Source organism: Mya arenaria, chromosome 9, assembly GCF_026914265.1.
Source record: "Mya arenaria isolate MELC-2E11 chromosome 9, ASM2691426v1".
In the NCBI taxonomy this organism is placed as follows: Eukaryota; Metazoa; Mollusca; class Bivalvia; order Myida; family Myidae; genus Mya; species Mya arenaria.
The window spans coordinates 28,574,089-28,690,462 of NC_069130.1; the positions used below are offsets into that span (position 1 = coordinate 28,574,089).

General features: G+C 34.1%; 5 protein-coding genes, 1 long non-coding RNA gene and 1 other non-coding gene across 8 annotated transcripts in view; 5 read left to right on the top strand and 2 right to left on the bottom strand.

Annotated features, from left to right (window-relative positions):
• Positions 1-5,567: 5,567 nt before the first annotated feature.
• LOC128202782 (adaptin ear-binding coat-associated protein 2-like) lies at positions 5,568-18,891 on the bottom strand. Its single transcript, XM_052903916.1, is given in 8 exon segments — positions 5,568-7,650; positions 11,955-12,385; positions 12,387-12,452; positions 13,128-13,236; positions 15,760-15,841; positions 16,595-16,699; positions 17,209-17,309; positions 18,735-18,891. Coding segments are annotated over 8 exon segments (1,023 nt in total). The 5' UTR covers positions 18,821-18,891; the 3' UTR covers positions 5,568-7,607.
• Trnas-uga (transfer RNA serine (anticodon UGA)) lies at positions 18,369-18,441 on the top strand. The gene has a single exon. It is a non-coding gene; the product is annotated as a tRNA-Ser (tRNA).
• A 2,444-nt stretch (positions 18,892-21,335) lies between the features above and the next one.
• On the top strand, positions 21,336-34,771 carry LOC128203728 (uncharacterized). Of its 2 annotated transcripts, none has more exons than XR_008256031.1 (5): positions 21,336-21,406; positions 28,049-28,159; positions 28,760-28,918; positions 30,678-30,761; positions 32,845-34,771. It is a non-coding gene; the product is annotated as an uncharacterized LOC128203728 (long non-coding RNA). The 2 variants fall into 2 exon arrangements; XR_008256030.1 differs by having other exon boundaries at positions 21,400-21,525.
• Positions 34,772-37,684: 2,913 nt separating this feature from the next.
• Positions 37,685-51,170, bottom strand: LOC128202996 (uncharacterized). Its single transcript, XM_052904216.1, has 14 exons — positions 50,723-51,170; positions 49,284-49,416; positions 47,474-47,699; positions 46,515-46,730; positions 46,322-46,396; positions 45,867-45,946; positions 45,468-45,555; positions 45,114-45,194; positions 44,706-44,840; positions 44,323-44,404; positions 43,996-44,069; positions 43,578-43,685; positions 43,204-43,307; positions 37,685-41,560 (listed from the first exon to the last, which is right to left on the bottom strand). The coding sequence occupies exons 1-14, from the start codon at positions 50,829-50,831 to the stop codon at positions 39,115-39,117; spliced, it is 3,957 nt and encodes a 1,318-aa protein (XP_052760176.1). The 5' UTR covers positions 50,832-51,170; the 3' UTR covers positions 37,685-39,114.
• An 886-nt stretch (positions 51,171-52,056) lies between these two features.
• Positions 52,057-60,306, top strand: LOC128245915 (coagulation factor IX-like). The gene is made up of 7 exons (XM_052964136.1): positions 52,057-52,099; positions 52,495-52,627; positions 52,983-53,087; positions 54,429-54,522; positions 55,130-55,223; positions 55,398-55,469; positions 60,155-60,306. Exons 1-7 carry the CDS (start codon positions 52,057-52,059, stop codon positions 60,304-60,306), a joined length of 693 nt encoding a protein of 230 aa, XP_052820096.1.
• A 16,783-nt stretch (positions 60,307-77,089) lies between these two features.
• Positions 77,090-92,666, top strand: LOC128203219 (endoprotease aex-5-like). The gene is made up of 13 exons (XM_052904529.1): positions 77,090-77,397; positions 80,241-80,345; positions 81,650-81,757; positions 84,627-84,776; positions 85,028-85,119; positions 86,006-86,103; positions 86,249-86,436; positions 86,927-87,118; positions 87,357-87,460; positions 89,068-89,174; positions 90,202-90,319; positions 91,304-91,626; positions 92,310-92,666. The coding sequence occupies exons 1-13, from the start codon at positions 77,227-77,229 to the stop codon at positions 92,606-92,608; spliced, it is 2,055 nt and encodes a 684-aa protein (XP_052760489.1). The 5' UTR covers positions 77,090-77,226; the 3' UTR covers positions 92,609-92,666.
• A 7,046-nt stretch (positions 92,667-99,712) lies between these two features.
• LOC128245328 (uncharacterized) overlaps positions 99,713-116,374 on the top strand; it is a 17,197-nt gene continuing 535 nt past the window's right edge. Inside the window, exons 1-12 of the mRNA XM_052963452.1 lie at positions 99,713-99,830; positions 101,693-102,072; positions 103,394-103,476; positions 110,125-110,248; positions 110,963-111,087; positions 111,926-112,012; positions 112,388-112,474; positions 112,720-112,808; positions 113,238-113,460; positions 113,865-113,987; positions 114,478-114,637; positions 115,294-116,374. The exon at positions 115,294-116,374 is cut by the window's right edge and continues 535 nt beyond it. Coding sequence (XP_052819412.1) covers positions 99,729-99,830; positions 101,693-102,072; positions 103,394-103,476; positions 110,125-110,248; positions 110,963-111,087; positions 111,926-112,012; positions 112,388-112,474; positions 112,720-112,808; positions 113,238-113,460; positions 113,865-113,987; positions 114,478-114,637; positions 115,294-115,477 — 1,767 coding nt within the window. The 5' untranslated portion in view covers positions 99,713-99,728 and the 3' untranslated portion in view covers positions 115,478-116,374. The remainder of the gene's footprint in view (positions 99,831-101,692; positions 102,073-103,393; positions 103,477-110,124; positions 110,249-110,962; positions 111,088-111,925; positions 112,013-112,387; positions 112,475-112,719; positions 112,809-113,237; positions 113,461-113,864; positions 113,988-114,477; positions 114,638-115,293) is intronic.

Below are 116,374 nucleotides of genomic sequence, written 5' to 3' on the forward strand. Positions count from 1 at the left end.
TATATCATTTTGTTTTTAAAATTATTTTTCAGATATAGTGAATAGCTCGGTCGGGTACGAAATGACTATATAGATCTAAAGGGTACGAACAATCCAAAAACAGATCGATGATCGTTTGCACAGCGCCTTCTATCAACAGGATAGATCGCAAGGACTGGTGCAGGCTCTTCACCATTCTGTGGAGTACCTTTTTACTAATGGATTCGAAGCTCTCAATGGTCCCATTGGCCCCATCCTCATTGGGTACAAACTGGCATATCGTTGCTAGTTGGAGATAATCCCCCTTTGTGGTGGCGCTCTATTTCCAACCTCTGCACTTGATTTATATCCTTTCTTATATAACGCAATAATTTAATAACAAACGATAAAGTATAAAGTTCTCAGCACCTTAAGACATCACGATCATGCGACAACAATGATAAATAGAAACGCCACAATTAGATGAAACCAGGTATTTAATATGGGCAATTAGAAATTATAGCCAAATATTTTTGTATGAAAAAGAAGCAGTCTAAAGTAATTGGGTGAAAACCAATCTTCTACATTTAATGAAAGTGACTTTGACCTTGGCCCTAACTCCTTTAAAAGCTATCCCAAACTAGCTATTTACATAAAGCTACTTACACACTTTTCACTACTATCCATCAATTCTAACTTAAGCTATTGGGCAGAAACTAGTTTTCTATTTACAATTACAGTGACCTTGACCTTGAAATGCCCGCCCCCTCCCTTTGAAAGCAATCCCAAGTTAACGCTTCACATAAGCTACATACACACCTACTTCCATCACTATCATTTTTTTCTATCTTTAGTAACAGTGGCCTTGACCCCTACCCTCAATAGCAATCCTAAGCTAGCGCTCTATATATAAGCTACATACACATCAAATTCCATCACTGTCTATCAAATTCTTACTGAATTGAGCAGAAACCATTTTTGTATTTTTAGTATCAATGAACTTGACATTGAGCCCCCGCCCCCCTCCCATATTATCATGATTATCCATCAATGTATTCGGCGGAAACCAACTTTTAGTAACGTTGACCTCGACCTTGACCCCACCCCCTCAAAAGCAATCCAGAGCTTACGCATCACATAAGCTACATACACACCAACAGTCATCACGATACGCCAACTCTTACTTAAGTCTTACCATTTTCTAGTTTTAGTAACAGTGATATCGACCTTTACCCCATCCCCCCTCAAAAACAATTTTAAGCTAGCTCTACATAAGATACGTTCACACCAATTTTAATTACTTTCAATCAATGCTAGATTAAGTTATTGGGCGGAAACAAATGTTTCCACCATTTTCTATACTGTGAAACAGTGACCTGGACCTTGACCCCACCCACCTCCCTCAAAAGCAATCCCAAGCTAGCTTTTCTTATAGCTATTAACAAACCAATAATCATCACTAGCCATCAATTCTTACTTGTATTATTGGACGGAAACCATTTTCTAATTTTAATAACAGTGACCTTGACCTTTACACCTCCCTCTCAAAGCAACCCCAAGCTAGCTCTTTACATAAGGTACCTACACACCAACTTTCATTACTATCCACCATTGCTTGCTTAAGTTATTGGATGGTAACCAATGTTTGAGACACGACCACCCGCCCGCGCGTGCGCTCAATGACATCCCCATTCTAATTACCCCGTTTTCGTTCAAAACCTTGTTAAAAACAACTCATCTTAAGGTGCAAATTGAGCACTAATAATATGGAAAACAACATGGAATTAACGAATTTGCTGATGAAGGTTAATTTAAAATTTACAAATATTATTTGAAAGGTAAATGTATACTGGCTTGTAATACAATCGACTTACCTTTTATAGAATATTTTGATATTATTTTTATAAATAGAAAAACAAAACACATATGAACACGATCGACTTTATTTTCATTGAAAATTTATCTTCTCATGATATATCAACTGTACAAAAGCGAAGAACGTAGTGTTCGACAACGTGATCAATTCATCAAACATTCGGAACTCCTCGGCCATTTTATCGAAAACAACCTCGGATGTATTTGGACGGTTTACATACTCAAAAAGTGGTACGTTTAAGTCCGCTGCAAGTAGATCGCGTAGTAATTTTATTTAGCATGTAAACTTTATGACTTAACTCTTGAGAATCTTAATGATGTTTGCAATAATTTACTTCATTGGCAATCAATTTAAACTTAGATCAATAAATGCAACTCTAAAACACTACATTTAATAAATGATATAATTAAAAAAAATACGAACTACTTCAACTGATGTACCGGCATACATCCGAGGTTGTTTTCGATAAAATGGCCGAGGAGTTCCGAATGTTCATCAAAACGATCATGCAATCACCGGCACTTCCGTTCATATGATCCTCCGCGGAAAACAACCAAATTTTGCGGCAGTCATGCAGCACATTTTGTGAATTTCATAATTTTTCAAAAAATATAGCTGACCAAGGAAATATTCAAAGTGTTTAACAGCAATTGATTTGAGATTGTGGAGGCATCATTTCTCTAATAACTCTCTAATAAACGACTGCATGCTTGTGATTGCCCGAATGCAGCTGAAGCTTCATGCGAGTCGAAAAAAATGTAACGAGGTCGATAAAATATCAAATTGTAGAAATGTGATGAAAATAATTGTTTCGACCATATTCGGGAGAAATGGTAGAGCAGCCAATTTCTAGTTATTCCTTGGATGCCATTGACCTTTTGAGCTACTTTCTTATTTTTTTTTTATTTTTACATTTATGAGTTTTAGACAATATACGTATTCAATGTTTCATTTTTTGCGAACTTGTTTCAGTCGTTCAATGGGTAGTAACCTCGAGATGGCCTTTTGACCTACTTTCTTACTTCCGAATCTACATCATAGTGTTTTGAAAATGTGTAAAGTGTTAAAGACCAATAGAATATCGTCCTTTAATGACCTTAATCGTGACATATTTAACGATTTCTTTTTATTTTCGAAGCTACAGCATTGACATTTAGATATACTTGTGCGACGAATTTCAATAGCATCCTTGGATAACCTTGTGTAACATAATGATCTTATTAAAGTTATTTTTATGATATATTTAGCTTTTCATTAAATGGATATTTGTCTTCATACTGCATATTTAGTAATAAGTGTAGGTTGTTAATGAATGCGTAAGTGGTTGACAGCCGACTTGGTACAAATGCACAGTAATGCATAAATTGTCATGTTAATTACAAAAACGTGTATGCTTTTGGTTGTTGAGCTGTTACATTAGCCTCATATTCTTGGTATTTAAGTTGGATCACTTTCTCTGTGAAGGGAGAGGGCCGGGGGATTCCCGGGTATAGTCCGGGTTCGGTCCGGAAGACAGAGAACGTTATATTGTACTTAAAATTATATTATTATATTAAGAAAAAAACATTTTAAATAAAGAATGAATATTGAAACAATTGTTGGTTAATGAATTAGAGTTATAGAAAGTTCTGGAGAGTTCTGTGGCTGTTACGCCACACTTGCCTAAGATATTTCAACCCGTTAACTTGTCTTTGATGTTTCAAAAATAACCAGCAAAGAAATTCAGGCCATATATCCAGTTTTGCAATAGAATCATTTTGAATTATTACCCTACATTTCATACTCTTAAAACTATAGCAAACTTGGGAAAATATGTAGTTTTGCTAATAAATTTGAATAGTGTCCTTGAACCTCATTGACCCATGACCTTTTTGACGCATTTCCGGATTGTCTACAGTTTTGAAAACATATTTCAATATTGTCCTTGGAAATATTATTTTTACAGACTTTCATAATTTCGGATCAACATAAACTTGCAATATTCGTGACAAACATTATGTAGTATATTCTCCTTTTTAAAGGTTTAAGAGTTTTAAGACCTATATAGAGAATCAAGAGAAACTATGCTTGGTATATAAAACTAACTTTAAGCAAGTCATTTGGCTATATAGAATATGTACCTCAGTCCTGTTACACTTGAGATATTTCGAGAAAATGGAGCGTATGCCATAATAAGGCTGATACTGAAACTTGGCCAATAAAAAGTAAACATACTTTTCTCTTAGATAAAAAAATGCTCCTAAGGTACTTGGTGTTTCAGATTTTAGTCGATTTTATATTGTAAATCGGAATATCTTAGCTCCATAGTGACATTATTTTGCTACATATTTGTGTGAATTGAACCTCGCAAGTATTAACAAGAGGACCATGATGGCCCTTATTTGCTTACCTGAGTAAAAGTTTTGACCTTTTGTTACCACTGTTAAATGTTTGAACCCAGGGGCATAATTTGAACATTCTTGGTAGAGGAACAGTCTGCACACCAAATATATAAGCTTAATTGATATGTGTTCTCAAAACTGTGCACCTTGTCCGATTTTTATTGTTGTAGCTTCAAAAATAAGAAAGTAGGTATAAAGGTCACCTGTCAAGGTAAATATTGATATTTGTTTGCAAAAGGTCAGCGGAGGACAACATTGAAATTGGTTTTCAAAACTGTATACATGTTCAAAAAATCATTAATGCAGCTCCAAAAATAAGAATGTAGGTCAAACGGTCATAGTCAAGGTCATCTGAGGACAACATTGATATTTGTTTTCAAAACTGTACACATAGTCTTAATTTCATTGTTGTAGCTTCAAAAATAAGAAAACAAGTAAAAGGTCACAGTCTAGGTCATCCAATCACAACATTGACTGTAATTTTCAAAAAGTTGGTCCAAATTTCTTTGCTATAGCTTTAAAATAAGAAAGTAGGTCGGAAGGGGTGGGGCCAGCCTTGACCCCAGAAGGATAATAAGAACAAACTTAAGAGGACCATCATAATTATGATGCTACATAACAAATATCAAAGGTCTGGGCTTTGTGGCTTTAGACAAGAAGATTATGAAATGTTTTCTTATTTAAGTCTGTAGGAAACTTGTGAGACCTGGGGCAGGGCCAGCCATGACCCCAGGGGCATTATTTGGTAGAAGACCACTATGATTTTTTTATGAGTTTACATACAAATTATATAAGGTCTGGGCCTAGCAGTTTCAGACAAGAAGATTTTGAAAGCTTTTTGACCCAAGGCACATTATTTCGATGTTCAGAAGCAATTGTGTAGAGGCAGACACATGAATGGGGGTAATCGTCCCATCCCTTAACTCTTGTTTGGCCAGTAGAGTTAAAATCAACTAACCCTCTTAATTGACAGGACTTGATACAGTTGCTTGCACACTGTCTGGACTTCATGCAGTTGCCTGCACACTGACAGGGCTTCGTAAGTTGCCTGCACACAGAGAGGATTTGACACAGATGCCTGCATACTGAAAGCACTTTGTGCAGTTGCCTGCACACTGACAGGACTTGATACAGTTGCCTGCACTCAGTCAAAAGATGTGGTTGCTACATAAGTTATGGAGTTTTGCGCTGTTGTTTCATGTTTCTTGTTTCCGATTTTGGATTTTGTATGCTAAAATGCCATCACAGAGATTAAGTTTTATTGATGTGCAGCGTACACAAGAACATATTCAATGTTTTACCTACATAAGTCTATTGAAAACAAATGATAAAAATATATTACAAATACCATGGCTTATAATTTCATTTATTTAGAGCAAATTTCCTCCATAACGAATTTACATCAACAATGCCTTAACATAGAATATTACAGCACATCTATCTACGGAATGAAATATTGAACAAATGTACATATCAATAAAGTGAAGATTATTGTGTGTTTGTACTGATAAATGAATCACGAAAGAACATACACAATATTTTCTATTTTAGAATGTACATTTAAATCATACAAAAAATCAAAAATAAATTGTAAGCATTTTTACACATTTGGAGGTTTGAAATTAACCGTAGAAAATATTTAATATAAATAAATACATTCATCAAAGGACAAATGAATCAGCATTTATCCTAGAATACACAATGCCATTTTCAGAGACAATATCATTTAAATAACACTGCAAGCCTGTTCAGCCTTAAAGGGACTAGACACCAGATGGCCCCAAATTTGCAAATACAGTATTTCCTCAAAACAAGCCTAGAATAATTAATACGAGCTTGTATGAGGCCAATAATACATCCATGATTAAAAGAATATCCTGTTACTGTCTCAGTTGAGATTAACCGTTCAAAAAAAGCTGACAACGGTTTCCCAGTTTAAAATGTGTATATATAGCATGTGAAAGACCTGTGTTTAGTACAGATACATATAGTATTTGTTTTTACACTGCAAGTATCAATTGTTTACTAATGCTTGACAACATTTTTCATCAATTATTCGCTTTTTCTATCGCAATTTAACAAACTTTTAATCATTTGACCAGTGTCTTCTCTGATTGGTTAACATGGGACGTTTCGATAATTGGATGATAGACGACCCAATTATGTGATAAGGAGATTACCGATTATTAATGGCTAAATTAATTAAAACTGTAACAACATCGGCATCAAAGATCGACATTTAGAGGCACAACTTCGATGTCTCAGACAAGGAATAATGTGTCATAATGAACAGCAATTAGCACTCTGATTATAAGCGTGAATTACCTTTAATCCGACCCGCGGTGATGACGGTCGTGTGCCTTAGCACGCACTGATCTGTGACAGATTAGGAAACGGCGACATTGACCAATGAAATACTTTTAAGGCGTAACTTTGTGATAAACAACGATCTGAATGGCCAGAAGGGCGCAAGGGGGCGAGAAAAATATGACAGGGCGTGTAAAAAGGGGCAACGGGGTGATACATCAGTAATTTAGTAGCATTGCGTTGAGCACAACGATATATCAATTTTAAGTATTTTTTTGACAATTTTTTTTTTCTTGCAATGGTACCATCTGGTGTCAAGTCCCTTTAACAAAATGGTAGTCCAACATCAAATGTAAATAAATTCAAGTTCATGTATTTTAAACCAATATAGCATTCAGCAGTGCCAGACAATTCACATATTTATTCCATTTATTGTATAATATTACAGAATAACATTTCAAGTCATTTTAAATCATACAACTACACCACATGAGGAATGAATCATTGCACCACTATTTCAACTCCTTATAATGACAGGGACATGAAACAGTAGTTCGATTGTTCAGAACTCTAGTAAAGTTAGGAAAATGAAAAACAACATCTTTGGAAAAATGCCATGGTAAGCTCTTATATTTAAAGAAATCAAGAATACTGAAACCAGGCATTCTAAAAACTGACAAATTGCCAGTCTCGACTGATTTAACCATTGCCGGACCAATATCAGTAACAGAACATGGCATAAAATTGGTCCAAAATTTGTTCATTTTTTTTCAATTTCAGCCCCAAATGGTTAAGAATTGAAGATAACAAGTGTTTCTCAATGAAACTTGTGGAGCAATAAAGATTTGAAAGTTTATGACAATGGCATTATCAATGTTATTGACTTTTACCAAGTTCAGAACAATCCTCCTAATATTTACATTTATGACTCATGAATATATTGTTTCAGTCTCCGTTGTCCATCATAAACATATACACAGTGGGCTTTAATGGTGTTTTCCTTTTAAGCTCCAAAATTTTGCAACAACATGCACTCCGGGGATTCTTTTAGAAGCAAATGATGAGTTCTATTAGGTATTCCATGGTCATGCGAAATTCACCCAGCCTGTATCAGAACTGCTGCTACTGCTGAAATAAGTTTTTAAAAGAAACATAACGTAATTGCAACAAACTTTATTATTTATATTTTATTTTGACAATATGCAGTCTTATCAAGATGAATCGGCTGATTTAAACAGAGACTTGGCCAGTAGACAAGATACAAGTTTGAACACTATGCCACTTTATATGAACACTATATATATAATATATATATATCTGTTTGATAATTTTAAAAGCTGTCTGTTTTACATAAATAAATCTAGTTTATAGCAGAAGTTCACATTATCATTTCTTCTAGACTCAACATTTAATAAAGTAGTGTATCTTTTTAATATATATCTTTTTTATCCATTCTTATAATGGTGACATTCATATCGGATTTTAGCTAAAGAGTTTTAAGAGGTTTTAGCACCCTGTCCTTTTGAATAGCAACCCGCTGCCTTTATGGAGACCAGTGTGTGCACCCATTTGGAACACCTCAGCCATTTTCCATTGAAAACAACCTCGGATGTATGCCACTTCATCAGTATAAGTTGTTCGTAGTTTTAAATAATAACATTAATAATTGTAGTGTTTAAAGATTTTTTTTGTATATCTAAGTTCAAATTGATTGCCAGTGAAGTATATTTTTGCATAAATAATTTAGATTCCCATGAGAAAAGTCATCAAGTTTAACTGTAAATTGAAATTACTACGAGATCTACTTGCCGCGTAGTTAAATGTGAGCATTTCTGACACTGTAAACAGTCCATATACATCCGAGGTTGTTTTCGAAGGAAAATGGCCGAGGGGTTTCAAATGTGTGAGCACCCTTCTGTTTACTTAAACATGATTTCGATATTCCAATATTTTTTACTTTTTTAAAGCTTATCATATGATTATTCATAGATGTACAAACATATAATATATCTGGCAGCCGCAACCTAAAAACATGTTTCTTACATTATTTGTCAAATTTGTAATACAGTCCTTGTAACCTTTTCACCTTTTAAACCCTGTCCCTATTTGCAGTACCCTGCCCCTTTTTAAAACATGGCTAAAAGCCTAATACATGTGTATCTTATATAAGTAATTAACCTTTTGTACATATTATAAGCAGAGGAAAAGACATTAGGTCCTGCATGTGAAAATAACTGATGACCACTTATTGGAAATATATAATGTGAATGATCCGAGGTACCCATATTGTTATCTATATCTCAGTCAATATGCCATTTGCATGATTAAAATTGGCTGAAATACAGCGTAGGCTTAATTTTGCAATCCCAGCTGAATATGGGATCAATTATTTAACTTCTACGCCAACTTTCAAGGATTTTAATAAAGGCCTTTGATTAGTTGCATGAAAGGTTGCCAGAAAGGTGACCTTCTATTTTGTTGTCCTCAGATCCTCTTGCATATTGTTGGAAAGATTACCAGAAGGTGACCATCTATTGGTCATTCCTAAGAACCTTATGCAGAGCATATATTTGAGAAAAGGTTTACAGAAGGTGACCTTCTATGGGTCATCCTCAGATCCTCATGCAGAACATACAGTTGTATATAAAGGAAAGATTTACAGAAGGTGACCTTCCATGGGTCATCCTCAGATCCTCATGCAGAACATACAATTGTATATAAAGGAAAGATTTACAGAAGGTGACCTTCTATGGGTCATCCTCAGATCCTCATGCAGAACATATATTAGAGAAAAGGTTGCAAGAAGGTGACCTTCTATGGGTAATTCTCAGATATGCACGCAGAGCAAATACTGATGATATAATTTTATTCAGATTAACCCAGGTATACTCTAAACAGTTGGTACAACACAGACAGATGACAGCAGCCAAAAGCACAGACATTGAACAGCAACATGTCTGTTCAATATATTTAGTTTTTCTTATCAGATTTTAAAGAATGTTAATAAGAACAAATCAGTTGATGACAGAATAAAGCCAGTTTCTGAGAGACTTTAACAAAAACTTCAAAATATAACATGGCCTTGTCTCAGAAGCTTATATTTTTATAATTATAATTCATTTGCTCAAGTTTGTATTCTTGGCTGCTGCTATGGATACCTTTTCATCATTTAATTCCTTTACAAGTAGAAGCATGAAAGAAAGAAACAGACATCACAGTTTCGTTATATACGAAGGTTGTTTGTGAAGTTTGAGGCATCTTTACATGTATATGAAGAAAGACATACTTTGTAACATGGTAAAAATGAAGTTCAATGCAATCCTTATTGATGAATGAAAAATGTTTTAATTCATTTGTATGCTTTCATGTTGAAGCATTTATACCTTGTTCGCAAATGTTGCGATAAAATTTCACTTGTGTTAATAACACATGTTTGTTGTCATGGAAACAATATTTTAGATGTAACAGTTGATGAAAATAACATTTTCTTTCAATTTCACTGAGCTTCATTTCTACCAATTCACAAACATTTTCAAATTTATACATTTGGTGTTTTTATGTAAATATTAGATGACCTTTCAAAATAACCCTTATATTCAAGGCTTTTACCCTTGAGCAAAGTTTTCACACATGAACAAAAAGAAATCATGGATTTTGACACTTGAAAATTAATGTATTCGTGTCAAAACTCCACACTGTGAAGGCCAATTTCAGATTTTTTCAGAATTATTAATAAAATAAGAAGCATAAAATAGGGAATTTAGGTTCATGATTATATGGGTATAAATAATTATTTTTCAATTTAAATGACTTTTTGTGCATTAATCTGTTACATATACAAGACAACACTTAAATCTGCACTTGGTAGTGTAAAATGCAGTGGAATGATTAATACCGGTTGAGAGGTATGGGGACGTCTTATCAACACCCATATGACAAAATATCGTGAAAATTCATTTGAATTCTGAGAGAGTATCAGTAAGAAAATTAAGATCAAATCTTTTTAATTAACCCTTTCCTTCATAGAGAAGTGGCCACATCAGCCACCCCTGGTTAATTGCCTCATTATACTAATTAAGAGTAAAAAGGCGTATATTATAAGGGAAAAGATTAATATTTAAAATGACCTAACAGTTCCAGTCAAAATATGTATTTCACATTTAATCACATATGAAAGAAAAAAATAATTCGAAAAATATTTTACCAATTTTTTTTATTTTTTTACAAAACGTATGAAATGTTGGTAAGACAGCCCTATGTAAACATGGGATAAATACCTACACAGAGATGTTAGTTTCCTATAAACAGAGAAATAAGTTGCTATGAGTTAAATACAAAGAGATTAGTTTTAGCGATAGCCTTTCAACACCGTTTCATAAGTTTCAAACTTCTCAAGCACTGGTACACTTCTAGTCAAAAATATGACAAACAAATGTTGAAAACAAAAAAGTGACAGTGAATGCAGGATTTCTGTGTTTAGTCAAAGCAAACTTTGAAATCAAACTTGTTGCTCACATCAAATTTAGGTACATGACATAGTTGACCCAAGATAATAAAATAATGAATTGTGTGTACCCGTATGCTGTGGAAGTTTGAAATCCTAAAGCAGTGTTTTAGTTAGGCTGAATAGAAAAATGTAGCCAATTGTATAAAACTGGTTAAATTTTTGGTTTGGTTAAATTAAGCCAAAATGTTTGATTGATCAATATTTCTTCAAAAATTACTGCTGACCAATCAAATAGCTTTAATGTGCAAATGAGCCAATAATAACCTTTGGATAACTTATCCAGTTTTATCCAGTTGGATGAGCACTGTACTTCAGCAGCATTCTAATTTCCACTTCTGATTTGATGCCATATAAAAAAATTATTATAAAGAATTCTACTCATCTAATTATGCAACTGTTTTTTGTGTTTTATTTTGAAAAATATACATGTATCTGATGAAATTTAAAAACTTGTTACTTTCCTTTAGTTGTTGTTCAAACACAAAGTCATTTATACAATGTTGAATGCATCTTTCTTTCCATTGCCAACTGACATTCCAAATATGTAGATGGACAAAAATCCCCCCATGACAGAATTTTGCATATATCACCCCTCAAGAGTTTACATATGTGCACAAATCACCAACCCCCACCAAATTTTGTATAAGTTGAATTAATCCTTCCCTTCCCATATGATTTTTTTTTCAAATGATATTTGCCATACATTATCATTATATAATGTATAAAAACATTTCTGCTCAAAAACAACAAAGAAGATTGTTCAAAAGCATGGGGGAGGGGGGATTATGTCCATCTTTGCAATAGGCAGGTGGAATTTTGTCCAGGGGATTTTGTTAAATGATGCTGAAGTACATGCGCTAAAGAAATCTGTAGTAGAAAAACCAGACTAACATAACCATACACCACATGCTACACACATGAATACCTGGCACTGGTAAAATCTCCCCAGGGATCAGCGGAGCCACCAGCTGGTTTCACGCTATCAGCTGTCCCCGACAACAGGTCAAATTTGGGGTCAAATAGCGAACTCTGACCTTGATTTGAGGCTTTAGTTACACTCTGGCTAGAACTAGATGAAAAACTATCACTTCCTAGATCTAATAATAAGTCCACATTTGACGCAGGTGCATGAGATTTTGTTTGCACTGGAACAGAACTATTTGCGGAACTTGCGTTAGAAGAAATTGTCATTTTGGAGGGAAAGTCTCCAAACAAATCGATGGCCTGTTGTGATTCTGGCTTGGACTGTGGTTGGGGTATACTAGAGGGTGGGGTCGTACCTATGGGTCCCCCTGGGGGAGGGATTTTAATCCCACCAGATGCCCCAGGAGGTGGGGGGAGAAATCCAAGCCCCCCCACCACCACCAGCTGCCCTTGGTCGAGATTTCTTTGAGGAGCCGTTTTCTTCAGTATTCTTTTTTGTCTGAAAAGGAGATATACGGTGAAAGTAGTGTGAGCAGGTTGATTTTATCAAATTTAAGTGATTTAAACAAAGTATTCTTACAAAGATAAAATGTAATTCCTTAGTAGGATGAACTGAATATGTCACCTGCCTGGAGCATCCATTTTTTGGAATGTGACACAGCAGACAATAGGATCTTAGCTAGAGGGTTATGGGAGGGTGCTACACCCTGTCCTTTTTTAAAAACACCCTTCTGCCTTCATGGTGACCAGAATGTGCACCCTCCTGCCTTCAAAGAATTAAATGCTTAAGATAATCAAATATTTCTTTTGTTCTGATTCAAACTTATATTTTTTTTGTCCCTCAGCACCCAGTCCTTTTTAAAACCTGACTAAAACCCTAAGACAACAACGCCATACAGCATATGCCCGGTATAATATGCAGGTGACACAAAAAACATATACTCCATCAAGATAGACGTTTTAAATATCGAACTATACAGACTGACAGACAGCTTTTTTGCCTGAAGATAGTGGGATTAGGTAATGCTGTAAAAATAAGCATTACATTAATGAAATGAATTTGATGTTGCACATAACCAAATGAACTAATGAATTGTTCACAACTTTCTGAGCTATAAATGAGCCTTTATCAGCTAAGAAATCTCTAAACCACCAGACATGGAAGAGTGCCTACTGAGATGTTAATCCTTATGGTCTGTCCCTCCTTGAAGCCTAGGTCCAGCTTTGGCCCCTTCTCAAGGTTCTTCTCGGCTGATTCAGCATCCTTTTCCTGCTTTATGTGCCTGCAAAAGTGAAGGGGGAGTTTGAGAATAATTGTGAAAGTTTGAAAGTTGGGTGTTGGGGGGAAGAGGTGACAGGGTTTTTGGGGATCGGGGAGAACAGAGTTGAGGGAAATACTTGGGAAAGAAATGGGGGACACAATTGAATATATACAGAAAAAAAAATAATCGGGAATGTTGGGGAAAAAATAAAAATGGATAATGGGTTAATTGGGGTGAAAAAAGGGTGGGGTGAAAAAAGGGTAGAGTTGGGGATGGAGGCGGGGGGGGGGGGGGGGGGGGGGGGGGGGGGGGGGGGGGGGTTAATTGGTGGATGGTTGGTTTGGAAGGTCAGTCCAAATTGCATCATTTAATATAAATTTAATTAGATGGTGTGTGGAGTGTGTCTGCTTAAATCACAGGATCAGAGGCACCAACTTTACACTCTAGACTTTACTTAAGGAGTTATGCCGAAGATTTTTATAGGACTGGAATATTAATTAGGTAGCTAGCTTCTGAATGCTTGAACAGAAACTTTTAACTTGATCTTTAAAGGGACTCCCTCATTTTTCATACATGTAGGTTCAGACAATAAAAACATATGAGTGTAATGAAAACAAATGCTTTTATATCATAAATGACATCCCCATTTATTGCTGTAAATTGGGACATAAGTATTTGTGATATAAAGAACAAATCACATTCATGGGCATTCAATACAAAATTTATTGAACTCATTTACTAAAATTGCAAACAAAACTTTTCTTCTATTTTAGAAAAACTAAACTAATAAATTCCATATGAAATGACCATGAATGTGTGGTCCTCTACAAAACAATGGTTAATAATCATCGGTATTTATTTTACGAGATTCTTATACATGTAGTCCATTAACATGGTAGAAAATGGAAAAATATGTTGAAAAATATTGAATTTTCAGCTTAAATTGAGAATATTTTGTTTAAATAGGTAAATGAGACGACCGCATTTAAACCTTTTTTAAATAAGTATTTACTATGATTCTATGATATTTATGTAATTATTACAGTATGCATTGCGCTGTATCCTACTGCAATACATTCCATGATCATGTTTGACATACTTTTTTTTTTTTGTAAACATTACCAATTAAACCATTACTAAGTACTCCTCCATCGAATTACTGGTAAGTAATTATACCACACTTGACACTGACCAGTGGGTCAGACTGGTTTTATGAACTCTGCAATATTAATACCACTCTTATGAATATAATCCCCTACATTTATTGAAATCACTGGCTTTGTCCAATTATTTTCTTCAGCTAATGACTTATTTCCTGCTATGGTCTAAACCATGGTTATTAATGTATGATCAATTAGTAGACTTACTAGAGGAAGCTTTATAATCATGATTTATATATGTTAAGTTTTTCTCAATGGCTATTATTTAAAAAAAAAGACCATACAAATCTAACTTCTAATCACCAGGCCCCAATTTCTCGAAACTTCTTAAGCTTAAAGCTGCACTCTCACAGACTTTTTATCTTTTTTATTTTTTGTCTTGGAAAGAGCAAATTTTTGCGTAAATATCTGCAAACCAATGATATAGGATTGCTAACAAAAAATCAGATTGTAGAAGTTAAAAACGTTCAATCTGTGAGAGTGCAGCTTTAACAGGTTTATGTCTCTTATTGCAAGTAGCCAAAATACATACTGAAAATGGATTTTGATAAATGAAAAATAGTTTATTCTGATCATCATACAGATTATTCCTACATAATTTCTAAAAATTCTTGAAGAAGTAAATATAACACATTTAATAGAACAACAGAATAGTGAGATTAGCTTAATCCTGTTATAAGGGACTTAAGAAGTTTCGAGAAATCGGGGCCAGTTAAACAATACATGACATGACGATGTGGTGCATGGTTTTACATGTATTTTACTATACTAAAAGGCATTGGCTTGTAAAAACTCAAATGGCTTTTTTAAATTATTCATACCTTCCAATACATGTAGTTAGAAAGCTTTAAATATTGGTGGATTCCATCATACAAAGTACTGTATATAACAAAGATCCATATTTCTTTGAAAGAGACCTTACATGTAACCATACATGTAAAGGAAAATGCGTGAGAATAGTCTAGTTTTGTACACACCATTTATGTAATAGATGTAGTTACTGCACACATTACCTGCGATATCCAAATTATATACGAGCGTGAAGAGTGACTGGTATAAATTCAATCATGAAGGAAATGAGTCGAGTACGAAACTGTTTTAAACATATTGTCATGAACAGCGCTTAATTAAATAGCCGGCGTGTTAGTGAATAACGTAATCTTTCCACATGCTATTTTTAAAAAATGCATTATAAGATCTTAAGCTTCTGAAATTTCTTCTGATGTGAGAATGAATAAGTGAATAAAAATGAAAACGTTTTCCAAAATGGTACAAAATCAAAGTTAACTACAGTACAAAATCAATGTAAGGAAAGTTAACTAAATTTATATGTTCAGAATTGCTCCTAACATTTATGATATTTTGTAAGGAATTTATGCCTTACTTGAAATGGTCCTGTAACGCCACATTGAGATCAAACGAGTCCCCTCGATCCTCGAAGCCTATCCCGATGAATGCAGAACGACCTTTAATATTAATGGTGTGTATTGAGTTTGTATATAACCTATCCTGATGAATGAAGAATGACCTTTCATATAAAAGCAGTGTTTTGAACTTCTTATATATAAAATCAATCCTGATGAATGAAGAACCATCTTTAATATAGAAGGGATGAATTGAGTTTTAATATATACAACCAATTATGATGAATGTCGAACACCCTTTTATGTACTTAAGCTTATATACAACCAATCCTGATAAATGCCGAACAATCTTTAATATACAAGGGATGTAATAAGTGGTCAAATTGAATGCCAAGCACTAGTTTAACATTGTCAAGCATGTTCAAAACTAAATTGAAAAATACTTTAAATAAAATAATTGTCATGTATTTTAAAAAATTGGCTTGTTAATTGTAATTCTTATTTCAATCACAAACAACAAACCAGCGAGCTTAGCCATAAAGGATGAAAGTGCCATTAAAAGATAGTTCTAGTAAGAGAACATTTTGTTTTATACCTTATCATGCGTTATTTAACACTCAGTGTTTGACACTGCTTTTGTTTAGGAGTCCGCCAGACTACATGTATCTTCTAAATAATCTAAGGAGACAAGGTCATAAAATGAATGCTTACTAGTGCAAGGTACCGGTAGCATTCATGATCTCATTTTTCTGTTGCATGAACTAGGACCCAAAACCATGAAATAAAGAAGTTTGATACTAAATTTAAGAATCTTAGACTCATGGACTCACTTTTGCATAGAAACTTAATTCCTACCATTGTCATCCATAATCCTTAGGACAAAGTAGCGACTTGAGTCCATCACTGACTCAACAGCGATGCTGGGATACTGCTCAATAGGACATCGTGCAAACAGCTCACCTGGAAACAAGCAGCAAATATATATATCACATGTTTAACAAGAGTTCTTTTTCAGTTAAACAAGGGGCATACCTTAACATTTACAAAAGCCAGAGTTATGGGCCTTGCTATATACATGTGCATATTTTGTTTTTTCTCTGGGAAGATGTGTACATCTTAAATTGAGTTATGGCTTATGTTAAAGCTTTTCAAGGATTAATGAATGTTTGGTTATATTGTATCAGCTTAATGTGTTCGAGAGCTTTCACAGGGATGTGACTGACCTGGCATCTGAAGGGACAATTACATTTTGAGACCGGGTTTTGGTGCTGCTTAAGGCAGTAACAAGAACTTGGAAAGGTTTTCCTGCTTCCAAAATTTGAAGGCACCAGGTGTACCAATACTAACAACAATTACAGTAACAACCAAGAAAAAGTGATATTTTTTATTATTGTTTTATCATTTTGTTTGGGTTTTTTGAGCCATTTTTTCCATGAAGATCCTTTACATCTATTCAGAGTGAGATTTACCGGATGTTTTATCCTCTAGTTTAATAGAAAGGTCCCTTCCTTTCGCAACAACACGCATCCTTCCAGTCCAGTCAGGTTGGTCCAGCTTCCAGTCAGAGGCCCTGCAAATATGCACAAATAATATAAAACATTTAAAAAAAAAGTGTGAAGTAAGTTTATCCTTATTATTCATTTTTAACAAATACTGAAATCATACTATACCAATGGTGAACACAGGGTTCCCACCAGGCCTTTATGACTTGTTGAGCCCAACGTCCCTTCCGCTGGAAAGGCTTATTACAGATGTATGGTTTATTTGTCCTGACAGGCTTTAATCCGACAAGCCTATGTGCAGTTGCCAAAGTACATGAAAGGGTAAAGGTCATGGTATCTTCACCATAACTTTGATGATTTTATCCAACCCGTTAATGGTAACAACCTAGATCTCATAATTCACATGCTCCGGGCATTTCAAGTTTAACGTTCCTGCATTAAGACACCATGTTTTACACATTTTGCTGTGACCTCAACAGTGTTAATATAAACAATACCCTTACATAACAATAAATGAGTTGATTCAATTGTCAGAATAAATGAGAAAATACCAAATTCTTGCTTTAAATACAGGAAATAGCACCATTTTCATAACTTAGAGAAAAGAATGGCTGGAGGTAGGGGATGCCCTCCTGGCCCCTCCCCTATCAAATGAATTGTGAAATTCCTAGCGGAAACCCTGTGAACACATTGAGTAATAAAGTGAAAAATGAATATGATACTTTAAAGTCAGATCCTGATCTATAAATACATTTCAAGATATTGATAACCATAGTGAGAAGTCAGGAGAAGGTGCTAACCACTTGTCACGGTAGCGATACCTATACATGTGGTGAGGAGGTGTGTAAGCGGTCCGGTAGCTCAGTCGGTAGAGCACTCGCCCTGATAGCGAGGGGTCCCGGGTTCCAGCCCCGGTCTGGCTGCACACTTTTCTCACCGTGACATTTGGCGCCCAACGTGGGGCCGTGGCAGCAATGTTTGGCAGCATAATGCGCTCTCAGTGTTAATTATGTGCATTCCTTAGCACTGGTGTTCCTCAAATTCGAGGACGAATTTCCAGTTTGCCGGGAAGTATGTCACGGTAGCGATACCTATACATGTGGTGAGGACTGAGGAGGTGTGTAAGCGGTCCGGTAGCTCAGTCGGTAGAGCACTCGCCCTGATAGCGAGGGGTCCCGGGTTCGAGCCCCGGTCTGGCTGCACACTTTTCTCACCCTGTGACCCTCAGTGTGCCCCCCACCGCCAAACCTCCTGTTGACGCCGCATTCAGGTGAAAGCAAAAATCGACATGTGGCTGGCACCAAGGATATGACTTTTTGATAGAAATTTACTGAAAGTTCCTTTTTCTGCCACTGTCACTAGCGTTAACGTCTAAAATTGATCACGTATTTTAAATGAAAATCAATAAAACGCCCCTTTGTTCATAATTGACATAAGCGAACAAAATTACTGCACGTGTCTCAGCAACTTGAAAAATAATTAAGGAGAATTACCTATATCCTCTATTAGAAGGTCTTGGTGGTATTCGGAAGACATGAACTGTCGGTTTTACACACAAAACACTCTCATACTCAGCCATTTTGACGTTTCGATACTGACCGGAAGTGAGATTAAGTCCTAGTCATTATGACGCTTGCATAAAAAAATCACACCAAAACGTTCTTTTGTAATACGGCCACATGCTCTTCTGTGCAATGTAACTTGTACGCAGTGATTTCCCTTTAAAGGTTACTGCCACGAATTTTGATGAAATATTAATATTCCCGCTTTTTCTCGTTTATAAAAAAAAAAATCTATTTTAAGACTTTTATTCAACCTCCATTTATTATAGACTGGTACCCTACGTTACTTTTTGATAAAAATCTAAAGAGAATGAGGGTACCAGTCTAATTTATTATGTCTTTAAGAATTATGATAATAAATTCGAATTGATGATTAAGAACAAATCTAATCATTCTGGGTTCATGAGTACCTAAATCGGAACACTTTATAACGGTTGTTCCATTTTGAGATACTGTTCCGATTGAGGTACTCAGCCAGTATATTTTTATGGGAGCAAGACAAATCGGCCCCTTACCAAATCGGCCTACTACCAAATCGGCCCCTAAGACATTTCGGCCCTGCCATTTCGTCCCCTTAATTGAAATGACTCGAGACGTTTCGGCCCCTTCGTGATTTTCAACTGAGACATTTCGGCCCCTTAATTTTATTTTATTTTTTATCTTGAGTATAAAGAAAAACATTGTAGGTCTTCTTATAAATGTAAATGAGATCTGTAAATAAGTTGTAAATAAAATCTTGAAATTTACAAATAGACAAAAAACATTGATATGACTGATATAAAAAATATAATTAAAATCTAAATAACTATTAACCCTGATTTTTGATATAAATTGTTAGAAAATCTAAGAAAGTTTATTTGTTATAACTGTTATAAGTAGTAGTAATTATTAATTGATCATTAAAGACGTCAAAGAAAATTTGTCTTTGAACCATGCGTTCTTTTTTGCAAGGCAAACTGTTTGTGTTGTGGGTGTGAAAAAGACATTCAAATACGTGTGAACGAATAATTGTCTTTAATTTGTTAATGTTATTTACAGTTGATTTAAGAAGATTTGAGTAATATAAAGAACGTAAGTATATATATTAAATCGTTTCTAAAATTGGGTACCATTTGTTTTAAACGTGTTGCGTTTTTAAAAATGCCTTTACGTTTCAACCATTAATTTGTTATCTATGTGGTATACTATTGCTCCAGAATAATTATTAATTATTATTTTTTCACAATTAGTGTTTTATCTATACATAATTAGGAAATAATGTTTGTTTTATAGATATGAATTGCAAACAAGTGACAACTTGATAGTTCTACAGATATTCTACAATAAATATGCATTTTAAAAAGAGTAAAACAATATATCCATAATAAAAAAGTGAAATAATATTCTGTTTGAGGTGCGAAGAGATAATTTGTGTTAATCTTTAAGTGTGAGAATAAGCGGTTGGGAAAGTCGGAACAAACCTTGTAGACGTATTTATAAGCTTGTAAAGACAAAGTGTCACAATTCCAACACCTGATACCTTTGTGGAATGTGACAATTCGCCATAAGACCGTCTGTCTAAAAACACCGTTTAAGCCAGTATGGTATTGCATACGTATTCAATATAAGATTAATAATAGTTATTTTCATCCTTGCCTGATTTGAATATAAATAACTGAATTTCATAAAATGTATAACGTATGTCGAGAGTGTTACAGAGACATCAACGCCAGGATCATGGATGAGTGGGACTCATACGATTCCCATAGGGTCGCCTGCGAGGAGTTCCTGAAAAATGTTGGTGCCATCTACGGCGGGCGATAGGTGTTTGGTCAAGACTGATGTTAGACAATGGACATGTCATTATACATAACATTAGCAACATAATTATGTATAATTTTTAAAAATTATTTAAAAAAAAATGAAGTTTAAACATTTCTTCTTCAAATCTATTTCGTTTTATAAAATTATCTCGTGAATAAATCTTTACATGTTTTCAAGTGTACAGATATTTTCTTAAACTTTTTATCTATACCTTTGTATGCATGTATATAGCTTTGTCTATTAAAAAAATAAATAAATGAAATTACAAGTTTCTTACTTATATTTAGAAATAAAATAAAAATATGTTTTCAAGTGTACAGATATTTTCTTTAAATCTATTTTTATCTATACCTTTGTATGCATGTATATAGCTTTGTCTATAAAAAACAATGAAATTAAAGTTTCTAACTTATATTTAGAAATAAAATAAAAAAAATGTTTTCAAGTGTACAGATATTTTCTTTAAATCTATTTTTATCTATACCTTTGTATGCATGTATATAGCTTTGTCTATAAAAATAACAAATGAAATTACATGTTTTACTTATATTTAGAAATATTTAGAAATAAAAACAAAAAATAATAAGGGCCGAAACGTCTCGGTGATCAGGGGCCGAAACGTCTACGGAATGGGGACGATTTGGTAAGGGGCCGAAAAGGTAACCGTTTGAGCTAGGGGCCGATTTGGTAAGGGGCCGATTTGTCTGGTAGCCATTTTTATAACATATACAGTAAGGACATTTACGCAGGAAACAACATCAATAACATAGTTTTACACATATGGGAGATGGTTCGCATTGGTAATGCTATTTTTAGGCTATTTTCTATCATCACGTGGTACGGCGGGCAACCTTCACCTTACATCTCCAGCTATATGAGTGAAATGGCCGCTGCTGCTGTTGAATGTAGCTGAAATCTGGTACTGTTTACTCTATTTAGGAAGCGAATGGAAAAAATCTTCTCTCCTCTGTTTTCACGTTTTAGTTGTTATAAAATAACAAATAAAATGAATCAACATGACATCTGTTAAACGCGATTATTTTTCGAACATGTTCCTTAATATTACACATTTTCGCGACAACGTTTATGATTTTTTGTCAATATTTCATCCACAGTTAAAACAACGATGGGCGTTAATGTAAACTTTATAATATTTGAACTTCATAATGTTGGATTGTACTTGTTAAGGGACCTCTTATTCGCCCGTTCCAATTATTGCTCACCCTGCCATTTAATGTAGATATTCATTTGTTTCGAATCAAATCATCAAATTTTATTTTCAGTCGGTATGACGTAACAGAGAAAACATTAGCTATGAATAGCTATTGACCGACTACATATATATTTATATATATATATATATATATATATATATATATATATATATATATATATATATATATACACAAGCATATAGTCATTCTTAAATGCCGTCCAGGCTTCTTTTTTTAATGATGGTTAGCCTGGAACGTCATTCATAACAAAATTCGTAAACATGTAAAAACTGTCTATGAAATGAAATGGTCTTCATTTCTATTCTATTGCTTAAGACTGCCAATAAATATCTTAATTCTTGTCCAGGCTAACCATCATTAAAAAAAAGCCTGGACGGCATTTTAGAATGACTATACAAGCATATATCTATATAAAATATTTAAGTATTAAAGAGATTGTTTGATGCAAACACACATTAAAAACACTTCCAAAAAGGTAATATATAACGTGTTGCTGTAGGTCTTTAGCTAATATTCTGAGAGTCAAACAAGGTGTTCAAATGAAGTATAAAATTGGCAAGAAGCAGCTTGCCAGTGAAACCAGCCAATAGATACCCGACTGAATGATCAGCACCAACATAATATGGGGCTTATGCACCAGTCAATTGTAACTACGCCCCCCCCCCCCTTCCAAGGTCCAGGGGTCTGCAGGGGAAATTGGCCGTGTTCTTACCTTCCAGGTGGCCAGGTGAATGTGGTGTCTTTGCACCAAAAATAGCAGGAAATGGGCCTTATGTGGGGTGCGGGGGCATTTGGCGGGGATTTTTCCAGCAGATTGATTCTGCAGGGTGGGGATTTTACCGGGGGGGGGGGGGGGGGAGGGCGTGGTTACAATTGTCTAGTGCATTATCAGTTGCTCATTGATATCCACCATGACTTCTTACAATTCACTCTATTATCAACAGTAGTGCACTGCTTGGAGAGCAGAATCTGGTGGGAAGCAGTAGCCTGCATTGCCATTTTGGCTCTTTAGTTATATTTTTCCTACAGATTGTTATTGTTATTTCGTAAAATGTGTAATTTTGCATGAAATCTTAAACAAAATATTAAAAGAACCATTCCGAATTTGTGATGGGTGTTTCAACGCTTCAAATACACAAAAAACGTCATTTTGGTGTTTACGTAGAAAATGCCGGATACCTAATTGAATGCCCATTTTAGCGCCCCAATTTGGAGCCAGCTTTATTCATAAATATTAAAAATAAACAATCGTATCACATAGTGATGAAACAATTATCGAGTACAATGGATGAATCGTCGCTGACAATGCTACGTCGGCGACAATCGATAGTACTTGTCCAAAATCGATGTCGCTAATGTTACTTCCAGTAACTAGTCTACATATTATTTTTTTGTTGGCAAATGTCGAGTAAAGGTCTTTTTTTCTTTCCAGTAAATTCTCATTGAGTTCATTATAACAAGGCATGTCACTCTCTTTCACAAATGCCGTGAATGTAAACACTTTAATTCACTTAAAACCGTATAAACTCTCCCAAATTTCTAATTGTTTACATATTTCATAAAACCTTCTTCAATAACCTGTCTCTATGGTGTATTGGGTCCGGTCTTACCTGCAAATACCGGGGGCCCCGGCTTGATGCCTTCTGTTTTCGAAACCTTTTTTGGTATTGTTTGTAATTAACTAATTTACTTTTTTGTGAAAGTTTCATGAAATTAAGATATTCCAATAGAAATGTTGAATATTTTATGTTTGTTATACATGTGTATGTATTGATTTTAAATAAGAGTGTCACTGCTGTTTAACCAGTCAAAATACAGACATGTTCTGAAAACAAATACTAAAAACAACAACATCTGAATTGAAATTGACCTTTATAGTAGCAAACATTTCAACCCTCCAAATGTACTAATTGTTTAATGTAACCATACATATTTGATGTAATCAAAACAGGAAATATCATTACAAGCACATGGTATCAGGTTTACTCCCACCTCAGATAGGTATATCTAAAATTTTGGACATGCTGGAAATTCTTTTCTAGCACATCGGATAGACATTTCCGGTGAATTCAGCCGTGCTGGAAAACTCCATCTGGCATCCCCCCATGCCAGATGAGTCACGCGCTGTGACGTAATACTTTTAATTTCTTTTATTTTACATTTAATGTAACCATAATTATGAGATTTCAATAGATGAGTTCCATAACTATTAACTTTACAAAAACACACCTTCAAAACAAAACAAAATAACCCTTAAAAGACGTGATACTGAAGGAACTTCTTGACGTATGCAGTGAATAAATATTAATGCGCGTCATGAGGTCAGCTGACATCATCGCACATGCTGTTTGGTGAAATTTACTGCGCTTTTCTATGCATTTTTCAGAAAAAAAGTGTAATTCAAGGTATGCTAGAAAAAATATCTATCATGTGTGTCCGTTCCGGATCGAAAAATCCGACCCTCGGACACGCTGCGTAGCCGGTAACTCGGCAAGCCTCGTTACCTGGCAACGCAGGTGCCCTCAGGTTGGATTTTTCGATCCAGAACGAAAACACATGACAGATATTATAAATGTTGCCTATGGACAAAGATAAAACGGGCAAAGATAAAACAAAGACCCGTATCAAACTGAAATTGTAATCACACAATTACCTGCCTTGTTGTAGACCGTCATCTGTACCGTCATGGAAACCTTGTCCTGTGGCAATATTTAAAATCCTAATTAATTAATTTCTCGCTTCAAATAGCACCATTAAAAAGTGTTCATGCTCCATTCAAGAAATGATGCTGCACTTTCCTCAGAACTATTTAAAAAAACAATTTGACTATTTACATAATTTGAATCACTGCATGCATGTCCATGACAACCACGATTTATCACATATCTATATGCACATTATTTACACTTTGACTGAAGAGTTCCAGCGTAAAAAATACATTTTAACATTATTTTGTTAAACTGTGGTGGGAGAAGAAGCATCTTCCATAGCCGCTCGTGTAAGATAGGTTTGTCCCAGCCCTCGCGCATGGTGTTCTGCGAAAAAGAGGTTTACTGTTACACCCTACGCTTGGTTGGGGATGAACCTATCTTACACTTTCGGCCATGGAAGATACTTATAATCAGTAAAATATTCAGGCTATCTTGTTATAATTTTATATCACCCTTATGTTTAAAGTGTTAAATCCGAAGCATACATGTATATACAATTGGTTTTTAGTTTGATTATACATGTATACTTTAAGGGAATAAACAACTCGGTTTACAAGAAATGTTAGAAATTAAGATAAAAGATCTAATACAGTATAACTAAAGGTCAAAAATACATGCATGTTTAGATAAGAAAATATCAGATTTTTTCCATGTATTTGAATCTTGACATAAATGAAAGTATAAAACATAAATTGATTATAACGATGATCATTAGTAACAGTTTTGTTGCTTGCATAAAATTTAATTTAATTTGGATATTAATACATTTCAAAGAAACAATATATATAAAAATTATATTAAACAAGTAATGCTTCATAGAGGAAAGAAGAAAAAACAGTGGAATGCATTGAATTTTGACATTTTTTTCTAAAGAATTGTTTTTTAAGGCCCCCTTTTGAAAAAAGTGGGGTATATTGTTTTGCACATGTCGGTCGGTCGGTCGGTCGGTCGGTCTGTCTGTCTGTCGGTCGGTCGGAATACCAAATGGTTTCCGATCAATAACTTGAGAACGCTTTGACCGAGGGACCTCATACTTGGTATGTGTATTGGTCATCACCAGCAGATGAACCCTATTGATTTTGAGGTCAGTGGGTCAAAGGTCAAGGTCAGTGTGACCTTTACATGAAAAACGGTTTCCGATCAATAACTTGAGAACGCTTTGACCCAGGAACCTCATACTTGGTAGGTGTATTGGTCATGACCAGCAGATGAACCCTATTGATTTTGAGGTCAGTGGGTCAAAGGTCAAGGTCAGTGTGACCTTAACATGAAAAACGGTTTCCGATCAATAACTTGAGAACGCTTTGACCCAGGGACCTCATACTAGGTAGGCTTATTGGTCATGACCAGCAGATGAACCCTATTGATTTTGAGGTCAGTGGGTCAAAGGTCAAGGTCAGTGTGACTGTAAGCTGAAAAAAGGTTTTCTGATTGTCCATATTTTATTTAAGTGTCCAAATCCTACTAACAATTTGGCTCCCAAGGGGGCATAAATGTTTCACTAACATCTCTTGTTTTGTTAAATTTCAAAAGGAATATTAACAAACTCTTTGTATACCTCAATTTTAAGTTTAAAATAGAGACTGAGACTGACTATCTATTGTAACAAAATTTTGATGTTATTGAGTAAGAAAATCATTTAACATTTACACATGAAATTAGTTTGTCCTAAAAATAATGTTCCATTCAATAAATAATAATGACGTAATTTCATGCTATTCTTGCTGTATTGTTATATTGTTATCTCATTCCTTGCTGTATTTATGAAATTGCAAAGTATAACTACTGTACTACAGTACCATATTCCTATCGACTGTTTCTGCATGCTTGTCAGAGGGCCCGTACTAAGGGGTAACTTGACATATTGCTATTGACGTGGTGTAATTTGGTAAACACATAAATAAGCAATTTCAGAAATAACGAAATTCAACCAGGTTGGGCCACATACAGTCAAATACAGTCATGTATCTTTTTCACAAGGCTACACTCAAACATTTCATATTCTCAGCGAGTGTGATATTTAAAAGACAGGGTCAGACTGGTTGTTAGAATCTGTAATTCATTCTGCTCTTTATATTTTAAAGAAATACAGTTTCTAGTACAAGTATAATAATTTACAGACTGATTGACTTTTAAAGCTTATAGATACTTTAAACAAGTTTATGACGTCATCCATTGTTCTTTTTGTACTCTATATGGGTTTTGAGACTGCATTCCATACTTTTTTTTTCTACTAACTGTCCAATATTTGAAAAATTGACTACCGGTATGCAATATTTGCGTAATGGACAGACAGTAGAAATAGTAGTATGGTCCGATTAACATACCGTAGAATCAAGACAATTGCATTTACACATTGTTTTCTTGTGAATGCTATCAAAATCGTTTAAAACTATTTACTTGCAGTACCGTCCAAAAATGAGTCTAGAGGTATACAGAAGTAAGGTTTCAGAATTTATAGATATAAAAAGCAAATTTATCATGCAGGAGTAAACCGAAGGTGATAGTTGCTCCAGGAAATTAAGTGAGTTTATTGTTGTTAACATTACATAGATGTTGATTTTTAAATGGCCAGATTTAGGTGATAGACCAGTTATTTGCTTTATTGGATATGTTACTGAACAGAATAACATATTACCGCTGTAAACACGGGTGTACCATTTATCCATAACCTCAACAAATTAATTTTGAAATCTGACAGACAAGCAAATCCATGATTTAGTTCATCTGTTCTTGCTGTTGTAAGGTTGTAGGAATATTAATCAGGAAATACCTTTGTATGTAAAAGTGCTTTCATTTATTAATGCCTCAATCAGTCATCTAAAGGTTTGTTTTATGTATGTAATTTTCATTATTTTACCAGTAAAATACTTTGTGAAAATATATGTTGTTTCCCAATGAAAAGCATAATATATTATTACAATTTACTGATAGAGCACCCAACCCAAATGTTTCGAAACCTCTATTTCCCTTACAGCAGGAGTAACATAATCGCACAATTTTAGTTTTGCTATAATTTGTGTTATGTTTGATGTGATAATGTCAAGAGTTTTTTTGACATAGAAAGGAAATTATAAACTTCATTTTATTTAGTAAAATTGAGATTAACTAAGACATTTCATAGTCACTTGATGAGAATGAAATTTCTGCTTTGGTTTCATATATGACCTGTAAAATATTTATTTTAGTAACATTTAACCTAAAAGTATTTATTTCATTCTTCAGATTTATCAAAGGAGCCATTCATATAAATCCTTCATGTAGTAAAAGTAACTAAAAATTAATGCAGTTTAACAATGTCAGACAATCTGAAAAAGATTTTTTACAGGTCATATGACACCAAAAGGAGTCGATGCCCATCAAGTGACTGTGATAAATTAGGCTTGATGAAATAAGCTGCCTAAGCCTGTTACTCTTAAAAATATTTGAGAAAATAGGGCCATCTGAGGCTGCAGATTATGTGCATAAAAACCCATATCCTATTGTATAATTTCAGTTACACACCACCTATGTAGAGGAGAATACAGTTAAGCTGTAGCTGATTGATCACAAGCTTTCCACTCTGCCAGCCATCTAGACAATGAGTACTAAGTGTCAAGTGAAATCGGTATGTGATGTCAATGACTATACAATTCTGATCATCGAAATTAGAGAATTTAAAAAAGCTTCCAGAATGGGGAAAAAACAGTTATTTAGCACGCAGGTTTCTCAAAAAAATAAGTGCTCATTGTGTCTTATTGATATCTGTACATGTACATCCAATAACACTAGTGCAACTAAACTACTGTTTTGTGAAATACAAAGCAAACGTTTGGTACAAGTAGTATCAATGTTAGACCTACAACATTACTTCTCCCTTTATCACTGACACAATTATTAACTTTTATTAGAGTCACTTATTATTATCAAACTTTATTATATCCCTTGCAGAGGCTCATAGAGATTCATAAGTGAAGTCAAGGTTTCACTGCTTCATTTGGATGCTTTGCTTTTTTTTAATTTTATCCTTCTCTAAATTATTAATCAATTGTCCGTGTTTACAATGCACAATTTCAAAAACATTTTTGTAATGTTGTTAACTTGTTACATAAGCATACAAATTGGAGCATTTTTCATAAACAATGTAATTAGCTGCCATTTTTTTAAAGTTTCATGCATATAAAGCTACTGCTAAAAATGTTTTGTTTTTGTCTTCTCATCTCCCTAGATCATCATCACACTTGATGAACATTTCCCATGTTTCCACGAGGCCAAGTGCATTGAAGTCTTAAGTGGTAACAAAACCCCAATAGAATGAACAGCATAAGAGTGATGTCAGTGTCTGAGCTGAAGCAACTGTAGACACACATTCTAGTGATAAAGAAAGGTTTGTCAAAGGATATGCATGCATCTTACACTCTGAAACTAGCAGATCCTGATCATATTGCCTTCAATGAAATATCTGATGGAAAAGAAACATTTGACAGGTCATGTGAAGGTATTTTATTGTAAGGGTATTATCATTTTCTAACGTCATATATGCCATAATTCTGGAAGGGTTCCTGGCAACTTTTGCTCTGAAAACAGGGGGAATTTTATTGTTTATCAATAATTAGTGTTATGGGAGCATTTAAAGGTGTGCTCTTATTTTAAAAAAACACTAATGAGATATATGCTGTTCAGAAATGTATCGTACAATATAGATATTTTGGGGTAATTCACAACCAACATGTATCATATAACATATCTATTTTTAGCTCGACTATTCGAAGAATAAGGAGAGCTATACTACTCACCTTGGCGTCGGCGTTGGTGTCACACCTTGGTTAAGGTTTTGCGTGCTAGCACACAAAGGTTATATCTTAGCAACTACTTGAGGTATTGCATTGAGTCTTCATACAATGGTACTCAACCATAGAGCCTACTTAATTTACCAAGTTAGATAGCTCTAGTTTGCATTTAATGCAAATAATTGCCCTTTATTATTCGACATAGAAATTCTGGTTAAGGTTTTGCATGTAACCACATTTCAGTCAATATCTCAGCAAATATATAATGTATTGCATTGAAACTTTACTCACATGCTCACAACCATTTAACCTTCTTAGTTAATCAAGTAAGATAACTCTTTCTTTAAAATGATATAATTTTTTACCCTTTATTATGCGACTTAGAAATTCTGGTTAAGGTCTTGAATGCTAGCACACAAAGGATAATATCTCAGCAACTACTTGAGGTATTCCATTGAGACTTTATACCATGGTATTCAACCACCTTACCTACTTAAATAACCAAGTTAGATAACTGTGTTTTGCAAATAATGGCCCTTTATTATTAGACATTTATGTTAATATCTCAGCACATCATGTATTGCATTTAAATCTAATCTAACAGTGATCCATGCATGTTTCGCCAAAACTTTTAATCCTTACACTGAAAAGCGGCGGAATAGTCGAGTGCGCTATCTCTGTGACATATATGTATTATATTCGATCTAACCACCAATTACATGTCTGTTTGTTAAACTTCAAAGTAATGTTTTAGGACTTAAGGTATAGGACTGTAACCTTAAAAATTAGCTGCTATTTTTCTAAAGATGTTTATGTCTTGCAACATATTTTCAGGGGTTTTATAGTAATATTTTATTTCTCAGTAATAGCTTTGCAATAATCCTGTTCGAAATTATTTTTCATTTTATTTTTAGAGCAGCATGGGGGATTTTTATGCTTATAGTATGATTGATTTCAACTCCAAAATTTAACATATTGTCGTAGCCCTGTTGTTTTTTACCTCAGCCTTGGAAATTTAACATATTGTCGTAGCCCTGTTGTTTTTTACCTCAGCCTTGGGTAAAAAATTATTAAATATAATGCTGCTTACAATTGAACTTGAATTCAACAAAGCCATAATCATTCAAAGCTTTTAAACTTTAAAATTCTTTGTTCATTTGTTGTTTAAGTAGTATTGATATTAAACCCTTGCTGAAGTATGTCTTCACTTTTGCCTGCAAATATTGTTGAAGTATTTGGACATATACAACAATGACCAAAGCAGTTTCATATGATTCTGGTTTTAATTCAGTTGGGTTTTACCCTTTTGGCCTAGCATAAGCAGTACTGTTGTTTTATTCTTATTTCATGTTTCAGGTGATATCCGTTAAAGATCCATTGATGTTGATGAAGTACTTTTGATGGGTATTGGTCTGTTGTTACATTTGGATAAGTGGACAGGTATTCTTTTCAATTCTTGAAACTTGCTTAGTTAGTCTAGCAGTGTGGTTTCATTGAGATAATGTAATTTGGAAAGTAGTCTTGAGGAATAATTATCCATTTTGTGACACTTCTCAGTCAGAGTTCATGCAGATTGTGATGTAGTTCACACTTTTGGTTCTTCTAAACTTTGCTTGCAGTATTGTGATGGTTCTCTCCTGAACATCCACTCTTTGTGCTACCTGGAATAGAAAATGAAATTGGATTATTTAATCTAAAGATATTTCAGCAAATCTTTACCTCTTATTGTTTATAACATGTACAGTGAGCTAAAATTTACCTTGAAATGGGAAATTCATGTCAGCACTATACGGTCTGCGATTTTTTTATAATGGACCCATTTAATGGTTTGGAATGGTGACTTAAAATTGGCTTTAAAATTTTATTTGTATAAGTAATTTGCAACGTAACCTACCTTGGTTTTAGCTTTTCTGCTTCAGAGTACAATTAATAGCTAAAGGATTTCACAAAATTAGTTAGTAGATATTGATGTTGTTCTAAGATAACCACATCAAAAAGATTACAATGATTGAATTGAAAACAAAGAAATGGCAGCGATATTAAAACTGAGTACTGAATAAGTGTTGGAACAATGTTCGTGTATAAAGCCACATTAAATAAGGACAAACAGACTGGAAACAAGAGGCTGATAACAATGTCATATGAAATCAATTCTGAAACATTTTTGTCAATTTTTTGCCATTAGTAAATTAGCTAAAAGTAAGCAATCAGTGGGTGTTAAAATTCATGAGCAGTATATCAGTGAAGAAAGTATTGATTACATAATTGTCTGTTGTACACAAATAATTAATATGAGTCCTGATCAAACTACTTTGCAGGCTATACTATTGTTGAAGGAAAACTATATCTTCATCATAAAGTTTTAAACGTTAGATGATTTAGTGCCAATCTAATCACAGTGCAATACTTATCAGTGTGTATACCACATGATAAATTACGTCATATATGCTACGTCCGAAGGCAACATTTTGTTTAAAATGAAGACTTAAAGCAAAGATAACTTTTCTTTTACTACACCAATTTAAATGAAACCAAGGGCAGTCTATGCCGCTTAAATAGCCCTGCCTTCCTTTTATTACTGAAGTTTGATAAGGTGTTTAGTTTCATCTAACACTTCGACAAACAGGTTTCCAAAATAATGTTTTGACAGTGCTCCGTCAGACGGCCGTATTGTGAAAAAGTTTGTCGGAAGTATATTAACTAAACTCTCAATTGAACTCTGGTAAAAGACAGAAGGAGGTGCTCCTTAAACGGCGTAGACTGCGCTATGTTTCATTTAAATGGTGAATAAATATGAAAGTTATCTTTGTCTTTGTTTAAAGTCTTCATCTGAAGCAAAATATTGCCTTCCGGTGTAACATTTATGACACAGTCTATTATCATGTGGTATACACACACTGATTATGTAGATGATAGTGTCACATATAATATTGAACCAGTGAGCCTGATTTAAATTGTTTTATTATTGGTATAAGGTTTTTGGTGGTTTGTACAGATTCACCAATGATGTTTACCTGCTTAATGATGTGACATTGGCTTTCAAGGTTTATGAAGAACTACAATGAATTGTCACTCTTTATTCTTTTAAGTGTAAGATTACAGCAAATTTCGCATTGTGAACACCAAAAGCAACATATTTACTTGGTTCACTTGTGATATATAGGATTTGGCAGTTTATCTGTGAAATATATTGCCATCTCTCACTGAAACAAACAATTACCCTGTATTTATATCATTAACGGTTATGCCATCATGCATTAACACCATTTTAGTTTTTTAAACATAACTGTTGTTGAAAGTATGCAAACTAAACGTTTAACTTGTTAAATTTTATTGATTTTAAGCTTAAATTTAAAAAAAAAAAATTAAATGCTCACTTTTATTAATTTAAAGAAACTTCTTTCATGAACTCTGCATTGCATAAGCAGTCATGTAATATCCTCTTTGATATAACCTTACATAATGTTATTCACAATTTAACTGGACAATTTGTTTGAATAATTGCATTGTAATCCACCTTCAGTATGCCATGATGAGACAGTCATCCACCTGCAGTCTGCCATGAGATGGTCGTCCACCTGCAGTCTGCCATGAGATGACCATCCACCTGCAGTCTGCCACGAGATGGTTATTCACCTGCAGTATGCCATGAGATGGCTATCCACCGGCAGTCTTCCATGAGATGGCCATCCACCTGCAGTCTGCCATGATATGGTCATGCACATGCAGTCTGCCATGAGATGGACATCCACCTGCAGTCTGCCATGAGATGGGCATCCACCTGTATTCTTATCAGATGGTCAGCCACCTGTACTCTGCCATAAGATGCTCATCCACCTGCAGCCTTGTATGAGATGGTCATCAACCTGCAGACTGCCATGAGATGGTCATGCTAGCTCTTTGAAAATTAGCTATTGACTCATATCAGTTTACAAGTTACATAAAACCTGTTGGCATGTTTAGACATTCACTGGTCTTTAAAACTCATTCATACATTTGTATGGCAATAAGACGGCTGTATGGTACAGACTGACCTGGTCCATGGCCTTAGATGCATCAGAGACTTTTTTTGGAGACCTTGATGATTCCTTAGGCTTGTATTAATTCGATTTTGCTATACATTCTTTATGTTTTTAAATCATTGATTGAAATTTTAAGAAGTTTGATACAAGAAGCCTGTAAGATGGTACAGTTTATTTTGAAGTGATATGGTCATTGATTTTTCATTGGGAAGATACAAAAGTATGGGAGTAAACTGTCACTGGTTAAGATGCTTTCATGTATAATTTTCATATGTAACAGCTTTCTTAAGTACAACTGTTTGGAATAAGAAATCTGTGCTGGTCAACAAGTTAGTATTGTCTTGAATTAAATGTATATTTAAATAGGGTTTTTTTCTAGTCAAATTTTGCTATGGATCAAATAAGGCTACTACTTATATCCCCTCATATGCTGTTCAACTGTGAAGAAATCATAAACTTGTAATATGGATACAGATACAAATACAATTCTTATTTTTGCATTCAAAACAAATTATTACAAAACATTTTTTTGACGAAATTAACCAATTATGTTGATCAAGTTCATTAAGATAGCAATGGACATAATTCCCGTAAGAAATTAAACAATAATTACTAAGTATAAAACTCCAATATCATCTTTATTTTTGTCTTGTTTTTATCTGACTATTTCCAGAATTTTTTATTTGTTGTATCATGAACTTTTCATATTTACATTGGCATCATTTTAAAAGTTGTTTAATGGGTACAACATTTTACATATGAACCCATGAAATGTTGTATTGATAATGTATTAGACAGTATATAAGTTATACAATAATAAAATATGATATTAAGCAATATTTGAGTAGTTAAATTTATACCATAGTGCCACCATGTTTTCATACAGATTTTTATACTAGATTGTAAAAAAATCACATTCTTCAAATAATGTCATTGATAATTATATTCTTTTTATATACAACTAGCTTTATTACTTGATGTGACATCCTAAATGAATAGTATTTGATATGTGCATGTAATATAGCGACATTGTATGTATTTAGTCATTAGAATAATCATAGTTATGATATAAATAAAATATCAAATATATATGTGGTCATTCAATTTGATGTTTTCGAAAAAAGTCATACTAATGGATTTAATTTGTATGGTAAGGTACTTAACATTCTGTTTCTTGAATGTTTATCATTGAATGATTGTCGTTTGCAGACATTATGTTATGGAGGAAGATGAATCAGATAAATTGTAATGCTTTAGTTGAGTTCATGAAACGATGGAACAAAATTTATTTGTAAAACAGTTATGTTTATTATTTTGAGTTTGAATGTTCTCTTCCGAATCATACATTTGTATCTTATTTCATAATTATGTTATCACTAAAATATAATGGCCATGGGCTGTGTGTTTTGTGAATAAATTTTGAATCGATTTCATTAGTTGCCATACACCATATTTGCTTAGAATACAGCCAACATTTGCAGCCAATGAAATTGCAGATAGCATTAATTAGTAATTTCACCCTTTACAGGTGTTTAAAGGCCCGCCTTCTGCCACTCATCCAATACACAATGCGTTGACAATTTGTTAACCAGAGGTAGTATTCTTAGATGATATGAAGTAGTATTTTACTTCGCCCATTCTTAATAATTAAAATGTTACTTTATGTCACAGTTGCCCTTCTCAACTATTGCTCGTATGGACAAAAGAAACGAATAAAAAACAATTAAAACTGACAAGTCAGCAGGGACATTCCGTTTTATCAAGAACATTTGTTTACTCTATGGCGGATTTTACTATCGTGTTTTTTTTTCCGGAATTTTTGAATTCCAAAATGTATGTGAATTTGTTATTCAAATTCCCAAAATACCTATTTTAGACATATTTCACCGTATTTTTTTAATAAACTGGATACAATTTAATATGCGAAATATTAGCTTCTAACTTGATGGACATATTTGTTTTTGCAGATAAAATCATTTATTAATATGTATTTTAATGAAGAGACAATAAGGTTGGAAAAAAATAAGACTCCGAACTTTATGCTAAAACTGTTGACTGCTACACATTTTATGAGGATATTCTGTATTCATATTTAATGATAAACAATCCTCGATCAACACAAACAAAATAAAAATAAAAGTTCTTCCATGAATTATTGTAAATGAAATACGTAAATGATGGATAAGATTTTCAGCAGTTTAGCCAAACATAGATTTCATTTCATGACCTAAAGTCCGGATCGTGATATATAGGAGTTAAAAATGCGGTACCCTGAAATTACAAGAGCAGTATACAAAACTACATTTTTTCATACTTTCCAAAGCTGACACAATTACTCATATTTAAAGACAAATGGATTAATATTATTATTATTATGAAGAAAAATATAATTGAAACATAAAAAGGCTATTTTATGTGAAATCTACCGAGCTCTTGCTCTTTCAAGTTAGCATTGCAGAACTGACTGCGATATATCGAGCGATTCTTTTCGAGCAGGTTCGAACCCAGAAACAGAGGAGAGCCATTGCTCGACATGTCTAAATGTCCTCTGCAAGCATGTTATACTTCTGCATAATTCTTAATTAATTAATTACTAGAAAAAAATATTACCATGCAAGTCTGGCTTTTTCTGTCAATCATGACCTGGATTCGAACGCGTTGATGGACTAACTCAGCATGATCCGGGAATAAATCAAGATTGTTCAATACATCATTCTAAAGGTCTTGTAAAAACCCAACCACTTGCAACATATTTGGATTTTTTATCTGTTAAGGTGGCCGATCAAGGTAAAATTGATAGAATGGGACTTTCGAGATCTGCTGATCCGAGCAAATCCCATCATACAAAAACACGACAGTCACTTTCTATGGAAGCGACTGACACGTAGTCCACCTTAAATCACGAGTGTCTGTCCGTCCGCAACTTTTGAGACCAATATCGCCTTATTTGGATGATAAATAATTTAATAGTGAATAAATTTCAAATTAAGCCGAACTCAAGGCTTATGACAAGTGCATGCGCTTGGATGGTGGTGCAAAAGAAAAAAAACCCGAGCTCAAAACTTTTCAAAATTGGTCAGGGTCACGGATCGGGGCAAGATCAGAAAGAAAATGACCTTTAAACATGTTCATAGCGTATTCGCACTCCATTGACTGCTTATTTTCTAATGTCGCAGAGTCCGTTAAATTAAGTTGTCCCATGCATACTTTATATAAGGAACTAAACAACATTGCGGTTTAACGACGATTTAAGGTGAAGGTCACCGAGACCAACCGCCCTACCAAATTTCAAAAATATGTAATGTAATTTGATTTCCCCGTTCTGGAGCTGGGTAGAATACAACCGCAAACGTTAGCGACTTTGCACATGCCGCACAACCTGTCCCGACTTCGGCCGATAGTCAAAACTCTAAATAATTTAATCAAATGGCTTCTTTTAGTATTTTCTTGTAGCAATAACATTTCAGTACAAATCATGTCTGTTTTATTGCCGTACCAGTGTTCGTTCATCTGAGCGTATGAAAATACATTCGCGAAACGGCACTTTTCATATGTTCCGTCTTCCTCGCCATATTTTTTAAATTGACACTGTTATTCAAAATCAATAAAAAATATTTATTACTTATAACAAGATTGTAAATGTGTATTTAAAAGCAGAAAGCGCATAAAATATTAAATGATTGGTGAATACTTAAAGATTTACTGTGGTCTACTTTAGTCTTATAAGGTAGAAATACCGTGTCTTTAGGCTTATTGCTTTCAAATTAAACTCGGTATCCTTCATAAACACATTGTTTTCGACATTTCTTCATCATTTTTGGAATATTAAAACAATATTATGAATTATGGTTAATCTTATTTGAGAGTAAGAGTGCATCTTTAAAGATGTCTTATTGCGGTTCGTTTTATTAAACAGTTTTAGTAGATTAGAATGTATATCTTCCTTTTATATTTACGTTGCCCATTAATATATACCATAATTTATTCAGCTGAACCCCGTTGACTCGAACTCCTCGTTGGCTCGAACTGGATGTAAAGGACCGATTTATTAATACTAAATGTAAGCATTCCCGCTTATCTCGATGTATTTTCGCCGTTTCCTGGGAGTTAAAGCCAACGAGGTTGGACTGGATGCGTTCTTTCATACAAACACACTTCCAGAGCTCATCATTTAATATTGTTTGTCTACAATTTTTGGTGAACCGGCGCATAGACCTTCGCCAAGACTATGTGATTATTTTTCATATTGTGAAAAGTTGACGACGACAACACACGCTATGCACAATATATATGTTTCTGGTATATTTTCTTATTAAAGGATGTAAATAGGAAAATACGTAGTTCAAAGTTGGTATTTATTTTTCAAATAGTAAAAATATACTCACAAAAAGAAATATAGTGACATCGAGAATACTGTCAATATATCCAACATTTATAATTCACAAACAACTTTCATAGTAATTGACATTTTCCAAAAAATTGCAAATCATACAAGTACAATGATATTTTGTTATATTTTGATAATGAACTTGTTTTCATTTTTGGCCTCCTCCATCCCCTTACAGCCAACCCTTTCCTCCTTTATAAAGTAATTAATACAGTGCCACACACAAGTCCCTTTACACTCACATGTGGTTTGACAGGACATATATCTTTTTTAACATTGTATCTGAATAAAACACTACTGATTATAATTATGTTATGACTATGTCTACATGTTAAAGCAAGTAAAACACTCTTCTACTTAATCAAAACAAATAGATCATTGACATTTAGAACATTTTTTGTACCTCACCTTTAAAGCTGCTCTCTCACAGAATGACATTTTTGACTGTTTTTCTATGTCTATGAATCAGCTAACTCACAATATAACATATCAGAATTGATTGAAAAACGCATTATAAAACGCTTTTAGCAATAAAACATACATTTTCAAATGTAAATTTGAAAAACTGCAAAATCTTATACCACTGGTTTCAAGAGACTTACTCAAAAATTTGCGAATTCAAAGACAAAAAATAACATAAAAACGGTCAATCTGTGAGTTTGCAGCTTTAGAACACTGTAAAAGGACTTGTGTTGGAACTGTATGAAAACAATAACTTTTTAGTTATTAAGATCAAAATTAATAAAAAGTGTATCCTATAAACGTGCAGAGCTGAAATGATTTAAATTTAACGAAGTTCTGAACAATCAGCACATTGTCTATGTACTGTTAAAGAAAAAATGGTCTTTCAAAATTTTAGTCAAACAATAACAATATTATTACACTCTATTTCATACAAAGTTTGTTGGCCAAAGATACAATCTATAATCTTAACATTTGCTAGTACATGTACATTCAATATGTAATATGCAGTAGATGAGCTAATAATGTTAACAATGATAATCTAAGATACAATTGGTATTATGTCGAAAAGGTTCTTTGATAGACAAATAGATGTATTCGGAAATGAAATATAGAGCAATCTCAGCTTTCAATGATCTGTCTATTAAGTTGTAGTGACAACACTTTGAATTTAGAGACAAGATGTAAAGTCAATGCTAATATTTTTTTAAACACTTTTTAACATTTGTTTCTTGTTCTTTGATAATTATTATCACTAATATTCTTTATAAGATGATGTCCAGAGAGAAAGATGAACTAAAGCAGTAAGTCGACACTGGTTTGGTTGATCCTCCCTGCTGTCATGGTAATAATGTGCTGCTCTCTGAAGAGGATTGAGGAAAACACAAAGCAGATGTTCAAAAATATATATCAAATATTCACATTACTTAAGACCCGCTAAGGCAACTTGCAACTTTTTCAGGTAAACCTGTCGCTTCCTCTTATTCCACTCATGTAAAAAATACTGTAAATAGAAGCAAAAATGAGATTGATTCATCTGGCGGGCTGACTTTTTTATACACTGAATAAAGCTATTGAATTGCTCACAAATTTCAGAATTAATGCTTTCAAAGCCCTGAAGCCTTGATGAACGGAAAGCAACAGAACACTTGTGGGCATAGCCATGAAAAATGTCATGAAAAAATCTTACATTTCTGAAGTAACCACTCTCCCGATTTAAACAATACTCCTGAAGATTACATGCAAAGTCATAAAATACATCAGAAGGAGGTTTTACCAGGTGTGAATACAGTGAAGCTGCTGGGTCTTTTCTTCCTTCTGCCCTTGTCATATGGAAGCCATAGCAGTGACCATGGTCTGCACAAAACCATAAAAACAAAGTACTTGTTCCTGGAGCTGAGACATTTACCTTGGTGAAAAACTTGTTGCATCGCTCAAAGTCATGAGCAGCATCATCATGGTCAGCATTCTTTTTGTTGACATTTTCTTCATCAATTGTAAATTTCCTTATGTCCCTTACCTTCAAACCAGACTGATTGAAGTAGTATGCACGGCCATATTTCTCTGGATTATATGTACCTGGTTGTGGAATGGCTTCTTCTGAATCATTGCAACTAACATCTACTGACCTATTGCTAAGATATTGAAGGAAAAGTTTAATATCATCTGGAATAAGATTACCATTGCTTAACATAGACTCACCAATCAAATCATGGAGTTCAGGTGCATACTTTCTCATTTCAGTCATGCCAGAATTAAACCTAATGTTTAGTGCAGATTCACTATAATTACAATCATTAATTACCTGATCAAAGTCCTGACAATATCTTGCTGGCAAAAGACTTGTGACTGAAGCTGTTGTTGCCAACATCTTAAGAACAAAGGCATAAGCTGTCTTTTCTAAATCAGACATATTTGAATTGAAACGTTCAAAGGATGGTTTTACCGCATCTGGCAGGACTAGCAACACTGCAGCAACTTTTTCAGAATCATCATCATTGCCAATTATTTCTCCTAATTGTTTCCTAGAAAGGTAATCTAAATTTGTTCGAATAGAAATCAAATCAGCTTTATTAATATCTCTTACATTTTGTAGGAAACATCTGTCCATGCGTCTATGTAATGTGCGTTGAACTGGAATTGAAGAATCTGGAATACTAATTTCTTCAAATGTGGCATGTCTGAATCCAACACCAACCCTAGTGCCATCACAACACAGTCTTTTTGGCTCAAAACCACATACCTCACAAGGCTGACGAAAGTCAATCTTCATACTGCTTGCCCAACTAAACCACCACCTAATAAAAACACTAGCGTCCATAAACTTTGCATTTGGGTGACGCAATTTGTAGAAGGCATCCTTTACCTGGCAAAATCCCGAAAATGTGCATCCGGTATTACTCATAACCATTGAAACATACTCCCATCCAATTTCATCACCAGCTGCTGTTTCTGAAGAAAGCACATGAAGGCATTCATCCTTACCCTCTTGCCATGTTAACTTACATGGATTTACCAAACTACAACATAACCTACTATAAACCATACATTTGACCGGAGCTGTACCTGTATAAACAGTCAAAGGTATTGGACGCTCCTTCAAAGTCTTACCCTGATTGTTCTCATCTAGCCACCCAGCACCGCAATCACAATTACCTTCAGGAACAGATGGAGATAGCTCTACCCCATACACACATCCGTTTGCATCTCTCTCACAATCAGTTGACCAGGTGTCACGATTGCAGGTATTAAGCATCAACTTACTGCTTCCTTGCTCACAGGGAAGATGATTGCTCTTTGCAGGAAAATTCCAAAGCCCGGTTTCTTCTTCAAAATAGTGTAAACTACTACTACTACCACCACCACCACTATCACTTGGCCCAGTACTACTTTCAACTTCAAACGTTTCTAACCTTTCAACTTCATCACCATCATCAGTAAAATTTGCCACTGGAGTTATTGTAACCATGTCACAGTCTGAACTATCTCCATCACCAGCATCAACTCCATCCTCAAGAAGATCAAGCCAGTGCTCTGATTGTGATTTTAGAACAGACAGATGTTTACAAACCTTTGATGTGAGCAAGTTGCCGACATATTTCTTATGACCCTTTCCTGCCTTGCACTGGCCACTGTCACAAGTCACTATGTAGGTTCCCTTACTTTTATTAAAAGTTAACCTTACCATAACTGGCAAGCTGTCTTCACCAGCTAACACATAATACTTACGCAAATTCTTACCTTTGTACATTTCAACTAGCGAATTACCTACATACTGTAATCCTTGTTGAACAAAAATGTTTGGCCCGTCATTTCCCATTGCCTTGCCTGCATCTGGGAGATACGGAACAACCATCTCTTTCACAAACCTACAATGTATGCATGTAACACAATTACCCTGGATATCTAAAACTACACGGTCATTTTCCAATGAATTACAATCAGGGACATTCAATAGAGTTTTGTATATGCTGCAGGAACAGTAATAGTAGGAGCCTGATTCTTGCTGATATTTAACTGTGTAAACAAAATCATTCACCTTAAAAGAACCATCAGTTTCACTATAGTTGTTTAAACAACAAATGAGAGTGTCATCCTCATTTTGTGCTATGACAAATTTTCCTTGTTCAGACTTAATATTAAGACAATAATTTTCACCCAGACACCCATCTCTGAGATTGAATTATGCTCAGATGTAGCTTCAAGTGTGTGTTCAAGAGCATTTGCTGTCACTGTCACTAATCTAAATCCTTTTCTGGTTCTTTTTGGAGCTGGTTCATGTTCAGATATAGTAGTAGTTTCTCCTGAATTCATTACAACAGACTCTGGGAAAAAAACTTCCTTATAAAATGAGAACAATGCATCAGTATTTCCTTCAAGATAAAGTGAAAGAGTTTTATTTCTCACAGAGGTTGCATGACAAGTTGTTTTTAACAAATTTGAATCAAACCTACATTTAACTGTAAAATACTTTAAATCATTTAGTGCCCTTATGTCACCTGCCATGCAATTTAGAAATACTGATTGCTTTTCAAGAGTACTCAACACCTGTGTTGGCAGTTGCATCATGCATCGTGAATCTGGAAAAGAAACTGGAAGAGACCTATTGAGACGAAAGTCTACTATTAATTTTTCTATATTTCTTACAGAAAGAGAATTGCTAAGAAATGTCTTATCTTCATTTACTAATGAAACATTATTTTTGAATGGAATAAGACAAACAGTATGTCCAAAAAGACACATTTCTTCGGTAGACGGTAAGTTTGATAAGTCTGCAATACAAGGTAATATACTTTTGACATTCCTTTGAAATATTGTACCAGGGCGGTCTCTGATGTTATCACGTTTATTATTGATCAAATGCCTTTTCTTAATATCCTCAGACGTCAATACACTATGAAGGATTGTACTTTGCTCAGTCAGTCCATACTGCTGTTGGAGTTCAAAAAGAAACCTTTGTTCCAAAAAGCCATCAAAAACCCCAGATTCAATGTAGCGAACATAATGAACAACAACATCATCAATACTGCATTTGAAAACAGTACAAGCAAATGTTCCCTGAGTGCATTTGTCATATGATGCTAAATTGGCTGCTACTGTTTCAGGCTTTAAAATACTCTGCCTCTTTGACGTAAGCATTTCATTTTGAACCATTATCTCTAACATTTTCTTTATAAAGATAATTGCAGGGGAGCATCTATCAAGATTATCAATTAAAGTTTTGAACCATTCACACTTATATCGACTTGGTTCTGAATCAAGCTTTCTTTTCAAACTTGACCTTAATAAAGTACCACTATAAAAGTCTGATATTAATTCTGGTCTTTCTGTTTCAATAAAGTCGTATCTCAGTTGTTTATCATTTTCCAAAACAGAATCAGAGTGGGCAGAGGAGGTAGAAGGTCCTTGATCATTACCCCCTTTATTCTTGCACATGGACCTGTCTTCAACATAAAGTAACTTATTTATAAGTGTATTTCTATTAAGCATTTTATAATCAAGTTGTCCTGACCTTACTTTTTCCATGTTTTGTAAATGGTCAGCTACAGTATATGGTCCAGAGGCTGGAAGGTCACAGGACTCACCATTGAAGAAAGGGATATTCAACTCCACTCTCTGAAATTGATAAAATTCTATACCCATGCAAGATTTCTTTCATTCTTCTAAATTATTGTTCAAATATTGCATTTTCCACACAATGCATGATTAAGAGTCATTGACAAAGGTTTTTCTTCTTCAGAAAATAAAGAATGTTATAGAAAAAAACAATCAATTGACACATGTTATTTATATGTATCATGAAAAAATTAAAAGGGGTAAGAAAATAATTCTTATATACATATAATGCATAATTTGGTAATCCATATCTCAGTTCAAGTGTTTTACCAAATTAATGGGGCATGAGAGTAAATCTGTTGTGTCATGGAGCTGACCCTCTGGTAGTGTTGACAACCAATCCTCAATGCTGATGAAGGTTTCTGCTACTCTAGTAGTCTAATAAATAGGAATGCAAGTAAATAGAATGTAACTTGATAAAACATGTAAAATTGTAACAATAACAAAATGATCTTCAATAAACATAGTAAATCATCATATTTCACACATATTTTTAGTGAATATATTATTCTAAAAACCTTAAACCACTTCTTAACATATTAAATAAATTAATCGTTTTTATGATTACATTTTTAAGACAAATGTTCTCAAGACTTTGTTTGAATTGAATGTTGACTAAGTTTATGATTATAATGATAATTATTACTGTTGCCCTTTAATAAGTATAATGAAAGTGAATACTATTTACCGGTCCAGGGTTCTGCTCAACATCATTGGCCAACAATAACCTCCTTCTTGTAGTATCCACGTTCTGTTGAAAGTCTGCAAAGATTTTCATGCTTTTAACATTAACAGTTTAAACATTTTAAAAATAAGCTTGTAATACCATAAATCAGAAATGAATACATTGCCTACAAATGCTTAATACTGTAAACTAAAAAATAATAAAATATAGAGTTATCTTCTGAATACTTCCAATGTCATACAAAGCAAACTTAGTCACAACAATCATGTCGAACATTTAAATGCACTGATTTCTTTGTAAATACGTACCCTTCTGTTATTTTTTTCTTACCTTTCTTGGGGGGATTGAGATTTACTTGACGGTCTTCCTTATCCTCAAAGATTGCCTCTGGTGCCTGTTTCCTTGGAGAATCCTGAGTCAACAAAGAGTATAATTTAAACAAGTAATAAATAATATTCTTCAAGAGTAAGAACTGTCTACAGATATTTGATCTTAATATGTTTTACATATCTTTTACAATTCTATAGAATTATATTATTTTTTACTACATCACCAAATTCTGCTACCTCAAAACTCCTTTATTATTTCTTTTATATCATTTATTTTAAACATGTCTCTATAAAAAAATACCAGTCACTCTCTCAATAATCAACGAGATCAGACTATTTGTGACTTTTGATCAAAAAGATGTTTCATTTCCTAATCTCATTTACCTTTGATTTAACATCCATCTGAATATACTTTGAAATGGTCCTTCCATGAACATGACGTTTGTGTATATGATCTAGGAGAAAATCGTCCCTAGAACATCTAACCTTGCAGTCAGGACAGTTCAACCAATGTTGATGCTAAAAATGTTGAAGTTAAAGTAAAAAAGTAACCATTGGGCATAACTATTCAAAACAGTTATAAAAGTTGAAACAACTATGCGTTACCATGATTACCCTATTGTGTAGTAACACACCTTAAATGAGATATTATGAGAATATTGACAATCACATGTAAGCAATTTCACCGTGAAATGATTTATGACAAATAAATTATTTGTCATAAATCATTTGAAATAATAAAGTTAAATTTATTTTTAATACAGTTAAATAATTGATTTGAATTTTTAATACCTTGTTCGCACATCTTTTTGGCTTAGGCAATGGTGGGTTTTTTCTCCCGACTTTCTTTCCTGCTGTCACAGCTTTCAGTTTCTGAAATGTAAATTTAATTGAAATACTACTTAAACCATCTTTTTATATACATGTGAAAATATCTCTATAGACATTTTCTTCATTCATGCTTGACCAAAGCCTTCAATTAAAGTATTGTAATATCTTAACTAACAAAATATGAATGATACAATGAAGTAATTATAACATCTACAGTGTACTCCTTTCATCATACATAACAATTGTCTTGAATTAAACAACACTCATGCATTTTTGTTTGCAATGTTAATGTACCAAGGTCGTCATATTATATACCAATGGTAAGCCATGTATGTTCCTAGCTGGAAGGCAAACTGCAACATCCCACAGAAGCAGATGAACATGGTCACTGGTGTCAATAATACTGCAATATAAAAATGCATAATAATATAATCTGTTATTTACTGTTTGTTTTTTCATGAATGAAAATAAATTTTAACCCAGAATTAACAACAGACAAGACAATCTTCTATTTGTAGCATAGGTTATCATTTTCTAATTTAATCTAAAGAAGAATATATAAAAAGAACCCATTTAACTTTACACATTTTTTGTACATTACGTTAATCAGAAATAAGCAAAAGAAACCAGTGGTTTAGTATGTATTATATGTCTGTGTGTACAAGTGTGACAATATCATGTAGCCATGAAATAAAGAATAAAAATTATGACAACCTTGTCTTCCCACGCTTCCTTTCCTGCACCTTCATCTTCTTTCGGCCTTTTCTCTCTGGGGTTTCCCGTCTGTTTTGAACCTGGAAAAGAATTATTAAAAATACCATATAATATTGAAATTACAATTACACTTGTTCATACAGTACACATTTCTTACGCAGTTTTGTTAAAAGCTTTAAACTGTGGCATATACCAATTCATGGTTCTGCAACATTGAAAACCAAAACTGTCTAGCTTCAATGAGATGGAAGTCAATGATTGTACTCATAAGATTCTTATTATCAATAACTTAGTATAGTTTCAAATACCCCTGAGCATATATTAAATCATCTGATCAGCGATGAATGTTTTTTTTTTTTAAAGCTGCTTATGCATTTAAATGTGTCTGATGTTCATCGAAAAATAATATATTAAATACCGATACATTGTGAAAATCATAGCGCAAGAAATTGAACCTTTTCCTTCTTTTCCGGAAGTTTAATGCGAATAGGCACGTTCTTCAGATCTTCTTCATGAATCTGTGCCATCATCTGAATCATAATCATATTGTATTGTACCTGAGCCACAACATGAAACCAACTTAAATCTACATCACAGAGGTAATATGTCAAATGCGTACAACAAATATAAAATATCAGTTTTATTAACCTGCTGCACTACAGTGGCATACGACCGCTGTTCCATAGTTTTTACTGGTGGTACGGTTGCATCCTCCTCCTCAGCTGCTGACGGCTCTATCTCTTGTAGTTCTGGCCACTCTTCTTCATCTACTTCATCATACAACCAATGGGAGTCAGCATGAAGATCTTGCAGGCACCGTCTTGCTCCATATCTGTTAAGATGCAGTCCATCCTTGGCCAGAACCTAGATTATTAACAATGTATAAACATGTAAAAAAGGAGATGCATCGGCAGAAAAGAGCTTTTATCCCAGTTGTAAATGTTTACTCAACATGCCTTTAAGGCGGTATACTTCATATGATTAACATATTAGTAGGCCACGATTAATATTGAAACCTGTCTCATGCTACTTTATAAAAGAATTATTTAATTAATGAAATACATAGATATATATATATAATAAATTAAAGCAAAATAATATCTGAATGGATTAGAATACATGTACTAGCTATAATTTCAAATGCATTTACACATCACACATTTCTAAACTGGGTGATTGTCTGGTAAGTGCAGTGGTTAGCACACTCACTCCTTAGCAAGGCTACCTGGGTTGAATTCCTGGCCTGGGCACAAGTGAGTTTGGGATTTTTGGTTACCATGCCAGACAAGTGGCTTTTCTCTTGTAACCCCACAATACAAAAACTCACTTTTGCGCAAAATTGTGCCAATGAGAGTAACTTTACAATTAACTTTTTTCACAGTGGTTGTAAAATTAATAAAGTTTAAACCAAACTAGGTCAGAGTTAACCTGTTCTGGATTTAAGAAACTCGGAAAAAGGATAACTGACTGGCATCTGATTTGACATTCCACGGCAAGATCTACATAAACACATAATAAAAGGTCCAATCAGATAGCTATAAATTTTAAATTATTTAAAGTAATAAATTATTTTTTTGTTATTGGCGTTGGGGATTGGAGTATCTTACCTCTGTTGAGCAGTCATACTGAAAAAACCTCACATAGGGTATATGTAATGCAACATCTTGCAGTGCTTGGTTGGCGCGCATCACCCAATGTTGGCATGCTCTCAACATCTTCAAGGACAAGAAACCGCGTCCGCTAAAGTCTGGCGCCCTCGGCAAGATTGAGCACAGAACAATCTCTGCTCCAGGAGCTGTCTCTCTGAGAACATCTACAACCTCTGAAGCATTCCTGAATCCAAAAATGGTCTGTTTCATTGGAAAAAAATCAGTATTTTATTACGATTCTTGATGAAGTGTCAAAACTTAGGTTTAATACAAATGCTTTTATCTGTTCTATTCTTAGCTTCAAAATAAAAAAAGAAAGTACTGGCTGTGTTGAGTTTGAAAAATATGTATAATTGCTCTTTCTGTTCATTATCACTTGAAAGTAGTGATGTTGATGACAATGATGTAAACAAAATTCAATGTCAGCACACAATAAATAGAGAGTTGAAGACAAAATGATCTTTTTCAAAGAAAGATGGTCAGAAGTCTTCTGGGGAATGTGTTACTTATCATGCATTTGTTAAAATAGATTTTTTTTCCTGGATCAGACATCACGAAAGTTCAGAAAAAGTCTCGGTCATTCGAACCCACAGCCTCTGATATTTTGTCGGTCCGATAGAAAATTTGCTGGTCCTACAATTTTTGTTTGATAACTTGCTTTATCAAAGCCTTTGTTGCTAATTTTACAATTACAAGAAATAAAAATGTATTAAGATATTAACCAGTAAATCTTTATCACAAATAACTAATATTTCAGGTTGCCATATTTTGACAGACACTCGCACTTAATCGTAATGAAAATTCCGACTGGGCGATTTTTTGGCAATTTGTATTCTTTGGACCATACCAGTACGGTTTTCGTTATCAAATAGCATGTTCCAAAGGATTATGGATAAGATTATTGTTTGAAACATTTGGAACTATCATTTAAAGCATTCCAATGTTTATGACAAAAGTTTATCATTTTAGCGTTTCAAAACATCGCGCGATATATACACAGTAGTAAACATTATTTTGTAATGTATTGCAAAGGGAGGCAAATGCTGCATGGTGTTTGATTTAATGCGGTATGCATTCCGACTTTTACACTATCGGAAAACGACATCGGATTCGAAAACAAATGGTTATTTGATAATTTCATTAAAAAAAATGATTTTCTGTTAAACAAAATAAATTATTCTTACTTTAAATCCGTGTTTGATAATTGATAAAGATTAAATCTTCATTATTTTTTTTATTTACACCTCGCCGTGAATACTGTCGGTCAGACGGACTGACCCCATCACAAATTTAGTCGGACCGAGTCAAAATTTACCAGTCAGGAACGTCGGACAGACAGTTTTCCCGATGTCTGCTGGATTACCTGCAAGGCTAGTGCCTCAGTGAATCGTTCCTATTTGAAAGGCAGAAGGAGCCAATTGACTCAACTACCGTACCATGCATGCATTCAACCATGTCAACTCCATCAAGTAGTGAATAATTGCATGACTATTATCGATCATGTCATTGATAACATTTCCGGGGCTATAATCATGTTTGATGAGTATGGCCCTAGTGCGCAGGTATTACCAATTGGACAACGCAAACTGTTACTATATATAGTAACATATGTTTAAAGATAATATATGGTGTTGCAGAAACGCGTTTACATGTGTCAAATTAGAAAGTACTAAATTTAAAAATAGGAGTTTCAAAACTTATTACAGCAATTCACATATTCAATAATGAATATTTTATAAAATCCTTTTAAATCATCTAAACTATGCACCTGTAGAAATCCTCGATTGTACAAAATACATCATTGGAACCAAGGTGAAGGTATATACTCCTGAAATGCTGATGTTCCACCTCTTCCCGAACTCGGCAGCGGAAGTTCTTCCTGTCTTTTACGTAACGAGCACCTTCAAACAAGTGAAAAATACATAGATATTAATTTTAGCATAGATAGCAATTTGTTCTTGACATCATTCATAAAGTACTGTGAGCATTTCTAGTGATATTAAAAAGCATTGGCAGCTTTTTTATGCATAGCACTTACATTGGGCAATTTGCTTTTAGAATTTAATTGCCCGAAACCATTGTAACTTGCCGTTATATAATTAAGTTAAAAAAAAAATTGCTTCATGCCTCAAGTGTGGCAACTTGTGAACGTCACTGATCTCACGCTTACATATTTAATCTATTCTTAAAGATATGGTTCCTTTAACAAATGCAGTTCTATTTGATTGCACCACCATTTCATACAGGTGTCACAGTCTATTGGCTTGCTATGATGGCTGGAATTGTCTCTTCCTTTATTTAGCCTTTAAGCCCCTCAGTGCCAAGTGAATTCTGTGGTTTTGTTTTTTCGCGCTGAAAACTGGGGAATGGGCCTTCCATTTGGCAGAAATTTTACCAGCAGTTTGTTCCCACATGGTGGCAAATTTACTTGGAATTGACTGGACAGGTCAAAGTTCCTGCTATTCGATGGACTGGGGGGGGGGGGGGGCATGGTTACAATTGACTGGTGCATTATATCTCTCCTTGGCACAACATTACCTTTAAGTGTGGTCTTGTGTTGTTAGGGAAACCATGAGTACCCGGGGGAAACCCACTTGAACGACCTGGTACAGTCAGGCAACAAGTTCACCAATGTTAACGACTTAGATAGTACTATTGTGTGTAACACTCTGTGGCCTAGATGTCCGCCTATGGAGCGGGAGGTTGTGGGTTTGATTCCTGGCCGCGTCATACCAGACGTTAAAAGTTGGTATAAGTAGTTCCCTTGCCTGGCACTCGGCAATTAAAGACATTATAAGTGGTGTACTCAGTACTGGTTAAACCCAGGAAAGTTGTAGCCAGTGTATCGGTGCTTTACACCGAGCACGTAAAAGAACCAAAGGGTCCTTTCCAAAAAGCTAGGGTATCGCACACAGATTTCCTTGTATCCCGCCACTGTCTCTTCCGCGTGCTGTCCCTTCAGCAAAAACAAAGGACCCAATTGGAAATAAGTGCTTGCACTTTCACGGGTTATCCTTGACCACAAGGATACAAACATACATACATCTGGAACGGCTGCAGTTTTGTACTCAAAAACCTTTTTACAGTTACTATGATTGACATAATCAGTATAAGATCTGAAAGATATAGTACTCATGAATCAAAACACATTTATGTCGTAAAAATTTAGGTTTTTATCCAATTCAAAAATTGTATAATGAAACTTACCTGAGACGGCCAGGAATGAAATATTCACGTTGCCACTGCCAGACCGAGTGTTGCTCGAATCTCGGAGTCTGTAGACATTGGAGTCACCAGCCACCAAAACACCTTCCATGATAAGCTTAAAATAAACTAAACAGCAATTTTGCAAAGTGTACGGATATAATTTGATTTTAAAATCAACATAAAGCACGCGGAGAAATTCAAAAATCTAGATTCGATCGCGAAAATACAAGACTTTTAGTACTGAAGTTGACAGGCTTCAAAAAAGGAGCGCGTCACAAAACTTTTAATGCGTAACGAAGAATTAAATATTTATAAAGATCAATCGGCAATCGAAACGTTATGACAAGAACAAGCAGAGCGCTTTGAAAACAGTATTTTTGCAATGTTGAGAAAAATTTGGGGTTTTCCTCTGGAACATTCGAGAGAATGCACCGCATCCGTTTCTGATTACCTTGACCTTATCTAAATCATATGACCGATCATGTGATTTCTTTATTATAGTGCTATTTTTAGCATTACCAACGCGAACCAAACGGCCTCTGTACAACAATGACTTTTCAAGTTGTTTAACGCTGGCATACTTTTTAACAAAATGTGTATACATTTCTTCACATTTTCATCATGATCTCATTAAAAGCCATATTTTAATGAGGTCATGATGATTATTATTATAATTATTATTATAATTATTAATATTTTTATTATTATAATTATTTTATTATTAGTAGTAGTAGTAGTAGGAGTAGGAGTAGGAGTAAGAGTAGAATGTTACCCTGGTTAGAGCTACTCTGGTTTTTTAACCTGCACCGGTGTATAGCACTGTCACATGGGATAGTAAATAAAGCGACGGGTGGTAAAACATTTCCACCAAAATGGATGGATCCATTTTTGATACTCCGTACAGTTTTCAGTAAAAAAATGTGTTATGAAATTGGACCTTAACAGTATGAGTCCATTTACACTATTTTCTTTGGACGAGACTGATCGGAAGGTTAATTTAGATATAAACGAGTATCTTTTATTATATTCATGTACAAAACACGAACATTTTACTCTACTTAAAACGAAGCTAAGAATGCGGACAGAGGCTGTTGAAGTGTCATGAACTAGTTTATAATTATTTTTGCTGTAAGCTTTTACATCTCATTAAAATATATAATTATCATGTTGATTTTATCATCCGTTCGGAGAAAATGGTTAAGAAGAGTTATAAGAGCAAATTCTATGAACGAAATTTTCTTATATAATAGGCGTGATGTAGTCGCATAAATCAACTGTACTTTTCTGTTTTATTAACAGATGAAAATAGTAATGAAATAGTCCCAAATGACAAAATGTGGTGGAATTATGTGATTTATATGTTTATATTTTTTGTAGGTAAGTTTCACTTGTGAAATGGAAATCCAAGTGTTTTTTACAACCGATGTTAACAAAATTTCAACTTGACGTAATTTTGTAAAACGATGCAGCGCTATAATTTCGGCGTATAGAAACAGAAAAATAGCATATTCTTTTAAAGGCTTAGAATATTTTCACATATTTTATGTCAAGAAAGTTGTTTAGAAATAAACGCCACTTGTTTGTTTACATCGGTTGTGTCCCGTGGAGACCTATGTGAGAACCCCGTTGAAGTCACGTGATTCCTCATCCTGATATCAGAGTAACCGACGGCTGCCATCAGCTATTGACAAATACTCTTTCAGGATAGAACTTTGGACCCGGAGCTCAATGTGGTGCTAAGCACAAATGATAAAGTTACCCGTTTTTTTCAGTTTTTGGATGCGAAGCGCAGACACGATCCGAAGTACAAGCGTCACTTCCGGTTGTTTTGGATCCACGTGACAACAGAGATGACGTGTCATCCAACATCGTCGGTGGACAAGACGCAGAGAAGGATGAGTACATGTAAGGAGTGTCATTCACTTCCGTTACACTTCAAACATGGCGCAGAGTTAGGCTTTTCGGCTTTCTTTGACCAAATCAACTTACCGCTTTTATAGAATTTGCTGATGCATGCTATTGTATAACTGTAATTCTGGACAAGTTATCCAAAGGCTATCCTAAGTTTAGATTGCACATAATTTAAAACATTTGATTGGTTAATATAATTTTTGGATCAATATTGACCAATCAGTAAACATTTACTTAAACTTTAACCAAAGCAAAGAATTAACCAGTTTTACACACTTGGTTGTAGGTCTGTTTCTTGTTAAGTCATTGTTGAATCAGCAAGCAATCCTGTATTATTTTATATAATCAGATACCAAGTCTACTTCACTAAGAACGCCCGCTTTTTCTGCAGTGGACTTATACTGGACAAAGAAACCGTTCTGACCGCTGTCCATTGCTTTGAAGATGGCATCAAGTAAATGCAAATAATAATAATGGATAATATTATGTGTTACAAATAGCTTCATTCATATTGCTTCTTTTACAGTATTATTACGCATACTCATGTTTAGGGATAGAAGCGCAAAATAAAAAAAGACTATAAGTTAATACGACGGGGCTCAGTCGGTAACAGAAATAAGTTCAACCATTATGTACGGTAATCATTTATTTGGAAGTCTGTATGCAATTTGAAGACCTCCAAATAACAAATAACACATTTTTATATACATATATGGTATTAGTGGTCAACATTATATTTTGTCCACTGAGAAGGCAGTAGATACATGACAATACAATTATTTCAGTAAATCAGCAGTCAGCGGTTATGGGAATTAATCAGGTGAAGCGGTAGATATAAACAGTGGCTGACCCAGTTAGTGGGTCGTTTACACATTATACAATTTAAAGAGTGTTAGTATGTTCTTACAAAAACTAATTGGTTTTGCGACTTACATTTATTTTGAAGTATATGCTAAAGAATTAGGCCAAAAGTGTTGCATCCTTTCAAAAACGGGTAGAGTATGTAGAGTTTTTATTTATTGTTCTGTAGGGCTTCTTTTACTAAAGTTGTTGTCATCATTTGCGAATTGCGTTATAGTTATCTTCTGTATAAAGTTATTAGCTTTTCAGGGTTTTAAACTAAATAAAATAAAACAGACCGGTAGGGTCGGCGCCTATTTCGTTAGTAGAGTCGGGTAAACCGAACCTGCATGAGTATATTTTACGCTTTACTTCAAGTAAGGCGCAACATAATTAAGATCGCGTTGTAATTGCAAATATGCAAAACCTAGACAAGGCGACCAGACGAATTCTGATACTTGTTTCATTTTGACAAAATGTATGTTGGTTGTTATTTAAAAGTATGCATGTACGCACTTTATAGCTTTGTTTAAAGCTGCACTCTCACAGATATACCGTTTTTACACCTTCTTTATTTTTTGTCTTGGAAAGAGCAAATTTTTGCGTAAATATCTGCAAACCAATGATAAAAGATTGCTGACAAAGGATAAGATTGCAGATTTTTATATTTCCGTTCGAAAATAAATGTTTTAATGGTTTTAAGAAAATGCATAAAAACATCAATTTTTGAACTTAAATATAATAATTTGTGATGTATTTTTTGTCAGCTGTCTTATATAACTGGTTTCCATATTTGTTTGCAAAAATTGGCTCGTTCCAAGACAAAAAATAAAAAAGTTGCCAAACGTTCAATCTGTGAGAGTGCAGCTTTAATGGCGACAAGGTCTAGTATAAATTTGAAAGTGCGGTATATGTTTCATAGATAAATCCCATCGTTGTATTTTCGACCAATCAGTAACGGCGTTATACACCACGTGGTGGCGGGCGACTATGAGTACAACACGTATGAAGGAACTGAACAGATTCGGACCCTCAGAGCTATCGCTAAAGCAAGTCATGGTTTCGCTTTAGTCGCGCTTGTTGTTATTGAAACATTTTGCAATTAATGATTTATGTGCAGCTTTGCAGCTGGACAAAGAGGTATGCGAACCGTTTTATTTATCATATCTTAGTATAATTGGATGGCATGAAGTAAAATCTCAGTTATTAATAACGGGCGGAGTGACCTTTACTTCAGGTCATCTAGCTGAATTGGAATACACCCTCGCATCCGTGAAAGTTGAAATGCTTAAAGATGCACTTTTACTCCCAAATACGATTTAACACAATTAATACAAATGTCTTAATATACCAAAAAGTATTAAAAATGTCGAAAAAAATGGTACTTATGAAAGATACCGCGTTTAATTTGAGAGAGAAAGGTGCAGGAAACAAGGTATTTCTACCTGATGAGACGATAGCAGATCACAGTAAATCTATTAGCACTCACCAATCATTTAATATTTTTGCGTTTTCAGCGATTAAATGCATGATCTTGTCATCAGTAATCAATATTTTTCAAAAATGCATTATTTAGTAAGTAGTTAAATGTTTATCACATGTGTATGTATTGATTTTGAATATGAGTGTCACTTTAATGAACTTTCCTATCTGCAGCACCCAGATTACGAATCCAGTGATTTTATGTCACCGGATCTTGCAGTGATCAAACTGACGAAACCTTTCACCTTCAATGAGCACGTTACGACCGGTTGAGGGTCCATGTAAGCTTGCGATAGTAGTAGTTTCATGGAGTAAAATAAGGATAAAATAAGTGTTTACAGATGCATTACCAGGAAAACTAATTTTTGGTCCAAAAACTCGAACTCCGCACAAATGACATGATTTGCTGAATCAGCACATTTTGTGTTGTTGCTGTTTTCAGCCAAGAAGAGAGAGCGACGTGCAAGAAAGGGTGGAAACTGCTGGGTGACAGGTCGAGGGGCTATTAGTCAAGGTGAGTGATAGTAGGTGTAAATAATACATGCTAATTTACGTTTTACCGTCGAAACCTGTTGGTTCGAACTCGCTTGTCTCGAATCCCTCGTTGGCTCGAATAATATATAAAAGACCGATTTTGTATTCTGAAGGTAAACGTTCCCGCTTGACTCGAATTTTTCGAGGCTCGAGGTATTTTCGCCGGTTCCTGGGAGTTCGAGCGAACGGGGTTTGATTGTATAGTAAGTTTATAATGTGAATTATTCATTGGGTGTTTGTATCGTTTCCAATGGACCTTTCACCAAGAATCTATATGCATATGTTTAAGGCCTGATCTTCAAGGGTGTCAATAGTCTAGGGGTATAGTTGTCCGCCGCGCACACCAAAGGATTCATTCTCCACCAGGCAAACATTCTCTCGGCCTCTCAAAACCAGAACACAGTGTTGGTATATATATGCGCTGGAAATATACTCGAAAGAGATTTACAGTGTGTGTATACCACGTGATAAATTACGTCATATGTGCTACATCGGAAGGCTATATTTTGCTTAAAATGAAGACTTAAATCAACGATAACTTTTCTTTTTCAACACCATTTTAAATGAAACAAAGAGCAGTCTATGCCGCTTAAAAAGCCCAGCATTTGTTTTATTACCGACATTTGATAAGGTGATTAGTTTCATCAAACTCTTCGACAAACCTGTTTCCAAAACCATGTTTTGACAGTGCTCCGTCAGACGGCCGTATTGTGAAAAGGTTTGTCGAAGTGTTTAAAGAAATTAAACTCGCAAACAAACTCTGGTGAAAGACAAAAGGCAGGGCTCCGCGCTTTGTTTCATTTAAAATGGTGAAGAAATAGGAAAGTTATCTTTGTTTAAAGTCTTTATTCAAAGCAAAATATTGCCTTCCGACGTAGCATTTATGACGCAGTAAATCACGTGGTATACACACACTGACTGTATACGGCACTGTTTCAGAACTCTTCATATTTCTATCATTTTCTGCCGGTATAGAACTTACAGCCCTATTTTCATTCATGGCCATATTTTTCGCACCTTTCATTGTGATGACCAAAGGCGTTACTGTATATCATTGTTATTATAATAATACACTTATTTATAGAATATTTAATAATTATATAAATAGACTGAATATGCAATAAACGGAAGGCATAAAAATAATACTAAATAGCTAAAATAAGGCAATTAATTCATTTTTGAAGAATTGTCATTCAAGTATAGAGCTCTTAAAATATACTATTATTAAATTTAGTGTTTTTTTCTTACCACTGCATGAATTTATACAAATAACATTTCCACGGAAATGTTATATAGATCTACCATTTAAACCTTCAAGTTGTGTATTATGACAAAATCCCAGGGTTTCAAATCTTGGATGAATTTGTACGGGAACTAGCGGTGCTGGTTCTCGACCCGGCTCTCAGAGCCACCGCTCGTACATGTGGTCGTGCATGGTACGAGATCTGTCTCCTCTCTTCTGTCTTTCCTTCTGGCTCTTTGAGCCACCATCGTACATGCGTATGTGGTCGCGCATGTTTCGAGATCTATCAACCCTTGATTACTTTCTTATCCTTTTTTCCTTAAATAGTCCCTTACCCACACTTTCTCTTTAGACACTCTCCCCTCTTAAATCTCAAAAACTTTTTTATGTGCTTTCAACCTCTCCATTTCCGCTTTTAATCGTCTTCCTTACTCTTCTTCCCCTGTCACTTCAAACATTCGCCTGTATCTCTCCCAAACCTCCAACTATTTCTTTACCACATTCTCCCCCTCTCATTCTCCTCTCTCTCTCTCTCTCTCAATTCCCTCCCAATTCATATCTCCCTCCCCTATCTTACCCCCTCCTCTTTATCTCCCCTCCTCTTTATTTCCCCTCTTTATCCCCCATCTTTCTTCCATCCTCTTTCTCTCCCCTCTTTACCCCCCCCCCATCTTTCTCTCCTCTCTTTCTCCCTTCCTCTTTCTTCCCCACTTTTTCACCTCTCTCCTCTTTCTCTCCCCTCTTTACCACCATATTTCTCTTCTCTCTTTCTCCCTTCCTATTTCTTCCCCTTTTTTCACCTCTCTCCCTCCCTTTTCTCTCCCCTCTTTACCCCCATCTTTCTCTCCCCTCTTTCTCCCTTCCTCTTTATTCTCTTTTCAACTCTCTCCCCTCCTCTTTCTCCCCTCTCTTTCTTCTCCTCTCTTTTCTCTCCTCTTTATCCTCTTATCTTCTTCCCCTCCCCTTGATCCCCAATCTTTCCCCCCTCTTCTTTCTCCCTTCATCTTTCTCACCTCTCTTTCTTCCCCTCTCTCCCCTCTCTTTCTTCCCCTCTGTATCCCCTATCTTCTTCCCCTTCCCTTACTCTCAAATTTTTCTCCCCTCCCATTTCTCTCCCTTTTCGTTCTCCCTCCATCCCCCCTCTCCTTCTAATCCCTTTTCCCAATATTAATAATGAAAGATATAATACAACTAATCTGCAATCATATAGAAACGCGGAAAATAATTTTATTTCATACACGCATGACTAATGAACTCCAGACGGATGGAAGTATATGGTGTAAAAAGGCACTTCGAATATTGACATGCCTGATGAAGAGTTTAGACAGTCAACAATTTCACGTCTTAAATGTAGTTCGTCACAACTTAGTAAACATTATCTCAATTAAAGATTAACCGTGTCTCCCTTACTATATGATCGCCAACATGTAATGACAATTCTTCTTTTAGCAGGGAGGTTTGATATTCTTATCAAAATGACCCTTTTTATACGTGTTATATAGTACACTTACATGGATAAGAAAACAAAAATCGACGCATTGCAACTGTCATTTTTGTGTGCCACAGATATACAAAATTTCAGATGAATCTGGGTTCTCAAAACGTACAGAATGAACCAATAAGCAAATTAAATAAATGTGCTGGTCCGTCTCTAAAACTGACAATCTGCACTCGGAAAACGATGATAATACCCTTCGTAGACAAAAGTCGACGCAATTGCAACTGTTATTTTCGTGTGCCACATATATACAAAATTTCAGATGAATCTGGGTTCTCAAAACGTACAGAATGAACCAATAAGCAAATTAAATAAATGTGCTGGTCCGTCTCTAAAACTGACAATCTGCACTCGGAAAACGATGATAATACCCTTCGTTGACCAAAACAAGGTATCGGATGAGACTTACACTAAAAGAACGGTATAAAATCGTAGTTTCAAAGAATAAAGTGCATTGAGTAAGTCGGTAAGCGTAGTAAGAAACGTGCATTGTTTTCACGAGATATTTCAATACAGACATGATTTTCATCGAAAAAAAGTGTCATCGTAAACAAGCAATTGCTCTTTATTCTGTGCACACGGTTGTTTGAATTATAATCGTTTTAACATTGAAAACAATGTTTATATTCATCGAATCGAGCATGTTTTATACAATGAACCAGGGTACCTGGACTCACCTGACATTACTGCCTTTGACACAGCGTTACGTTTTACAAAATTCCGTCTAGTTGAAATTTTGGCCAAAGATTGCATCGTTATTAAAAACACAAGCAAATCTAAAATGTTTCGATAAAAAAACCTTAACGGAAGGTCGTTATATCCAAAGCTTTCGAAATGATAAAATCAGAATCAGCACAGCGATCCCTTTCGGCTGAGAAACGATCGAACGTGAACAAATAAATAAGAAAACATAGTTGCTTGGCTTTTGGGTGCTGTACCACAACGGCGAGCAGAATTTGACGTTCTTATATGTTTTTAAATTTGACTTAGCGTATAAAAATGACAGTGTACACATAAAAAGATAACGTCAAATAAACAAACGGGTCAAACCAATATACGTTACCGAGTTATACTGCATAACGTCAATATTATAAGATACCTTAAGCCTTGTTATAATGAATTGTATGGTTTAAAAAATCCAGGCCCGAGTGTTTACCCAACCCGCCTCCAAGAACTGAATACCGTACCCCGTAGTTTCAAGCAATGCAAGGAGAAGGCAATCGACATATGGAACGACAAGTTCATCTGCACAATTGAAGATGCAAAATCAACATGTCGCGTAAGTACGCGTTTGACAAAGTTCAATATTAAATAGTGAGTACGAACGCCTTCAAACATAGACAACCCGTGAATCAGTTTTCTTAGGAATTTAGGTAAGGGGCCTTATTCACGTTGCCATAGCCTGTAATGCTAAAAACAGATATTTGGCAGTCAAGCTGACAGAACAGTGATTGACCATTATAACTATACATAGCCTTAAAATTTAGTCACTTAAAAAGTATTTAGAAAAATATCTATTTGGTGTAATGAAATTATTTAAAATATACATCCCAGACATATAGAAAGAAGTTCTTGTAGCCATACGCATGCAAACCGATTGGGTATCCCTCGGGCTAAATATTTTGAGTTAGATGTCACTAAAAAAAAAATTCTTCAAATTTATCAAATGGGTCACTTCTTCTAACGACCTTGCATAAACAAGTATGAATTACTGCTGTTTAACAATGTCAGAAGATCTCGGAATGCCTAAATATCTGATAGTAAAACAACTTAAATCTAAACACAGCGATTCGGTTCACTGACCAACACTACATTCATTTGAAGGGAATGCATGTCAGGAATAATGTCCCTTTTAACCGTACATTGTGTTGACCAGTATTGACTTATCTCATTTGTCATTTCGCTGTATTTTTGTACGACTCAGGTGGACCAATCGTGTGTTTCCTGAAAGACCAGCCGGTGTTGATGGGTATTGTCTCATGGAGCGGGGGTGACTGTGCCGCTTACGGCTTTAGCGCATATTCTAGACCGCGATCGCACCGGAACTGGATCAGAAACCAAGTTGCAAACCTCTAGATATATTGTGACACTCAAGACAGGTGCAGCGTGCTCTTTATAGTACACCTAGTAAAGCAATATATTTATTTGTTATTCTGTATTTTCTTTGTTGCTGAGCAAGTGTTGTTGTACCAACTACATGTATGTTATTTTGGTTTCCCTCATCCTTTGTGGTGTTTTGCTGTTTGGCTACGACTTGAATGAGTCTGCATTCAGGGTTTTCCCTGGATCAAGTCTCTATTAAACCAAGTTTCCATGTGACCTTGACCATAAAGGTAACTAGAAAAACAACCGTATGCATGCAAGTGATATATGTTTTACTTGTAATCATTGTAAATAGGTGATTGTTTATTGAATTAAGAAAAGGAATTTAAATATCACTAGTTTCTATACAAACACAAGTTCGTGACATCGACCCTAGCGGCATTGGTGTTTCACCTGTACATAAACATGTTTTATCTAGTTTTATCAAATTTTCATATCGAAAAAATTAGGTAAATGAATATGAGTTTCGGATCCCCGCAGCGGACACAAAATAGCTTGAAACATTGACGGCATATTTTAAAATGTGTTTTTCTGTTTTTATGCACACATTAATATCATGTAGCGATTATAAACTCATCGGTATAGTACGGCGAAGTTAGCGACCTAAATTATTTTTTTTCTATTTCAAAACATTCATATGCTTTTCTATGCGTTTTTCGAATATGATAATAAATTAACTTTTTAAGCATAAATAAACATCCTGCAGCGATTACCAAAAGTCTGCAAATGAATACATCCCATACGCTGCAAAATAATATACAAAATTAATGTAATTAAATAGCAGGTCTATCGATATTAAATAACTATTTACAAATACAACTGCCCATTGATTTATCTCGACCAAATTATTTTCTGTTGTTATGCGAAATCCCAGCACATGTAATCAGTTGACATTCCAAGTCATAATTACCAAATAATTATGAGTAGTTCATAACCAAATAATATATTTCTGTGTTAGGGTTAGGGTAAACTGCTTGAAATTAAAAGATAACATGTATCAAGTGCTATATATTCCTTGAACTACTCTTAATTTTTACTAGCAATGCGACGGTTAGTTATTTCGTAAACTGATGCTGGCAGAATCTTGTTCTAGAAGAGATACTGGTATACGAAGCTATCGAAAATAATTTTTAACTGTCTGTAATAGTGATTGCGATTAAAAATGAGGATATTTTTTGTTAAATATAAATGAATTTCTTTTTCAACACAAAAACAATATATGACATTTCTTAACTACTAATGTAAATGAGTAATCGAGTATCATTTATAATTTCATTATTATTATTTTTATTAAAATTTCAATTAAATAATAATGATAAAAGGAGGAAAAAATCCGAAATAGTTTTTGGAATAATTTTATTGCTTAAAATGATAAACTTCGTTGCACATGTCATACCCAATGTAAAAATCATACAATTAATAAAAAACATCATCTTCAAGGGCAAGAATTATCCTAACATATATGTAGGAAGTAAGTTGATCGGTTGAAAGACCAAGTCGTGAGAACTGTTTAACCATATTTTCCCTATATAAATCTATGGGCAAATTCGCTTCAGAGGATTTCTCCAAAGTTGGCAATGACAAAATTACAATACAAGAATGTCGATGTTTTTGAACGTTTATAACACAACCATGTTAATTAATTGCAATTAGTCGCAATAAACGACAATTAAATTATGTCCAATAAGTTCTTTAATTTATTTCTGAAAGAAGTAATAAAAAGCTTGCACCATTCTTATTAACCTCCCACTGGTTACTTTGTACCCGACAAACCGATCAAATTATAGTTAATTCGTACTGATCGATCGGTAGGGTACAAATTAACCCAACGGTAGGTTTTACAGTGACATACTGAAGAGTGAGAAATGACAGAAAATTAGAGAGTGCAACATGACTAGGGTACGAAATGACTAGATCCATTCAAGAGAGAATATAAAGACTCAAAACTTTGCAAAAGATTTGTTTTCTTTGACTATACGCGGGAAACGCTAATTTCACAACTTAAAAATGCATCATGAATCGACAGAGATACGATATGTAACAAATAAATTCTAGCCGAAATTCGTTGGCGGAATGAATTCGGAGCTCCTCGGCCATTTTTTCCAAAAACAACCTCGGGTGTATTTGGACGGTTTACATACTCAAAAAGAGGTACGTTTAAGTCCGCTGCAAGTAGATCGCATAGTAATTTTTATTTAGCAGTTGAACTTTATGTCTTAACTCTTGGGAATCTTAATTATGTTTGCAATAATACACTTCACTGGTAATCAATTTAAACTTAGATCAATAAATACATCTCTAAAACACTAAATTTAATTAACGAAATAATTAAAAAAAAATACGAACTACTTCAACTGATGTATCGGCATACATCCGAGGTTGTTTTTGAAAAAAAATGGCCGAGGAGTTCCGAATGAGCGGAATGAACCAAGCAGAATAACGTAGAGCGGGGCGCCTAAAACATTTTAGTACGAATCATATTGCACTTGTCAGTTCGGCTATAGAAGACTATCAAATGAATTATACCCATATAAATTGAAATAGCATCACATTTATTTTAGAAAACATAAATAACAGGAATATCAAATAAAGTCAAAATCAGCAACTTACAATTTTCTGAAAAAGACAGTTTTCGCCCAAATAAGCGTCCAACAACAGTATTAAAAAAAGAATACCCTGATTGAAATTTTTACCGTTCTGCTCTTCCATAGTGGCCGCGTCCATTTCATTCTGCGATATTTTTTGTATCCTGCACATAAAAAATGTTCGGGTACGCCAGATATTTAAGACGTTTGATCGCGATGAAAATACAACTCTCCAGATTGTCTTAGATGTTGATGATTGGAAATTTTGTGAAGAACATTGTGAGCTGACACATTTCGACTGCGATGGCCAATAAGGAAATCAAATATTTTCCGCTACATAAAACAAACTGTCGCCTTACCCGCATCTTTGCATGTACCGAAGACAAAAAACTATTGTGGAATGCAAGTAGATTTATTTAGTATTATCTTTTCCTCTTATTGTATCCTTTCGAGTTCTAAACTTTTTGGTCACAATAAGGACCTCGTGACCATTGGTATAAAGTACCAAATTGGAATGCGATCTTCGTTCATTTTTTTTCTCAGAACGGTAACCTGTAGTAAGAAAAGGGAAGTATACGGGCGGAGAGGGGGACATGGTGAGGGTAAGGACAGAGAAGGAGGATAGGCGATCAGAAAAGAGGTGAAGGAAAATTATTCAAGGAAAGAGTGGAAAATATAGCGTGGTGTGATTACTAATTGAAACAATGACTCAGCGAATGTGATTATGCAACTAAGCCCAAGGCAAATTCTCATTCGTACTTACTCATGCTGTTGCATTGCTTAAAATACGGTTTTGAAGACCTTCTTATTATGCATATGATTATATAAAAATACCTATCCAGACCGATATAACCTCCTGCGCATCTGGTGTGCTACTTAAGTTTTTAAACCTTTTTCATTTATGGTCATTTTTACGCATCTTTCATTGGAATGGCAAAAATGGCTAGCGTGAGGTATTGCTATGGTAATAATATATCTAATAGAATATTTATTTATAATAGAAGTAGACAGACGCAAGAACCAGAAGCAAAATATATTAATAAATCCTTTATATCCGTTAAACACGGCAATTTAATCACTTGGGCTTATCTTACATGTACTAGGTTTTTATGCTACTTCAAGCATTTATACAATCTATCCTTTCTACGGGAAGTGATATATTCATTTGTCATTTAACGCCCCTGAATTGAGTATAATGACAATCAATCACGAAGGATTTCAAATTTTGGATGCATTTGTACGGGAACTTGCGATGCTGGCTTTCGAGAACGGCCCTCCGAGCCACCGCTCGCATGTGTGGTCGTGCATGGTACGAGACTTGTTTTATTTCTGTCTGTCATTTTCTCTAAGTCAGAGCATCCTCGTACATCCGTATGTGATTGCGCATGTTACGAAAACTCTCAAATCGCCTTTCAACCAGATCATTATCCCAACTGTTTGTCTTACTCTACTCCTTTTCCGTATCTCTTTTCAATTGTTTCTCCCTCTCCTCCACTGTTCCCCTCTAGCTCAGCTATCTCACATTTATTCATCACCCACCTTTCTCTCATTCCTTTTCGCCTCAAATCTCCTTAACCCTTTTTTCCTTACACGTAGTCCCTATTCACCCCAATATACCCGTTCTCTCCTCACTCTCTGATTTAATTCACTTCTTTCGTCTCCCAACCTCTCTTTTCTCTCATGCTTCTTTTCCTACTATTCCTCCTCTCTTTTTCCTTCATATTTTTTCTGACCGCCTCTCCCTGCCCTCACTCCTTCTGTCCTCGTAACCCCCCTCCCCCCTCTCCCTGTACTCTCTCTCATCACCCGCGCTCCCACATTTGTTATGTTTCAATTTGTAGTAAGTATATACAATGGTTAATGCCTTAAAATAAACATAGTATTAACATAACAATTATTTCACTGCAATGTATTGAAACAGTTTCTTACAAAAACAGCAATGCATTAACATTGGTACTCAAAATGAAGATCTACATAGGTTTACCTTATAAACTCTTCTAGTTTTTATTAGTAGTAGGATTAATGTGTACAAGGGACTACTTTCTTTCTTTTTCGGGGTGATGGGTATGAAAAATTGGGCACCACTGAACTATAGAATGAGAACCAGAAAAGCCTGTCATTCATTGCTCATATAAAGCGCATGTAGGCCGGAAAGCCAATTATACATGTTTTAGGGAGGGTTTGAACTCCGTTAACCAATGAAAATCTATAAGGAAACACCCGAGGTACATGTGCTTATTTAGATCAGCACTTCAAAATATGGATATTTTTGTTAATTCGTTGAAAATAGTTCTACATTTGATTGGAAAGAATGTGTCATTTCTGTGCAATACACGGTGAATCAAACTTGCTTTTGTCATTAAAATTAATATTGCCTATGACAAAATCGCAAAATATCGCTGAAATAAAGTATTTATAGAATGAGATTGAAAGGTATTTATCCGCAAACCACGCTACAATGAACTTGCTTAGATTTCAAGTTATCACTGGAAGCCATTTGTTAGTGTTAAGTTGAACTTATATATGAATTAATTTTAATAAATTAATTCATATTTGAACATGTGCAATTTGATTTAATATTCTTTGAGGAAATACACAATATATTTCAAAAGATTGATTATTTGATGTTTGATATCATCAGTTAAAACGTTTCAATATAGATTTATTACGTTCATTTGGAAAAATGAGGTAAAAAATGATAATAAAAACGTTTTATTGATATGTTGAAAATGTGTTTGTGATCCCGATGGTCACCATTTTGAATATTCTGAATAACCACATTATGACTCATAACACACAAAATATTACAGTACTTAGTATACATAGTCACAGTGCTGTACTGTACTGTTTCATTTAAGGATAAAGTGAATGTAAATTGAAATAAAATAACTGATCAGTTTCAGCAGACCCAGCTGCATACTTTAATGGACACCAGATGATACAATTGAAAGAAAAAAGAAAATTGTGAAAAAAACTTGTAAAATTGATATCGTTGTGTGCAACGCATTGAATCTTACTTACTGATATATCATATTGATTATGACGCATGCATTTTTCAAAGTATTTAAATTCGATATTCATCGGAGCGAATTTGTCTAACAGGTAATTCCCATTAGTTTAAAAAGTTTTATAATTCTATGTTTACATTTGCCTTTTCCTTTGTATAGATGAAACTTGACGTTTATATTGTATTACACGCAAGGAGTTATGACGTCATTGCTTGTTTCAATATTGCGCTCCGTTTGGATTAACGCGATCACAATCAACAATTGATAAACGACGTTACAAAAATCAACTAATCTGTTATACAAACGTATGTGCTTTAGCGCTTCATGGATTTTTCGCGTGCCCTACTGCGTTCATACAGCATTAACGGAAGAAAAAATGCAAGCAATATTTAAATGTACCCATCACGTGACTTTAACAGGCTAAATGTACACACTGTATGGCTACCCGAAAAAAAACGAACAATACAAGCGAAACACTTCTGTGAAACAGCGTAGGCACAGAGTCGATAGATTGGTTAGAAAAGAGTCTAACTCTACTGAAAATGACTGCGAGTTGCTTAAACGCTTATTGACACTGGGGGTACCATTAGGCGCAATTGTAAAACGGGGAAAACTCAGCTGAGATAGCGACTTAATTGATGCGTTTTTTTCTTTTATATGATGTAAAATCGTGTATTATCTTCCTCATACTAGTATGAATTGACAATTTTAGGATTGTTTTGATGAAACACTTTATGTGCCTATTTTGGGACCATCTGGTGTCTAGTCCCTTAAATACACTATCATACAGTGTTCTAACTAAGGACATGTTGCCGGCTAAAATTGACAGGTCAAATGACACTAGGGCCGATTCGAAATAGGAAAAATCAGGGTAAGGAAACAATCGACTTCAAGGGGGCTCTCACATGGGTCACCACGGTTAAAAACCAATGCAAGGAAGAAAGTGAACTTTATTCCTAAATAACTTTTTAGAGAGAAAATATATGAAAATATTCCTAAGCCTATAAAAGACTGCTATTTTCTGCTTTTACACGAGTGAAATATTTTAACTTGACATATTTTTTGTAGAACGATGCAACGCTTTGCACGATGCACGTAATTCTTTTCTTTGTATGCATTTCTTAGTAATTGGTATTATGTAAGAAGTCAGATATGCTTCTAAAAGTTACTTTTTGTTCATTTCCTTCATTAAACGAATTGATTGTAAAATGTTTTTTTAGTTTTTTTTAATGACTATCGATAATTCAAGAAATACTGTTGTTAACTAGCAGAGTCTTTTATAGGCTAGGAAATATTTTAATACCTTTTTCTCAAAAAAAAAGGAATTAACGTCACTTGTTTGTTTACATTGGTTATGATCCATGGTGACCCATGTGAGAACCCCGTTGAAGTCACGTGATTCCTCACCCTGAAACTAGATGAATATTTAATAAGAATAAGTACGCTTAGTAGCAGGCTGGCTACTTCACTATTTGAGATAAATTAACTGAAACTTAATGAGAACTCTGTTTATATTTTAAAAATGAATATCACACTTAGTGATAGGCTATGTTATTGCATTATGTTGACAGAAGAGTTAAGGCACAACATTCTTCATCATTACTAAATCATACATTCTCGGAGATATTTTGCAAAAAGTTTATATTATTAACTTCGTTTAGTTATTCAGCGCATGTTTATGGTGCATTGGTCATGTGTTATTTATGATACGTTTATCAAATACTATAGATACAGCTACTAATACTATTATACAAAATTACTTTTATTCATTTAAAATTAATGAAATGTACTAGTATATAAAACTCTATAGATACAGTTGCTATTACTTTAATACAAATATACTTGTTTATAATTAACACGTTCTCTTTTTGTAAACGTAAGCCATTTTAAGCCCGAGTATTCGAATAATAAACAGGCTTTACTTCTCGCACCGGCGTCGATGTCGGCTTTGGCGTTGGTGAGGGTGTCCGATTAAAGTTTTAGGGCAGGTTGGCATTTTCACTTATAAATCCAATACCCTACATTTCATACACTTAATACTTCACACATTTGTACAAGACAATCACACACTGCGGATACATAACTCCATATTATCCTCAATACAAAGTATGGCCCAAAATTGACTTAGAAACTTAGGAACTTAAATTAAAGGTTTAGGGCACATTGGGTCAGGTTATAGTTTTAGGGGAAGTTAGGATTTTTACCAATAACTTCTATACCCTTCATTCAATTGAATTAATACTCCACATAATTATTGACGATCATCTTACAATAAGTTTACATAACACCATTTCATCCAAATTATGACTCCTGATTGACTAAGGAACTTAGGTTCAAATTTTAGGGCACACTATGTCAGGTATATAGGAATAGTTTGTGGAGACCTTCATGGAAATCATGGGATTGCGTAAGGGGCCCGTAACCTCATTGTCAAGGTCATTAATATAAAAACAGGTTTGTTCTGAATAGCTTGAGTTAGGATTAACTGCAACCGAATTGGGTATATAAGAAGAGTTTATAGAGACCTTTCATGGGATTTTGTTTTAGGCTCCGAGAGGTATGGTCAATTTCAAGATCACTTTAACAAAATGTGACATATTGTGTTCAAACTTGGTCAATTGGAAGAGTTTATAGAGACCTTTTATGGGATTTTGGCATTTTGGGCCCCTAGGGTCAAGGTCCCTGGTACTAAAAATAAAAATAAAAACTTGGTACAAAATTACTTTAGTTAAGGCTTAAATATTGCGACCAAATTGGTTCATAGGAAGTGTTATAGAGATTGCGTTTGAGGCCCATATGGCCAAGGTCACTGTTACTAAAAAGATAACCATTTGGTACTGACAACTTAAGTTAGGGTTGACATTTTTATGAACTAACTTTATATGTAGGAAGAGTTTATGGAGAACTTCCATGTGATCTTTTGGTCAAGGTCACTGTTACTAAAATAGAAACAAAGTTAAAACTGAATCACACAACGTAGACTAAACTTCTTTCATACATCATTGAGAACCTGGTTTCGTCGCATTTAGGCATTTCTTGTTTATTTTTGTACTGCTTTTGACAGGCAATTACATCATTATTGTATTTTTTTCAATGACACAAAGTGAATAGACGAGCGCGCTGTCCTACGACAGCTCTTGTATTCTATGAATTTGATCACGGGTCATGTTGGCCTATTTCAAATATAGATATTGTGTGATCTATTTTCTTGAATAAACTTTCTTCTTTGTCTTCTGCTATCTCGATCATAATCCACTTACGGAAATATGTAGTTACAAGTGTTTAAGAATGTACTTGTATATAATTGGTTATCTTTTTAATAGTCAAATGCATTTAAATATTTCCATTTTAATTAAATTATGTAATTAAACCTATATGAAATATGGTAAATATCACAGACAACAACCCTGGAGCCCTTATATTGAGTGTTTTTGCATGGACTGTGAAAAAGCAAATTCTGTCTGGCAAGGTCTTGATCATATTTCTTGTATTTTTTAAATAACTTTGAATTTTGTTAGACTTCTTAACTTAAACAGTGGCTGCCTTCAATTAGATTATCCGGGGCCATCCATAAATAAGCCTTAAAGTTAAATAATCGAGCAAAGAGTAATTGTCTTCAAACCAGTAAACTAAGTGTTCTCGTAAATCCTAAAAATCGTATGGAGCATTAACATTAAAACTTTCAGTATTACAGGCGTTCGCAATGGTAAAAAGTCCACATACCATTCGTCTGCTGTTTTCATTTAGGTATTTTAAAGATGCACTCTTACCCTAAAATAAGATTTACCACACTTAATACATTTGTTTTAATATACAAAAATGAATGAATCATGTCGAATACAATAGTTCTTATGAAGGATACCGAGTTTAATTTGGAAGAAAGGTGCAGGAAAGACGGTATTTCTACTTTATAAAACGATAGCAGATCAGCGTAAATCTCTAAGCACTCGCCAATCATTTAATATTTTTGCGTTTCGAGCTATTAAATACACGGTAACAATCTTGTTATCAGTAATTAATATTTTTCATAAATGCATTATTTAGTTAGTAGTTAAAAGGTTTATCACTCAAAATTTGTGTTTGTTATATATATGTATTTAATGATTTTGAATAAGAGTGTCACTTTAATATGCACACTTATGAATATGAAGGATTGTTTTACTTTGAGGACGAATATATTTGTGAAAACTGTATTTGTAGATTTAGTTTTAAATGTTTAACATTCCAAAAAGTACACGTATTCAGGCTGGAGACGACTGAAAACTTGTCACCAATTGATGGAAATCGTTGAACTGTATAAATATATAGAAGCAGTTTGTCTCGAAAGTATTTTGTGCGCTTATTGTTTTAATATAAATATCCCAGCCTACACCTTGTGGTCGGGAAAACATGGACCTAAGCAAACATAGTCAACGAAGTACAATTGTTTTTGGTATCATTTGATAAGTAGGGGATATTATGATAGGACGCTTTTCTGGTGACCTGTGTCACGTCGAGTACAGTGTGTGAATATTTATACGAGTTTACTCACCGAACGAGATTTTTTTATTTTTTTTTATTTTTTTTCGGTTTCAATTTGATTTAAATTTATCGCTATCTGTCGAATGTCCAAATATAGAATGTCTTACGCGTATGAATATGTTATGTACTTTTGTATATTGAAGTCAAGAGAGGCTACTCCAGCGGAACAAGTCAGCAGTTACAGAATTCACTTTATTGAGCAAAAAAAAGAAGTAAATGTTTATATCTCAGCACAATAAATGCATTGCTAATATTCACAGCACAAAATAACAAACATGAGCGGTACTTTTTTTACGACTTTAAACAAATCATCATTTCTTGAAGGCGTAATGCGGTCATTTTAACAGAAGTGAATGTTCGCAAGATGATTATATAAAAATAATGCTAAACCGATGGAAGTTCTGAGTCGATCGCAATTACTTCGATGACGCGAATCGCCTTCTTTTGTGTTGTCGAACTGCTCATGCTTATGAATATGTTAACGTTTATAACCTTCGAATTGGCAAACTAGTTGTCTAGATAGATCGAAAGTGTTCTCCGATTCGTGCCTATCCTCATGTTTCTTTGAATACCATGTTCCTTAATATTTACATGTTACTGGTGGCGTGATTAAAATTAGGTAATGTTATGTATATAAAATTTGACAGGTTTTACCAGTTATTTTTGTCACGATATTTTGAGCGACTCGAAAGTAGTTCCTCCACTAAACTCTGTACTAGCAGGATACGGAATCAGAAAACGACAGTATGGTGTTGCGGCTTTTTCAATACGGTGTGCTGTATTTTCAATATTGGATATGGAAAAGAAAACTGATAGGCATATAATAAATCGGTCTATCCGGTGTCCTTCATGCGTCGTCCGTCGTCAAGAATTAATTTAAGTAACATCTCCTCCTAAACCATAAGGCCATAGGCTCAGATATTTGATGTTAAACATTGTATATTGGTGCACTATGTTAAAATTAAGCCTCTGGTGACAAAATTTACCACGCCCTCGGGGTCAAATGTTTTACATAAAGATATATAGGGAAATCTTTGAAAAGCTTCCTGCCCGCAACTGCTGAGCCCTGACCCTTGATATTTGGTATTTAGCATAATATTGTGGTCCTCTACCAAAATTGTTCAAATTATGCCCCTGGGGTTAAAGTTGGCCCCACACCTTTTATTTTTCTTGAAAACAGGACAATGTGTACAGTTTCAAACACATATAAGGCTAATATTTGGCGTCTAATGGTACTCTACGAACATTCTCAATTTATGCCCCTGGTTTCAAAATTGGCCCCGCCTTAGGCAACCCGTGTTGCATAAAACATAACGGATTATTTTTTTAGAATCTTCTTGTCTGACAGAAATGCCTAGAACCAAAATATGAGGTATGTAACATTTTCTAGTGGTAACCAAGGTTTGTTCTTCAAATATTTTACATTTTCAAATCATTTGGAAGGAAAGACAAGCGAATACATGTCGCTTTTATTTTTAATAATGTTTTCCTTATTTGTTCCCAGTTTTAGTACAATAATGCATTTTATTATAAAACTCTATGATCCCACAGTGTTAAACCCTTTATTTTATAAGGCAGACTGTGTGGGATGATTAGAGTTTCTAACAATGACTGCATCGTATCTTTGAAAAGTTTTTGCATAAGGTGCTCTGAATTGTATCCCTCCGTCTGCAGATAGAGTTGGGATCTCTAATCATAGAAGTACTTGGGGTTTACCTATGCGTTTATTATTATTTGTTTTATTGTTTATTTGTTTTTTAAGTTTCCTCAAGTTAATGCATACTTTGATAAGGTTTACCTTTTGCGTTTTATCTTTATTAAGGATTGTTGGGATAAGAGTGAGGTTTGTGCACATAAACTGGTTTAAACCCCCAGGAAATTTACATTTTAATCACCGTTCCAAGGCGGTATCTAACAATTCTTGATAAACAAAGCTATATATATATATATATATTTTTACTACTGAGCTTGTTTCTGTAGCTTTTTGCATAAATGTTAAAGCTGCACTTTCACAGATTGACCGTTTTGACACCTTTTATTTTACTTTTTTTGTCTTGGAATAGACCGAGGGCCACGTTTAAAAATGGATCTTAGTCGAAACTTGAATATGTAAGAACGTCATAGCGGGTAACCGGTTGGTGCTTTTCTGTTTTTTAACTGTGTTTTCCACATATTCCGGCTGAAGTATATTTTTTACAAATATTAGTAAAAAACAACAACACCAAAGGATGACATAAGATCATTTCACTCTACGACTTCGATCAGGGGTGGTATTCAATATGTAACTTTAGTCAATCTTATGGTCATACATCATTGACTTCATTGACTCTATTGGTCAGTTATTAATAACAAATTATCCTATTAGCTACATCGTTCTAAGATCCAGGTAAGACCAATATTGAATACCAACCCTGTATCTAAACCAAGCTCCTGGTCCTTTGAAATTATAATTCTTTATACCGGCATTTGAAGGCCAAACATAATACAATGTCAATGCCTTTGGTTGTTCCAGTTTCTGTCTTATACCATTTTCGCATTTTATACTTCACTTTTACTTTTTCAGGATGCTTACAAACAACAAAGCAGGAGCCAGATCTTTTTAATATCAACCGAAGAAAAGATGACGGCAGAATGCCAACGTATGTTCAACATGATTCTTAACTGTTCTAGATATAACTTTAAGTGTGATTTGTTAGGCTTACGATTACGGTAACTAAGTATAATTCTTCGTGGATTGTATCGGACCGGTAACCACTCTACTATTTTAAACACTTCTCAATAACAAGTAAAACTGCATTACCTCCCTTTAATCGTATACTTTATTGCATGCATTGTTTATTATAAACTCATGTTTTACACTTTAATATAATATTTAATCGGACTTCATATAGTAAACATGTGAAAATAAAAAATATATTGTCTTTGTTACACAAAACAACCATGCCAAAGAATACAGCAACCATACAATGCATTTGTTTTGTGTATATTGGGAAATAGCCTTGTCCATGAAACAAGAACTTTATGACATGTTTTGCTACGTAGCGTGTCCCTGTAGTTTTCATTGCATTCAAATCAACTTAAAACATGTTTATTTTTGCGTCCAGTTTGCATTATAGATATATTTATTCGTGCATATATATATGTCATAGTAACACAACAAATATCTCATAAAGTTATAACACAGACTGATTAACAAAGTATTAGTGATGATATCTATACTGAAGCACAACATCATTAGAATGCTTTGGATACATACGTGCGTTAATAAAGATTTAATTCAATGTGACAAATATATAACACAGGATAACCCATTAAAGTTATTCAACTTATTTCCAATGGGGTCCTTATGACAAATTAATTATTTGCCAAGATCTCAGTTGTAAGCTGTTTAAATTAGGTTTTCTTATACAAAAATAACAAGCATATACTCTTGACCAGTTAAAGAATGGTTAAATGTTTGAGATCGAACTTCTACAGTTATAATGCAACCGACTGTTAAAACCATATGACACATTAGCATAATATGACAAAAATCTAAGAACTGATATGCAATATTAAATGAATAACAAATAATAAAATAGGAAATCTTCCATTTCTGCATATTTCATACCAACAATGAGATGTGATTTCACTTCTTTTTTAAAAGTATTCTTATTTTTCAATTCTTTTAACTTTATTGGAAGGCTGTTCCAGTCCTGGATTGCTTGATAAAAGAAAGTATTTAATATAAAACTGTCAGCCTGTGGCACTTTAAAATTTCCAGCACTATGTCTACTGTTGTAAGAATGTGTGGATGAGACTAAAGTAAAATGTTCATGTAAGTATGATGGGCATTTGCTATTAAAGATTTTATGTACATGGTTTAGTCGTAGTTGCTTTATCCTATTTTCTATATTAAGCCATCCATTATCACTGAAAGCCGAGACTTTCAGGGAAGTTCTACAATCATAGCCATAAATAAATCTGACAACTTTGTTCTGAGTGACCTGTTATCTGTTTTTGAATTGTTTAGATATACCACTGTACCAAGATGTCGATGCATAGTCAAAATGACATTGTATTAAGGAGTTACATAACAATCTTCTTAGATTCATATCTAAAAAACGATTTTGTCTATATAAAAATCTTAGCCTAGAATTAACTTTACTGACAATATTGTTATATAAAAATCTTAGCCTAGAATTAACTTTACTGACAATATTGTTAACAATAGATGCAGCACTGAGATCATTGTCCAGTATACTTCCAAGATATTTAAAAGATTGTTTAGGTTTTATGATATGGCCATTGCAGTTTATATTAAAGCTATCAACTTTTGTTAGTTTTCTTTTAGACCCAAATAAAATACATTCTGTTTTTCCAAGATGCAAAGACAGTTTGTTGTCAACTAACCACTTACTACAGTTTTCAAGTTCCTTGCCGAGTACATTACTAATAACAGACGGATCTTTGTGTGAGCAAAGGATAGCACTATCATCTGCATATAATATTAATTTACATTTTTCACTTATGCTTATACTCATATCATTGACATAGCATAAAAACAGCAACGGTCCAAGTATGCTTTCTTGAGGAACGCCACAAGAGATGTTCATGAATTCAGACGTTGTATTATTTACATTGACAACTTGTTTACGTCCAGATAAATATGATTGAAACCACTCAATTGAATCCACACCAATTTCTTTTAACTTCTGACATAGAACTTTGTGATCTACGGTATCAAACGCCTTTTGAAGATCCAGCATAATCATTCCTGTATAAAGACCTTTGGAATTTTGTTCTTTTATATGGTCGGTCAAATGAATTAGGCAGGAGTCAGTTGAATAGTTTCATCTAAAACCACTCTGAAGTTCCTATAATAATCCATGTTTAACAAGAAAAGATTCTAGTTGGTTGTATACAACTCTTTCTAAGACTTTTGAAACTATACATAGTATGCTTACAGGTCGATAGTTTGAAACATCAGATCTGTTGTTTTTCTTAAACAATGGTTTAACTTTAGCATTTTTGAGTTCAGATGATACAATGTTACTTGTGATAGAGCTGTTTATCAGAAATGTTACTGGTATCTTTAAAAATGGTGCAGCATCTTTTAAAAACCTCGCAGGAATATTATCTAACCCTGTGCTTTTTGAACAATTTAGTTTACATAGTTCCTTGTAAATGTATTCTTCACTAACAGTGTGAAGTTTAAATTTAACAGAGTCAGGATTTCTATCTTTATAAAATCGTTTAAAACAGTCAGACTCATAGTTAAACAAATTGAAGGGCAAAGGTAGTTTTTTTTACTAAAGTTGAGGCTACAGTAGTAAAAAAGTATTAAAGTTATTTGCAACCTTACATGGTTCAAAACAATTTTCATCATCAATGTTCAAAACAATATTTGGAGAAGATTTACTTTTACTACTATATCCAAGATTTTTTAAATCTGCCCACAGCTTTTTTGGATCATTTTTATTTTCTTCCAGCTTGTTCGACATATATTCTGATTTGGCCTTAATAACTTCTTTCTGAACAAGATTTCTGTAAAAACGATATTTATTTAACATCTCCTTCTGTTTGTATTTTTTGAATTTGAAAAAAAGCATCTCTTTGACTGATGAGTTCCAGAATGTTAGAATCTAACCATGGTTCACTTCTTTGTTTTAGTCTGACTTCCTTAACAGGAGCAACAGTGTTCAAAACTGACTGAAATGTTTCTTTAAAAGACAGCCATGAATCTTCTACATTTTTTGCAATAAACATGTTTGACCAATCGCAAAGTTTAAGTTTGTGAATAAAATGATCTACATTGTAATGTTTCAAAGATCTTATAACAACATTCTTATTGCATATTATACGTATTCAGACTCATCAAAGACATAAACCATGGCGATGGTAATCGAGCAATGAACTGCATTCATGAAAAGAAAAGATGAGCGATAATTTTACTTCTAAATGTATATAGTTTTTATAAAAAACGATATTTTTATAATTTTCTTTTGTTTCTCTTGTAATTGGCCATGCTTGGCTATGACCTTGGATAATTAAACGTACAACTAAATGTCATGTGTCATGATGTGGTCAGGGGTGCATATTGAGAATGAAGTGATGTTCTTTGTGCCGCGCTTGCTTGTTAGGTTCCTAATGTAAATCAGTATGGACATACACGTGGTTTGTGACGTCACATAACGCCAATTACACTGAATTAAATAGTTCAGTTATACCCCTTTTTAACAAGAACACAACAACAAGAACAGACAAGCGTTCTACCAGGCGGTTGCTCTGCGGCGCTCTTGTTACATATTTCTTAACGCCATACTATACAAATATTTAAACTTGTCTTTTTTCGGGCCCGACAACTGATGCAATTATTAAATTAAAAGATGTTTAAAGTACAATGGTCCATGTTTAAAAAAAACATGACGTGATTTAATAATAAAATTAATTAAACAGTTAAAAAACAGAGATAGTCTCTCAGAAGGTTTAAATCGTGAACAAATCCAGTTGTATTTATAGTAAACATACTAAGTAGATACATTAACTACCCGGTTGTCATCTGATACATTGTCATTGATTATCAGGTTTAGAAGGTTTATTTCATAACCAATAAGCCATACGGCCCATGAGGACAAACAATTATCGATCATGCGCCAAAGACAGTTCAACCGACGCAAATATTTTGCACAATTTCTTGTAATAGCTACTTTGAGTATATATTGTACACCTCTTTGATTTATAATTTCATATTGATAATTACAGTGAGGAATTGGGTCACACTTTGTGGACACGCAAAAATGACGGGGACGATTGCAATTTTAGTGTTTATAATCAGTTTGTCTTTCGGTGTCGAAACAAAGCAAGATTGCAAATACGACAATATACGGATTGTTATTCGATCGGAAGAAAAGTATTTAAATGATATAGAACACTCGCTGGGAATACATTTGTTCTACTTTGATAGCAAGGTGAGCTTAACAAAATAGTTTATTATACATAATATTCTACTCATTATATACTAAAGGCCATTCAAGGCTATTACAAATGCACCCCCTTATATGCCTTCAATTTTGGAGAATCATGGTCTAGCGTTACATGACATGTAATCAATGATCATATCACACGATCGTGTTTTTTTTTTCAAATCTTTTATTCTCCGTAGCTACAACATAACTTATTTATGAAATAGCCTGACTAAAATACTAGTATTACAGTTTACAAGTTTTACATTTAATTTTAGTTATGACCCGCGGTTACATGCCTAATAAATCCCAGCTCAACCACTCATCGTTGGTGCAAAGCATATGAGCTGTCGATACTTCCTTGGTGCAATTGCGCCTTTTGTTAATTTGTACACACGTGAGAATTCTTTACATTTCATCTGATTTATTTTATTAAATATATAGAGGATATTTGTTGTTGTTTTTCAGTGTAAGCTCGTATTTTATTTCACGAGTGTCATAAAAAATACAGTTTTTCTATGATTACCAGTATGATAAAATAGGATCTTATACTGAAATAAACAACTTTTCTGTTTCTTTTATGCTCATTTTCCCGAGTTTTATAGAATTTTAATTTATTTTTTTAATTACCCCCTTTTTAGAAAATATATTATTAACGCCGCTACCCATAGGGCGCCCCTCATGCAAAAATATAGCTGTCAATTTTCTTTTTTGCGGTTTGTTGAGAAAGAGTTCTTTGATATTCTTTTTTATAGTTTATCATTCGCTCGTTTTTTTAGTGCAAATAGTTATGAACAGTTATCAATAAAGTTTTATAAGTGTACCCCTGTTCCAAAAAAAATAACGGAAACTCTTTTATTTGAAGCGTGGTATGAACACATAACCAAATTACTACGCCGCCATTTATTGAATGAAAATTTGAAAGGTCGAATGGGTTGGCAAAACAATTGCGGATAATCATTGGATATCAAACATTTTCTTAGTTATAGAGCGTGGTTTCATGATACATAGATATTCAGTCATCTTACTGTCAGAGACCAGTCTGTTTTGCTTGAAGACAGGTTGATTTCAAGGTAACGATGAGGACCACGCTAGTTTGTTGACACATTTTGAGGCGTGGTTGGGGTAAAAAAAAACGTAAATCTGTAAATTGTTCGCCAATTTTCTGAGAAGTTCGTATTACGTATTACAACGACAAACAGTTTAAAATACATTTGAACGATGATATAACATTCTATTTATATTCGAACAGTTGTTTTCGTCTATAATTTGTTTGTAATGAAAGTACATTCGAACATTCAGCTTCAAAATCAAGGATACGTTTATAAAAACGGAATAACCATTTTTTTAATGAAAGGTAAGGTGTTAATTTTCAAATATATCTTTATTTTAACTTGTGAAACATTTCTCTAAATTTCAAATATTTTATTTGCAAACATTTTCTGTTTCAAAAGTGAAGTGTTCTGTTTTGATCAAGGGGAAGTAACTACAATGGATTTTAAAAGTAGTTCTAAAAGTTGATATTTTCACTCCCTTTTTTGTTATTTTACTGATAAAACTCCATATCTCATCGAACAGCATAAAAAAAACATATGTCGAAAATCGGTGAATGTGGTACCGTGTAAAAACACTTTTACTACAGGTTGGCTTCGATTTCGTTTTATTGTTGTGCGAACTGTGTTGCAAGGAGCTTTTCTCCCGATTTAAACTTGCGCGTATTTTGAGATTTGCCAGCATTTCAACTACACTAAGGTGCAAAGACATACCCTTAGTACATTATATCACTTGTAAATGGAACTGTACGTTATTTTTAATACATACGCCGGTACACATCAAAAGGTACAAACACTTTTATGAACGGATATAGATATATTTATAAAAGTGGTGGCGCTGTTGCTCTAGTGATAGCGCTGTGGAGTATTGGTTACGCCGCTGTTGAATATGATTTGCGCTGAAAGTTGATATGATTTAAAGCCTTTGGAAGTAACACAATAGGGTGCCATTCTTACCATTGTAATATATTGAAATTGTAGCCAACCTGTAATAAAAGTGCTCTTCACTGTGCAAAATTCTCCGATTCTCTCGAAATATGTCCATGTTATAAAATCAAATCAGATGTCATATAAAACATACTAAAGTTGTACGATTAAGCAAAAGGCTGAGCTGCAACGAGGAACTGTCGGCAGCTCATTTCATTTACACCACCGATAAGTGGTGAAGCTAGCGTTAAGTAGGCGGGGGTTAGTATTCAATTGAAAATCTGTATCTTACTATACTCTACTCTCCTACACTCTTTGATAAGACGCTGCCGAGATGCTTATTAGTCCATTCTCAAAAGGAGATGTTAACGAAAAACAAGTGTTTAAAAAAATAAAGCGCCTAAAATATGTCTACCACTGGAAAATGCCAATGGCCATAACTCAACTGCGACAAATGTAAGACGTATCAACCTCAGGAAAATTTTCATATTTATCTTTGTGTCGTTTTTAACATCAGTTCACTTCATACTAAAGCTTTTGGCAAAATTTTGGTTTTGTGTAGCAATTTTTGTTCACAAATTGTTGATAACATACACATTTACTGTTTTCTTAAAGATGTACTCGTACTCCCAAATAAGATTTACCACAATCAATTCTTTTGTTCTTGTAATTGCTTACTTACAAATGCGAACATTTCCCTTCGTAATATCACGGCACTATAAATATGGTTCCGTGTCATTTGTTATGCCAAATACGCGTTAAAGATACAAAAACACGTAAACATGTGGCAAAAATTAGTATATGCATACATGCTACAAAACCCTATTTATTTATTAAGGAAGATGTTTTTCACTAATCACTTTTTTCCAGATAAATGACAACCTTTTCATCTTCGTAATGAAAACAGTGGAACTGAAACATCGACAACTGTTGTCACATATTGAACTAGCAGTCCTTCAACGTTCAAACCAACACGTATTTACTTTTGTTTTATTTTGTGCTACATAATTAAAAATGCGATTATATAAGTATGTGAGACATGCGTAATTAAAAAAGAATATATCATGTATCCAATATATGAAACACATTTTTAACTTCCCTTTTCCACCAAATTTAAACAACTATTGCTGTTCTTGTGTATAACATGTTTATAGTAGATTGTTCTAACTGACAAACATCTTATTAAGAAGAACTATTCGTGAAAGAATGACGTTATCATTAGGCCAATCTTATATGCAAAAATCAAAAACGTTAACATTTAAATTGACTGAAGCATTTACTATGCGTCAAATACTTCTCAAGCATTTCTATTGATATGTACCGGTATATCCGTCTTTATTTTAGCTAAGGCGCTGGTATCCTATAATGGCGAAGAATTCAATGCAATTTTGTATACACTTTGTTTTCACATATACTGTGACATTTATTGAGAACCAAATCGTGATCAATAAGTCTTAAATTTCACAACTATAATGCAAAACGAGGTTTTCAGTGAATTGTATTTATAGGGTCTTCCGTGTTCAAGGACGGTATATATAAAGACAGTATTCAATAGGGTATTGAATAATAGTGCGCTGTCTTTAACATTATGCTTATTGATATATCACGTATTGAACAATTCATTCTGACAGACATAAATAATTCTTTAAAGGTATATTTTTAGTCTTGATCGATATTAAAAAAACAAACAAACGTTTAGTGGAGTTGCCTTTCTAGTGTTTCTCTCAAACCGGTATTAAACAAAATGAATGAAGACTCAATTTCTTAACAGGTTTTCCAACATATTATTCAGTAATAAAAAGCAAAACTAGTAATGTACATTTTCATTTACGTTTGTAAAAGTACTTATTTATCGCAAGATTCTGTACTAAAGAATTTTTGAAGACCGTATATAAAACAACGATTCGATTTCTTTGTATAAAAAATGACTTAAATAACGTTAAGCAAAAGAAAATTATTGGCTTTGATAAAACAAGTGAACATATACTAGATTCGATGAATAAAATATAATGAACATAGCTAATATTACCAATTTTACGATGATGTGTTAGAATAATTGAAGCAAAGGCGCATTAAAGCAAACTTACCATATTAATACTAGCGCTGAATGAACACTTTTAATACGGGTATAAGTAATTTAATACGCTTTCGAAAAGAAAAAAAATGTTAATGCCAAATAATCTTGCTGTAGTTTTGCGGTGCGTTGATATTCAAACCAGCTTTTAACATTTCAAGACAGGACCAACTAATTTGTTTGTTTTATTATTGTATCAATATAGATTGAAAAGATGGCTCAAAGCTACAACTTGTATCAAGTATCGCCTCTCAGCCTACGATCTGCAACATACAGTAGCGATAGACACCAGTCTGAACAATGGAATGCACCCGTACGTATCGCATGCCAAACATGGAAGAGCATTGAAACAAAAAATACATAATGCTTTCTGTTTTGATGTCTTGCATTATGAATTGTACATCTTTCCATGGTACACTTTCATAATTATTGCGTTATTGCATCCTTGTTTTTTGATGATACATGTTTATTCAATTCAGTTAAAAGTGTGTGTTAAAATTTGCGTAAAAAGGGTTTAATGCACTAATTATTCCGAACAGTTGAAGTAAGCAAGCACTGTGTAACGAGCCACAAAGCAGGACTCAAAGAAGCTAGGTTTTATTACACCAGATGGCGTTAAGTTCAGAAAGTTAAGTACACGACAATCGGAACACCTCGCGATCGCCCATTATGCAACACATATCTATCCCGATGTTTGCCCGGAGATAGCCGACTTCTTATGATTGATAAAATTTCTTTTAAGAAATTACCCACATTGTAAGCGTAGAGCCACCTGGTGTAAAAATATTAGATACTCGTAAATATGACGTATTTTATTATGCTTGTTAAGGGCAGTTTTGTTGATGCCAAACCAGTTTCAGTTTTAATTTCAATGGTTACAGCAGTTGAGAAACCGGTTTTGATAGTTTTGCTTGAAGTAACAAGTGCATGATTTTGTGGACATTTCCAACAACATGGCGAAGCTACCGTAGCCACTGAGCTACACAATTAATAATATAACCCTTTTCATTAAGCTCTTTGCCCATTGTAAAGCATTGTTATAAACATATTGAGATACAAATCGTGTTTGATCGCTTTCCGCAATGTTGTTTTCGAAGTAAACCAGTTTTCAGATGGAACGAATCGATGAAACCGCCTCCGGTAAGGGTTCGATAGTTTCAAAACCCGGTTTCGGTTTCGTTAAAAAACGATAAAACTGGTTTTGGTTTAATTTGAAACTGTTACAACAAATTCACAGTTCCTGAAACCGACATAAACCGAAACTAGTTTATTACCAATAAAAACGCCCTAAGTTAGGCTTTGTGGTAGTCATCCTGATGAGTTTTGCAAAATTAAGCTAGTAAAACGTGCGACGTCAAACAATGCCAGCAGATTCCTTCAGAGAAAAGCATGCTCGACCCCGAAGGAGTCCACTGGTCTTTATATACAGTAAATTCTCAATACACACAGAACCCGACCTTTGCTAATTTGCACATCACCAACCAAGAAATAATACGTACTATGGACGTTCTTTCGTCGATAACGGAAGTTATATACACTATGAACGCACATCCGAAGCCTACCGATGACCGTTACATTATTATGAACGCACGTCCGCCGCCTACAGCGGACCGTTACATTATTATGAACGCACATCTGACGCCTATAGCGGACCGTTACAGTTGTACTATGAACGCACATCCGACGCCTACAGATGACCGATATAAACGCACGTCCGCCGCCAACAGCGGACCGTTACATTATTATGAACGCACATCCGACGCCTACAGCGGACCATTACACTAGTCAAGAAAGTGACCCAGAAAGTAAGCCTTAAAAACAGCTTAAGCACGAGTCTATATGAGATTAAGAAATAAACTTTCAGTAAGCTAGCATTGTAGTTGCTCGAATACCGATTTCAGGATGCAGTTAAGCAAGGTGTACAAGTAAGAAAGCAGATGTACAAACCAGATTGCAATATATAAGTTGCTTCAATTCCCTTCCATACAAAATGCTGGTCTATTTTTCGGGTATATATCGCAGTGTGCCAAATGAAGGGTGGTTTAATATATTACAAGAAAAACTGTGATACAAAGTATCACAGCGGGCCCACAAACATATCTACCATTTAAATATTTTGAAGTTGGTGATGGCTGATGTCGAGTCAAGGCTATGAAGGAATTCAAAGAGACCTATTTTGGTAAAACAGTAGTCTATGCACAACTACAGTTTACATTAACACTTCTTCCAGGTTTGATTACAACTATAAGTTTTACAGGGAACAAGTTTTGTGACAGACAGACAGCACTATATCAATATGTCTCTTGCTTACTCGGGAAAAGACATAACTTAAACTATTTTCTTAACCTAAAGCATACCGCCAGCAACAGAGATCTTTATCCGATAATGATACCTTTAAAAGGCAATAAAAAGCGGCCATGTCATAATGAGATTAGTCATCTGATAACATCACGGTAGCACATAATCCGATATCAAAAAGTGGTACCGGGTACCTGGCGATACCGGATACCGGGTATCGGCTTTTAGCACCACCCGCCAGAAACGTTGCGAAAATCAGAAACTCGCGCGCTTTTGTCAAACGTACGAAAGACAACTTTTTTAAAAAAAATAGACTGTCTCTACAAAATTAATGTCAAAAGTAAGACCGTTTATTTAATGACGAGACAATTATTATGATAAGAACGACAACTCATGTATTCAAGGGAAAAATTGACTGTGTCTACATTTTCAGCTCAAAGGTACTTGATTTATTTAGGAAAAAGAGACGCATATTTTCAACCAAGTTCTTAAGTCTCCATAAACCTTTTACTCACCACGTATTAAAAATAGCGGGCCGCTATAAGGTGCAGAAAATCACCAAAGACTCGATTAAATCATCGAGCGGGTTTACAAACGTTTTTACGAAAGCATTTAATTAAATATGGAAATAATTTGCGAGAGAAATTGCAATAACGTTATACATGTACAAGAACCTGTACACTCAGACGTTGAACACGTTTTATTTGGAAGGTTAATACACGGAAAATTGTAATCGACACTTTCAGTCAATTAAATAATGTGTTGTTTAATTCTTCTAGACCATTTCATTTTTTTTCATGATACTTTTATTTTAAAAGTGGTACCTTCAGTACAACACAATTGTGTGGTCATTGATTTAATATTTGTTCTTGTTTTTGTTTCAGAATTTCATGAACCTTTGTTCACCTCATTTCGACCAAGCGCTTGGAATTGACCAATCATGGATTGAACATAATGTCAGTGGACGTGGAATTGTTGTGGGAGTTACAGACGTTGGTATCAATGCGAACAATAGGTTTATACATGGAAATATAGTAAGAATTACAAAATGAATTACTCCTGTGATATATTGTTGTTTCTTATATTTAAATTTAATGTCGCGCAGTTCTCTTTTAATTGAACGAACTGAACGTGAAGAGTGAAGACAATGATACATACACGGCCATTTATGATAACAACATATTTGTCCGCCTAAATTTCTGTTGCCCATCAACAAACGAGTTTATCGAAACAAAAAAGTATTGTTTATATTTTTATTTCATGAGCGCTGTTTCCATATTTTCAGAACTTTGATTTGTCTTACAACTTTGTGGATAATATCACACAAACAAGTCATACCGTTCTACCGGGTATACTAGAAAGTTCGTCAAAAACAGGGTAAGCACTGAGCGTTGTTTAAATGTTACGTAACTATCAGATGTTCATTCAGTAAAGCCGCGGACTACAAGTCGCAGCGGACGAATGGTTCAAATACCGTTGTCTATTCACATACTTTGTCTGTTAGTAGTGTGTAATTTACATAAACTTTATAAGGTACTTTAGCCAATCCGTTCTAAAAATTAATTCAGCTACCAAGCATACTATGAAGTATAACAGTTAGTACAGAAAAGAATTATAATTATTCATTTCCCATTGATTAACAAATTAGTGCAATCACTAAAAATGAAAAAAATGAAAATGCTCCAAAGACGCTTGAAACGCTATTGAAAATTTGTGCTTTGATTCACAATCTTTGTTTGGTCTTAGTTACTAAATGCTTAAATGTGCCATATGACATATGAAACCTTTATACCCTAAACATTTTCATTTTACCACAAACATATTGCTCAGTGCAAAAAGGAGCCATATTTTTAACTTCATATATATTTTTTTTTATATTTTATATGGTACCATTTTCCACCAATATTTGTATAGTGTATCCCTTGGTACTTTTTTGTTTCAGATATTTCAGGTTTAATTAATAGGTATACAATGTATTTTTATATCACATGTGGATATAATATAACTGTATTGAGATATGCAAAAAAAATCATTTTTGGTGTAAATGTTAGTCGGAAACTTTTTGCACTAAGGGGACGGACTTTCTTTCATAAAAGTACCAGAAATAACTCAATCTAAACAAAGTTTAAAAATATATATTTTCCGACTGAAAATCTGTGGTCACTGTGGTGAATTATCAGTGGCTTTTAGTTTAGATATAAATGGACGTATAATATATAATTTAGTAGTTTTCTTACCTGTGTTTTACCCATTTTCTTCAAAGTCATGCGATCGCGTGTGCTGGACTCATAGCTCGCCCAAATACGGGTGATAAATGCGTTTTTTGTGGAACAGGTGTTGCACACGAAGCAAAACTTGCAGGTATGTGATTTATGTCAAACATTTCATATTACTTTGTAACGATCTAATTAGATGAAGCTATATTTACGAATACCAGAAATCATCTTCAATGAACAAACAACAGATGGATATGGATACGAAAGTTGATAGAACCAATCCTTTTCAGATCTGCAAATTGCAAAGATCAGAGAAAAAAGTTGGATGTTTCAAGGCATAGACTCTGCTATTTATTCAAGGGCTTTAGCATACAGACGTGATGCTATCCATATATTCTCAAATAGTTGGGCTGCAAAAAAGGCGCTCATTAAATCAGCCTTCTATGAAGAAGATGTTTTGACTGAAGGAGTTAGAGAAGTATTGAAAACGAATTAAAGTAATTTTTTAATTTAAACCTTTTATCAAAATTTTGCCGTAAGGTATCATTTTCATATTTGTCGGTGAACAGTATTTATATGGCTATAGGATTCAAATAGTTTGTCCTTGACAAAACAAGTCATCCGACATCCGTAAGGTATCATTTTCATATTTGTCGGTGAACAGTATTTATATGGCTATAAGATTCAAATATTTTGTCCTTGACAAAACAAGTCATCCGACATCCGTAAGGTATCATTTTCATATTTGTCGGTGAACAGTATTTATATGGCTATAAGATTCAAATATTTTGTCCTTGACAAAACAGATCATCCGACATAGAATGCCGATGATAATGTTGGAAAGTTAAAACAAATACTAAAAACCTGTCAAGGCTTACATATCATCGGGCGCATATTTTAAAATGGTTGTGAAAATAGTTTGTTGCTTTTTTCTGTAACAATATGCATATCTAAATATCTCATGTCAGGGTCGGAACGGCCTCGGTACGGTATACGTATTTCCTGCCGGATATCCTGGATCTGGTTTGGCCAATCATATAGGGAGCATTACCGTTGCCTGTTTAGGTGTCAATGGTTCCGTCGCTGATGTAAGCAAAGTCAATGCTGCGGCACTCGTATCAGTGTTTTGCAACGGTAGAAAAAGGAACGATCAAAGAATGGTATGTTGGCATATACAGGCGAAACCATGACGTAAATATGTCAAGGGTCGGTATCAATTACATATGCGGTTTTTCATGCAAGACAAATAAATAACCTTTCGAGAGCAATCTCAAGTTAATCACCAACACCATTCACCAACCAAGTCAACACCATTAATGCGTATGAATAAAACAAGCAGTTAGATAAAAATAATCGAGATTATGTGTTGTAGCAATTTTATTTACTATTCGCTTTAAGATAACAGTTGGGCACAGCGATCGGAGGTGTGACACAAGTTTCGGCGGTGAATCTGCTGCAACTGCAATTGTTTCCGGGATGATTGCTCTTTTGTTGGAGGCACAGTAAGATATGATATAGAGATTATTTGTTGAATTCAGTTTTAGATCGTATTTTATTTCATTAGTGGTAACTAAAAAAATATGTTCACGAGTGGCGTAGACACGAGTTAAAATATTGTTTTTCTGTAACCACCCTACTTCCATCAAAGAAACCAATCATTTTTAACATTTATTGAGGCACAAAACAAGTATATGATCAAAAGCATTTCGGATATAAAAATATATCGCGTAGAAATACAATTAAATGAAACCTGAGCATGTGGCATTTTTTTTTACATCCAATGACAATTTCAATAGATTTAAATTAACAAAGATGGACTTATAAAAGTGTGTATTCGTAAAAGCAACGGAAGTCTGTGTTTAGTGTTTTTCGTAGTGTATATCTATTCACTGTCGATCTCAAACTCGGTAATTTTCGGGGTGAATTCATGCTCAGTGCAGCCGAAGGATTTTTGTTGTTGAGACAGCGAATTAGTTTCATATATATTAAAGTTGAATGTCACGTTTCCGTTAACTTTTGTGTTTACTAAACCCCAAAGGAAATGTCGAGTCTGTGCCCGAAGATGCTTTTGAGAAGGACGGAGAGCAGACTTTGAAAGTTTTCTCGACAAGATGTCTGAAAACACCATGGCCTAGTAAGGCTAGTTGGTTTTCCATCTGATTTAAATGATCAGGTTTTTATGGCCGATGATCTGAGCTATTGCATATGGCTGGACTTCTTTATCGTTCAGCTCTTGGAACAGCCTTTTCTGAGCAATTAAAAAAAATGAATTGTTAAACTGATGATGGTAATCAATTGAAGGAAATTGGTCAAAATCAAAATGCTTGTGCATACATGTACGCGGTTAGAGTTTGTAGGAAGAAATGATCTATCAAATCTATTGCTACCACATGTGGCCAAGTAAATATTTAACCGATTCCTACCAAGCGGGTTAATTGTAACAGTATGTTTCATGAAATAGTTCAATACAAACATTGGTAAGTTATTTCTTAATTGTTATAATCAATCGCAAAAATGTTTGTTTTATTAAAACTATTGCATAATTTGATTTTGAGAATTTTAAACGCAGACTACAAGTCGCAGCGGACCCATGTCAAGGGAAGCAAATCTTATAAAAGATGTCCCGAGTTGATTGTACAGAGTGGAGTGATCAAATGTTATTATTTCACTCGAGCCAGAGTGAAATGATCAAGTTTATCATTCACCAATATTTTTTATTTTTTCACTGATATGCATGAAATAGAATTGTTCGTTTCGCGTGGTGGATGTTTTACTTACTTTTCTCAAAGAAGTTCGGGTTCGATATTCGGTCTGGCCATTTGTGAGTTTGACCGGTGGTCGAGTTTGATCGGTGGTAACAAACCTTACCGAACACTTTTGTATTTTCCGGGTACCCTGATTTCTCCCACATCACAACGCTACTTTCTGGCATACATTACATCACGTATGAATGAGCGTCATTATTTTTTTTGCAATTTTGCCATAATAAAAAAATATAAATTATAAACTATCGTTTGTCAATGGTGACACTTAGTGAAGGGTAAACTACGTATTTCTTAGGTATTATTATGCGGCTTAGTTTCAAAACCCGTTTCTGACTTTCTTTTAGCCCTGCTTTAACAGCCAGAGACGTAAAACATATTTTAATTGAATCAAGCAGCCGTTTTGGGATCGAAGCAACACCTGATTTTTTGCATAACACAGCTGGAAAATATTGTAAGTTTTTTTACAAATTATTACTGCATTGTTAATTGAAATCCTCTTGGGCTTCACAAAAGTATAGATGTGATTATATCTTACTTTTAGCTCACCTGAGCACAAAGCGTCCGTCGTCGTCCGTCCGTCCATCATCCGTCCGTCGTCAACATTTTTCTTACAACAACTTTTTCCTAAACCACTCAATTTCAACCAAACTTCACAGGAAAGTCCCTTGGGTGGTCATCTTCCAGATTCCGTGTATAAAAGTGTTCCATGCAGAAATGCAGAACTCTAGTTGCCATGGCAACTAAAAGGAAAAAACAATCACTTTGAAATTCTTCTCCTCAGAATCCGCTGGCCCAATTTTAAAATAATTTAAAAGAAAAGTGACCCTTTATCAAATTGCTTCACCCCATGTTGATTCATAAAAGATATGGCCGCCAGGGGCAGGGCTACATTTTATTATATGTCTAAATGGAAAACTTTGAAAATCCTTGGGTAGTCCTCTTCCAGATTCCTTTAATAAAAGTGGTCCAATGCAGAACTTTAATTGCCATGGCAACTGAAAGGAAAACCTTCGAAAATCTAATCTGATTTCAACATAATTTCACAGAAATGCTCCTTTGACTTAGGAAAACTTCTCTTCAGAATCCATTGACCGATGTCATTTTTTTTAAAAATTACTTTGTTTTGCATTCATCGAAGATGACGACTTCATGAATATATTCACGGTAACAATGTGCTCTTTTGTAACCAGTTATATAAATCCAACTTAAATATTGTAAGATTTGTGGCCCTTTGTAACATTTTAAACAAATACACATTTTCATGTTTAATAAGCCCCTTCAAAAGGGACGTATTTTAGTTTTCCCAAGGGCATATGGGTGGAAGGCGTCCAGTACGTTGTCCGATCAATAACTTTAGAACCGTTGTCCAATCAGATGAGCGATATAGCGCCATATTGGCCCACTTACTTAAAATTAATATTTTTTATTGTATTTATATTTAACTCATATTGCACTGTGAATAATATGTTTTTCCTCAGATCATCCTAATGTGGGATTCGGCCTGCCTGACAGTTCAAAGATGGTTTTACTCGGGAGGCACTGGAAACAATTGACACCATTAAGCACAAGAACACTTATAATTTCGAAAACCGCATAGTAAGTAATCTAGTAGATGTCAATTAGATAAGTATACATTCGGAGATGTTATTAAAGTTACATAATTAATGATAATAATAAAGACTTGTATAATATAAAGTACCATTTTATTATTTTGACATTGCATTACAGGTAATTGCATTTAATTCAAAGCTGCACTATCAATATGTCATACCATCCAATAAAAGTGGTAAGTATTATATTATTATAGTATTGTTAAGTATTTAAAACCACGATCTTGTGCAGACTCCATTGCCGGATAGGGCTAATTATGGATTTGTTTATACTATATTTCTTTTATCACTTCTTGTTTATTTAGGATTTTTGACGTTTGAAGTCGATAAAATGATCCCAATAGTGATAAATAATCCCAAATCATATAGCAACCGATTAAGGATTCTTATATTTGTGGAAATTACATAACCTCATGGCAACTGCAAGGAGGTCATGCCTATCCTGTGGTTGCTATGGTGTTCTTTCTTGTCCTTTAGCTCACGATATTCACGAAGTTCACAATATATCATGGAAAGTTTTTACTGGCCGTAACACCAACAATTCGTAGTCAACAACTCACGGGTACATCAATTATAGGGATTCCGTACGAGTTTTGGACGAACATACGTGACCCAATACTTGAACAGACCCCTTGCGATTTTTAATTTCATAAAACGAGTACACTGCGCTGTCCGTTTGAGTTCATCATCAGCTCATTACGACGTGTATGGCACCGTTTCGGCTTACACACGGGTGTCTATCTGAGTCGGAAAAAACGTCAAATTACATAGTGTAGGCCCTGCAGAATATGTTTCCGCAACACATCTACTCCGTAGAATAATGCAATATCCCCGATTTCCCGGATTAGTAGAAATCCAATGAACGTAGAAAATTTTCGTTCGAGCTCAAGTGGATATATGATCGTATCATAAGGTTATAATAATAATATAATAATGTGAATGACCACCCAACGTATTATTATTATTACAGTCACACCGATGATCTTGACTGGTACGTTCAAGAATTGTACGACAATACTTCCTGCGACACAGCACCATGCATAGAGAAGATGGAAGAAGTTTTGTTTGAAATTGAGTTCGTATATTCAAAACAGCGTCTCATGAAACTGTGGGCTAAATCACCAAGTGGGACTGAATCAACTTTAGCAGAATTGGAACCTTCTGCGAAAGGGGATACAGCGAAGCATGTCAACACCACCACTTTCCGGTCCAACCACTTTTGGGGAGAAAATAGTCGAGGTCGCTGGCATGTTTACATTGGTTGCAAATATTCAATGGCCTATCCTTTTCCAGGTAAATGGTTTTACTGAGTTTCCTTTGTTGAACAGTTTTATTTTTATGAACATTTATTGACATGTTAAGGCGTCTTGTTTCCAATTAAAAATACTACCACTACCACTACCACTACCACTACTACTACTACTACTTCTACTACTACTACTACTACTACTACTGATTATGATGATAATGATGATGATGAAGATGATGATGATGAGGAGGAGGAGGAGGAACCTTTAACTACTTACTAAATAATACATTTATGGAAAATATTAATTACTGATAACAATATTGTAATCGTGTATTTAATTATAATCACTGGAAACGCACAAATATTAAATGACTGGCGGAAGCTAAAAGATTTACAGTGATCAACTATAGTCTCAAAAGGTAGAAATACCATGTTTTCTGCATTTTCCTTTAAATTTAACGCCGTTTCCTTCGTCTTCATAAGAACCATTGTTTCCGATATGTATTCCCCATCTTTCGGTTAGTTTAAACAACTGTATTAAACGTGGTACATCTTATTTGAAAGTAAGAGTGCATCTTAAAACAACGGTGATCGAACCAATTGTAACAGGTGCTGAGTCTTATGATGTTGAAATAGAATAAATTAAGAATGGGAACTCAACAAGATGTCAAATGTTGTGTTTGTGGTGTATTATTGCATCTTTTAAATACACTTTGCATTTTTTCAGCTGGTGCATGTCATGTCGCTAACGCAAGTATAGCAATACATGGTACAGTAGAAACTGATAAAACACCACATCATTCATATATGGATACAGATGATGGCGACAAAATTAACAGATATAACCTACCCACAGATGGGAAACCGATTACAAACAATGGCATTATTGCAAACAATTTAAATGCAAATAATATTAATATATACAATAACGAGTACAATTCAGTGATTGTGCCACTTCTCATTCTGCCTACGGTCTTTCTGGCCGCTGTCAGTTGTTGGTATGTTTGCTTAAGGCGTGTACGATGAGCGATAGCCAGTGTGTGAATACCACGTGATAGATAACGTCATATATGCTACGTCAGAAGGCAACAATTTGCTTCAAATGAAGACTTAAATCAAAGATAACTTTTCTTTTACAACACCATTTTAAATGAAACTAAGGGCAGTCTATGCCGCTTAAAGAGCCCCGCATTTGTTTTATAACTGGAGTTTGATGATGTGATTAGTTTTATCAAACACTTCAACAAACCTGTTTCCAAAATAATGTTTTGACAGTGCTCCGTCAGACGGCCGTATTGTGAAAAGGTTTGTCGAAGTGCTTTAAGAAACTAAACTCGCAATCAAATTCTGGTAAAAGACAAAAGGTATGGCTCCGTCAGCGGTGTAGACTGCGCTGTGTTTCATTTGAAATGGTGAAGAAATAGTGAAGATATCTTTGTTTAAAGTCTTTTTTCAAATCAAAATATCGCCTTCCGACGTAGCATTTATGACGCAATTTATCACGTGTTATCGCCGAGTGGGACTTAATCAACATTAGCTGGTGTTTATGAAGTATGGTTATACCCTGAGTCGGTAAAAATGGACATTTTTGTGTTCAAAGAAATTAAGACAAATTTTGAACAATCCTCATATCTCAGTCTTGTTGGAAATACAAAGTATAGAAGTATTTTATCTAAATTACGCGGATCATCCCATAAACTAAATATAGAAATAGGTCGACACAATAAGGTTCCTAGGAATGAAAGAAAATGTACACTTTGTAATTTAAATGATATTGAGGACGAGTTTCATTTCGTCCTCAAATGTCCAGTATATGCGGACCTTAGACGTCAATATATTCCGAAGTATTATTACACTCATACCAGTTTGATGAAATATATTGTTTTAATGCAAAGTAATAACCAAACCATCCTAAGGAAGTTAGCGCTTTACTGTGATAAGTCCTTCAAATAAGGTGATTCCTTAATATAGTATAAATATTTGCTATGTTTTTTCCATCTTTGTAATGTTGTATCATAAACGTTAGTGTTCAAACTTAAATATGTAGATCCTTAGGACATACGAGATGTACAAATATTATTGTTCCTTTTGTGTGCGTGTTTTTTTGTTGTTGTTGTTATCTGTTTTGTAATATTCATATCCTTACACAGTCAGCCACAAAGTTGTATGTACCACGCAGCATGAACCTTGCGGCTGTATTAATCAACGTGGAGCAGTATTTATATAAAGAGAGAAATACATATAGATCATATATCACCGAAATCATTACCTTTTCATATTATACCTTAATATCGATAACATTCTTGTCATTGTTATCTGTTTTGTAATATTCATATCCTTACACAGTTAGCCACAAAGTTGTATGTATCACGCAGCATGAACCTTGCGGCTGTATTAATCAACGTGGAGCAGTATTTATATAAAGAGAGAAATGCATATAGATCATATATCACCGAAATCATTATCTTTTCATATTATACCTTAATATCGATAACATTCTTGTCATTGTTATACACACTCTCACAATATTTATATCAAATTTATGATTGAATTATTAATTTAACTTATGTTATAATTGTCACATGCCATGCATTATTTTTAAACATATTGTTGTGACGATGAGCTTTGTATGCTTAAGTCGAATAAAATTTCTGTTCTGTTCTGTTCTGTTCCGTCATGGCCGCTGTCAGTTGTTGGTATGCTTGCTTAAGGTGTGTACGATGAGCACGACGAGGACGAAACTTTGATCGATGTCGCCAAGTGGGACTTAATCAACCTTTGCTGAAATGAATTTGTTTGCAAATTGGTAGAAAGCAAGGCGATTTAGAACTTCATTCCGGTTCAACCATTGTTTGGTGTGAAAACAGTCAATGTCGTTGACATGTTTGCATTGGCTGAAAATATTCAATTGCCTATCTTTTGCCAGGGAAATGGCTTACTGTTCTAAAGATAAATGCGACATACGATACATATATAAATAAAAACAAAAAACAATCAGACCAGATTGCATTTTCAAAACTTGTAGATAGTTTGAATATTATTAAATTGTATGTATGGCAAGCGGGATGATTTTAACTTTAAAATTGTAAAGTATCCGTCTTTGTTCCAATGTCCCCGTTTTATGGTTTATTTCGTTTCTCAATTAGTTAGATTCGCTCGAGTATGTTCGGACATGGATTAATTTTGTTCCCATAGTAAATTAATGACTGCTAAACTGTAAAAAACAACAACACGGATTTAGACATAAGAAATAAAGGAAACCCTTTTCTATTTTTTTTATTAAGGCATTACGGCAATATTCTCTTAATACAATTACAGTCTTAAATATATGATTGTTAATACTATTACTCATCCGGATATATATGACGACATTCTCAAAAAGCTTCGCAAAATTAAAATGATTCCTCTAATACGACTAACTGATCGACTTAATGATGTTTTAAACACTTATTTAAATCGAGGGTATATTGGTACTATTTTACATGATACATGTCTTCTAGTATTTGAAAATTTTCTTGAAGATAAAATTCATGTTGATCCCAACTCCTTCCGACGACATCAATTGACAAACATGTATAAGGCTTATGATTTTTTTTTTTATTTTTTTTTAGTTCCACAAGTGGTACGCTTAATTACTTCCTCTAAAGCAATGCTTAAGTTTTGCTTTAGCTTATATCGACCTTTAATTCATTTACTTTTTTTTAGTAAATGTAAATGTTTTTTTTTTACTTTTTACATTATAATAACTCTCAATACCGTTTTCGATCGAGGTGAGCGTTGCAGTTCGCGAATTGTTTTCTTTGATAGTGAAAGTTATCTTTCCGAACATTTTGGCTAAAGCTTCTGCCTCATATATTACAGACTGATCGTATTGTTTTTATTTATTTCGTTTTAACACCTCGAAGAATATTACACAGATTTTATATTTGTTGTTGTATTATAATTTTATTGTGTTTTTTTCCTCCTAATTTGAACAATAATATTTTTATTAGAAGACTAAATGAAGACATAATTTTAGGCGTTGCTTCAGCTTGATTCCTTCGTTAACAGATAATGTTGGTATCCGGTCGTACTTGAAATAAGTTTATCAGTTGATATGTTATTTGTTTGCGTTATTTTCATTGTTTTCAAGTTGATGCGTGCTCTGATGAGGCTTATGTATTTTAATTGCATAATTATTGATAAATGATGGGACAAATGTGAGGTTTTGGCCATACTACAGTGTTTCACTAACCGTTCCAATGTGATAGTCCCATCATTTAACGGTAAAGCAATTTTGATGAGAGTATGGTTTGTTTGTGGTGCTTGTTTTTGTGTATGCGGTGTAAGTTTGTTCTGGTGATTATATTTGTGTATGTGATGTTAATATGTTTGCGTCTATAGTTCATTGCCGTATATATTTGAGCCTTGTGTCCCTAAACAGGAATTATTTATGAATTTTCGAATACTGGGCTTGTCCCTGTATTTTTCATTGTATCATTATTTTCAATATGATAGCTATATTTGGCTTTCATATTTGTACAGTTGAAATCTTTATAATGTGAAAAGGCATGAAATGTACAATGTGATGTGTTGTTATCGTCAATAGTCAAAGCTATTTGGTAAAGGTCGGAGAAGGACTAGTGACCAATTCCTTTCACGACCCAGGGCAAATAGTTTCAGCTATTTACCGACGAGTCATTAATGATAAAGATTCTACAGTTTCAATAAAAAAATGTTTACATAAATAGTTTTTCATAAGATTTATTTCAGGTTAATAACCTTTTTTCGATAAGTTTAATTTACCCGAACAACCCGAAAGTCTTGACAATAAGGATTTGGAAAAAACTCGCTATTTAAATAAGTGTCTCGTTTCTTTGCTAGCTAGCTCGGTCACGCTAGCTTTAATAAACCTATAAACCTTTTCTCGGACTGCCGTGTCTCAAAAAATAAATATGTAATCAGTAATATATACACTAGATTAAAACTGATTACTGACAAAACCAAATGATTGGAAATAATTATTATGGTTCAAGAATCAATGTTTATTATCCCAAACCTACCTACCTATTTATTTTCTATATATGCGTACTCATTTTCAAACATCATTAAGTATGCATTATCTAATTAATTGTGCAAGAAGTTTATAGTATTAGTTCCGTTTAGTTATTCCGGTGCATGGATAAAGTGCATAAGTCAGGTGTCTTTTATGATATGATTATCAAATTCTATAGATACTGTTGTTAATAATATGATAAAATATACTATGTAATAGTTAAGTACATTTATGTATTTATGATATATTTATCAAACTTTAGGTACAGCTGCTATTTATTTGATACAATTATACTTGTTTATAGTTTATAGTTTACTTGTTCGCTATTTGAAATTGTATACGTAAGCCATTGTATTTGATGGGTCATGTTGGACTATTTCAAATAATTATATAGTTCGTGTTATATTTCCTCGAATAAACTTTCTTCTTCTTCTTCGTACTGGGAATCAAACCATTGTATCGCTTACCAATTAGAAACTCTATGGGTGTCCAAACCTAAAATCAAGAAGAAGTGCAATGCTCCATTAATGCACCAGTCAATTGTAACCACGGCCTTCCCCGCGACCCCGCTAGGTCCGGGGGTATACCGGGGATAGCGGGCGAAATTGGCCGTGTTATACCTTCCAGGTGGCCCCGCGATGCCGAGTGAATGCGGTGGTTTTGTTTTCGTGCTGAAAATAGCAGGGAATGGGCCTTACCTAGCATACCGGGTTGCGGGGGCATTTGGTGGGGGAATTTACCAGCAGTTTTTTCCCAGAGGGCGGAATTTTTACCCGATATTGGCTGGAGTCCCCGCTATTCCCCGGACCTGGGGCCGTGGTTATATTGACTGGTGCATTAAAGTGACACTCTTATTCAAAATCAATGCATACACATGCATAACAAACATCAATTTTGACTGATAAACCATTAATTACTTACTAAATAATGCATTTATTGATAATATTAATTACTGATAACAAGATTGTAACCGTGTATTTAATAGCAGAAAGCGCAAAAATATTAAATAATTGGTGAATGCTAAAATATTTACTGTGGTCTACTATAGTCTTATAAGGTAGAAATACTGTGTTTAATGCTCATTTCTTTCAAATTAAACTCGGTATCCTTCCTCGACATTTATTCATCAATTTTGGAATATTAGGACAATATTATTAATTGTGGTAAATCTTATCTGGGAGTAAGAGTGCATCTTTAATTAAATAGTTTTTTTGGAGCATAGTGCACAGACAAAATGAAACCCTGGTTAAAGCTACCAGTTCTTTAACGTGCACTAGTGTAAAGCACCTCTCGCCCGATTTGTATTTTAGTGGTGCAGCGGGGAGTCGAACCTGCGATGGACAGTCAAGTGTGTAACCACTATACCACTGACCCACCACTATTCCGTGTGTTTGTGTGTGTAAGCAACTTTGTATGTGCCGAATACAAAACAAACCGCGGCATAATTATGAACCGTTATTACTTTTCCTCTAATTGTATCTTTTCGAGGTTGTAACTTTTTTACAATTAGGAATTCATGATCATTGGTAAATATGACATTGGAAAGAGTTTTTTTTATTTGTTATTTATCAATTTTCTTATTCGAATGGTAAGTAGGTAACGAAAACCCTTACTGTGCAATAAGTGGCGTGCGGATGAATTACAACGATATTCACTTACTAAGTACGCTACTAATTGAGCGCTGTAATTGACATTATGGTACAAAACAGTCACTAAACCCTTTCATAGCCCCGTGTTTATAAGTATACATTACTTGCACTCCGTTCTCGTGTATAATTTTAGTAACTCCGGAAGTTACAGGGTGCAGTATCTAATACTGAACACATTCTGTACCATGGTTAAAGTGATTTCAGTTTTTTTCAAATCATACATTTATTCTCATATCAGACCGTTTTACCATATTTTAATTTTGTCTATACACATAGATACCGAAACTATACCACTAAGGCGGAGTTTCACCCTAATTTAACTATCGTGCGGCTAAACTACCGTGTTGAACGCTTTTCACTTATAAATTTCTCAATGTGCAGTCCTGACTGTTCTGGGTTGAATGTCGCGGTTTATTCATACATATGATCCTGAGATATTACTTAAAAGCAGACACGTGTCACGAGTGAAGGGTTCTCACTTAAATCAATATCTAAGTAAAGAAATAAATATGAGACCATTCTTCTCAGTATTATCTTAATTTTGATTGTTCAAATGCGTTTAAATAATAACAATAATATAACAGGTTACGGTTTGTTTTCTCTAATAATAATACCCATAATCATTGTAAGTCCAATAACATTAGTTATCAAATTAAATGGAAATGATTGAATGTCAAAAATATTCAGTAATTTAAGATTACACATTTCATTTCATTCAATTACTGTATAAATCACGATAAATGCATTCCTTAACATTATCAAATTAAATGGAAATATTAACATGCACTGTTGTTTTTTTTCCGATTTAACATTAAATTCATTACTTTATAAATGCATTCCAAAACATTTAAGAAAGATCTGTTTCATAAGTGCCTGATAATGTATGCAGTCACAGACCTATACATCATATTTTCAATGATGCAGTGGAATGAAAGAAATATGTTAATAATATATTTCTTGAAGGCATTTATCATTTAAAACACTTTTTACTAACTCAGACACAAGGAATGCAATGAATAATCACATATTGGTTCCGGCTTCCTGTATATAACAAGAGTACATGCATGTTATTTTTGTATAAGAAAACCTAATTTAAACAGCTTACAATTGAGATCTTGGCAAATAATTATATTTGTCATAAGGACCCCATTAGAAATAAGTTGAATAACTTTAATGGGTTATCCTGTGTTATATATTTGTCACATTGAATTAAATCTTTATTAACGCACTTATGTATCCAAAGCATTCTAATGATGTTGTGCTTTAGTATATATATCATCACTAATACTTTGTCAATCAGTCTGTGTTATAACTTTATGAGATATTTGGTTTGTTACTGTGACATATATATGCACGAATAAATCTATCTATCTATCTATCTAACTCCTCTTGGATTGGCCGTTTCTGTCTTGTCCGTTTTGACTACTTAAAATAGCAATCGTTTGAAGTATCCAGATGAAAAATGGATGCGTATTCCAAAATCAGAAAATTGAGGAAAAAACTGCGACAAATTGAACACTTAGAATTAATTGAACGTGACCTTACTGACGAAGAAGTGGCAAAGGTGATATATACTTGATTTCACATTGATATTGATAGTGACATAGTATGTTTTCTACTAAAAGTCTCAATTCGGTTTGCATCACATTGATTTTAATTGAGGACAAAAAAATTGTTTGGTTTGGGTGACATCGGTTTCTAAAACAGGTAGGGTCAGTTGGCCTGTGGGTAGACCAAAGCTTGTCCGAGTGATAACTCAACAATTTCTGGATGTATGGTCATCAAACTTGACATGAAGGTTGGGCTTGACCAGTAGATGACCCCTATTGATTTAAGGGCTCATCGGGTCAAAGGTCAAGGTCACAGTGGCCTTTAATGGTAAAAGGATTTTAAAGCTTGTCCGAGTGATAACTCAACAATGCCTAGACCTATGGTCATCAAACTTGATATGGAAGTTGGACCTTACCAGTTTATAGCCCCTATTGTTTTTGGGGGTCATTGGACCAAAGATCAAGGTCACATTGACCTTAAATGGTAAAAGGTTGACCAAGTGATGACTTGACAATGCCTACACCCATGGCCCTCAAACTTGACTTGGAGGTTGGGCCTGACCAGTAGATGACCCCTATTGATTTTAGGGGCCAATGGTCAAGGTCACATTGACCTTGAATGATAAAAGGTTGTCTGAGTTATAACTCAACAATGCCTGCACCCATGGCCCTCAAACTTGACTTGGAGGTTGGGCCAGATCAGTTGATGACCCCTTTTGATTTTAGGGGTCAAAGGTCAAGGTCACAGTGACCTTGAAAGCAAACTCGACAATTCCTGATTCTATGAACATCAAACTTGACATGAAGGTTGGGCCTGACCAGAAGGTGACCACTGTTGACTTTGGGGTCATCTGGCCAAAGGTCAAGGTTACAGTAACCTTTAACTCAAAAAAGTTAACAAATCTTCTCCCAGTGATATCTCAACAATGCCTGGACCTATGATCATCAAACTTGACATGGAAATGGGGCCTTATCAGAAGATGACCCTTATTGATTTTAGGAGTCATAGGGTGAAAGGTCAAGGTCAGTGTGACCTTTAATGTGAAAATGTTGTTCGAGTGATAACTCGACAATGCCTGCATCCATGGCCCTCAAACTTGACTTGCGCCTGACCAGTAGATGACCCTTTATGATTTTAGGGGTCATCGGGTCAAAGGTCAAGGTCACAGTGACCTTGAATGAAAAAAGCTTGTCTGTGTCATAACTTGAAAATGCCTATACCCATGGCCCTCAGACTTGACATTTAGGTTTTTGGTGACCAGCTGATGGTTCCTATGGATTTTGTGGTCATAGAGTCAAAGTTCATGGTCATAACACACTCTATCCTCACACTTTGAATGGCCATACTCTTAAAACTGCCTCAACGGCATCAAATGTCAGTGACAAATCAGCTGTCATTTCAGTCCATGCATATTTCATTCAATTGTCTATATAATCCTGACAACATGGCGCTCAGGTGGGGCATAATGTTTAACAAACATATCTTGTTTTATTTGAATTGATAGACTTTATGTAAGAACGTTATTGTTTCATTGGAGAATGGTAACGTATTCTGCTGTATTAATCTTTAAAGATTTCAAACCTCATATTAAAACACACACTTAGAAAATAAGTATATATATTTTTAAAACGAAATAAATACCAATGAACTATAAAATCGGTAATCTACCTAATTTATAGGTAGGGTCAGGTAACCTGAACCAAATTATTTTTTTCGGCTTGGGTAGTTTAACATTAACAATGTACTATTGTGAGATAGGATTAGAAAGCCCTCGTGTAAAAACCTCAGCTAACTTAAGTGTACCTTATAATATCAATACATATATGTTTAAAATATTATCATTATTTATAGTTTATTATTCTTACTGTTATTCAGTGTATCAAAAAGAACAGTATCAGAGAAGAGCTTCTGAGTCTACTTCATGACAACACAAATCCCTCCATCTCAGTGGGAGAAGATGACAATGACATCAGCTCATCAACTGCTGCATCATATAGCAATACCAGTCAATCACAGAGTGATTTTGCCCAACCTCCTGTATCTGAGGTTGATGTGAATGTCTCAGTGGACGATGAGGAAGCTGACGAGAATGAATGGGTTAAAGTGATAAAGGACTTGAACCCAGGGAATGTTAACAACAGTAGTAGGAATGATAACAATGGTAATGGTGAGGCTGCTGATGAAAAAAACAGTGTTGGAAGTGATGGTGGGAAAGTTGCAACGGATGCTGATGCTGGATCAACTATGACCAAAAGGTATTTGGAATTATTCCGTATTATTAATTTATTGGTTCCAAATTTTACCTGAATAATATGAAGAGTTATTGATAAAAAAATCATATTCAGGCCAATTTCAGCACATGCAGTAGGACTTGGAAAAAACTTGTAAATAAATTGTATGATTTTCAGTAATTATAATCACCTTCATCGGTAAAAGTTCTAAGTAGTGAATAATTTAAAATCTTGTCTACATAAAAAGTACATTGTCACTAGAAGAGCTTTTTGCTCATTATTCAAGATTGAGACCACAGCTATTTAACCTTATCTTTGTTATGCACAGGTTTGAACAGTTGTAAGAAAAACTTTTGAACATATAGCCAAGATTGTTTCTGCAAGTTTCAATCATATTCAATTAAGGAATGAATCGCGGGGTTGATGTCATTATCGGGGTATGAACGCAATTGGGTTGGTCAATGTGTGTGGAGTCCGAAGGACTCCACGCGTACTTTGACCAACCTAATTGCGTTCATATCCCTGATAATGACATCAACCCCGCAATTCATTCCTTATATTTACACCAATAGTTCATTATTTCATTCAAGAATTGTTAAAAAATACTTTATTTCATTTAAGGTAACCTTTCAGTAATCCGTTCTTACCCATTCGGTAAATAGAACGACCCGACTATAACCGGAAACATTTTTTTCAAATGACGTCACAATAACGCGGGAAAAGATCAACCACTTGAAATCACTTTGAAACGTAAAATTGAAACACTTCTGGTACCAATACATTTAAAATATAATAAACTAACACTTTTAAAAATGTTGATCTATATTTTACGGGACCTGCAGACACAATACAACCAATAACAAGATCAATAGCTTTCATGTATATTGTTATGCAATGAATTACGATCCGAACATATCCGAAGATGTTGCGTTCATCGATTGATGAACGCAATTGCCGAAAGGCAGTTCATTTAAGGAATGGAAGTTGAGGTGTAAATATTTGGTTAATAAGTCCACAAACACTCATCTATACTTATATAAAACAAAGAAGTTGAAAGTACATGTATTCATTACAAGAATATGTTTTAGTCATTATGCTATGGAATTTTTGCAAACATACACCTTTTCATAGGTTTGACCAAATTTGGAAGCTCTATAAATGTGTATATGCCTTTGTGCTTCATATTCAGGTTTAAACCAATTTTGCTGTATTCTGCAGATGTGCACATACAAAAGAAGTGTATTAATTTCCTTAGGTCTTTAAGGCATCATGAACATATATTGAAAACATATTATTATAAGAAAAGTACATCATGTTATTAATAAATGCAATATTTCTTTTGAAGGGCAGTGACCAAGGAGAAGGATGTGTTTAAGAAGCCAAGTAGCCCAGACGTGTCTCCTACCAAGAAGCTGAAGACTGAGAAAGGTAAGATGGTTCCATTAATGAGAAAATGGTGTGTAATATCAGATAAGTTACCAATGTTGATTTGAGTTGTTAACAGCGAATATCTTCAGTGAAATAGATGGAATAGTGGCAATGCCTTACTCTCCTTATCTACTTTCATTTTCAGCAAATGGGTGATGGACCCATGTCCTGTAGTTTGGTTAAGCTGATTTTGAGAGGTGCAATAAAAGTTGTATAAGTCACAAAAAGAAACAATTGGAAAAAAATACATTATTTTCAATATTTTTTTGTAGTGAAAGACACTAGCAGAATTTGGTGGCAGGAAACTGTTCACTATACCATTACATGTCAACATCTCGGCTCTCCTGAATAAATATGTCCTACATTTAACACATGCTTTACGGCTTAGCCAAGATAAAGTGGACACTTGTGTTGCACGAAGGTCAATTTTTAAAGTGGTTCAAATCGTTAAAATTCAATATGAGTTTGCAAGCTTAATGCTTCAAGCATTATGTTCTAAAACTGTTCTTTTGTAGCAGACCTGATAAAAAAGTTACAGACTGATATATACAAGTAGACGTGTAGGCCTACGGACTATGCATATTGAAGCATAACATGTTTTGTTTGGAAAGTAGATGCAACCTTCCTACCTTCTTTTTGCTCATAAAGTACTGGTAATGTGTAAACATTAAACATTTGAGCCAAAAATTTGATTCTGAATCAAATGAAAATATTTATATGTGTAGGATTGCAAGAACCATCAAAAGCAGAAAAGAAGTCACACTTATATTTAGCAGAATTATTTAGATAACAGCTCAATATAATCAAATTTCCTTTTAGATCAAACATATAGGTGTCTTTTGTTAGCATACAAAGTCTTGAATGACTTACACTTCTTATTTTTTTAAAAGCTTGAGTCACAAATTTATGCTACAGAGGGGCTACAGACTATACAAACACAGTAATCATTCTGGAAACATAATTATCTGTTTGCATTATACAGCAAAAGTATCATCTTTTACCAACTGATCATCCCCAGGCCCTATCATCCCTTGAACATTTACCTCAGCAAAATATGTAATTTATGACACTTTATTCTAAAACGTGGAAACAACCAGCGAAATAACAGTCATTTCTTGACATGAAAACTATTTTAAGTGCTTGTAGCACTAGGTCTCCAACTTAAAAAAATTGCTATTAACAGTCAAACTTGCAGAAACAAAAGAAGATGTAAAGAAATAGTAACAGAAGCTTTTTATCTTGCATTTATACTTGTTACGAAGGGGCTATGGACTATACAGGCTAGGTTCCGCATGTGCTTAATTATGTGTTTACTTAATATCAAAAGGTTAAAAATTGAAGTAAATTGAAACATTAAATGTTCAAAAGTGTATAATAGCATGATATAGTATATTTACCTGTTGAAACAGTGCTTTCAGGGAAATGCACAGAACTGAGCATTTCTCAGAAAATTATCTCCTAAATTGACAGAACTGAGACACATATAAGCATCAAAGATTAACCAATGTTTGACTTAATTTGTGTTAATATTATTTTCATACCAATATATACTTATTTCTTTTTACATAAATATTAACATTAAATTAAGTTGTATATTGAATACCAATCCTGACTTAGATTTGATTGGGCTATCATCTGCCATTACCTGCTTTGTATCTTTGTGCCATAACAACTTCAAGTATATGTTAAGAAATCTCTTGGCATTAATATAAGTGAAGTATTTCATTTATGTGCAAATTTCAAACTATTTAAACTGGTATTTCATTTTCTTTTTCTTTTTTTAACTATAAGAGATGCATTCTCCATATAAAGAAAGCCACTGTATATTCATTCAAATGGGGAAGATTCATGAAGGCTTTTTTGTCCCGCAAAAATTGTGTTATTCTGTGCTTTAAAATGAATTTAAAAAAGCACTAGTGACTATAGTGCTTTTTTAAATTTATTTTCAAGCGCAGAATAACACAACTTTTAGCATGAAATAATGCATGACGTATCAATACGTATTATTGGTTTCTTATAATTATGCAAATTATACACATGTGAACAGCAATAAAAAGCTAACAACACACTAAGTGATTAAATTTGCATTGTTTAATGCTCATAAATTTATCACTTTTAAAAAAATTGTTGCGCGATTGCGAAGCTGTAATTGAGCCTCTGCCTACATACCCGTTTGATTTCATGCGAAACTTCCTGGTAAACATTAACAAGCTAGATATCGCACACACAGACATTTTAACCCTTAAGTACTTTGTACATAAAACAACCAAGTGCATTTGTTTTATGCCGGCCGGGACGCGCTTAGTGCGGCTGTCGAGAGTTGTCAAAATAGGAGGTCGCGGGAGTTGTCGGGTCGCTGAGGAGATTGTTCCCGAAAATGGGAGCTTCAATGACTGAGCTGAATAATGAAGATGAAGTTTATTTGAAAATCAAGTCCTTTATTTATTTTGAAAGCAAACACACACATATATATATATATATATATATATATATATATATATATATATATATATATATATATATATATATATATATATATATCAATAAACACAAAGTACAAATAGATGTTACTATACTTAAACTAATTTGGGGAAATTAGCATACAACTCGCTTTTAAAAATGCATGTGAAAGGTTAACTGGTTGACAACATTTCATATTACAATTAGTTTAATTTAATAATTGTTTGTTTAATAACTTTAATAAAATGAACTTTATAAATACTTGCAAACAGAAATAACATCTGTACATTTCTAAGTGAGTTCATATTTTAAGACAAATAATTGAATAACATAATTTCCACATAATTCAAACTTGTTATTATATGAATATAACTTCTAAATGTTTTAACAATAAATTCACAAAATATTAAAACTATTATATTTAAAAGTACTTTGATAAAATAAATTGAGTTAAACACAAAAAAGTAATATATAAAAATAATGACAACATACCTGAATAACGAAGATGAAGTTTATTTGAAAATCAAGTCCTTTATGATTTTCAGGACACAGGCTTCATCTTAAATACTAAGTTTTTAACAATATGATACAGATCTCAGATTTGATAAGCATCATTAAATCATTAACTTGTCAGTACAAAAAATTCTAAAATTGAAGCTGAGTATCCTGAGGGATTGTGCTACTGTTTTGAAGAAAAATATATGATAGGTTGACATCAATTAAGGTAATTAAAGGAAACCACTTAGCCTAAGGTGGCCAAATTATTAAACTTAAAAACAAGTTGAGAATCTAAAAAGATATTTATAAACTGCCAAAAATATTATACAGGCTGCAGGCATTAATATGTTTACATGATGTATAGACATGCAAAGTTCGAAAAGGAGTTTTAGTCATAATAGTTATTCTTAAACTATAAATCTAAATAAGTAATTCTGAGTTATTTAACAAAATATACATATTATCCAAATAAAATAAATATGTGTAATTTACAATTATCATTTTTACATAAATTTATATTTAATTTATGTAACAAAAATTTGGGGCATAATATTCCCCCCTACTACGGAGACTTTGGTCCCCAAAGTTTGAAAAGGGTTGAACCTTTAGGTCATAATATTAAACATAAACATAGTAAAGCAAAAGCAAATCAAATTACCTTAAACAAGTATGCAGTGACATATATGTAGAGAAACAAAATAATACATAGTTATATATAAATCGATGAGTATGGCATGTCGTGTTGTTGGTATAGTATATCATGTCATGAAAATGTCCAACTTTCTTTTACTCATTTGTTATAGGCATAATAAAAGTTGAAGAAAACTAGGTATATTGTAGTGTGACCTCAACAATGAGGACATATTGACGTCTGCATGTGATTTCTAAACACAGTTTTGATATATGTCGGAATGTAAAATATCTATTAGTATATAATTACTGTAGTGAAGAAATAACAATAGCACAAGAAAAACAATAATGTCAACATGAGAACTGGTAAGATTCATACAACACCTGGTATCCCTGAAAGTTAGAAAGGGTTTTAAAACACCAGCAACGATTCTGAGAAAGAAGAGAGATGTAGAGCACTTATTTATTTCAACAAGCTTGTCAAAAGCACCTATATATTGCAATAGGTTTGTCAAATCAGAATCATTACTGAGTCAAGATAGAAGAAGATAAGACAGAAAAGCGCGCATAAAAAATAAAGGGTGTACCTAGTCATTTGTAAACTTACAGAACATCACGGTATATTGAAATCTTAATGCAACATTGTTTATCTTCTGAGCTTTTCATTCTTATGATACGTTTGAAGAAATTCTTGCTCGTACTTCATCTTCTCTTCAGCCCAATCAGTGCACCACACTTGCCAGTCTTCTGCCCTGTTCCTTGGGTTTCCAGAAAACTTTGGCAATGTGATTGCTCCCATTTCGGTTTCCTCTTCCCTAATAACCTCAAAGACAAGAGTCTCTTCGACGGCCGAGTCACTAATATCACTTAGGTTAAGTGAATCCTCGTAGGCAGTTCCTGTCACAGCGTCTGGTGGCTGTTGCTCACTGACTGTACTGCGCAGGTAATACTGTCGATTTGCTGGCGTTGTCATTAATCGCCGGTTTCCCCACCAAACCTTTTATGCCGGTCGGGACGCGCTTAGTGCGGCTGTCGAGAGTTGTCAAAATAGGAGGTCGCGGGAGTTGTCGGGTCGCTGAGGAGATTGTTCCCGAAAATGGGAGCTTCACTGACTGAGCTGAATAACGAAGATGAAGTTTATTTGAAAATCAAGTCCTTTTTGATTTTCAGGACACAGGCTTCATCTTAAATACTAAGTTTTTAACAATATGATACAGATCTCAGATTTGATAAGCATCATTAAATCATTAACTTGTCAGTACAAAAAATTCTAAAATTGAAGCTGAGTATCCTGAGGGATTGTGCTACTGTTTTGAAGAAAAATATATGATAGGTTGACATCAATTAAGGTAATTAAAGGAAACCACTTAGCCTAAGGTGGCCAAATTATTAAACTTAAAAACAAGTTAAGAATCTAAAAAGATATTTATAAACTGCCAAAAATATTATACAGGCTGCAGGCATTAATATGTTTACATGATGTATAGACATGCAAAGTTCGAAAAGGAGTTTTAGTCATAATAGTTATTCTAAAACTATAAATCTAAATAAGTAATTCTGAGTTATTTAACAAAATATACATATTATCCAAATAAAATAAATATGTGTAATTTACAATTATCATTTTTACATAAATTTATATTTAATTTATGTAACAAAAATTTGGGGCATAATATTTGTAGTTCACGAATAAACATGAACTGTTGATTGATATTATGTTAGTACATATACATGATACAATCAACCTAACTGATGTTGAAGGTCCACATGCACAGTATGAAGTACAAAACATGGAACAGAATGTGAAAAAAGTCTTCTTTTAAATACTGACATCAAGTAGATAATTATGACATAAAAGCAGTATAGTCCGTAGCCCCTTGAACTATCATTTATGTGTTTATACTTATGTCAAAAAGATTATAACTGAACACCAAAAAATTTGTATAATATCAATATGAGGCTATTAAACAACATTGAAATTACATTTTAACACCATTATATTGCACTGAATGAATCTTAAACACAACTGATTGTAATCTGCTCTGTATTTACGGATTAAAACCTTCGTTATGTACATATATTTAAGACAAGTTCTTATTTCTATTCTCCCTTAAACTATGTTTGCTTTCATTTTACTTTCATGATTCTGTTTTATTAAAAGCAAGCTGTAATTATGATCTGACCTTTCAATTTAAAAATAATTTTGAGGGGGGCTACGGACTATACAGGGCTACAGACAAAATAGTTTTGACTGTTGATTCTTCATTCAGTATGCTAGCTGCTAAATATTTTTGTGATAGCTTGCTGCCATTGCCTGGGAGTATAAAACAGATTGTCATTGTAATACATAATCATGTCACAGTTGTAGGACATGTTGAAAAGTGGGGCTACGGACTATACAAAAAAACGTCATTTTGGCAAAGTTATGAGAAATGAGTTGAAGACCTTTAGTAAAAATGTTTGTGATTTTCATGTGTTATAATATTCTATGTATTCATAATAGGTGTTCTATTATTCAATACACAAAGTTTAGTAGTACTTTTTCATTGTAGAATAAGTAAGGGTGAAAAAAGGAAAATGTATAACAAGTGTACACATTTACAATTTTCCACATAATTTCATCAATTTATAATATTGTACAATTTTCATTCCGTAAAAAGTAGTGTAAATAAGAATGGTGTTCTTAATTGGAAAACATTATTTTAGCAATGTATCCAAGATTGCCTTTATGAGCTATATGTTTAAAAAATGGCTATTTTTGGGTGCAACAGCTAACATCCAAAATATGGCCATTTCTGGACATTTCAAACGGTATATTTGGAAAACCATTGAGAAAATATATATAAAACTACATATTGCTGGAAAGGTCTTATTGAGTACTATCAAAATACATTAAAGTGTCAAAGATCTTATGTAAATGAAAGCCAAAACCAGCATATAACATTGGAAAAGTTAAATGTCCACTTTATCTTGACTAAGCCGTTTAATATCTTGATTCTTTTAGGAATCTTGAGGAAGCTGGACCTACAACACCCCTTCATTACTCCTTCTGTTTTTCAGGTAAAACCAAGTCTGGACTGGTTGAGAAATGGAGAAGCTCCAGCTTCAATGTACAAGTTCTGGAGGGCCATAATGACCTCATTTTGACTGTAGACTGTGCTGATAACATCCTTGTGTCCGGCAGGTAGGCTACATTACACTATTATTTATATTAGGTCAGTTCTTGAGTCCATAATCTGATAACCTCTTTGTGTCTGGCAGGTTAAATTACAGGCCCCGATTTCTCATAACTGTTAAGCATAACAGGCTTAAGTAGCTTATTTCAATTAGCTAAAATACATACTTGAATTTAGCTTTTATGAAAGGAAAATGGTTTATTGTGATTATCATAAATTTAATTCTTATCTAAAGTATAAAAGTTCTTGAAGAAGTTAATATTACGCAAATTATTGAAAAACAAAAATAGTGAGCTTAGCTTAATCCGGTTATAAAGGACTTAAGAAGTTTTGAGAAATTGGGCCCAGGTTATTCAAAATAATTATAATATTTACATTTCCCCAGTATTTTGTATAGAGAAAACATACAGGTTATGGCATCATTGTTTAAATGGTATTGCACTTCAAGGTCATTTAATCATTGAATGGTATTCAAAGTTACTAATATCCGCTACGGTTTTATACAAACTTGAATTGTCAATCACCTTTTTTAACAATAGATAATCTGTCGCTGTGATTATTCAGCAATTAGAAATTATTTCAAATGTAAAATAAGGAGTCATCACAAATGTTGCCTGTGTTTATGCTGTAAGAATGCATGAAGGCACGCTGTATATATGTTACAGTGTATGTGATATGTTTTAATGCGTTAGCTATGCAACAATGTGTTTGATTCGCTACAGTCGAGACACAACTGTCCGTGTCTGGAAGCTGGAGCCAAGTGCAAGAGAACTACGGTGCCTGGGCGGTCACACGGGCTCCATCACTGATGTTCTCATCCTGCCCGCGAAACAGTGCCCGCAGATAAGTAAGTTAGGCCCTAATTCACAAAAATACTGAAGTCATTTCTCAATCTCAACTCTTTACCAATATACACCATATACAAGATTCAAAATCTTAAAAATTATAATTGTTTTTCTATTTATCAATGTTTTCTAACAAAGAAGAAATAAATATGAGTCATCATTTATGCATTTTCTAAGCATTTTCAGTGCTTTAGAATTATTATTCTGTGAGAAAATTATTTTTTAAAAGTGAGTTATACCATATGATGTTATTAAACTTGTTTTCAATTATGCTGTGTGTTATATGGTAAAATGCGCCGTGAAATTTTGCTCAAAAATATTTTTATTTCATTCAAGATTGTAGGGCTTATGATCGTTACTTTCTAGATCTAAATTTGTTTTTTGCGTAAGCTGCATTTCAATAAAAAATATCTTAAGGACATTAATCACATAGATTCTTCCTGTAACTTTCAGTTCAGCCCGAGCACTCTTAAGCAGTGTAAGGTTTACGACTAAGATATCTTATTGAAAGGGAGCCCAGGGCTTAATTTGGAGTTACTTGGGTCAGTGCCATCACAGAGTGGAATGTATACATTTCTCTATCTGGTGAAGTGTTCACCTGGGGCTAATGATAGTCATTTCTTTTTGCATTAAAGCATGAAATTTGATTTAAAATAAAAGGGTAGGTAAATGAAGTTGATATTTTGTCCAAGCTCTTTTTGTGCTGACATTTGTCTAACAAGGAAACAGGCTAAAAACCTTTAATTTCAAAATATAGAAATATCAAGTTCATATTTCACTGATAAATCTTGAAAAAAACACCTGAAAGCATATTATAGGACATTTTTACCTTTGTTTTAGGCAGCCATTTTGGTGTGTCAGAAAACCTCCACATCGTCTTCAGTGTATCGACGGACTGTAACCTGAAACTTTGGATTGCAGAGACTGGTGAGTAGTGCTTTAGGTTAACAATTGCAATAAGGCAAAGACATATTAGTTTCTCAGACAGATTTAATAATTGTTGTATAATCAATTTACAAATTATTTTGAAATAAAAATGTTAAATTCTATGCATATATTTTTTTTTAACTATAATTGTAAAATAACACCAGTCATTTTTTAATAAAAATAATTCTCAGTATTAATCAAGCAAAAATCAAGTGCAATTGTCCAATGAATGTTTACATTAGCAACATATGGTTGCTATGCTGCAAATTGGAACCCCTTAGCAATATTTAGAAGTCACAAGATCTCGTGAGACTTGGCGTCTTGAACAGCGCCATGCAATATGGTTGACATTTCTTATCTTCATTTTATGTTCAGGAGAGCTGCTTACCACCATTTACACGTACAACCCCATCACAAAGGTGGCTTACTACGGACAGAATGCCTGGCTTATCATTGCTTCAGGTATATAACATTTTTAAGGCAATTAATTCAAAGATTTAATAGTGTCATCTTCCACACCTAAATAGCATAAGTTTTCAAAAATCAAAATAAAGCTAATAAAACTGGATTTATAAAGTTGATATCAAGGAAATTTTATATCAAGGAAATTTATAAAATCAGCTGTTCTGTAATAAAATTATGTTTTTAACATTTTCAATTCCGATAATAAATACATATACCTTCTCAGGAATATTTCCATTTTTCAGCTGGTGGTAAGCTGGAGTTATGGGACGTGCAGGATAAAGAAAACATCACGTCTGAACACGCCCACAGTGACACAATTACAGGACTGTGTGTAAGTATGTCAGAGTTCTTGGGCCATGATTATGAACAGTCTCAGGTATGAGCTCAGATTCAAACCATCTTTTGCTTCGAATAGTGGAGCTATAAATTTACTTGATAAAACTAACATTTGTAAATGTGAGCGTCTTAAACCAGGTATGAAATCACCACCAACAAAGATTCTTTTCTGCCCTTCCCCCATTAACTGAATTTTTTTATTTTTTAGAAATTGTACAAAAAAATATTTTTGTTCAACAAACAGAATAAAGATGATTCTTTGTAAGTTTATCAAGGTTAAAACAGTCAATCTGTGAGAGTGCATCTTGAATGCAAGACCTGAACAGCTGCTTCTATTTCTTTATGCAGTGATTGAGTTATTGCACTAAGGCACTCTTTGATTTTTCTCTTTGCTGTCAATTGTATTAAAATTTTGACCTTGTAGGTTACAGGCAACCATATCTTCACATCGTCAGGAGTTGATAGCGAAATCAAGGGGTTCGAAGTGCGCGACAGGAGTCTCCACTGTGTGTACGTGTCGGAGAATACACGTGACATCTCAGGCCACACGGTCACCATGAGGCAGGTGAGGGCGCTGGCTGTCAAGGGGGATAATCTTGTGTATGGGGATGATGGCGTCAACGTAAAAATCCTGAATTGGAGAAAAGGTGAGAGGTTGTTAGTTTGTATTATATATGTATGCTCATTTTTGTATGGGTATGGGCTGATGGCCTTTCTTACAATAAACTTTGAGCATTGTTTATTTATTCCAAATTATTTTAGCTAAATTGTTGGGCAGATAATTTCTTGCAAATTCATTATCAAATCATATTGAAACTTGGTGACAGTGTTTGTGGACATAATGTCTCAGTAAATTTAAATGTGGACCAGGTGGAGTTAAACAGTTGAAACCTGTTGGCTCGATATCCAAGGGACATCCCATTCCACAGAGTTCCAGTGTTTCTAACAAATTGTATGAATATAAGTATGACACATCAAATTCCGAGGAGTTCTTGTGTTTCTTATCTGTGATGTCAAATGTCAACTTTTTTTGTTCCCATCTTCCTGCCAGGTTTGGTGAAGAAACTAGCGAACCACCGCGAGGAGTTTGGAATCACAGACACTCTGTGTTGCCATGGTGATGTAATGGTCACCTCGGCGTATGACCTTGACACCGGACATGGATACCTGAATGGTATAGCGTTCTTTTAATTTTATTCACCCAGAATGTTACAAAAGACAGAAAGCAATTATTCTCCGCAGAATATGTTAAAAATATTACCTGCATACTATAGATCATATAAAGGGACATTGAATTATTGTTTCAATTTGATTTTTTCCTTATGTTACTAAACAAAGCATTAAAACATTTTATCCGTTTTTTCTTACTTTTTTTGACCGCCATAGTACCTAATCTAGTGTATTATCTATTGTTAATTCATTTCAATTTATTCATATCAAATTTCAAGAGTTTGAATTACAATGCAAATGTTAATAACGTTTAAGCCACTTAGAGTTTAAAACTTTAAATTCACTTACGTTAAAAATATCATATAAAATTAAGGTGGTAAACATTATTTTGGTAAAATAGTTTACTGTATGAGCTGCAGTTAAAGGTTCAAAACTAAGATTTTATTTTTATACTCTGGGAGTTCATTAAAAATCTGTTCATTCTTGTTTCTCAGTTTTTGACATAACCTCTGACCCTGTGTACATGGCAACCATTGATGACAGTGACACTGGAAGAATACTTGACCTCTGTTGCCAGGAGACATCACCTGGGGTCATCACCATGGCAACCGCGGGAATGGAGCTACAGGTCTGGAACCAGGTGCCCAGCAAAAGGTGATATACTTTGTTTGAAATGGTCCTATATAATTCGCTAGGAATTCATGTTTTTCATTAAAAATATAATTGCTTGTAGACATTTCTCCCCAAAAATCATCTTATTTTGGCTAAAAAAGAGGAATAAAGACTGATATTGTGGAATAAACAAAAATGAAGATGTGTGAAGAAATTGAATGCTGTGATGCCTGAAACACTTAACATTTTCTTTTCGCCTGAATCTTTTTGGTTTTATAGATTAACAGCCAAACATTTTAGCATGTCAACAAACCATTTCCTAACTCCATAAAGTTTGTATACTGTTTATGATCACTTCAAATTTAGTACAATGTTTCAAGTGGAAATCGGGTAATTAAATATCAATTTCATTTTGAGTTATGTTTCGTATTAAGTTTGTATCATTCCAACTTTGTTAAAAGTAAATTACAACCCAAAACATTTTCAAAGTGCTCTGAGTTACAAACTATGTTTCCTAAGACACGATAACTAAAATACTATATGGTCATATGATGACTTATATAGATCTACATAATCTGTGTCTTTAATGACCCAAAATAGGCAACTTTTTGAAAAGTTATATCAACATTACATAACTGTATTGATATTTCAACATGGGGAGCCAAAAGCCATCCTAATTAAGATCTTTATCATTACAGTAAAGATGCCACAGTGTCCGCTGTATTTTCACCACAACTTGCGAGGTTTGCAGAGAACTCGGACATAGAATCAGAAGCTGAATTCACAGACACAGACTCTGAAAGTCCTGAGGGCAGCAGGGCTAGCTCAAGAAGGGGGAGTGTTCAGGGACAGGGCTACATGTCCTGGTGTTCTCTCGTCTGATTGGTACACTGGCAAGGGATTCCCCAGTGTTCTGGCATCTGATTGGTGCACAGAAAATAAATTCCCAAGTTAACTTTCATTGGTTGGTGAGATGGTATTGGATTCCCCAGTGTTTTGCATCTGGTTGGTGCACAGGAAAGAAATTCCCAAGTGTTCTTTCATCGAATGTTGTGCTGGTATGGGATATCCCAGCGTTTTTGCATCTGATTGGTGTACTGGTATGGGATTCTCCAGTGTTCTATAATCTGATTGGTGCTTTTAACATTAAATAGGTGCCACAGTGATTGATTGGCCCATTTAAAATTCTTATATGATCTAATTGGTGCGGAGAAATGGGGCTATTCTTATAATCCTAATCTTGACATTCAGGAAGAGGATGGAATACCAAAATAATATCTGATCTGAGAAATGATCAGGAGTGCTCCATCTACTGATTGGTGTATACAGATTGAGGGATGGCAGTGATTTATTATCCATTGCTATTGTTGTGCTTGAGCGAACATGCTGCATGTTCTAAAATGAAGATCATATTGAAAAAACAATGATACACATTAATAGCTTGATTGAAAACTTTGTGACCATAGTTTCCTTTGTATTTATAATTAATAATTAGGCCAACTAACCCAGATTCGACAACTTTGTTGAACATTTTGAAATTTGATACACTGATAAATGATATTGGATAAGAAGATAATTGAAATAAAACAATTTGTTACAAGAATGAACAAAAAGACAAATTTAATATTATTTATTTAAGTTTGCTGTTGGTACATATATATATATATATATATATATATATAAAATATTGTTATAAATATGTTTGTATGTTGCTTTAAATGCATAGAATCTTGTGTTAATGTATTTACATCATAAGACTACATGTATATATGTTTAATT

What these genes read in the sequence shown, in the direction of transcription:
- LOC128202996 (XM_052904216.1), bottom strand. Translation starts at nt 50,831, where the DNA reads ATGGAAGGTGTTTTGGTGGCTGGTGACTCCAATGTCTACAGACTCCGA. An exon ending in ACAATCGAGGATTTCTACAG is followed by an intron (nt 47,700 to 49,283) that starts GTGCATAGTTTA and finishes TTTTGGATTCAG; the next exon opens with GAATGCTTCAGAGGTTGTAG. An exon ending in CAAAAAGATGTGCGAACAAG is followed by an intron (nt 44,841 to 45,113) that starts GTATTAAAAATT and finishes CAACATTTTTAG; the next exon opens with CATCAACATTGGTTGAACTG.
- LOC128245915 (XM_052964136.1), top strand. Translation starts at nt 52,057, where the DNA reads ATGTGGTGGAATTATGTGATTTATATGTTTATATTTTTTGTAG. An exon ending in GCAGAGAAGGATGAGTACAT is followed by an intron (nt 52,628 to 52,982) that starts GTAAGGAGTGTC and finishes TTATATAATCAG; the next exon opens with ATACCAAGTCTACTTCACTA. An exon ending in TCGAGGGGCTATTAGTCAAG is followed by an intron (nt 55,470 to 60,154) that starts GTGAGTGATAGT and finishes TGTACGACTCAG; the next exon opens with GTGGACCAATCGTGTGTTTC.
- LOC128203219 (XM_052904529.1), top strand. Translation starts at nt 77,227, where the DNA reads ATGACGGGGACGATTGCAATTTTAGTGTTTATAATCAGTTTGTCTTTC. An exon ending in AAAGGAACGATCAAAGAATG is followed by an intron (nt 87,119 to 87,356) that starts GTATGTTGGCAT and finishes ATTCGCTTTAAG; the next exon opens with ATAACAGTTGGGCACAGCGA. An exon ending in TAACACAGCTGGAAAATATT is followed by an intron (nt 89,175 to 90,201) that starts GTAAGTTTTTTT and finishes GTTTTTCCTCAG; the next exon opens with ATCATCCTAATGTGGGATTC.